Genomic DNA, 121,896 nt, shown 5'->3' with positions numbered 1-121,896 from the left:
TCTAAGCCTGCTGGATTTCAGAACTCTGTACTTGGATTATTACAGATACAGAATTCACTATAGCAGTATTTATTAGCCTTCCATGATTTCTTAGTAATCAGATACTTCTAAATCTTGACTATGTAAAGCACATATTTTTATTTACATTAGGGTAATGAGAAAAACTTCTTTATAAATAACACGTTAAAATGTACTTCAAAATACTATTAAAGACAGTTTCTCAGAAAGAACTCCTTTTCTTATTCCTGAAGACATATTATGGAACCAAAACAAAGATTATGACCAGAGCAACAAGCGGAAAGACTGCCAAGCAAAACTGCGAGAGCTGGACGTGGGTCTTTTTTACCAACAGTTACCTTAGGATCCGAATGTCATTTTTTGGAAACAAGTATGGAGAGTCTTTTTTCTCAGTTTGTAGTCTGTGTTAATCTCAATTGGTTTCTGCTCAAGACTAGTGTTTTTATGGTGCTTGGGCCTTGTATTAAAACTCCTCAGAGACAAATTTGGCTCTTTTCAGCCTAGTTTTTAGGGAGTAGGGGCTAAAGGAAAAGCCTCTGAGCCATGTTTGAAGGACTGCAGTGCTGCAGGCCCACAGGGCAGAGAGTTTTCATCCTGAGAGCTGAAACACACTGTCCACACAGGTCCTCCTCTTTTTACCATCAGCTTCGTCTCTCCTGCCAATAGCAGGAGGCTGAAGAGGAATGTGTACAGAAAATGCCAACCTAAGTGGTAAAGCCACAGAGTAGAATCCTAAACTATTTCATACATACAAACACACAAATCATTTCAATGGCTTAGTACAGGATTTTATATTTTATTACTACAAAAACCTTTCATTTTTTTACCTTTTAACATTGATTGTTCAATCTCTTCAGAATTCAGTACACTGTTAGGATAGAGGTTTAGGAGATACATTAATTTTATTTATTTATTTTTTAGATAATTATTTTTTATTGAAGGGTAGTTGACACACAGTATTACATTAGTTTCAGGTGTACAACACAGTGATTCAACATTTATATACAATGATAATTCTAGGTACCAGCTATCACCATACCAACTTGTTACAATATTTTGACTATATTCCTTATGCTATACATTACATCCCGGTTGGAAGTGTGTGTGTGTGTGTATATATATATATTTGTGTGTGTGTGTGTGTGTGTGTGAGGGCATCTCTCATATTTATTGATCAAATGGTTGTTAACAATAATAAAATTCTGTATAGGGGGGTCAATGCTCAATGCACAATCATTAATCCACCCCAAGCCTAATTTTCGTCAGTCTAGGAGATACATTTAGAAAAGAAATCATCTAGCCTCTTCTAGCAAAGCCTGGGATGCTTCTCTCTCCAATTTTCCTTTTGGTCTGTATGATTTAATGCTGTGTGGCAACCAAATGGTGAGCCTGGCTATGTGTAGATAAGAGAACCAAGGTTCATTACTTATGGCAGTGCTCTTCTCAACTGGGGTAATTATGCACTTTCAGGAAATATCTGGCAATTTCTAGAGACGTGTTTGTCTGTCACAGCTGGCGATGGGAGGAGGGCGAGAACAGTGGTATTGGCATCTAGTGGGCAAAGACGAGGGTTGCTTCCAAACATCCTAAATGAATGGACAGCACCCCCTCACCCCCCCAACAAAGAATTATTGGGCCCAAGATGCCAGTAATGCTGACATTGAGAAATTCCTCTTTATGAAAACTAGCCTGACCATCCCGCACCCCTTCCTCCCTCCCTCCTCACAGGGCTAAGCATAATGGCAGACCCTCTCTGTTTAGCAAAGTGCTGGCAGTGATGCTGGGCGGTCCACTTCTAGTCTTGTATTCCTGAGTTTCAGGTGGGCTTTGAAAGGATGTGTGCTAGAGGCATAATTACCAGACTCCTTTTTTTACATCAAAGCTCACAGAAAAAAATGATGGTATTCTGGGGTAAATTGAGGAAGCTTGGAGGCTCCAGTTATAGCCAGGGGTGAAGAAATCAATATGCCCCGCATACATGACCCCTCTTCCAGGCACACAGGTTGGAAAACTACATAATGCATCAGAGTACTGGAAAGAACTTAAAAACTTAAGAATTTTTGTAGTTGTCAAAATGAGTGGCAATTCCTTACAACAACTGCCTGGAAAATTGTAATATTTTTGTTCTTTTTTTCCCCCTGCTTCTTAGTCCTCCTTAAAATCCCTTCGGTTACTTTACAGAGTAGAAATTAAACGCAATTCTTGAAGCCTGTAGTGACTGATACAATATTTGATCCTGAAGCTAACAGACACTATAATTTTGGAACGAACTGTGCTTGTGATACCAAAACGCCTATATGAGGAGAACTTAGAATTTTCCTGTACACTGGTTAAAACAAAAGTCTATATAGAAAAGAGAGCACAACGTAAGAAAATTGATTTAGTTTACATTCTATGAATTTTTTTTTCCCTTGCTCTATCTAACAAAATGAGATGAAGAGCATAATTGGAAGTTATGGAATGAACTGACAGGAAACAATGCTCATGAAGTATCTCTTGTCTCCTTTTCAAAATCCAATTAGGCTTCTGTTCTGATTGGGCCTTGGCCATGAACAGGTCTCCTGCTTAGTGGGCTGTTTGCGGTTGCTCACTCTGAGATTACTTCCTGCTGCCAAAGTCTCTTGTGGAGTTAGTTCTGGCTGATGTGTATCAAATAGCTCAGAAGGTCTATCCTTGAACACTGGTAGAGTGCACAGGCCAGCTTTCCCACTGTGGCCCCCTTGCTGCCTTCCCTCATCAGCCACTTTTGGAGCATCTGGTAAACCTTTTCTTTCAGTCCATCACGCTCATAGTCATGGTCAATTTCATCAATCTGAGATTCAGTGAAGCCCAGCTTACGGGCACAGTTTTTCCATTGCTTTCCCAGATTTTCCCTGACTGGGTCCAGGTGTTTATCCATCAGACTAGTAGGATTATCTGCCAAATACAAAAGAGAAGAAGACATCAAGCTGTAACCAATTTGGACATTCTAGTTTCAAAAGCCTGTGTAAAGTGAAGAAGCCAGGAAACAGTGAAAAAGATAATTATATGGTTGTTGACTCATAGGATGATATTTTACACGTCTGTAGGGCCATGCGGAGTCTGTGTGTGAATTAGGAAGGGAGACTTTTCCTCCTAGCAGATGCACATCTGAGCCACAGTTGATGGCTTTGGGGAAAAAACTCCTTCTTGGCTACTAGGCTGTTCTATATAATCTTGACTAGTCACCCTGTTTACATTAGACCTTCCTGATGGAAAGGGGGAAAACACCATTTTTGTTTCTTTTGGGCATTTTCCACTGCCGGAATTACAGTTACTCAATTCCTCATCTCCTTCACCCAACAATTCTCTCCTTATTTAATCAAGGAAACGGAGACCAGCATATGTGAACTAGTCCAGTTACAGGCCCTTCCCTTGTCTGTTAAGGGACGAGCTCCTCAAGGGCTGTGTTTGGGCTCATCCTCTCCCCACCAAGTGCTGGCCTCTCTTCTACAGCTATAATCTCTCTCTTTCTACTCCTTCCCCTGAGTCTTTCATAAAAATAGTAAGAGGAAACAAAAGTATAAAAACAACCACATTCCTTGATCCTCATTCTACCTCAAAAAGCTGAATAGAAGGAAAACAACATCTCATTCTTTCTCTCTAAACTCCCATTCTTTCCTCAGCTCCCCGCAGTGTGGCTCCTATCACCACCATGGCACATCAGCAGTCCAAAAACCTCCCAAGACATGCGCCAGATTGTATCACTGGGAGAGGGGAGCTGGGTCTGATTCTCAAAGGCACCCCTGTCAACCCAAAAGGTAGGAATTCCTGCTCTAGGTATTTTAAAAACTATCCTTCAAATGGGTTAGACTAGGGGTTGGCAAACTATGGCCTGTGGGCCAAATCTGGCCTCATGCCTGTTTTTGTAGACAAAGTTTTATTAGAACACAGCCACATCCATTCATGTACATATTGTCTGTGGCTGTGATTGCACTACAGTGTCAGTTGAGTAGCTGCACCAGAGGCCTTGGAGACAGTGAAGCCTAAAATACTTACCATCTGGCCCTTGAGAGAAAAAGGTTGCCAATCCTATGGTTAATCAGAAAGCTGGGTTCTTAAATCATATTGTTTTGGCCGCATGACTGCTCTTCCCAGTTTATGTTTTGGGATTAAGGTTATGAGCCTGAATAATGAAATCCTACAAGGGAAAACCCTCTTATTTTTATTACAGAGGGCTGTTGAGGGCATAGTCTTTTTTTTCTTTGGTATCATTAATCTACAATTACATGAGAAACATTATGTTTACTAGACTCCCTCCATCACTAAATGCCCCCCACATACACCATTACAGTCACTGTCCATCTGTGTAGTAAGATGCTGTAGAATCACTACTTGTCTTCTCTGTGCTGTACAGCCCTCCCTGTGCGCCCCCCCCCATATTATACATGCTGATCGTAATGCCGCCTTTCTTTCCCCCCCTCCCCTTATCCCTCCCTTCCCACCCATCCTCCCCAGTCCATTTCCCTTTGGTAACTGCTAGTCCATTCTTGGGTTCTGGGAGTCTGCTACTGTTTTGTTCCTTCAGTTTTTTTCTTTGTTCTTATACTCCACAGATGAGTGAAATCATTTGGTATTTGTCTTTCTCTGTCTGGCTTATTTCACTTGTTGCAAATGGTAGGATTTGTTTTCTTCTTATGGCTGAATAATATTACATTGTGTATAAGTACCACATCTTCTTTATCCATTCATCTACTGATGGACACTTAGGTTGCTTCCATGTATTGGCTATTGTAAATAGTGCTGTGATAAACATAGGGGTGCATCTGTCTTTTTCAAACTGGGCTGCTGCATTCTTAGGGTAAATTCCTAGGAGTGGGATTCTTGGGTCAAATGGTATTTCTATTTTGAGTTTTTTGAGGAACCTCCATACGGCTTTCCACAATGGTTGAACTAACTTACATTCCCACCAGCAGTGTAGGAGGGTTCCCCTTTCTCCACAGCCTCGCCAACATTTGTTGTTGTTTGTCTTTTGGATGGTGGCGATCCTTACTGGTGTGAGGTGATATCTCATTGTGGTTTTAATTTGCATTTCTCTGATGATTAGCGATGTGGAGCACCTTTTCATGTGTCTGTTGGCCATCTGAATTTCCTCTTTGGAGAACAGTCTGTTCAGCTCCTCTGACCATTTTTTAATTGAATTATTTGCTTTTTGTTTGTTGAGGTGGGTGAGCTCTTTATATATTTTGGATGTCAACCCTTTATCGTATCTGTCATTTATGAATATATTCTCCCATACTGTAGGATGCCTTTTTGTTCTATTGGTGGTGTCCTTTGCTATACAGAAGCTTTTCAGCTTGATATAGTCCCATTTGTTCATTTTTGCTTTTGTTTCCCTTGCCCGGGGGAATGGAAACTTCATGAAGAAGTTGCTCATGTTTATGTCCAAGAGATTTTTGCCTACGTTTTTTTCTAAGAGTTTTATGATTTCATGACTTACATTCAGGTCTTTGATCCGTTTTGAATTTACTTTTGTGTATGGGGTTACACAGTCATCCAGTTTCATTCTCTTGCATGTAGATGTCCAGTTTTGCCAGCACCAGCTGTTGAAGAGGCTGTCATTTCCCCATTGTATGTCCACGGCTCCTTTATCATAGATGAACTGACCATATATGTTTGGGTTAATATTTGAACTCTCTATTCTTTTCCACTGGTCTGTAGGTCTGTTCTTGTGCCAGTACCAAATTGTCTTGATTACTGTGGCTTTGTAGTAGAGCTTGAAGTTGGGAAGCGAGATGCCCCCTGCTTTGTTCTACCTTCTCAGGATTGCTTTGGCTATTCGGGGTCTTTTATGGTTCCATATGAATTTTAGAAACTTTTTGTTCCAGTTCGTTGAAGAATGCTGTCAGTATTTTGATAGAGGTTGCATTGAATCTGTAGATTGCTTTAGGCAGGATGGCCATTTTGACAATATTAATTCTTCCTAGCCAAGAGCATGGGATGAGTTTCCATTTGTTAGTGTCCTCTTTAATTTTTCTTAAGAGTGTCTTATAGTTTTCAGGGTATAGGTCTTTCACTTCCTTGGTTAGGTTTATTCCTAGGTAGTTTATTCTTTTTGATGCAATTGTGAATGGAATTGTTTTCTTGATTTCTCTTTCTGCTAGTTCATCGTTAGTGTACAGGAAAGCCACAGATTTCTGTGTATTAATTTTGTATCCTGCAACTTTGCTGAATTCAGGTATTTGTTCTAATAGTTTGCAGTGGAGTCTTTAGGGCTTTTTATCTACAATATCATGTCATCTGCAAATAGTGACAGTTTAACTTCTTCTTTACCAATCTAGATGCCTTGTATTTCTTTGTTTTGTCTGATTGCCCTGGCTAGGACCTCCAGTACTATGTTGAATAACAGTGGGGAGAGTGGGCATCCCTGTCTTGTTCCTGATCTCAGAGGAAAAGCTTTCAGCTTCTCGCTGTTCAGTATGATGTTAGCTGTGGGTTTGTCATATAAGGCCTTTATTATGTTGAGGTACTTGCCCTCTATACCCATTTTGTTGAGAGATTTTATCATGAATGGATGTTGAATTTTGTCAAATGCTTTTTCAGCATCTATGGAGATGATCATGTGGTTTTTGTCCTTCTATTTGTTGATGTGGTGGATGATGTTGATGGATTTTTGAATGTTGTACCATCCTTGCATCCCTGAAATGAATCCCACTTGATCATGGTGTATGATCCTCTTGATGTATTTTTTAATTCAGTTTGCTAATATTTTGTTGAGTATTTTTGCACCTATGTTCATCAGGGATATTGGTCTGTAATTTTGTTTTTTGGTGGGGTCTTTGCCTGGTTTTGGTATTAGAGTGATGCTGGCTTCATAGAATGAGTTTGAAGTATTCCCTCCTCTTCTATTTTTTGGAAAAGTTTAAGGAGAATGGGTATTATGTCTTCTCTATATGTCTGCTAAAATTCAGCGGTGAATCCATCTGGCCCAGGGCTTTTGTTCTTGGGTAGTTTTTTGATTACCGATTCAATTTTTTTGCTGGTAATTAGTCTTTAGATTTTCTGTTTCTTCCTTGGTCAGTCTTGGAAGGTTGTATTTTTCTAGGAAGTTGTCTATTTCTCCTAGGTTTTCCAGCTTGTTAGTATATAGAGTCTCATAGTATTCTCTAATAATTATTTGTATTTCTGTAGGGTCCGTCATGATTTTTCCTTTCTCATTTCTGATTCTGTTGATGTGTGTAGATTCTCTTTTTCTCTTAATAAGTCTGGGAATGGGCTTATCTATTTTGTTTATTTTCTCAAAGAACCAGCGGGCATAATCTTTTATTTTTTACAGAATACCTTTTGATGAAGACCTGAAAAAACTATCTGTCCTAGGTCTAAGTAGTAATATTGATGATGATATGTTTAACACTATCATAGATGTTACTATTTGTCAGGCAGTTTTAAGCTTTTTATTCATAGTGACTGACTCATTTTTACAACAAATCCATGAATTAGATGTCATTATCCCCATATTAAACATAAATAAATTACAAAGGAATTATATGGAAATTAGAGATATTTTAAAGAGGACACAGGGCAACTTTCAGGGAGAATAATCAGACACATTTTAGGATTCAACTATATTATCCCTCTTAACAATTAAGAAAGCTCAAGGTTGCTAGACAATAGGCCTTTAAAGGGTATCTTACCAAAGATATCTAGGTACTTAGAAGCTGGCTCTTCTTTCAAGTTTGTGTATATATTACTGTCCAGCGATGGTGAACTCATTCCGCCAATCTCCATATAATTACGGTCTCCAATCTGAATGCCAGTACTATTGTATATGGTATATTTTGTAGACTCGTCTGAATAGAGAGAAACCACAGGTCAGCATATCTGGATTGTAAGCAAGAGAAAAAAATATAACATGATAAAAGGGACAGGGCTTTACTCCAAATGCTTAAGTTGAATTATTTATCCTATGCCACTCTTTGAAATTTTCTTCATTAAAATATGGCCCAACCACCTCATACCCATTAGGACAGCTACTATCAAAAAAACAGAAAATAACAAGTGTTAGTAAGGATGTGGAGATTCGGAACCCTCATGTGCGGCTGGTTGGATATAAAATGGGGCAGCTGCTATGGCAACAGTATGGAGGGCCTCAAAAACTTAAAAACAGAACTATCATATGATTTAGCAATGCCGCTTCTCAGTATACACCCCAAAGAATGTAAAGGTCTCAAACAGATACTTATACACCTGTTGTTTAAAGCAGCATCATGCAGAATTGCCAAAAAGTGGAAGCCACTCATATGTCCATCAACATACAAAAGGATAAACAAAATGTGGTCCATCTACACACTGGAATATGAATCAGCCTTAAAAAGGATGGAAGTTCTCATACAGGCTAAAATGTGGATGAATCCTGAGGAAACTGTGCTAAGTGAAGTAAGCCAGACATAAAAAGACAAATACTGGGAGGGGCGGAAGATGGCGGCGTGAGTAGAGCAGGCAGAGCGGGAGGGAGACGGAGCCCAGGGCTGCCGAACACCCAGCCCCAGCCATCCGGGCCAGAGTGCAGGGCCCTCGATACTGGGAAAACAGGGCAGCAAGAACAGTGAGCAGGCACTGGAGGCTGGGCGACAGAGGACATAAGAAAAGCGCGCGACCATTTTTTTTTTTTTTTTTTTGCTTTTTTGCTGCTTTGTTTTGGCGATCGCTTTTTGGAAGTCTTAAAGGGATAGGGACCCCAATACTAGGGAAACAGGGCAGCAAGACCGGTGAGCTGATGCCTGAGGCTGGCGCCGGAGAATAAATAAAAACGAGCGACCACTTTTTTATTTTTTTAATTAATTTTTTTCTTGTTTTTTTTTGTGGTCGTTGTTTTGTTTTGGCGGGTGCTTTTTGGAAGTCTTAAAGGGGCAGGGCGGGTCACTTAATCCAGAGGTAGGGAATCCGGGATCTCTGGGCACCCTAACCCCTGGGCTGCAGGGAGCAGGGAGGCCCCTTACGGAGATAAATAGCCTCCCAGCAGCTCCCCCTCCAACGCGACTCCACCACTTTGGAGCAGCTGCCCGAGCCAGGCCACGCCCACAGCAACAGCGGAGATTAACTCCATAGCAGCCGGGCAGGAAGCAGAAACCCTGTCTGCGCGCAGCTGCGCAGCACAAGCCACTAGAGGCCGCTGTTCTCCCAGGAGAGGAGGGCCACAAACCAACAAGAAAGGAAGTCCTTCCAGCCGTCACTCGTCCCAGTTCTGCAGACTATTCCTATCACCATGAAAAGGCAAAGCTACAGGCAGACAAAGATCACAGAGACAACACCAGAGAAGGAGACAGACCTATCCAGTCTTCCTGACAAAGAATTCAAAATAAGAATCATAAACATGCTGACAGAGATGCAGAGAAATACGCAAGAGAAATGGGATGAAGTCCGGAGGGAGATCACAGATGCCAGAAAGGACATCGCAGAAATGAAACAAACTCTGGAAGGGTTTATAAGCAGAATGGATAGAATGCAAGAGGCCATTGATGGAATTGAAATCAGAGAACAGGAACGCATAGAAGCTGACATAGAGAGAGACAAAAGGATCTCCAGGAATGAAACAATATTAAGAGAACTGTGTGACCAATCCAAAAGGAACAATATCCGTATTATAGGGGTTCCAGAAGAAGAAGAGAGAGGAAAAGAGATGGAAAGTATCTTAGAAGAAATAATTGCTGAAAACTTCCCCAAACTGGGGGAGGAAATAATCGAACAGACCACGGAAATACACAGAACCCCCAACAGAAAGGATCCAAGGAGGACAACACCAAGACACATAATAATTAAAATGGTGAAGATCAAGGACAAGGACAGAGTTTTAAAGGGAGCTAGAGAAAGAACGAAGGTCACCTACAAAGGAAAACACATCAGGCTAACATCAGACTTCTCGACAGAAACCCTACAGGCCAGAAGAGAATGGCATGATATATTTAATACAATGAAACAGAAGGGCCTTGAACCAAGGATACTGTATCCAGCACGACTATCATTCAAATATGACGGTGGGATTAAACAATTCCCAGACAAACAAAAGCTGAGGGAATTTGCTTCCCACAAACCACCTCTACAGAGCATCTTACAGGGACTGCTCTAGATGGGAGCACTCCTAGAAAGAGCACAGCACAAAACACCCAACATATGAAGAATCGAGGAGGAGGAATAAGAAGGGAGAGAAGAAAAGAATCTCCAGACAGTGTATATAACAGCTCAATAAGCGAGCTAAGTTAGGCAGTAAGATACTAAAGATGCTAACCTTGAACCTTTGGTAAACACAAATTTAAAGCCTGCAATGGCAATAAGTACATATCTTTCAATAGTCAGCCTAAATGTTAATGGGCTGAATGCACCAATCAAAAGACATAGAGAATAGAATGGATAAAAAAGCAAAATCCATCTATATGCTGCTTACAAGAAACTCACCTCAAACCCAAAGACATGTACAGACTAAAAGTCAAGGGATGGAAAAACATATTTCAAGCAAACAACAGCGAGAAGAAAGAAGGTGTTGCAGTACTAATATCAGACAAAATAGACTTCAAAACAAAGAAAGTAACAAGAGATAAAGAAGGACACTACATAATGATAAAGAGCTGAGTCCAACAAGAGGATATAACCATTTTAAATATATATGCACCCAACACAGGAGCACCAGCATATGTGAAACAAATAGTAACAGAACTAAAGGGGGAAATAGACTGCAATGCATTCATTCTAGGAGACTTCAACACACCACTCACCCCAAAGGATAGATCCACTGGGCAGAAAATAAGTAAGGACACAGAGGCACTGAACAGCACAGTAGAGCAGATGGACCTAGCAGACATCTATAGAACTCTACATCCAAAAGCAACAGGATATACATTCTTCTCAAGTGCACATGGAACATTCTCCAGAACAGACCACATACTAGGCCACTAAAAGAGCCTCAGAAAATTCCAAAAGATTGAAATCCTACCAACCAACTTTTCAGACCACAAAGGCATAAAACTAGAAATAAACTGTACAAAGAAAGCAAAGAGGCTCACAAACACATGGAGGCTTAACAACACGCTCCTAAATAATCAATGGATCAATGACCAAATCAAAATGGAGATCCAGCAATATATGGAAACAAATGACAACAACAACACTAAGCCCCAACTTCTGTGGGACGCAGCAAAAGCAGTCTTAAGAGGAAAGTATATAGCAATCCAGGCATATTTAAAAAAGGAACAACAATCCCAAATGAATGATCTAATGTCACAATTATCGAAATTGGAAAAAGAAGAACAAATGAGGCCTAAGCTCAGCAGAAGGAGGGACATAATAAAGATCAGAGAAGAAATAAATAAAATTGAGAAGAATAAAACAATAGCAAAAATCAATGAAACCAAGAGCTGGTTCTTCGAGAGAATAAACAAAATAGATAAGCCTCTAGCCAGACTTATTAAGAAGAAAAGAGAGTCAACACAAATCAACAGTATCAGAAACAAGAAAGGAAAAATCACGACGGACCCCACAGAAATACAAAGAATTATTAGAGAATACTATGAAAACCTATATGCTAACAAGCTGGGTAACCGAGGAGAAATGGACAACTTCCTAGAAAAATACAACCTTCCACGATTGACCCAGAAAGAAACAGAAAATCTAAACAGACCAATTACCAGCAACAAAATTGAAGTGGTAATCAAAAAACTACCAAAGAAAAAAACCCCCGGGCCAGATGGATTTACCTCGGAATTTTATCAGACATACAGGGAAGACATAATACCCATTCTCCTTAAACTTTTCCAAAAAATAGAAGAGGAGGGAATACTCCCAAACTCATTCTATGAAGCTAACATCACCCTAATACCAAAACCAGGCAAAGACCCTACCAAAAAAGAAAACTACAGACCAATATCCCTGATGAACGTAGATGCAAAAATACTCATCAAAATATTAGCAAACCGAATTCAAAAATACATCAAAAGGATCATACACCATGACCAAGTGGGATTCATCCGAGGGATGCAAGGACAGTACAACATTCGAAAGTCCATCAACATCATCCACCACATCAACAAAAAGAAAGACAAAAACCACATGATCATCTCCATAGATGCTGAAAAAGCATTTGACAAAGTTCAACATCCATTCATGATAAAAACTCTCAGCAAAATGGGAATAGAGGGCAAGTACCTCAACACAATAAAGGCCATATATGATAAACCCACAGCCAACATTATACTGAACAGCGAGAAGCTGAAAGCATTTCCTCTGAGATCGGGAACTAGACAGGGATGCCCACTCTCTCCACTGTTATTTAACATAGTACTGGAGGTCCTAGCCACGGCAATCAGACAAAACAAAGAAATACAAGGAATCCAGATTGGTAAAGAAGAAGTTAAACTGTCACTATTTGCAGATGACATGATACTGTACATAAAAAACCCTAAAGACTCCACCGCAAAACTACTAGAACTGATATCGGAATACAGAAAAGTTGCAGGATACAAAATCAACACACAGAAATCTGTGGCTTTCCTATACACTAACAATGAACCAACAGAAAGAGAAATCAGGAAAACAACTCCATTCACAATTGCATTAAAAAAAAAAAATACCTAGGAAAAACCTAACCAAGGAAGTGAAAGACTTATACTCTGAAAACTACAAGTCACTCTTAAGAGAAATTAAAGGGGACACTAACAGATGGAAACTCATCCCATGCTCGTGGCTAGGAAGAATTAATATAGTCAAAATGGCCATCCTGCCCAAAGCAATATACAGATTTGATGCAATCCCTATGAAACTACCAGCAACATTCTTCAATGAACTGGAACAAACAATTCAAAAATTCATATGGAAGCACCAAAGACCCCGAATAGCCAAAGCAATCCTGAGAAAGAAGAATAAAGTAGGGGGGAATCTCACTCCCCAACTTCAAGCTCTACTATAAAGCCATAGTAATCAAGACAATTTGGTACTGGCACAAGAGCAGAGCCACAGACCAATGGAACAGACTAGAGAATCCAGACATTGACCCAGACATATATGGTCAATTAATATTTGATAAAGGAGCCATGGACGTACAATGGTGAAATGACAGTCTCTTCAACAGATGGTGCTGGCAAAACTGGACAGCTACATGTAAGAGAATGAAACTGGACCACTGTCTAACCCCATATACAAAAGTAAACTCAAAATGGATCAAAGACCTGAATGTAAGTCATGAAAGTATTAAACTCTTGGAAGAAAACATAGGCAAAAACCTCGTAGACATAAACACGAGTGACCTCTTCTTGAACATATCCCCCCAGGCAAGGAAAACAACAGCAAAAATGAACAAGTGGGACTATATTAAGCTGAAAAGCTTCTGTACAGCAAAAGACACCATCAATAGAACAAGAAGGATCCCTACAGTATGGGAGAATATATTTGAAAATGACAGATCCAATAAAGGCTTGACGTCCAGAATATATAAAGAGCTCACACGCCTCAACAAACAAAAAACAAATAACCCAATTAAAAAATGGGCAGAGGAACTGAACAGACAGTTCTCCAAAAAAGAAATACAGATGGCCAACAGACACATGAAAAGATGCTCCACATCACTAATTATCAGAGAAATGCAAATTAAAACTACAATGAGGTATCACCTCACACCAGTAAGGATGGCTGCCATCCAAAAGACAGAGAACAACAAATGTTGGCGAGGCTGTGGAGAAAGGGGAACCCTCCTACACTGCTGGTGGGAATGTAAGTTAGTTCAACCATTGTGGAAAGCAGTATGGAGGTACATCAAAATGCTCAAAACAGACTTACCATTTGACCCAGGAATTGCACTCCTAGGAATTTACCCTAAGAATGCAGCAATCAAGTATGAGAAAGATCAGTGCACCCTATGTTTATCGCAGCACTATTTACAATAGCCAAGAATTGGAAGCAACCTGAATGTCCATCGATAGATGAATGGATAAAGAAGATGTGGTACATATACACAATGGAATACTACTCAGCCATAAGAAAAGGGCAAATCCAACCATTTGCAGCAACATGGATGGAGCTGGAGGGTATTATGCTCAGTGAAACAAGCCAAGCGGAGAAAGAGAAATACTAAATGATTTCACTTATCTGTGGAATATAAGAAGGAAAAACTGAAGGAACAAAACAGCACCAGAATCACAGAACTCAAGAATGGACTAACAGGTACCAAAGGGAAAGGGACTGGGGAGGATGGGTGGGTAGGGGGGGAGAAGGGCGGGGGAGAAGTAGGGGGTATTAAGATTAGCATGCATGGGGGGGTAGGAGAAAAGGGAGGGCTGTACAACACAGAGAAGGCAAGTAGTGATTCTACAACATTTTGCTATGCTGATGGACAGTGACTGTAAAGGGGTTTATAGGGGGGACCAGGTATAGGGGAGAGCCTAGTAAACATAATATTCGTCATGTAAGTGTAGATTAGTGATACCAAAAAAAAAAAAAAGGGCAGTTCCTGTGTGGTAACCTCCAATGAGTTCTACACAAGGGTATAAAGGGCATATAAAAGTGTAGGCAAAGGGTCTGTTTGTGTTTATACAGAGGATCAAAGCCTAATTGGGCTACCCCAAAAACGAACTAAGATACGATATGAAAAAGAACTTCCAACATCAGCACTCTCTGGAAGACTCATGCCAGAAGATGATCATCAAAAAACCCCAACAAAGATCCACGCACTGCTACAGCTGTAGGTGCACTCATCCCACCAGCTCCTGGACTTGCCATGGGAATGAGAAAGGAGATATCTAAGCTGGCCTGTGCATACAGTAAAACAACAAATTTGACTGGATCTATACTGTTGGAACTCAATCAAGAATTAGGAGAAGTGCAAATTGTAGCGCTCCAAAATCTTACAACTACAGACTATTTACTGTTAAAAGAACATAAGGGATGTGAACATTCCCCAGGAATGGGTTGTTTTAATTTGTCTGATTTCTCTCAGACTGTTCAAGTTCAGTTGGACAATATCCACCATATCATAGATAAGTTTTCACAAATGCCTAAGGTGCCTAACTGGTTTTCTTGGTTTCACTGGAGATGGCTGGTAATTACAGGTATGCTTTGGTTATGTAACTGTACTCCTATTATGTTAATGTGTGTGCGCAATTTAAGTAGTAGCTTAAAACCTACACATGCTGAAGTTACTCTACAAGAAGATATGTCAAAGAAATAATCAATCTTCCCAGGTTTTCTTCCGCCTGCTACTTCTATAGCTTTTCTTCTTCCTTCCTAATTACAACCCTTAAATAGAATTCGTGCCTCATATCAAATTTACCGAGTGTCATAATTCCTCCAAGTGGTAAAGATACCTCAAGACAAATGCGGGGCATAGAAGCCACAGGGCATAAATATGCAAAGAAATAAAAAGCTAACCATTTCAAACAATAAGGCTTCTCTCTCACTTACCAAATTTACATTCCCCTGTATGGCCCTGGAAGATGACTGGTTAGCCAGAGACGGGTAAGATTCCTCAAGGGAGGAACAACCTAAGACAGGCACAGTCGCAAGGGGGTCATCAGGTGAGAAATTGGGGATCAACAGAGGTGAGGCTTAGAACCTCACCCCCCCTGTTCTGAGAGAAATCTTCTGCATCCGTGGATGTTTTATTGCCCTCGTCTACCTTGGATTAACACATAGTCTACAGGCACACACCTGATCATCCACATTTGCTCTCTTACAACACTAAACTATGTTTTCTACCTTTATCTTGTATCTACCTACCACTTCAGCATTTTATTAAAAATAATAATAATAAAGAGAGAAATGTGGTATCCACATATAAATCAAGTATAAAAATCAAATGAGTATTCCTATTTGAACTGACTGTTCATAGTTCATAATGCATGAGCAAAACTGAAGGTTTCTGTGATGGCTGCCCTTGTACTGTTCACCATGTAAGAACTTAATTCACAATGTAAGAATTTGTTCTCCATGTAAGAACTTGTTTGTTATGCCTCAGAAGATTGGAGACTGACGAAAATTAGGCTTGGAGTGGATTAATGATTGTGCATTGAGCATTGACTCCCCTATACAGAATTTTATTGTTGTTAACAACCATTTGATCAATAAATATGAGAGATGCCCTCACAAAAAAAAAAAAAAAAAGTATACACTTCCAATGGTAAAATAATAAGTAACCGGGATATAATGAATATAGTCAAGATATTGTAACAGCTTGGTATGGTGATAGCTGGTACCTAGAATTGTCATGTATATAAATGTTGAATCACTATGTTGTACACCTGAAACTAACGTAATGTAATACTGTGTGTCAACTACCCTTCAATAAAAAATAATTATCTACAAAAATAAATAAATAAAAGACAAATACTGAATGATTCTACTCATATAAGGTCACTAGAGTAACCAAATTCAGAAAGACACAAAGTGGAAGGGTGGTTGCCAGGGAGGAAGCAGAATGGAGAGTTACTGTCTAACGGATGCAGGGTTCCAGGTTGGGAAGACGAAGAGAGTTCTGGAGATGGACGCAACAGTGTGGTTTTCATCACAAACAGTAGTTTTTGGTGTATATAAGCTAAAAAATAAAAATACCCAAGACTCATTTCTTACCTTCAGAAAACAGCAAGCATGTGAAAGAATACAAGCAGATACCTTCACTTACATCAGAGACTGGGTATAATGAGACTATGATTCAAGTGCCAAGGAAGATGCCTACAGTTACCAGGACCTGTACCCCAACACTTAAGGGCGGCTGCAATGAACCCTACCCAAAATGAACTGGTCTGATGGCAAGTGTACACTTTGTTATCTTATAGTCTACAACAGAGCTAAATAGCTAATTTTCAGAAAAATGTTTAAAAAGGTAAGACTGTGACCAAAGGCCTGTTTACCTCTTGATGGCAAGGAGCTGAATGGAATGGTGGGTGTGTTTCCCACCAGGTCAGGCACTGAAATTTTATTCAGACTTGGCATGTGGCTTGGGTTTGGCCCATACCAAACTCTTGATCCTGCTGTTCCCAGATCCAGTGGTCTTGTTCCAAAACCGAGTCGACTGTATGTTGATCCGTTGTTCCAGTATGGTGCTTGGGGTTGGCTGGTTAGCCCTACTGATTGGTGCACTACATTTCCAGGACTGGCTGCACAGGAATAATGAAGGCCTTTTACTCCTGGGTTCTGAACATTCTCATAAGGTCTCTGCTGTGCAAAAGGGTCATGGGAGACCCTTCGTCGCCTTTCCTCCTCTCTATTGTAAGCCATGTTCCACTTGGGCTGCTGTTTTGTCTGCCTGTCCATGCGGCTACCAAAAAGATGGTAGTTGGCTTCCTCCTGGAGTTTGCTCCGCAGGGCAAGCTCATTCTCCTCCTGCTGGTCCTCAGTGTAGGGAGCGAACCAGGACTCCTCCACGGGCCCTACACCTAGTCCCTGTGAACTGTGCAGTGAACTGGGCTGTTCTGTGGCTGAGAAAAAATGATCAACAATAGAAAGAATTTCATGAAACATTAAAAAGTAAAATAGAACCTGAGCACTCTCATGAACCTGCACCTCACAGCAGCATACTAAAACCTTTGAGAACAAGTAAGAAGCATTTGTTCACTAGATGATCCTCTTTCTATGAGTTACATAGGTAAAAAGCCCCTGCATGGTGGTGAGTGAGCACCAAGGACATTATAACAAGCTAAAGAAAGCAGAAAGGACCACGTGAGAAAGGGGCTTGTGCTGGAGCAGAAAGGTTCTTGTCTCCTTAGTGTGATGCAGGTGTGGAAAATAAGAAGAGTAGCAGCTCTGCACTAAGCACTTGCCATGGATGCTTACATTCTTTAAGAGCCTTATAAGAGTAGAAGCAATTATTACAATTTGATAGATGAGGTTTATAAGAGATTAAGTAATTAGACAGCTAATAAGTAGATTCAATATTCTCTACCCAGCTTTCCTTTCTGTTATAATGAAAAAAGCAACCCTGCTGGAATCTGAGACCAATCTCTGCTTATCTATTCTCTGGACCTAGTCATCCCTGACCTTCTCTTCGCTCTCACATATGTCCCCTTCTTTTATCTGAACATTCACTTTCTCCCTATCAGATATATTAAGCCTCCTACAAGGATTCTTTATGACTTTGGTGAACACATTGTTATTTAATATGCCAAATATATGTATCTTGACTCCCAAATATATTAAATTTCTTTTAAGGCAGGTGTTAAGTTTTATAGCTGCTTCTGTTTCTCAAATGATCATGAACAGTATTTTAGAGAGTAGAGTGAATGAATGAGCAAACAGAAAAGTGAATAAATAGATTTTCTATCATACTGTAAGTTACCTGAATGTGACCTGCTTGGAGGTATTGCTACACAATCAATTTGGAGAGACTGCATTCTCTTCACAATTGCATTTTCATTTGGATATTCTTTCTGTATTTAAGACCATAAATACACATTAGAAAATGGAAGAAAATAGTCAGTTCCAAAAAATTATTAGAAGGAATCTTTTCAGAAGATAGAAATTTAACATAGATTTTGCAAGTGGTATTTTTTTTTAAACAAAAATTTTCCCAAATAGCCAAAACAATCTTAAAAAGGAAAAAAGTTGGAGATTTCAGAGTTTATGTTTTAGAAATTCACTACAAACCCACAGTGATCAAAACAGCATGGTACTGGCCTAAGGACAGACCTACAGACCAATGGAATATAACAGACCCAGAAATAAACCCTTATACATATATATTCAATTGATCTTCAGCAAGGGTGCCAAGACCATTCAGTGGCAGAACACTAAATAACTATGTGTAAAAGTTGGACACTTTTCTTTCAATGAATTTAAGACCTAAACTGAAGAGCTAAAACTATGTAACTATTAGAAGAAAACATAGGGGAAAAGGTTCATGACATTGGATTTGACAATGATTTCTTCCAATATGACACTAGAAAGTACAGGCAACAAAATAAAAATAGATTAACATCAAAATTAAAACCCTACTCATCAAAAGACCCTTTCAGGAGAGTGAAAAGACAATGCATAGAATAGGAAAAAAGTTGCAAATTATATATATCTGATAAGTGATGAATATCCAGATTATATACAGAATTCCTACAATTCAACAAAAAAACACAAACTCAACTTAAATATGGGTAAAGGACTTGAATAAACATTTAATCAAAGAAGATATAGAAAGATGCTCAACATCATTAGTCATTACGAAAATGCAAATCAAAACCACCATGACATACATACCACTCATTAGAATGGCCGTTACTTGTAACAACAAACCCAGAAAATGAAAAGTATTGCTGAGAATGTAAAGAAATTGGAATGCTTGTGCATTGCTGGTGGGAATGTAAAATGGGAAAGCCATTATGGAAAAGTTTGTAGTTCCTCAAAAAGTTAAACTGAATTGTCATATAATCTATCAATTCCACGTCTAGGCATATACCCCAAAGAATTGAAAGCAGAGACTAAAAAAGATACTTGTACACTTTTTGTTTATAGTAGTATTACTCACTATTGTTAACGGCAGAAAAACACAACTATCCATCAACAGATGAATGAATACTCAAAATGAGATATATACCTATGACAGAATATTATTCAGCTTTAAAAAGAAGATAGGTTCTGATGAATGCTACAAAATGGATGAGCCTTGAAGACAGTGTGATAAGTGAAATATGTTAGGCACAAAAAGACAAATATTGGATGATCCCAAATCTATGAGTTACCTAAAATAGGTAAATTCATAGACAGAAAGTAGAATAGAGGTTGCCAGAGGCTGGGGAGACGAAGGAATGGGGAGTTGTTGTTTAATGGATACAGAGTTTCTATTTGGGATAAAAATAAAAAGAAACAGATACTAGTGATGACTGCAACACTGTAAATGTAGTTAAGCCACTGAATTGTATACTTAAAAATGGTTACAATGGTAAATTTCATGTTATATATATTTTACCACAATAAAAAAAAGAGAAACTTTTGTCACTAAAAGTAATACTACTATAAAAAACAGAGAAAATCACATATAAAAAGAAACCTACAACACAGTGCCTTCACTCAGAAGAAGAAATTAACATTTGGTATTTTCTTCAAATTTTTTTCCTAGTCATATTTGTATTCTCCTCTTTTAACAGAGAGTGCCTGTTACATAGCTGGATGGTACTATGTTCACTGAATGAACATATAAGTCATCTGGGGGAAAATGACAGAGGATGTTAATTATGTGCATAGTTTATAGCACTTTGTATATTGTTTTTTACTTAACATGATAAATATTTTTATGGTATTTTAATTTAATAAAAGCAATTGTTTTCTTTTTATAGTTTTTTTTAATTAAGCAAAATGTATTAAGTACAAATTTATTTTAAAAGACTCAAACTGTACAGAATTACCCATAGCAACACTTGAATGTCACTCCTTCCACCCCCACTGTCTTCCATTCCTTAGAAGTAATCCTAGAGCATGTAGTGCATCCTTTTATTCTCTCTAGGCAGTTGCATACATATTTTGGAAATATACAAATATATATATATATATATATATATATATATAGGCAAAGATTCACACTGTTTGTTTTGTTTTTTATTTTTTCACAAACAAGACTTAAAGATCTATCCGTATCATTACATGTTAGTTTCTACCTCTTTTAAATCGCTATATAGTATTCTGTGTTTGGATGAATCCTAATTTAATTACATCTCATGCACATTTGGGTTATTTCCAATTTTTTACTTATAAACTAAGGTACAACGAACTCCTAAAGCTAAATCCTTGAGGATACATGTGAACAGGATAGATCATTAAGAGTAGAACTGCAACAAAATTTGTGCCTTTAAAAGTTTGATAGATGCTTCACCTTTCAATAAACTTCACCAATTTACACTCTTAACAATGCTGTACAAGACTTTCTGTTATTCTCATTTTTACCAATGCTTAATATTGCCAATCTTTCAAAAATGTTTTCAGTCTAATAGATGAAAAATTAAAATCAATTCACTTTGCTTTTCTCTGTTAGTGAGGCCATTTATCTTTTCCAACCTTTACTGTCCACTGATGGGTTCAGTTTGTTTATATTTTATTCAGGATCTTTGCATCTATATTGTTAAGTGAGACTGGTAATTTTCCTTTCTTGTGTCTTCTGTTTCAGGTTCAGAAATCAAAATTATACCAGTCTCATAAAGTGGGTTTGGGAGAGTTGCGTTTTCTCTATTATGTGGACACGTTTGTATAAACTTGGAACAATTTCTTCACTCCATATTTTGGAGAAATCACTGATGATATGGTTGGAGAATTCTCATTATGGGAAGATTTTTGATCACTAATTCCACATCTTTTAAAGGCAACAGGTTTTCTATCTCTATTTGAGTTGGTTTTGCTAAGCTGTACTTTTTTTCCTAGAAATTTGTCTATTCTATCTAAATTTTAAAATGAACAAAAGTTGTTTATACTGAGCAACACAGAGAAGACAAGTAGTGATTTTACAGCATCTTACTACACAGATGGACAGTGACTGTGACGGGGTATGTGGGGGGGACTTGGTGAAGCGGGGAGCCTAGTAAACATAATGTTCTTCATGTAATTGTAGATTAATGATACCAAAATAAAATTTTTTAAAAAGTTGTTTATAATATCTTCTTAATACCATTTTGATGTTTGCAGGAGCTATAGTTAGGCCTCCTTATTCATTATTTCAGTCTTTGCTTTTTTGATCAGTCTTAATTAGTTGATTTTATTTCAAAGAACCAACATTTAGCTTTTTGATCCTCTTTTAGCTGTTTTCTATGTAACTCATTTATATTTTTCCTTTATTATTTACTGCTTTCTATTTTCTCTAGGTTTATTTTGCTATTTTCTTCAGATGAATGCTTGGCTAATTAATTTTTAGCCTCTCTCAGAAAGAGAGATGGTTGCTTCCACATCTTGGCTATTGTAAATAATGCTGTAATAAACAAAGGGTGAATATATCTTTTTGGCATTTTTAAAAAGTCTGTTTCTTAACTTCTAACCATGTGGGAATTTCTAATTGTCTTTTAAGATTAATTTCTAGCATAACTGAAATATAGTCAGAGAACATTCTTCATATGATTATAATCCTTTTAAATTGGTTGAAGACTTGTTTTATTTCCCAGTACAAGGTCAGGTTTTGAAAATGTTCCTTATGTTCTTGAAAAGCCTTTAAAGGTAAATGTTCTGCACTTGTTAAGTACAATGGTTTATATATTTCCATTAGGTCAAATCAGTTAATCATGTTCTTCAAATTTCCTATATCCTTACTGATTTGTTTTTGGTCTTTTTGTTCTATCAATTAAAGAGAAATTTGTATTAAAATTTCCAACTATGATTGTGGATTTATCTATTTCTCCTTTGAGTTCTATCAATTTTTGCTTTATATTTTGAGGCTATGTTATTATTGGCATATACATATTTAAACTTATCTTCCCAGTGACGTAGACCTTTTATTGTTATAAAATATTCCTGATTATGGTGATGCTTTTTAACCTTAGTGACTATCTTTCCTGATGTCTTTTTTATTGCTTTCTTGGTATGTATTGGGTACCTCTTTTATGGTATAGATATCCCTCAAAAAGCAATCTTGACTAGCAATTCTTGACTGATTTTTTCTAGCTTTACATTAATTTCACTCTTTGCCTGCCTATTTTATTTACTGTAGTCTCTCTTTCATGACTATAGCAGTATGTTCCTGTAAGACTTATGACAGTAACTTGTTTTATGAATGTGTACGCAAGGAAGGTCTCTGTTCCACTAGGTTGGTTAATTAGTAATAGTCATTGGGGTACCTCTCTGATTGCAGACACCAAACTCACTGCTTCAGCCCCAGGCAGACAGATGCTGCTCCTAACTGCTTCTCAGCACAACGGAATTAGAGGGAGGAGTCACCTTTTACAGCTGGTACCACTGTGGCTCCCAAATGACAAACCCTGTCAGTGTTCCAGGTGACTATGCTGTTTCTTCTACACAAGACTTGATACTTGTGATATAATGGGTCAAAAGAAAAACACATTTGGTCATCCAGATTACCAAATTTATATTTTCCAGGTTTATTTGGTCTTCACCCACAGTTTCTGAAAACACTTTGGAGCCTTAAAGTGAAATGGGTGTGTTGTCATATTAATGAGAGGCTTTTGGACCCCAACCAAGGGCAGAGGTTGAATTAGCCAATGGCCAATGACTTAGTCAGTCATGACTCTGCAATGAAGTGCTCACAAAAATCCAAAATAGCCTAACTCTCCCTTGCATCCTGCTTCTCTGTTGGAGAGATCTTCCATGCTTGGGAAACCAGAAAGCTCCCATGTGCCACTGAACCAGGCCCCAAGCTCCACAATGATAGAAGTTTCTTTATTTGGGACCTTGCCCTATGTACCACTTCATGTGGCTGTTAACCTGTATCCTTTATTAAACTGGTAAACCTAAGTGTTTTCCTGAGTTCTATGAGTCGCTCTAGCAAACTAATTGAACCAAAGGGGGAGGTTGTTGGACCCGCCAATCTGTAGCTGGATGGTTAGAAACACAGGTGCTTGGAATGGTTGGTAGAGGGCAGTCTTGCAGGAGGGAGGCCTTCACCTAGGAATTCTGGTGCTGTCTCTGGGAGGATAGCAGCAGAATTGAGCTGAGCTCTTGGACACCCTCCTGGTGTTCCAGAATTGCTTGGTGGTGTGTGTTGGATGATACCCCCCACCCCCTGACGCCCCGACACAAACACATACACACACTGGAATCAGGTCTGGCAACATGAAAAGAGTTATACTATTGTTCTGTCTAATAAGAACACACTGCTTCTTCAGCATTATGTTTTAAGTTAGATTTTTTTCCCTGTTATGTGTCTGGACAGATATAATTCTGTGGGCTTTCTATCTTTCAAGAATTCCTCAAAATGAGTGATTCACCCCTGATACTTTCCATTCTCTTCTAAGATGTTGTGCTTTTGTTTTCTCATTGCTATACAGGTGTGGGTAAAACTGCAGTATTTCCAGAATCTCTCACCTGGCCTTAGCACATCTCCATATTGATAGGTGTTCCCAAGGGGTGCAGAGTCCATCTCCATATCAATAGGTAATTACAAGGGCAAGCAGAGCTTGTCTGGGCCAGAGAGGCTGGGTGGGGTTCCTTTTTCTGCAGCCAGGTTGCAAGAGACACAGGCGAGCAGAAGTGGATGACTGCTTGTAAACAATAAACAGGTTTCTCCCACTTTATTTCTCCCTTTGACTGATTTCAGATTCAAAGGTATTTTGCCCCGGGATTTTCTCCCTGGAGTTACAATAGGCATACCTCATTTCCTTCTATTTCATTTTATTGCACTTCACAGATACTGTTTTTTTTTAATAAATTGAAGGTTTGTGGCAATTGTGCACCAAGCAAGTCTACTGGTACCACTTTTCCAACAATATTTGATTATTTTGTGTCTCTATGTAATTCTCACAATATTTCAAACTTCCTCATAACTATTATATTTGTCATGGTGATTTATGTTCAGTGATCTTTAATGTTACTATTGTAACTGTTTTGGGGAACCAAGATTATATAAGATGGCAAACTTAATAAATGCATGTGCTGTCTGCTCCACCAACTGGCTGTTCCCATGTCTCTCTCCTCCCTAGTGAGACAGGGACCGTGGATGTAGTCAGAGTAGGGTGAGGGCCTCCGGAGGGGGCAGGGCGGGATATTTGCAGTCAGAGCAATGTAACTACATGCAAGGAAACCCCCCTACTAAAATTCTATGTTAAACATTCAGCTCTAGAATCAGTCTTCAGTGAGATCAGTTAATGTTCCCCAGATAAAGAAGAGTAGCTCATGTTTTATTATGCTAATCAGTTGTAACCATGTGTAAGGTTCACTTTAGCATGCTAAAAGGCCCAGGCCTGTGTGCTGTCTTTCCTCCTTCAGATCTGATGAGGTAATTCTGCAAACTGAGCGACTAACTTAGCATGCAGACCCAGCTGTAGATGACATGGTAAAAGGCAGGAAGAATTCCATCTTAAAAGATGAGATTGCCTTTTAACACCCAGGAAGTTAAGACGTTAGAAATTCTTAACTTACTCTTTAGCAAACAATACCTCAGCCCACCTTGGGCTTGTTTCATATGCCCCCAGACCAAGATGCTGGTATCGCAGGGAGAAATCATCAGAGGAAGTTGCTTGTGTTAAGTTAATTATAAATATTCAGGGACCACTTAACAAGTCCACACCCCTAAGTTTTTTTCATGTTCTTGAAAAATCCTCAGCTGCCTATAAAACCCCCTAGACAACGCACCACTAGGGCCTCTCATGTCCCCTCCTGGCGTGAGCCGGGAGCTCTGTCCTTTCACTTTATCTCTAAATAAAAAGCCTGTACCTTGCTCTCCTACCTTGACTGTTTGTGAAGCTCATTCTTCGGCTCTGCAAACAAGAACCCCGACATCACTATTCCCTGAGACACACATCGAAATTAGGCCAACTAATAACCCTACAATGGCCTTTAAGTGTTCAAGTGAAAGGAAGAGGCACACATCTCTCACTTTAAATCAAAAGCTAGAAATAATTAAGCTTAGTAAGGGAAGCATGTAAAAAGCTGAGACAGGCCAAAAGCTAGGCCACTGTGCCACAGTTAGCCAAGTTGTGAATGCAAAGGAAAAGTTCTTGAAGGAAATTAAAAGTGCTATTTCCGTGAACACATAAATGATAAGAGAGCAGAATAGCATTATTACTGATATGGAGGAAGTTGCAGTGGTCTGGCTAGAAGATCAAATTGGCCATAACATTCCCTTAAGCCAAAGACTAATCCAGAGCAAGGTCCTAACACTCTGCAATTCCACGAAGGCTACGAGAGGTGAGGAAGCTACAGACGAAATGTCTGAACCTCCTAGAAGAGGCTGGTTCATGAGGCTGAGGGAAAAAAAGCTGTCTCCATAACAGAAAAGTACCTGAAAAGTACCTGAAAAGTAACAGAAAACAGCAAGTGCTGACGTAGAAGCTGCATCAAGTTATCCAGAATATCTAGTTAAGATAACTCATGAAGGTGGCTACATTTAATACTAGATTTTCAATGTAGATGAAACAACCTTATATTAGAAGAAGGTGCCATCTAGGGCTTTCCTACCTAGAAAGGAGAAGTCAATGCCTGGCTTCAATGCTTCAAAGGACAGGCTGACTTTCCTGCTAGGAGCTAATACAGCTGGTGACTTTCAGTTGAAGTCAAAGCTCATTCACCATTCTGAAAATCCTAGGGCCCTTAAGAATTTGCTGAATCTACTCTTCCTGTGCTTTATAAATGACACAACAAAGCCTGGATGGCGGCACATCTGTTTACAACATGGTTTACCGAGTATTTTAAGCCCACTGTTGAGACCTACTGCTCTGAAAAAAAACTTCCTTTCAAAATATTACTGCTTCTTGACAATGCAGCTGGCCAACCCAAAAGCTCTGATGCTGACAGACAAATTAATGTTGTTTTCATGCCTGCTAACACAACATTCATTCTGTAAGGAGTAATCTCAAATTTAAGTCATATTATTTAAGAAACACATTTTATAAGGTATAGCTGCCATAGACAGTGATTCCTCTGATGAATCTACTAGAAACCTTCTGGAAAAGATTCAGCATTCTAGGTGCTATTAAGAACATTCATGATTCATGGGAAGAGGTCAAAATATCAACATTCACAGCAGTTTGGAAGAATTAATTCCAGCCATCACAGATGATTTGAGGGGTTCAAGGCTTCAATGGAAGTAGCTAGAGATGTGGTAGAAATATGAAGAGTCCTAGATTTAGAAATGGAGCCTAAAGATGCGATTGAATTGTTGTAATCTCATGATAGAACTTGAATGGACAAGAAGTTACTTCTTTTAGATGAGCAAAGAAAGTGGCTTCTTGAGATGGAATCTACACCTGGCGAAGAATGCTGTGAAGACTGTTGAAACAGCAACATAGCAATTAGCATATTACAAAAACTTAAGTTGATAATGTAGTGGCAGGGTTTGAGAGGATGGACCCCAGTTTTGAAAGTTCTACTCAGGGTGAAATGCTATCAAACAGCATCTCATGCTACAGAGAAATTGGTCATGAAAGCTAGAGTCAATTGACATGGCAAACTTCACTGTTGTCTTGCTTTAATTGCCACAGCCACCCCAACCTTCAGCAACCACCACCCTGATCAATCAGCAGCCATTAACATGGGGCCTCTACCAGCAAAAAAATCATGAGTCAATGAAATCTCAGATGAGGGATAGCATTTTTTTTTAGCAATAAAGTATTTTTAAATTAAGGTATATACATTGTTTTTTTAGACATAATGCTATTGCACACTTAATAGACTACAGTATAGTATAAACATAACTTTCATATATGCGTCAGGAAACCAAAAAAATTCATTTAACTAACTTTATTGCAATATTCACTTTATTGCAGTGGTCTAGAACTGAACCTGCAATATCTCCAAGGTATGCCTGTACATATTTTCTTTCATGGAGACCATGCCAACTTGATAATAGCTGCATAAAATTATTAATTTTGTTTTATGTAGTTACCAAGCTAGCTTACTTCAAATCTCAATAACCAATTATATTGCTTTGTTTTTCATGATTGATAATATGCATGCTTTAATATGTTAACATTTTGAGTACCTACCATATTACATACCTTTAAGCTTGTCACATCCTTTTCTACTATTTCTTCTAATTGATTTTCATAGAAAGGCCTAAATTTTTCTTCAATGCCTATAAAAAATAGTTTTTTAAATTTCTTAAGTATTTTCTAAAATAAAATTTAAATATTAGTAATCTATTATCTCTTAATTATTTACCTTAATCTATAGACAAAGCAGTAAAATAAAAATTCAGCCATATGAAGAAAGCAAATCCTACCATTTGCAACAATATGGATGAAGTTGGAGAGTATTATGCTCAGTGAAATAAGCCAGGCAGAGTAAGACAGTACCGCATGATTTCCCTCATTTGTGGAGTATAACAACAAAGCAAAACTGAAGGAACAAAACAGCAGCAGACTCACAGACTCCAAGAAGGGACTAACGGTCACCAAAGGGAAAGGGGGTGGGGAGGGTGGGTGGAGATGGGGGGAGAAGGGGATTAAAGGGTATTATGATTAGCACACATAATGTAGGGGAGTCACGGGGAAGGCAGTATAGCACAGAGAAGACAAGTAGCGACTCTATAGCATCTTACTACACTGATGGACAGTGACTGCAATGGGGTGTGGGGGTGGACTTGATAATATGGGTGAATGTAATAACCATAATGTTGCTCATGTGAAACCTTCATAAGACTATATCAATGATACCTTAATAAAAAATATATGTACTACAAAAAAAAATCCCCAAAACATAAATTTGACATCTTAAATGATATAAAACAGAGTATCTGAATAGCCCTATAACTCTTAAGGAAATTGACTTTATAACTTACATACTTCTAAAAAAGAAATTTCCATACCCAGATGGTTTCATGGGAGAATTCTATCAAACTTTTATTGACCCTGACATCAAAACCAGACAAAGTTAATAAAAAGCAGAAAACTACAGACCAATATCCTCATGAATATACATGCAAAAAGTCTTAACACAATATTAGCCAATGAAATGCAGTAGTATATAAAAACAATTATACACCATGACCAAATGAGTTTTATTTCTAGAATGTGAGCCTGGTTCAGTATTCAAAATCAATTGATGCAATCCATCATATTAACAGATTCAGAAGAGAAGTCACGTGACCATACAAACTGATACAGAAAAAACATTTAACAAAAATTCAAAACCCATTCACAATAAATTTTCAGAAAAGTAGGAACAGATACTGTAAACTTCCTCAATTGACAAAGAGTATCTACCAAATACCTACAGCTAACATACTGCTTTGTGGTAAAAGTCTGAATGCTTTCCCTTAAGAAGGAGGACAAGGTAAGGATATCTGTTCTCACTGCTCTTATTCAAGATAATGCTGGAAATTCTAATCAGTACCACAGAGCAAGAAAAGGTAATAAAAGTGATACAGATCAGAAAGGAAGAAATAAAACTGTCCTTATTTAGAGGTGAAATAAAAAAAAAACTCCAAATAAACTCCTAGGACTAATAAGTGAGTTCTACAATGTCACAGGATACAAAATTAACATTAAAAATATCAACTAAATTCTAGAGGTGAACAAATAGACACCTAAATTAAAAATACAAACTACATATAATTGCTCAACAAAAGAGAGAAATACATACATAGGACTTTATGCTGAAAATTACACAACACTGATAACAGAAATCAAAGATCTAAATAAATGGAGAGGTATACTGTGTTCATAGATTAGAAGACTCAACATAGTAGATGCCAATTCTCTCCAAATGGATATATAGATTTAACACAATTCCTATCAAAATCCCAGTAAGATCTTTTTTTAGATATAGACAAGATTTTCTAAATTTTATATGGAAAGACAAAGGAACTAGAGTTGCTAAAAGAATTTTAAAAAGGAAAAAAAAATGGGAGGAATCAGTCTACTCAAATTTAAGACTTATTATATCACTACTATAATTCAGACGGTGGGTATTAATGGAAGAATCATTATTCTTCCATTAATATCTAATCATAGATAATGGACCAGAACAGAGAACCCACAGAAACATCCAAACTGATTTCTGACAAAGAAGAAAAGGCTTGAATTGAAGATAGCCTTTCAATAAATGGTACTGAAACAAGTAGCTATTCACAGGCAAAAAAATGAACTTCAACCTACGTCTCATGTCTCATACAAAAATTAAAATCGACCATGGTATTTTTCCAATGAGATTAAAATAAAATTAACTGGCAAGAAAGACAACTAAATATTTAGTTTTGTACTATTGTTCTTCTGTTAGTAATATTTTCCTTTAAGATCAAAGAAAAAAATGGACTTAATACAGACTTAAAGGTAAAACTGTAAGAATTTTAAAACAAAACACAGAAATAAATCTTTGGGATCTAATCCTGACAGTCATCTTAGACTTCACACCAGAAGCACAATCCATAAAAGGAAAAATTAACAAATTAGATTTCATCAAAACAAAAAACTTACACTCTGTGAAAGATCTTATGGGAATGAAAAAACAAGTTAAAGATTGGGAGAAAATATCTGCAAACTACATATCCGATGAAGGAATACTATGTAAAATACATAAATACTCAAAATTCAACAGATAAATACAGGCAATCCAATTGGAAAACAGTCAAAAGACATAAAGAACATTTCACCAGACAGGGGCGGAAGATGGTGGCGTGAGTAGAGCAGTGGAAATCTCCTCCCAAAACAACACATATCTATGAAAATATAACAAAGACAACCCTTCCTAGAATAAAGACCAGAGGACACAGGACAATATCCAGACCACATCCGCACCTGAGAGAACCCAGCGCCTCGCGAAGGGGGTAAGATACAAGCCCCGGCCCCGTGGGAGCCGAGCGCCCCTCCCCCCAGCTCCCGGCGGGAGAAGAGCAGGCAGAGCGGGAGGGAGACGGAGCCCAGGACTGCCGAGCACCCAGCCCCAGCCATCCGGGCCAGAGTGCAGGGCGCTCGATACTGGGAAACAGGGCAGCAAGAACAGTGAGCAGGCACTGGAGGCCGGGAGTCGGAGGACGTAAGAAAAGCACGTGACCATTTTTTTTTTGCTTTTCTGCTGTTTTGTTTTGGCGAGCGCTTTTTGGAAGTCTTAAGGGGATAGGGACCCCAATACCAGGGAAACAGGGCAGCAAGACCAGTGAGCGCGCACCAGTGGCCTGGCGCAGGAGGACACCAGAAAAGCGAGCGCCCATTTTTTTTAATTTTTTTTTTTTTGCTTTTTTGCTGTTTTGTTTTGGCGAGCGCTTTTTGGTAGTCTTAAAGGGATAGAGACACCAATACTAGGGAAACAGGGCAGCAAGACTGGTGAGCAGAAGCCTGAGGCTGGTACCGGAGAATAACGAAAAACAAGCGACCACCTTTTTTTTTTAATTAAAAAAAAATTTTTTTTTTTTTTAATTTAAAATTTTTTTTCTTTTTTTTTTTTTTTTTGGTGGTCGTTGTTTTGATTTGGCGGGTGCTTTTTGGAAGTCTTAAAGGGGCAGGGCGGGTCACTTAATCCAGAGGTAGGGAATCCGGGGATCTCTGGGCACCCTAACCCCTGGGCTGCAGGGAGCAGGGAGGCCCCTTACGGAGATAAATAGCCTCCCAGCAGCTCCTGCTCCAACGCGACTCCACCATTTTGGAGTAGCTGCCCGAGCCAGGCCACGCCCACAGCAACAGCGGAGATTAACTCCATAGCAGCCCGGCAGGAAGCAGAAACCCTGTCTGCGCGCAGCTGCCCAGCACAAGCCACTAGAGGCCGCTGTTCTCCCAGGAGAGGAGGGCCACAAACCAACAAGAAGGGAAGTCCTTCCAGCCGTCACACGTCCCAGCTCTGCAGACTATTCCTATCACCATGAAAAGGCAAAGCTACAGGCAGACAAAGATCACAGAGACAACACCAGAGAAGGAGACAGACCTAAGCAGTCTTCCTGACAAAGAATTCAAAATAAGAATCATAAACATGCTGACAGAGATGGAGAGAAATACGCAAGAGAAATGGGATGAAGTCCGGAGGGAGATCACAGATGCCAGAAAGGAGATCGCAGAAATGAAACAAACTATGGAAGGGTTTATAAGCAGAATGGATAGGACGCAAGAGGCCATGGATGGAATTGAAACCAGAGAACAGAAACGCATAGAAGCTGACATAGAGAGAGATAAAAGGATCTCCAGGAATGAAACAATGTTAAGAGAACTGTGTGACCAATCAAAAAGGACCAATATCCGTATTATAGGGGTTCCAGAAGAAGAAGAGAGAGGAAAAGAGATGGAAAGTATCTTAGAAGAAATAATTGCTGAAAACTTCCCCAAACTGGGGGAGGAAATAATCGAACAGACCACGGAAATACACAGAACCCCCAACAGAAAGGATCCAAGGAGGACAACACCAAGACACATAATAATTAAAATGGCAAAGATCAAGGACAAGGAAAGAGTTTTAAAAGGAGCTAGAGAAAGAACGAAGGTCACCTACAAAGGAAAACACATCAGGCTAACATCAGACTTCTCGACAGAAACCCTACAGGCCAGAAGAGAATGGCATGATATATTTAATACAATGAAACAGAAGGGCCTTGAACCAAGGATACTGTATCCAGCACGACTATCATTCAAATATGACTGTGGGATTAAACAATTCCCAGACAAACAAAAGCTGAGGGAATTTGCTTTCCACAAACCACCTCTATAGAACATCTTACAGGGACTGCTCTAGATGGGAGCACTCCTAGAAAGAGCACAGCACAAAACACCCAACATATGAAGAATCGAGGAGGAGGAATAAGAAGGGAGAGAAGAAAAGAATCTCCAGACAGTGTATATAACAGCTCAATAAGCGAGCTAAGTTAGGCAGTAAGATACTAAAGAGGCTAACCTTGAACCTTTGGTAACCACGAATTTAAAGCCTGCAATGGCAATAAGTACATATCTTTCAATAGTCACCCTAAATGTTAATGGGTTGAATGCACCAATCAAAGACACAGAGTAACAGAATGGATAAAAAAACAAGACCCATCTATATGCTGCTTACAAGAAACTCACCTCAAACCCAAAGACATGCACAGACTAAAAGTCAAGGGAAGGAAAAACATATTTCAAGCAAACAACAGTGAAAGAAAGCAGGGGTTGCAGTACTAATATCAGACAAAATAGACTTCAAACCAAAGAAAGTAACAAGAGACAAAGAAGGACACTACATAATGATAAAGGGCTCAGTCAAACTAGAGGATATAACCATTGTAAATATATATGCACCCAACACAGGAGCACCAGCATATGTGAAACAAATACGAACAGAACTAAATGGGGATATAGACTGCAATGCATTCATTCTAGGAGACTTCAACACACCACTCACCCCAAAGGATAGATCCACTGGGCAGAAAATAAGTAAGGACACGGAAGCACTGAACAACACAGTAGAGCAGATGGACCTAATAGACATCTATAGAACTCTACATCCAAAAGCAACAGGATATACATTCTTCTCAAGTGCACATGGAACATTGTCCAGAATAGACCACATACTAGGCCACAAAAAGAGCCTCAGAAAATTCCAAAAGATTGAAATCCTACCAACCAACTTTTCAGACCACAAAGGCATAAAACTAGAAATAAACTGTACAAAGAAAGCAAAGAGGCTCACAAACACATGGAGGCTTAACAACACGCTCCTAAATAATCAATGGATCAATGACCAAATCAAAATGGAGATCCAGCAATATATGGAAACAAATGACAACAACAACACTAAGCCCCAACTTCTGTGGGACGCAGCAAAAGCAGTCTTAAGAGGAAAGTATATAGCAATCCAAGCATATTTAAAAAAGGAACAACAATCCCAAATGAATGGTCTAATGTCACAATTATCGAAATTGGAAAAAGAAGAACAGATGAGGCCTAAGGTCAGCAGAAGGAGGGACATAATAAAGATCAGAGAAGAAATAAATAAAATTGAGAAGAATAAAACAATAGCAAAAATCAATGAAACCAAGAGCTGGTTCTTCGAGAGAATAAACAAAATAGATAAGCCTCTAGCCAGACTTATTAAGAAGAAAAGAGAGTCAACACAAATCAACAGTATCAGAAACAAGAAAGGAAAAATCACGACGGACCCCACAGAAATACAAAGAATTATTGGAGAATACTATGAAAACCTATATGCTAACAAGCTGGGAAACCGAGGAGAAATGGACAACTTCCTAGAAAAATACAACCTTCCACGATTGACCCAGAAAGAAACAGAAAATCTAAACAGACCAATTACCAGCAACAAAATTGAAGTGGTAATCAAAAAAACTACCAAAAAAAAAAACCCCCGGGCCAGATGGATTTACCTCGGAATTTTATCAGACATACAGGGAAGACATAATACCCATTCTCCTTAGAGTTTTCCAATAAATAGAGGAGGAGGGGATATTCCCAAACTCATTCTATGAAGCTAACATCACCCTAATACCAAAACCAGGCAAAGACCCCACCAAAAAAGAAAACTACAGACCAATATCCCTGATGAACGTAGATGCAAAAATACTCAACAAAATATTAGCAAACCGAATTCAAAAATACATCAAAAGGATCATACACCATGACCAAGTGGGATTCATCCGAGGGATGCAAGGATGGTACAACATTCAAAAGTCCATCAACATCATCCACCACATCAACAAAAAGAAAGACAAAAACCACATGATCATCTCCATAGATGCTGAAAAAGCATTTGACAAAGTTCAACATCCATTCATGATAAAAACTCTCAGCAAAATGGGAATAGAGGGCAAGTACCTCAACACAATAAAGGCCATATATGATAAACCCACAGCCAACATTATACTGAACAGCGAGAAGCTGAAAGCATTTCCTCTGAGATCGGGAACTAGACAGGGATGCCCACTCTCTCCACTGTTATTTAACATAGTACTGGAGGTCCTAGCCACGGCAATCGGACAAAACAAAGAAATACAAGGAATCCAGATTGGTAAAGAAGAAGTTAAACTGTCACTATTTGCAGATGACATGATACTGTACATAAAAAACCCTAAAGACTCCACCCCAAAACTACTAGAACTGATATCGGAATACAGCAAAGTTGCAGGATACAAAATCAACACACAGAAATCTGTGGCTTTCCTATATACTAACAATGAACCAACAGAAAGAGAAATCAGGAAAACAACTCCATTCACAATTGCATCAAAAAAAATAAAATACCTAGGAATAAACCTAACCAAAGAAGTGAAAGACTTATACTCTGAAAACTACAAGTCACTCTTAAGAGAAATTAAAGGGGACACTAACAGATGCAAACTCATCCCATGCTCGTGGCAAGGAAGAATTAATATCGTCAAAATGGCCATCCTGCCCAAAGCAATATACAGATTTGATGCAATCCCTATGAAACTACCAGCAACATTCTTCAATGAACTGGAACAAATAATTCAAAAATTCATATGGAAACACCAAAGACCCCGAACAGCCAAAGCAATCCTGAGAAAGAAGAATAAAGTAGGGGGGATCTCACACCCAACTTCAAGCTCTACTACAAAGCCATAGTAATCAAGACAATTTGGTACTGGCACAAGAGCAGAGCCACAGACCAATGGAACAGACTAGAGAATCCAGACATTAACCCAGACATATATGGTCAATTAATATTTGATAAAGGAACCATGGACATACAATGGTGAAATGACAGTCTCTTCAACAGATGGTGCTGGCAAAACTGGACAGCTACATGTAGGAGAATGAAACTGGACCATTGTCTAACCCCATATACAAAAGTAAACTCAAAATGGATCAAAGACCTGAATGTAAGTCATGAAACCATTAATCTCTTGGAAGAAAACATAGGCAAAAACCTCTTAGACATAAACATGAGTGACCTCTTCTTGAACATATCTCCCCAAGCAAGGAAAACAACAGCAAAAATGAGTAAGTGGGACTATATTAAGCTGAAAAGCTTCTGTACAGCAAAAGACACCATCAATAGAACAAAAAGGATCCCTACAGTGTGGGAGAATATATTTGAAAATGACACATCCGATAAAGGCTTGACGTCCAGAATATATAAAGAGCTCACACACCTCAACAAACAAAAAACAAATAACCCAATTAAAAAATGGGCAGAGGAACTGAACAGACAGTTCTCCAAAAAAGAAATACAGATGGCCAACAGACACGTGAAAAGATGCTCCACATCACTAAGTATCAGAGAAATGCAAATTAAAACTACAATGAGGTATCACCTCACACCAGTAAGGATGGCTGCCATCCAAAAGACAGAGAACAACAAATGTTGGCGAGGCTGTGGAGAAAGGGGAACCCTCCTACACTGCTGGTGGGAATGTAAGTTAGTTCAACCATTGTGGAAAGCAGTATGGAGGTACATCAAAATGCTCAAAACAGACTTACCATTTGACCCAGGAATTGCACTCCTAGGAATTTACCCTAAGAATGCAGCAATCAAGTATGAGAAAGATCAGTGCACCCTATGTTTATCGCAGCACTATTTACAATAGCCAAGAATTGGAAGCAACCTGAATGTCCATCGATAGATAAATGGATAAAGAAGATCTGGTACACATACACAATGGAATACTACTCAGCCATAAGAAAAGGGCAAATCCAACCATTTGCAGCAACATGGATGGAGCTGGAGGGTATTATGCTCAGTGAAACAAGCCAAGCGGAGAAAGAGAAATACCAAATGATTTCACTTATCTGTGGAATATAAGAACAAAGGAAAAACTGAAGGAAGAAAACAGCACCAGAATCACAGAACTCAAGAATGGACTAACAGGTACCAAAGGGAAATGGACTGGGGAGAATGGGTGGGTAGGGAGGGAGAAGTGGGGGGAGAAGTAGGGTGGTATTAAGATTAGCATGTATGGGGGGTTGGAGAAAAGGGAGGGCTGTACAACACAGAGAAGGCAAGTAGTGATTCTACAACATTTTGCTCTGCTGATGGACAGTGACTGTAAAGGGGTTTATAGGCGGGACCTGGTATAGGGGAGAGCCTAGTAAACATAATATTCGTCATGTAAGTGTAGATTAGTGATACCAAAAACAAAACAAAACAAAACAAAACAAAACAAAACAAAAAAAAGGGCAGTTCCTGTGTGGTAACCTCCAATGAGTTCTACACAAGGGTATAAAGGGCATATAAAAGTGTAGGCAAAGGGTCTGTTTGTGTTTATACAGAGGATCAAAGCCTAATTGGGCTACCCCGAAAATGAACTAAGATACGATATGAAAGAGAACTTCCAACATCTGCACTCTCTGGAAGACTCATGCCAGAAGATGATCATCAAAAAACCTCAACAAAGATCCACGCACTGCTACAGCTGTAGATGCACTCATTCCACCAGCTCCTGGACTTGCCATGGGAATGAAGGAGATATCTAAGCTGGCCTGTGCATACAGTAAAACGACAAATTTGACTGGATCTATACTGTTGGAACTCAACCAAGAATTAGGAGAAGTACAAATTGTAGCGCTCCAAAATCTTACAACTACAGACTATTTACTGTTAAAAGAATAAGGGATGTGAACATTCCCCAGGAATGGGTTGTTTTAATTTGTCTGATTTCTCTCAGACTGTTCAAGTTCAGTTGGACAATATCCACCATATCATAGATAAGTTTTCACAAATGCCTAAGGTGCCTAACTGGTTTTCTTGGTTTCACTGTAGATGGCTGGTAATTACAGGTATGCTTTGGTTATGTAACTATACTCCTATTATGTTAATGTGTGTGCGCAATTTAAGTAGTAGCTTAAAACCTACACATGCTGAAGTTACTCTACAAGAAGATATGTCAAAGAAATAATCAATCTTCCCATGTTTTCTTCCGCCTGCTACTTCTATAGCTTTTCTTCTTCCTTCCTAATTACAACCCTTAAATAGAATTCGTGCCTCATATCAAATTTACCGAGTGTCATAATTCTTCCAAGTGGTAAAGATACCTCAAGACAAATGCTGGGCATAGAAGCCACAGGGCATAAATATGCAAAGAAATAAAAAGCTAACCATTTCAAACAATAAGGCTTCTCTCTCACTTACCAACTTTACATTTCCCTGTATGGCCCCGGAAGATGACTCGTTAGCCAGAGACGGGTAAGATTCCTCAAGGGAGGAACAACCTAAGACAGGCACAGTCGCAGGGGGGTCATCAGGTGAGAAATTGGGGATCAACAGAGGTGAGGCTTAGAACCTCACCCCCCGTTCTGAGAGAAATCTTCTGCATACGTGGATGTTTTATTGCCCTCGTCTAGCTTGGATTAACACATAGTCTACAGGCACACACCTGATCATCTACATTTGCTCTCTTACAACACTAAACTATGTTTTCTACCTTTATCTTGTATCTACCTACCACTTCAGCATTTTATTAAAAATAATAATAATAAAGAGAGAAATGTGGTATCCACATATAAATCAAGTATAAAAACCAAATGAGTATTCATATTTGAACTGACTGTTTATAGTTCATAACGCATGAGCAAAACCGAAAGTTTCTGTGATGACTGCCCTTGTACTGTTCACTATGTAACTTATTCATTATGTAAGAATTTGTTCTCCATGTAAGAACTTGTTTGTTATGCCTCAGAAGATTGGAGACTGACGAAAATTAGGCTTGGGGTGGATTAATGATTGTGCATTGAGCATTGACTCCCCTATACAGAATTTTATTGTCGTTAACAACCATTTGATCAATAAATATGAGAGATGCCCTCACAAAAAAAAAAAAAAAAAAAAAAAGACAGACTTCCAATGGTAAAATAAATAAGTAACCGGGATGTAATGTATAGCATAAGGAATATAGTCAAGATATTGTAACAGCTTGGTAGGGTGATAGCTGGAACCTAGAATTATGTATATAAATGTTTTATCACTGTGTTGTACACTTGAAACTAATGTAATGTAATACTGTGCATCAACTACCCTTCAATAAAAAATAATTATCAAAAAAAAAAAAAAGAACATTTCACCAGAGAAACCATGTAGATGGTAAATAAGCACATGAAAAGACACTCAACATTATTAGCTATAAGAAAAACACAAATTAAAACCACAATGAGGTGTCACTACTTACCTATCGGAATGGCTAAAATGAAAAGTAGCAATACCTAATTAGTGGCAAGGATGCAGAGAAATGAGAAAGCCTTACATGCCTACATGCTGGTGGGAATACAAAATGGTATAGCCACTCTGAAAAACAGTGGCAAATTCTTCTTTTTTTTCTTTTTCCGGATAATTATTTTTTATTGAAGGGTAGTTGACACACAGTATTACATTAGTTTCAGGTGTACAACACAGTGATTCAACATTTATATACATGATAATTCTAGGTACCAGCTATCACCATACCAAGTTGTTAATAATATTTTGACTATATTCCTTATGCTATACATTACATCCCGGTTACTTATTTATTTTACAATTGGAAGTGTGTTTATATATATATATATTTTTTTTGTGAGGGCATCTCTCATATTTATTGATCAAATGGTTAAAAACAATAAAATTCTGTATAGCGGGGTCAATGTTCAATGCACAATCATTAATCCACCCCAAGCCTAATTTTCGTCAGTCTCCAATCTTCTGATGCATAACGAACAAGTTCTTACATGTAGAACAAATTCTTACATAGTGAATAAGTTACATGGTGAACAGTACAGGGGCAGTCATCACAGAAACTTTCGGTTTTGCTCATGCATTATGAACTATAAACAGTCAGTTCAAATATGAATATTCATTTTATTTTTATACTTGATTTATATGTGGATACCACATTTCTCTCTTTATTATTATTATTTTTAATAAAATGCTGAAGTGGTAGGTAGATACGAGATAAAGGTAGAAAACACAGTTTAGTGTTGTAAGAGAGCAAATGTAGATGATCAGGTGTGTGCCTGTAGACTATGTGTTAATCCAAGCTAGACAAGGGCAATAAAACATCCACATATGCAGAAGATTTCTCTCAGAACAGGAGGGGGGTGAGGTTCTAAGCCTCACCTCTGTTGATCCCCAATTTCTCACCTGATGGCCCCCCTGCGACTGTGCCTGTCTTAGGTTGTTCCTCCCTTGAGGAATCTTACCCGTCTCTGGCTAACCAGTCATCTTCTGGGGCCATACATGGAAATGTGAAGTTGGTAAGTGAGAGAGAAGCCTTATTGTTTGAAAAGGTTAGCTTTTTACTTCTTTGCATATTTATGCCCTGTGGCTTCTATGCCCAGCATTTGTCTTCAGGTGTCTTTACCACTTGGAAGAATTATGATACTCAGTAAGTTCGATATGTGGCACAAATTCTATTTAAGGGTTGTAATTAGGAAGGAAGAAGAAAAGCTATAGAAGTAGCAGGCAGCAGAAAACATGGGAAGATTGATTATTTCTTTGACATATCTTCTTGTAGAGTAACTTCAGCATGTATAGGTTTTAAACTACTAATTAAATTCTGCACACTCATTGACATAATAGGAGTACAGTTATGTAACCAAAGCATACCTGTAATTACCAGCCATCTCCAGTGAAACCAAGAAAACCAGTTAGGCACCTTAGGCATTTGTGAAAGCTTATCTATGATATGGTGGATATTGTCCAACTGAACTTGAACAGTCTGAGAGAATTCAGATAAATTAGAACAACCCATTCCTGGGGACTGTTCACATTCCATATGTTCTTTTAACAGTAAATAGTCTGTGGTTGTAAGATTTTGGGGCAAATTCTTTAAAAAAGGAAAAGAAAAAGAAAAAACTAAATATGAAACTAGCTATTTCACTTCTGGGCTTTTATTCCCAAAAAACACAGACTTATATTCACACAAAAACCTGTAACAAATATTTACAATAGCTTTAGTCCTAAGAGCCAAAACCAGGAACAAACCAGATTTCTTAAAGTAGTGAATAAACAACCTACAGTCCATCTACACCACGGAATACTACTCAGTAATAAAAGGGAAGACCATTATCACACACAACCACCTGGATGAATCTCCAGAGAGCTGTGTCGGGTGGCAAAAAGCCAACCTAAAAGGCATTTTATAATTCCATTTATGTAACATACATGAAATGACAAAATTATAGAAATGGAGAAGAGATTAGTGGTTGCCAGAAATAAAGGAAGGGGTCGGGCTGGGGAAGGAAGTGGGTGTAGCTATAAGAGAGGAACACAGGTCACCGTGTGGTGATGGAGAGGCTCTGTATCTGACTGTATCAATGTCAGCGCCCCTGCTGTGACACAGTACTGTAGTATGGCCAGATGTTACCATTTGGGAAAACTAGGTAAAAGCTATATGGATGCCTCCGTGTTATTTCTTATAGTTGTATGTAAATCTACAATTATCTCAAAATAGGAATTTTAATTTAAAAAAATGTACAAGGCATGAGAGAAGAGAAGAAGCCAAGCCAGGAGAAGATTCAGGCTGACAAACTTGAGTAAGAAAACAGGCAACTGAATCAAAGTACCCCTCTAATCCTTTAGTGGTAGAGATAGGCAGGGCTTTATTTCTGTTTTCTCATAGCAGAAAAATGAGAGCAAAATACTTTTCTGTTCCTAAGTGCCTTTCTACTATTTAGTTTTCTTCACCTGATTTCCTTCTTAGCGAGAATCTAGGTAGTACAGGGGAATGGGAAGAGGTGGAGTGATGTGACAAACATTCATGGCCCTTTCCTTCTTCCTCTACTACAGGCCCAATAAATGACAACAGACATTTCCAAAGACACCAGCTACACAAGAGAGGAAAAAAAGTATATAAGAAGTCTAGAAACAAGGAAGCCAGTGGAGACAACCCATGTGTCCATCAACAGATGAATGGATAAACAAAATGTGGTACATACATACGATGGAATAAAAAGGAAGGAAATCCTGACACAGGCTACAACATGGATGAATCTCAAGGACATTATTTATGCTCAGTGAAATAAGCCAGTCACAGAAGGCAAGTATTGGATGATTCCACTGACTTGAGGTCCCTGGAGTAGAGACATTCATAGAGACAGAACGTAGAAGGGGGGATTCCAGAGGCTGGGGGAAGGGGATGGACAGTTAATATTTAATGGGTCCATAGTGTCAGTTTGGGAAGATGAAAATGTTCCAGAGATGGATGGGGGTGATGGCTGCACAACACTGTACGTGTACTTAATGCCATAGCACCGTACAATTAAAAAGGGTTAAGATGGTAAGTTATGTGTTATGTATATTTTAACATGATTTTTAAAGTTAACTATTTTTAAAAAAAGGAACCAGAGAACCATATGTGCCTTCATGCTTTGGGAGGAATGGCATCTTTTCATTGAACAAAATGTCTGAAATCTAAAGAAATCACAAATGGAACTCAGTTTTCTGAAAACTCAAAGCAACTTCCTGACAACATCTTATTAGGAAAAGCGCCTCACAGGTAATCACACACAATCATAAAAGATGCTCTTACCAGCAAATGTTGGCCGAAGTTCTGGATTCGCCTCCCAGCATTGCTTCATGATGCTGATAATCTCCCTCGGGCAGTACTCAGTGATGTCGTCCACATCTGGCCTGTTCCCAGACTTAATGCATATCATCAACTGATGCTCACAGATGGCATCTATAAAGCAAAGAGGAGCTTAAGTTGAGACATTGTTTCAGGTCCTGCTCCTCTCAGGCAGGGAGGCGGCAGAACTTGGACAATGCCACTAATCTCTCTGCCTAGGGAATGCTTTTGGTGAGCTGCTTCATCTGGTAGGAGCAGAATCACTCTGTGGCAAGAAGCTGACATATTCTACTGTGAGATGATCAAACAATCTTTTAATTTCTGCAGATGAAAGAGAGAATTCACAACAAAGCTGCCTCCTGGTAGAACAAATGAAACATGTGAATAAACCCAATGGTATACCCCAGATTTTAACACAAAGACAAATATGGTACAGCTCTTGCCTTTAAAGAGCTCAATTTAAGAATGACTTAAAATAAAGTGATAATTGCTATTGAAAAAGTAAGTACAAGAAGTTCTGGTAACACAACAATGATTAGAAGGTCAGAGAAAGCTTTGTTGAGTCCACAAAAATTAGCAAGAACTAAGAAGGAGATTCTAGGCTAGGAAAGCAGTATATAAATAGATTGGAAGGTCCCAACATCATAATATATCCCAGAAATTATGCCTGGTTCAGTATAACTGGGCATATTGACTAAGCAAAGAATTAAGGAATAGGGAGAGGCTACAGAGAGATGCAAAAGCCAAACCAGAAAGGGCCTTGTATTCTCTTCTGAGGAGTTTGAACTTTATCCTTAAGACTATGAAGAGTCTTGGAAGGATGCCACAGATGCTCATATTTGCCTTTTAAGATGGCCAGGTTGGGTGCAGTGTGCATGGCAGGCTGCAGGAGGGCCCTGCAGCAGAAATACAGAAGGCATGAACTAAACAGTGTCTGGTGGAGATAGACAGATGCAGAGGGATTCAAGATGTATCTTGAATCACAGATATACCTTGAGTTCATAGGTTTTGATTTCTGATTGGAGATGAGGGGAAAGGTTAAGTCTGGGATAACTGAGGTTTTGGGCCAGGTGCTCTGGAAAGATGGATGGTGATGTCATTTTCTGAACACAAGAATAGCAAAGCAACACAAGGAGCATATGTGAAAAATGAGTGCATGTGGGGGGAATGTTGATTTGGGGCTCCTCTGATATATGTGATAGATCTAATAGACAAGTGGACATTCATGCCAGGGCTGGAGATAAGAGGCTTGAGAGGCTTCAGCCAACAGGTGATCATTAAACCGTGAAATCTGATAAACAGCCAAGAAGAATAGATAGGAAAATGCCCGTTAATTTAGGCACTTAACAAACTGAAGAATGACTATGTATGTATTTGTTCTCCTGCATGAACCATGTCTTTCTCATCTTTCTATTCTCAGTTCCAATTAAAGGGTCTACTGTAAGTACTGAAAAGAAATAATTCTTGAATGAAGGAGTAAGTTAATGAATGAAAGTATGAAGTATATGCTCTGTAGTACAAAAGGGCAAGTCCTCAATAAGCAGAAGCAAGCTTTCCTGTCCAGGAAGAATCCTGGAATTTCAGAGCCCCTCCCAAGCTTCGATGCATTATCATGGCACCTATTTGTCCTGTGACCCCTGATTCCTAATCTGAGATTACACCTTCATTCAACAAAAATTCACTACGCACCTACTATGTTGCAGGCACTGTGAGTGTAGGTACTAGAGAAATAGTAGTGAATAAATCAGACATGGTCCCAGCCCTTGTGGAGCTTACAGTGCAGAGGGCAAGACAGACATTAAAGGAACAAACAATTATAAATTTTAACTGACTTCCATGAAGTCCATTATTTCATTTAATGATTTTGATTAATACCCAAATCCCACTCTCTCATAAATGTCTTACTTTCATATGGCTCCTTATTTGCAAATATTGCCCAAAGTACTATGGCAAAGCTGTACACATCTGATTTCTTTGAGGGCTTTGCATTGACATCATTCAGATGCTCGGGGGCCATGTAATGGAGGGTGCAGCCATTCTCCTTAAAGGTACTGTTGATTTTCCTCTGCTCATTGTGTTCCTCCTTGGTCAGTTTATTCCACGTCTTAAAGGAAGTAACACCAAGATCAGCTATCTGCAAGAGATCAGACCAATGGGATTGTTCTGTGAAGGCTACAAGCTAATCAGATTTGTCTTTACATCTGGGGCTTATCCAATAGACGTGAGGCACAGTGAATTTTCCAGAAATGGTTGCACTAGGTAAGTTTAAAACAGAATCACAGAAACTTTGTGTTTCCTAAGCCATTTGAAATATCTCCCCTAAGAAATGTCTACTTGAAATTCTGGGATCTCAGTTCTTATGCAATATAACCAAGGGATTTGCTGTTGGAAGTAAGGGGTGGGGAGTGGAGAGGAAAAGCAGAAGACATTTCTGACGTGAACAACAACAGGACATATTTATCCTAATTCCTCACTTACTCTGCATATATTCTTCAACCATTCCTAGAGCTGGGGGGAAAAAAGTTATTGTCTTCTCAGATTTGGGTAGCGGACAGTGACCAGATACTGCACCTTCTATTTTCCCAGATGGTATCCAGAAGCCCATGGATGTGTTTCCAGGATTCCAAAGACATATTGAGGATAAGGACTGTAGTCTAGTTGTTTTGAGTTGCTAGCCTGAACCTAAGAGAAAATGGGATAGGAAGGAGGGGAAAAATAGACAAGAAAGCAGAGAGAAAAATACCAAGGTCAGACACAAGACAAAGAGGGAGGTGGCTGGGTAAAATGACAGAATAGGACAGTTAAGAAATCAAAGGTGACAGTTTCACTTTTGCCCCTAGGATTCCAAGCATTTGGGGGTGAATTCTGGCAAGTGATTATCTAAAATTCAGAGATTCCAGAACAGAAGAGGTAAGTTATTAATGTGAAGAAGGAAACTTCCTTTAAAGACATAGGAATAAAAATCCATCCAAGAGAAGAACAAAGTATCAGAAGCAAAATCTTCTAATAGAGAGAAGCTGGGGTAAGCAGTTCCTGAGTCCTGCCCCCAAATCTTACTTCCCCTTTCAGATTCTTGTACTTGGAATCCTGCTGCCAAAGCCAATTAGATATGATGTTAAATCTTGCTCTTAAGTAAACAGAAGAAAATTCTCTTTCCCTGTTCTCTTTACTTCAATGGAAAGAATTTTCAAAAGGAATCTGATTTAAAAAAATGCAGATCAAAGTAAATGAATAAATAAAAATAAAAATGCCATTAAGTCTGTATCCTTTTCAATTCTTGGTAGAGTCTTTTGGCACAACCATCACCAGTTATTAGTTGGGCTAGGTCTTTCTTTAGTGTTTACCATGTACAAAACTGGAGTTACAGTAGAGAATTAGAACTGAAAGTACCCCAATCTTTTAGAAGCCTTTAGATTATTATTTACCTTAATGTGAAAGTCATCATCAACGAGTATATTTTGAGGCTTCAGGTCCTTGTGTATTATACCTTCTCCATGTAAGTAGCACATTCCTTCAATGGTCTCCATAATTATCCTCCCTTTTACAGAAAGGGGGATACTGATCTAAAACAAGTGAGATTAAGTCTATGAAAGGGAAAGATAATCAGAACAGGCGAAAGCAACTGCTTCACTCAAGAGCAGAGGGGTCTGAACCTGAAAATACACAGATCTTCCTCGATTTACAATGGGGATTATGTTCCAATAATCTCACTGTAAACTGAAAATATCTTAAATTGAAAATGCATTTAATATACTCAACCCACTGAAAAGTCATACCTTAGCTTAAATGTGCTCAGTACTCTTACATTTGCTTACAGTTGGGCAAAATCATCTTATACAAAGCCTATTTTATAATAAAGTGTTAAGTATCTCATGTAACTGATGGAATACTATATTAAAAGTGAAAAACAGCATGGTTGTCTGGGTACAGAATGGCTGTCAGTGTACTGGCTGTTTATACTCTTGATCATGCGGCAGATGAGGGGGCTGTGGCTCACATCCCTGCCCCATATCACGAGAAATGATGACATCCCTAGCCAGGGAAAAGTTCAAAATTCAACATTTGAGGCACAGTTTCTACTGAATGTTTATCACTTCCACACCACTGTAAAGCCAAACCATCGTAAGTCAGGGACACTTTACCATGTTTCCTTCTATCATGCTCTGCACCACTACTGTCATTGTAAAGCGAGCCCTCCTTTTAAGAAAGACTTCATCCCAGGTGCTAAAGTATTAATGTTGTGTTTTGTCAGTGTAAAAATAAGACTTCTATGCCAATATGATAATATATAAAAATGCTATAAAATTAAGCAACTTGAGAACAAAACTATATAATTACCACCATCATCATCATCATTTAGGATTATACTTACTACCTAGCATGATGCCTGGAATGTTTGTTGAATGAATGTATAAATAAATATACAAAAAAATCCCATAAATATTCTCTATGGTATACTAATGATGTGCTACTATAAATTTAACATGTGAACAATGTCTTGGAAATGTGTGTATAAAAAACATTAAGAGAAAAAAGAATACAAGGGAATATACTCACATTGATTACAGACACATCAAGATTAAACTATGAGATAATATGATATTGTTAAAATAATGTCGAAGTGAGTTTAATATTTATTTTGTAATTTGCTATCAGATACTTTAGGCCTTTGTAGATTCTTGGGTCACTCTTACAACTGTATTCTACTTGTATGAACATCAATGTTAATAGAGACACAGCTTCTATTAGATTAAACATTAGTTTCACTTAACATCGAAAGACAAAAACTTTCACTGTGTGTGTGTGTGTGTGTGTGTGTGTGTGTGTGTGTGTACGTTTGTGCAGTCACTAGTTTACAAACAGGCTATTTTCCAAAAATTTATGTGTATGTTAGTTGTTGATAAACAGGAAAAAAATTTAAATGATAGAAATTAGATTCCCAAGTCAGCCCCCAAACCACATTTAACTCATGATGTAGCTGAACCGAAGCATTATTAGTCTGGTTACCACCATACAAAGCACAGCTGGAGGTGTTCCCTCCTTCCTTGGTATAACTTTGGACTTAGAAAAAAATTTAAACAACTAAATAGATCCCCTTCTCATTCCTCTTTCTGCTTCTCTTCCTTACATCCTCCTGAATTTCTTCTTAAACCCAACTTGTGCACCTTAGTGTTGCCTGACCCGGCAGAAGGCTTCTCGTCCCAAATGATTACTCTCCCAATCAAAATGCCTACTGAACTCCATGCAGCTGGTCCGACTGAGTTTGGGGGAGAAGAACAATCTGACCAAATTACAATACCGTATGTATCAGTGATTATCTTTATCCTCCATACAGACATTTGTGAGAGATGTCTGTGACTTAGAAGAATTGAAGAATTGACATAGTTTGGGGCAGGTGCTGAGTAGGGGAGAAGATAGGAAAAGGGGGGCTATTTGCCATAAAGATGGTCATACGCTATCACCCCCACATGCAATCTATGCTTGGCAAGCCTGGTTATTTGCAGTTTTCCAAATTCAGCATACCCTCATTCCTTTGCACATGCCATTCTCTCTGCCTGAAACACTTTCCTTCACCCTCCTTCAGGAATCCCTTCCTGCCACCCCATGCTGGGGTGAGTGCCTCTGCTCTGTGTTCCCACTGCACACTACAAGGATGGCTATCAACACACCATCCCATCGGGCTGTCCTTTTACTTAGCTGTCTGTGGATAAAATGAAGGTTCCTGTGGCCAGGATTCTCACCTGGCCCTGGTTGGCTAGCTCACTACACAGGTGTGGGCAATACGTTGTTATTGACACTATTATATAAAGAGCCCTGCCCAGTGCTCTGGGTGACATGGTGCACAGCTGCAAGGCTGCAGGAGAGCAGAGGCTGCAGTGGTAGCAGCACCAAGGACAGAGACTGGGATGGCTGTGCAGGCAGAGAGGCCCAGAGGCAGAGACCGGTTTGCTGCATGTTGACTTGCTCTGAGTGGATGGGATCTTAGTGACTGACCTGCTACCATGGTAATATAGTTGGTATAACCCTTTCACCCCAAGAACATTCTACTGTCATTTCTTTAGTCACATCCATAGTGAACTTGCCTGGGCTGAAACCCAATGGCAAGACACTGTGACCTTTTCTTGTCTGTGTCTTATTTGCTATGGCTTCCAGAGCAACTAGCACCTAGGCCTTGCTCCTAATAGGTACATAAAACTTAAAAATGCTTTCAAGCTATTTGGTTTTGGTAAACAATTTTTATTTTCCTTTTTTAAAGTCCTACTTATCCAGTGGTATTGCCTCTAATGTTCTATAACCTTTTAAGTTTCTTAAGTGGTATCAATATGCAATTAAGATTCCATCTTCCCATATATTTATAGTGCATATCCTGTAGTCAATCATTAATTGCTACCCATCATGCACATAATTTTCACTAACCAGCCTCAGTTTGCTTGATGAACACAGTGTCTAACTGAGTTGTGGATCTCAGAGTGGCTGACAAAAGCCAATTATAATACTAAGACAGGGAGAAGACCATCCAAGTAAGGGATAAGGGCAACTATCCACAGGGACTAAGGGGCTAGACTGCCTTCTGGGCAGGTAAGTCAAATAAGATTTAATGAGGGATTGACTTCAGAATGTCCAAAATACCTAGCAATCCACAAAGGGGTTGGTTACTTTACACCAACAACAAAGAACACCAGGACACCCTAACAGACAACGAGCGCCCACATGCTGTGCCTGGAAAGCACACAGCAGTGCCCTCTACCTCGGCTTCCAGCACTTGCATCAGGTTGCCCTTTTCCATGTACTCCATCACCAGACAGTAGTTTCCTTCTTCTAGGATGAAGCCCAGGAGCTTTACCACCCGACTGTGTCTTAGCCTGTGCATAATCTTGCCCTCCTCCAGGAGGGATTCATTGTACCTGTGGGAGGGAACGGTGCAGTTCATATGAGCAGTTAGCCCCTTTCCCTTGTGCCAGTAAGAAACACAGTATATCCCTTCACTGCATCCCATCCCACGTGTGCTTCAGTCATTTATGTGTGCACATACCCGTCTCTCCCAGGCACAGACTACAAGCTTTAGAAGGCAGAGTAGCTTCTCATTCATCTTTATGTTCCTTGGCCCCAGTGACCAGCAGTGAGTCTCAAGAAATGTTTAATTAATTAATTAATTGATTAATTAAGAGTAGCAACAAGACACAGCCTGAAAAAAGGATATTAGGTAATACAATAAAAACTGCAGCTTCTCTCTGCAACCACTCTGGAAAAAACAGAGAGAAATAAAACAACTCCACTAATTGCTATAAAGAGAAGTTTCCTGGAACCTCTAATTAATGAGCCACTGTTTTCTAGCTTTTTTTCCTTCATATTAGGGCTGGTCCTCATCAAAAATGTGAAGGAAGTGAGTCAGTCTATCTTCACAAATCCCTTCCATTTTCTTTCCATTGACTGCCTCAAATAACCACCTTGCAGGGTTATCGGACATGCAGCTGTATGCTGACACACCGTAGTCTGTCTCGTTCTAAAGCCTGTGCCACATGGTCAACTGGCCTGCCCTCTCCCTCCACAACCACTGCTTCCTAAGGCCAGCCTGGAATTTGGCCACCTGCCTCTGCTCCCAACTCACTCGTTGCGCTTGGGCCCAGTGTACACCTTTCTCAGGATCACGAGCCCATGGGATCTGTGTAAGCACAGAGACACCTTTCCAAAGCTCCCGCTGTCGAGGTGCTCCTTCTCCAGGAAATCACCAGATTTCATCTTAACGTCATCCAAAGACATGTCCGCTTTCCTTCTGAATGCTCAGAATGCCCCAAAACACACCACTTTCCCCAACTCAGAGCTGCACACTGTAAAGAAAAATAAGAGAACATCTCAGTGCAAAAAAAGCCATTATTCAAAAAACTTATGTAAAGTTCTATCATATGCTTGGCAGTGCCTTTATTTTTTGAAGATAGATACAGTCTCTAAAATGACTTGTTTTTCATACTTCCAAGACTCACAGAAGACCACAAATTTTATCCCTTATATATTTTTTTGTGACAACATGGAAGATGAGAAAATTCTAAAAACACTCCAAAGGACATATATGTGTGTGATAACATAACACCAACATCCATTCAAATGCACAGTCAGGCTCAGCAGAAAGGAAAGTAACACAAGGGACAGACACTGGGAGGGGTTATGGCCCACATAGTGGCAGCATGGACTGAGTTTCTATCCCCTCCAGACTCATATGTTAAAGCCCTAACTCCAACTGATGGTATTAGGAAGTAGGGGCCAACTACCTGAGAGGTAATTAGGTTATGAAGATAGAGTCCTCACAGATGAGATTGGTGTCCTTATAAAACACAGGAGCGAGCTTGCCTTCACTTCCTCTCTCTCTCTCTCTCTCTCTCTCTCTCTCTCTCTCCGTCTCCAACATGAAGGAACACTGAGAGGACACCCATCTGAACACCAGGAAGCAGGTTCTTACCAGATACTGGATTGCCCGGCTTCCTGACCTTGGACTTCTAGCCTCCCTTAACATCGCACTGCTCAATGTACTACCCTACCCCTCAACGTAAGGGTGGACCAGAATAAAAGCAGTCCATTAGCAAAGGAACTTAGTGGCCTTACACCAGACATGAGGCATAAAAAAAAGTCTCCATGTGAATTCATAACCTTGGGCCTGTTTTCAGATAGATTTGGGATTTGAATTTATATTCCTCTTACGGCTAGGAGTCTAAGAACTTCTGTATAGGAAGTGGACACATGCTGATAACATCCGTGGATTATAAGGCTAAAGCCAATAAAATATCCTGAAGCCAGGATCCCCAGACAGGATTCCCACAAAGAAACCTAACTCAACATGAGCTACCCTTTCCCAAATTATAGACCCAAAGGAAAAAGTTCACCACGAGCCAGACCCAGCACATAGAACAAGCAGCCGTATCAGGCACCAAAGAACTTCAGGTAAGGAACTATTGACTACTCTTAGAAAATAAACAGGTTTCAAGTAATTTTGAACAAAAGAAGAAATTTAAGGAAAATAAGAACAATGCCCTATCTAAAAAGAATTGTAAGATGTGAAAAGGATGATAATTTGGCAAATTTGTCCTTCGGTGTTCCGACGTATACAATGTTAGCAATCTCAACACAGAACTGTTTGCTTCATCCTTTTTCCCTCCCATTTATTTTCCCTAAACTGAAATGGAGAAAAAAATCCATTGAGATATCACTACATACCCACCAGAATATCCAAAATTAAAAAGGCTGACACCACCAAATAGTGGTAAAGATATGAAGCAACCAGAATTCTCACACACTGTTGGTGGGAGTGTAATGCTGCACAGCTTTGAGGTACGGTCTATCCGTTTCTTTTTCTCCCCGTTTTTTTATTGAAGCATCATTGATATACAATTACAAATACATAACACAGTGGTTCAACAGTTACCCATATTATTAAATCCTCACCCCCAATAGTACGGTTACTATCTGTCAACATAGGAAGATGTTACAGAATCATGGCCTATATTCTCTATTCTGTACTACCATCCCCGAGACCAACACATATTATGATTGAGAATTTTTGTGCCCCTTTATCCCCCTCACCCTTGCTGCCCATCCACCCCAATCCTTCCCCAATGGTAACCACCAGTCACTTCTTAGTGTCTGTGAGTCTACTGCTGTTTTGTTCTTTCTGTCTTGTTTCATTTTTATATTCCACAAATAAGTGAAATCATATATTCCACAAATAAGTGAAATCGTTCGGTATTTGTCTTTCTGCCTGCCTTATTTCACTGAGTATAAACCCTCCAGCTTTGCTCTTCTCAGGATTGCTTTGGCTATTTGGGATCTGTGGTGGTTCCATATGAATTTTAGGATTACTTGTTCTAGTTCATTACTAAATGCTGCTGGTATTTTGATAGGGATTGCCTTGAATCTGTACATTGCTTTGGGTAGGATGGTGATTCTGACATGAGTATGGGATAGATTTCCATTTATTATGTCTTTTTTAATTTCTCTCATAAGTGTCTTATAGTTTTCAGAGTACAGGTTTCACCTCCTTGGTTAGGTTTATTCGTAGGTATTTTATTCTTTTTAATGCAATTGTAAATATAACTGTTTTCCTGATTTCTCTTTCTGCTTGTTCATTGTTAGTATATAGGAAAACAATTTCTGTGTATTAATTTTGTATCCTGAAACTTTGCTGAATCCAGTTATTAGTTCTAACAGTTTTTTGAAGACTTTAGGGTTTTCTGTGTATATGGAGTTATCACACAGCTCTCTTACCATTCTTTCATTCCTAGAGATTCTTTTTTTCTATTCTCCAGCTTCACTGTATTCCTTTTCTCTAATTTCCACCTCATTGTCTCCTCTACTTGCAGCAATCTATTATTCATTCCCTACATTGTATACTTCACTTCAGTTACTGTATTCTTTAGCTCATTGTTCCTCTCCATGGAAATCTTTAATAAAAAGTGAAAGATTTATATCACCTAAAGAGAAACCAGAGTATGTTGGCAGTTTCTTGTAACACTAAACACATCGACACTATGATCAAGCAGTTCTAATCCCAAGAAAAATGAAAACATATGTCCCAAAAAACTTCCACAATGTTCATGGCAGTTTTACTCACGGTAGCCCAAAACTGGAAGCACTTTTTCATCAACAGGAGAATGGGTCAATAAAACAAAACCTGTAGTATATTCATACAATGGAATACTACTCAGTAATAAAAAGCAATGAACTACTAATACCCAGAACAAGGTGGATGAGTCACAACACGCTGAGTAAATGAAGCTTTATACAAAAGAATCCATACTGTACAATTCCATTTGTATGAGTTTCTAGGACAGTCAAAAAGGAATACTGGTTGCTCAGAGACAGGGTGAGGATTGAGTGAGGTGGGGTATGAGAGAACTTTCTGGTGTCATGGTATTATTCTATTTCTGGTGTCATTGATTATTCTAGTCAAAACTCAGCAAACGTACTCTTAAGAACTGCTGGTAAATTTTACATCAAGAGAAAAATCTGTAAACATACTGAACTGTAGTTAATGGTATGCATGCTAAAATATTTAGGAGGTGGTGTCCTGACATCTGCAGTTTACTTTGCCAATAGATAGACTGGTGGACAGAGATAGTAGACGGACAGTTTTCTGATAAAACAGAGTTAAAATGATATAGATGGTGGATACATGAGAGCTCACTGTAATACCTTATTGTTTCTACATTATTATTTTTATTAGTTTTTTTCCCCATATACCCCCTCACCCAGTTACTCTTAATAGTATATCTGTCAAAACTAAGAAACCAACATTGGTATATTACTATTACCTGAACTCCCCACTTTATTCTGATTTCACCAGTTTTTCTATTAATGTCCTTTTTCTTTCCCAGGATACCATACTGCCATTTTGTAGCTCTTGATTTTATTATTATTACTCTTTTAACCTTTGACTACATTCATCCATTTCTCCCACCCACCGACCTCAGGCAACCACCAATCTGCTTTTCTGTGAGTTTGGCTTTTTTTTAAGATTCCACATATAAGAAAGACCTTACAGTATTTGTCTTCACCTGTCTGAAAAGCATAATGCCCTCAAGGTCCATCCATAGTGTCACAAATGGCAAGATATCATTCTTTATTCTGGCTGAATACTATTCCATTTTGTACATATTTTCTTTATCCATTCATCCATCAATGGATACTTAGGTTGTTTTCATATCTTGGCTATTGTAAATAATGCTACAATGAACATGGGGGTGCAGATACCTTTTCAGGTTAGTGTTTTTGCTTTCTTCGGATAAATACCCTAAAGTGGACTTGGTAGATCATATGGTAGTTCTAATTTTAATTTTTTGAGGAAACTCCATATTGCTATTTACACTGGCTGCACCAATTTACATTCCCAACAACTGTGCACAAGTGTTTCCTTTGCTCCACATCCTTGCTGACATGTTATGTCTTGTCTTTTTGATAACAGATGTGAGATGGTATCTGTGGTTTTGATTTGCATTTCCCTGATGACAATGATGTTGAGCATCTTTTCATGTACCTGTTGGTCATCTGTATGTCTTCTAAAGGTAAGTCTGTTCAGATCTTCTGCCCCCTTTTTTTAACTCAGATTTTTTATTGTTGTTGCTGTTACTGAGTTGTGTGAGTTCTTCATATATTTTGGATATTAACCCCTCATCAGTTAAATGATTTGCAAATATTTTGTCCCATTCAGTAACTTACCATTTTATTTTGATGGTTTCCTTTGCTGTGGATAAGCTTGTTAGTTTGATGTAGTCCCACTTACTTACTTTCACTTTGTTGCTTTTACTTTTGGTGCCAGATTTAAAAAAATCATCACCAAGACCTATGTCAAGGAACTGCCTATGTTTCTTCTAGGAGTTATATGTGTTCAGGTCTTATGTTCATCTTTAATCTATTTGAATTAATTTTTATGTATGGTGTAAAACAGTGACCTACTTTCATTCTTTTGCATGTGGCTGTTCAATTTTTCCAATACCATTTATTGAAAAAACTGTCCTTTCTTCGTTGTATATTCTTAGCTCCTTTATTGTAAATTAACTGACCATAGATGTGTGGATTTGACAAAGCCACTGGAATTCCGATAGGGACTGCATTAAAACTGGAGATTGGTTTGGTAGTATGGACAGTATTAACAATATTGGGGAGTACTAACAATATTAATTCCTCTAATCCATGAGCATAGAATATCTTTCCATTTGTGTCTTCTTCAAATTTATTCATCAATGTCTTATAGTATTCAGTGTCTCATAGCACTCAGTATTGCATCTTCTTGGTTAAATTTATTCCTAGATATTTTACTTTTCTGGTACAATTGTAAATAGATTGATTGTTTTCTTAATTTCTGATAATTTATTAGTGTATAGAAATGCAATAGATTTTTGTGTATTGATTTTAACACTACTGAATTCATTGATTAGTTCTAATGGTTTTTTGATGGAGTCTTAGGGTTTTCTATATTTAATACCATGTCTTCTGCAAACAGTGACAGTTTTACTTCTTCTTTTCTGATTTGAATGCCTACTACTTCTATTCCTTGCCTAGCTCTTCTAGCTAGGACTTCCAATACTATGCTGAATAGAAGTGGTGAGACTGGGCATCCTTGTCTTCCTCCTTATCTTAAAGGAAAAGCTTTCGACTTTTCACCTTTGAGTATGATCTGGGCTGTGGGTATAAAATCTTTTAACTTTGCGCTTTGAACTTTTTCATAATAAAATGTTGGTGGTCAGTTATAAAAAAGAAAGCACTTAGAGGGGTTTCTGAAAATGCCTTGCCTGGTGGTAGTCTTGTACAGTGGCCTGCTGCAGCCTGGATCAGGTAACCAACCGTCTGTAGCTTCTACACAGGCTGCGGGCAGACCATGCCACCCTGATGAAGCTCACATACCAACACAGATGACCCTGTGGACCACCTTCCTTTACCATGAGTCATTACCAAATGAGAGGAAGTGCCCTCTGGGAACAAGCACGTCTGTGTGGAACAAGCACGTCTGTGTGGCGTCTGTGAGGGAGGCCACTTGAAGGAAAGCATGAAGACAGAGGGAACCGGGATGAGACAGGCATGGAAGGCGAAGATGAAGAAGCCTTAATGGCAGTGCAAAGAGCACAGACGTTTCTCTTATGAGTATGAACTCTTGCTCTGTAATTTATAAGCCCTGTGACTAGGGTAACCTACATAACCCTCAACTTCCTCATTTGTGTAAGGAAATAATAATGACTGCCTCACAGGACTGGTAAGGAATATATGAGAAAACACACACTGCCTGCTTTGCGGTTCTAGCCATGGTTGGCCCAGCCATCCACATTTATCCAAAATCTGGTTTCAGTGGATTTTGAGAATGGCAACATGCAGCGGGGATCACTCTTATAAGCAGTCTCTACTGACCAATCCTTTTAAGATGGGCACAGGGAAGATATGACAGAAAATGACAGGGCATGCTCTCTTGCAACCACTTAGGGCCCATCCTTCTCCTGTCTAGAAGCTGCTTATCCTACAGGTCTCGGTGAAATCTCATTTCCTCAGGGAAGCCATCTTATGTCTTCCCATTAGACATTTTCACAGCACCCTGTACTTCTCCCTCAAAATAGTTAATACAGCTGTAATTTGAGATTTATTTCTAATTAAGATCACAGAAGGCAGAAAACTGCCTATCTTGCACACTGTCTACAGTGCCTAGCACAGAAACTGGCATATGGTAGGTGATCACTACATGGATAATTATTTTTTAAAAATAATTATTTAATTGTCCAGAAATAAAGAATACAGTTAAATGAATTATAGCACATTCATAAAATGGAATATCATATAGCCATTGAAAATTATTGTCTGTAAAAATTAAAAACACATATACAGACAGATGGCTAAATGCACATATAGAATTATATACAAAAAAAAGGTGTAATGAAATGTTAGCAAGGATTATATCTGAATGGTAAGGTGGTTTTTACTTTCTTCTTTATGTTTTTATTACATTTACCAAATTTCCTACAATAAACATGAATTACATTTACAATAAAATTTATTTTTTATAGGGAATAATTACTTCACTTAGTAATTCTTTATTCTGAGGAATCACATCAAAGATGCTGATATAGATTATGTACAAGGATGTCCCTAGTAATATTACAGAAAACAGTGAAAGCATATAAAGCAATTTACATATACAGGAGAAAGAATCAATGATGGCCCATCCAAACTCTGAAATCTATCTAGCGGTTTCAAAAATGCTGTTGTATTTATAAACTTTTTTTTTAAAGGCTCACAGAGTAAAGAAACAGGAAGGAATTATAACCATGCCCTGTAATATGTCCATCTGGCATAATAGTTCAGCTTTTTGAGGAGTTCTATCTGTCTCTCTCCTTCAGCCCAGATTCAGCCCTACACAAGCAGCTAGGATTTACAGCGCATCCTGCAGGCATGACGGAGCTCAGGGAAAGAAGGCATGACGGAGCTCAGGCACGATGCAGCTGGTGGTTCTGCTGCATCGTGGGCCTGGCTCCGTCATGACCCAAGTTAGTTCTCCTCACTGGCTTGCAGTTTGCTGGCTTAGTCTGATTTTACTTAATCTTATGCACCTTTTTCATGGTTATCCATCATTTCTTTTGTTTTTACTGTTTTTTTCTCCCCTATTTTCCCCAGGAATAAATCAACTTTATAAGCACTGAAGATTTTAGGAAGACCCTGTGAGCAGTTTAGATAGCCAAGAGCCACAAACACACTGAATGTAAGCAGATAAAAAACTATTATAAGAACATGTTACAGAGTAACTAATGAAGGCACATTGCCTGTTATATCATCTTAAGATAACTCATTTTAACTACTAACATATTTGTGTCCATTTTAATGTGATTTCTTCATGTTTTTGCATAAATGGATGTTAATTCAGGGACACACACAGAAGCAAATTTTTTTCCACTGAAATTAACTGACAATTCTAAGAAATTTCACAAATTACCCTGTAAAGAAGGGCATATATATCAAAATAGTCATATCTATATTTAATTTTGTTTCTCAATTATACCTGAATAAAACTGGGGAAAAGTGCAAATAAATAATAATAATGCCAAAAAAGCCTGGCAGGATTAACTTACAATATTAACAGGACAGTGGTTACAAGGTGGAAGACAGGAGGTAGTGAATGAGAGGAGGCACAGGGGTTTTAGGAGCCATAGCAATGTTCTATTTTTTAACCTGCGTAATGTTTACTTTGTGATACTTCATAGAGCTATACAGTTATGATTTGTGTACTTTTCTGTATATGGTATATTTCAATAAAGAAGTTTTTAAAAATCCTTTAAAATATTCATCTTTACCTTTAAGTAGTAGAGGACTATTTTTTCAAAATTTAAATGATGATTACATATAATAAGTCTGATAGAAAATGTTGGTACCCTCCCTATCACTGTCCCCCTTTTCCCCTGCTAGTGCTCTGATTTTACTCAGGTATCCAACACAGACTTCTGTAAGGTTCTTTGATTTTGACAGCCTGATGCTTTGCCCCAGATAAACCAGAGCTCTAATCAAGTAAGAACCAAATGATGAGCAAGAGACAAGACTGGAAAGTTTAACCCAGCATTATCATGTACATTAGCACATTATGACCCTGTTAAGTATATTTTATTCTCATCATTCCAAGGTACAAAAAAAACTAAAATCTGAAGTTAAATTATTCCCCTAAAGTGGCAGATTCTGGCCCTGAAACTTTGTCTCTTCACTTAAACTCCGATGCTCAATTCACTAACACATGATACTTATCCAGACAGCAAACAATAATCTGTCTTTATTAAAATCATAAGACAATGACAGCCTTGCTCACCTTTATTAAATTAATATGCTAAAATCAGAAACATGGGCATGTACAGACTAAATTTTAAAAATGTGAATACATGGTTCAGAATCAATATTCTACAGGTTAATACATCCAATCATTCTTGCCAGAGTATAATATCTAACCAAAGCACAGAAATAAGCTATATTTTTTCCAAATTGCTGATCACATTGATGGTATTAACATGTTGTGGATTAATAAGCACCAAATACCAGTTTGCCATTTTGGAAGATGGTATGTTAGAAATTTTTCTTAATTTTTACTAATATTCACAATCCTGAAAGTACAACATATCCCTGGTGCTCAATATAGTGCAAATAGAGGAAAATGAAAATCAATCGTTACAGTTGTTTCATCAGTAATAACAATGATAGTGATACACCCCAAATTTTACTTTAAAAAAGCTTAGTCTCCACTTTTTTGTGTTTATTAAAGCCACAGTTTTCCACATTTCTAATGACCACAATTTCCTCCTTACTCTTGCACCTACCCAGGGGTTACAATATGCAGATAAAGTGCTAACTTACTCTACATTCTAAAATTCACTCGTACCTTCAAGTGATTTTTTCACGTGTAAATCAGAGGAGAATAGTGGTCTAAAAACCAAAGGACTTGTACGAAGTTGTTTGAATCTAACAGCTTCAGGCTTTGTCCAAGCTAAACAGGAGATCCATTCAAGCAAGGAAGAGCCAAATGATCGCAAGACGCAAAGAAAAGAACTCTACCCCCTTCCCTGTGGGCTTCTGTCAAATGCTCAGGAAAGGAGCATGTAGCTTATCCTCTTCAAAGGGTAAGAGATTCTGTAGCAATTCATAAAAGCAAACGCCACGGATCACCGAAGAGGCATCCTAGGGTTATGACATTCGTCTCTTTTTATCGCTTTGGCTGTTGACCCTTCTCTCCCATTTGCTAGTTTGCTTCTAAAATAAGGCGAAAATCTTTTGACTGTCTTTACAATTCGCTGCGGCCCCAAGTGCAACAGTAAAAGTCCCTTTCAAAGAGTTGGTAAGAAGGCCCCAGTCAGGGGCCTCTATTAACCCTACGACAAGCGCAGCACCACTGTAACTGAATGATAACGCAATAAAACCCATTATTTCTACGAAAAAAACGAAGACAACACTCCTCAAGGGTCGGTTCCAACGTCATGCCTTTACCTTTACCATGCCGTTATCTTGGCCCGAGGGCAGGTGTCAGTCTGAACAGATTTACACCTAGACTGCCAGGGAGGAAGGAGCTCTGCCCTGTGCACCTCTCACCGCCAGCCAGCTGCCCGACCCGGGGGAACACCGAGGCCCCGCCCACAACCGTGAGGCCCACTCACAGCTTTAGTTCCTGAAACGCAAGGCGCCGCCCACCACCCAGAGGGCCACTCACAGCCTACCTCCAGAAGGCCCTCTCCCCTCCTCCAACACACACACGCACACACACCCGGAAGCTGGTGGCTGCGAGCCTGGAAGCAGCAACCACTGGCTCCGCGCAGACGCACTCGAGTTAATTCACTTTCGTTTTTGCGGCAAACCTCCGGAGGCCCAGGTAAGGAAAAAGGCAGCCGGGCAGGAGTCAGGAGTTGCTCCGACTCTCCGGCAGGGTCGCCGGGGAGCGCTGGGGCGAACGCGCTAGCCCGACATGGGGCTCACCGGGCCGCTGCGGGGCTGCCCCGCTCCGCGCTCACCGCGCCCTGCTCCGCTGGTCCTGCGTCCGTAGGCGTCCTGCCGCGGTGTCAGCGCCCCCTCACCGCCCGACAGCGCCCTCGGGCACGTCAAAATGTGCCGCCGCCCCGCTCGGGAAGCCAGGTCCGGTGTCCGCGCCGTCTGCGCAGTGCAGTGAGCGGTCGCGGGCGTGGCCCGCTCGCCCCGGCTCCGCCCCGCGGCCAGGGAGGAGTGCGGCAGTTCCCGCCCGCCGCCGAAAGTGCTGAGCGCAGTTAAGTACAGGAGCCTGTCGGACAACGGATCGCGGCTTCACCCTGTTGTAAAGCCATTTGGGAGGCCCGAAGAAAGGAGGAAATGCCACTTAGTCATAGCAACTTACGCTGCGGGCAGAGGCAGTTTGGAAGAGCGAAAAGCACTGGATTACCTGACGAAATTCTGAGCTCTGCCAGCTGGCAGCGCTAGAACCTAAGGCAGCTTACCATTTTCGTAGCTCCCTTTACATGTAAAGTGGATATAATAAAAAAATCTCTGTAGGGCTTTACAGGAAGAAGTGTGGTATTTATTTTGCACCCTTTTAAAGTGGTAATTGGGAAGCTTCAAGCAAAATGGGCAATACTTGCTATACTGTTATATTAAAAAGCAAATTATACACAGCAGGATTGCATATTAAAAAATATACATATGACAAGAGAAAGGACTGTTAATCAAAATATACTAGAAACTCAACAATAAGAAAAGCAACAACCAAGTGAGAAAATGGGCAAAAGATATGAATAGACACCTCATCATACAAATGGCAAATAAGCATAGGAAATGATGCTCAACATTATAGGTCATTGGGGAACTGTAAATTTGAAACAATGAGTTACCATTACATATTAGAATGGTTAAAATCGAAAACAATACCGAATGATGAGCATGTGGAGCCCAGGAATTCTCACTCGTTGTTGCAAATGCAAATTGGTACAGCCACTTTGGAAGAAAGTGACAGTTTCTTAAAAAAGCTGAAAATAAGTCTTACTGTATCTCCCAGCAACCACATGCCTTGGTATTTACCCAATTGAGTTAAAAGCTTATGTCTACACAAAAACCTGCTCATGAATGTTTATAGCACCTTTTATTCATATTTGCCAAAACTTGAAGGCAAGCAAGATGCTCTTCAACAGGTGAATAGGCAAATGAAAACTGGATACAATGGAGAATTATTCAGTGCTAAAGAGAAATGAGCTATCAAGCCATGAAAAGACATGAAGGAATCTTAAATGCTTATTCTTAGTGAAAGAAGTCAATCTGAAAAAGCTACATAATATATGATTCCAACTGACATTCTGGAGAAGGCATAATAATGGAGACAGTAAAAAAATCAGTAGTTGGGTTTTCCTGGTGGGATGGATGAGTAAGTGGAGCACAATGGATGTTTAGGACAGTGAAACTATTCATATGATAGTATACATTTACCCAAAGCCATAAATGTACAGCAAATGTGAACTATGGACTTGGCCTGGTAATAACATGTCAGTGTTGGTTAATGGATTTAACGAATGTACCACACCGTGTAGGGTGTTGATGGTGGGAGAGGCTTTATGTTTGGAGGGAGGGAATGCGTATAATATGAAGTAATGCTCAGTGCTTTCCACTCAATTTTTCTGTGAAACTTAAAACTGCTATAAAAATAAGGTTATTTTAAAATATATGTATATACACCTATTAAAAAAAAATGAAAGGGGTCCCTGTTCATTCAACAAACATTTCTGCCTACTATATGCCAAGCAGATACTAGATATAAGAATATCTGGTGGTAGATACAGGTGATACAAAAAGACATTCATGCATTCAGTAAATATTTACAAAGCACTTATGTAAGGCACTAAGGACTCAGTCATGAATAAATTTAAAAATACCTTCCTGGAGCTTATATTCTAGTGGGGTAAATGGATGAATGAATGAGTAAACTATGTAGTATTCTAGTCGTGAGTGCTAAAGAGAGAGAAAGATCACCAGAGTTGGATAAGAGACATGCATGTATGTGTGGTGAGTGTATCACAATTTTAGATGCAATCACCAGGAAATATCTCACTGTAAAGGGGATATTTGAATAAAGGAAGTGAGGGAGGAAGCCATGAGGGTATCTTGCAGATAAACATACTGAGCAGAGAGAGGAAAGACAAAAGCTTAGGTGAGAGCACTGCAAGGAGGTACCTGTGAAAGGAACAAGATAGAAAGTAGAAATAGAGGATGAGGTGTGAAAGGTAAGATGAGGGGAGGAGATTATGTGGGGCTTTATAGGTGAATGAGCCCTGAGACCCTACAGTGTTCAGACGGTGATGAGATAAGAGAAGCCATCAGGGAAATGGGGAAAGCAGGTCAGGAGGATCCTTAAGAGAGTGATCAGTTGTGTCAAGTGCTGCTAATATGTCAAGATATGGACTGAAAACTCACCATTGGATTTGTTAACATGGAAATTGTCAATGACCACAACAATGTAGGTTTTCATAACATGGTGGGAGCAAAACATGTTTGGAATAGGTTCATGAAAAAGTTGGAGGAGATGGGGAGAAAAATGAGAGACTGGGTATATTTAGGTCTTTAAAGAAATTTTTCAGAAAAGGGAATGAGATTTATATATAGCGCAGTAGGTGGGAGAAGTGGAGTAAAGAAATTATTAATATTCCATATTTATTCTAAGATACTTTACAGTCCATTGGAGAAGTAACTGTTCCACTAAATTGGAAATGTTACTTAATAAGGATAATGATAGAGGTATATGCCAGGTGCAATGGCAACCAGATAAAATTCTTCTTGAGAGAATAATTCTACTTGAGAGGAAGAGAGGAAAGATTTCACAAAGGAAGTCATACTTTTATTAAATCTCAAAATATAAGTAGAGAATTTCCTATTCTGGTCTTGACAGTACATACAGAATGAATCCTTCTATTGAAAACAAAGATGGAAAGTGGGCAAATGTATAAAATGAATGTTTGATGGCATTGGAGAGCAACTAAGAAAGGGAAGATTCAAGAGGCTGCTGTCCTATGAACATGAAATGAGCTCCATGTTCATTCACTTTTTCTCTGAGGGTATTTCTATTTCTGTACAAAGGATAATAGAACCCAAGCAGAAAGTAGCAGTATTACTGGTTAAGGAGTTCAGAGTTTAGAACATGAAGAGCAAAAATCCCAGGAGAGAACCATAGAAAAGTAACCCCAAAATTATCTATGAAGAACTGCAGTGATTGGCTGATGACTAAACTGCACATATGTAGGGGCAGACTCCAAGAAACCCATTAGGCAAGAGCAGATCATGGGCTGAAAAGCTTAGCAGGATTTTCAGTAGGTTCATGGTGCTAGAGAGATGGAGGTGAGAGCTCAAACCCTGCCAAGCTGAAGGGGCCTCGGAAAACACCCTGGCTTTCCACTGATATCTCAGAGAACAGACAGGCCCTGGGAGTCAAGACCATGCCCCTCTTAGCCTGCTTGGGCTGCCATAACAAAGTATTATAGACTGGGTGGCTGAAATGATGCACATTTATATTCTCACTGTTCTAGAGGCTGGAAATCAGAGATCAGGATACCAGCGTGGTCAGTTCCTGATAAGGTCTCTCTTTGGCCTCGTAGGTGGCTACCATTTCACTGTGTGCTCACATGACCTCTTCTTTGTGCACATGTATAAAGAAGGCAAGCTCTGTGGTGTTTCTTATAAGGGCACACATCCCATCATGAGGGTTCCAATACTCATGATCTCATCTAAACATCCCAAAGGCCCCATCTCTAAATACCATTGCATGGAGGGTTAAAGCTTCAACATATGAATTTGGGGCAAGGGTCACAATTCAGTCCATAGCAGTGTGTCCTCAAAGTAACAACATGACCCAAAAATAAAGTCAAAATAGAAATAACCTGGGTCTAACAAGGCTCAGCTATAAACTACCTAAACATGATGATGGTAATTTACTAGTAAACTATTTTCTAGTGGAAACTTTAACCTTTTTGAAGGTGAACAACATTGTTCTGCATCTCTATACTTTCTCATAATGTCTGGCATCCATAAGAAAGTATGAAACAAACTTTAAAAAGTAGAAATCCTAAAAAAAAAAAGACAAAATAAATAGCACCACTGGTGATTCAGATATTGAATAATCAGAGTAGGACTTAATTATGATGACTATTTTAAACAAAATAGATGAAAAGATGAAGAATCTCACCAAAAACATGGAAGGTGTTTAAAGAAAGTCAAATGGAGGTTTTAGAACCTATAAAAGATTATACTTGAAGTTAATAAATAGGGCTTAACAGCCAATAAGAACAAAGGATTAGGGAATTGGAAGATAAGTCAGTAAAAAAAATCCAGACTGAATAACAGAAAAATAGATGGAAATAGAAGGAAAATTAAAAAGAACAAGAGGCAAAAGACTACAAATTTTTACACCATTGAAATACCACAGGGAGAGAATGGATAGACAAAATATAGGAAAAATACTGGCTAAAGATCTTCCAAATTTAATGTAAAGCATTCAGTAAACTTTATAAGCAATACAGGATAAATATAAAGGAAACCACACCTAGATGCAGAAGAGTCAGCTGAAAAAAATCTTAAAAGCAGCTGGTGACAAAAGATATTACCCTCAGGACAGTAACAGAAATACAGATGGCTTATTTTTCAACAGCAGTTGGAGCCAATGAATTTTCACCTTCAACATGATAGGAAAAAACTTTATGTATTTCAACCTAAAAATTCTATAGCTAGCTAAAATAGCCTTCAAAACTGAAAGCAAAATTTTTTTTCAAACAAAAGCTTAGATAATTTGTTGTCAGAGCTGCATTACAAGAAATACTAAAGGCTGAAGAAAAATTATCTCAGAGCACAGAATGACAAGAAGGAATAAAAGCATACTGGGAAGGATAAATACTTATGGATAAATATAAATAAACATTGAAAGCTTAAAATAATGATGATCCCTCATGGGCTTTAAAATGTAGAAATACAGCAGAAGTTAAGAAAATTAAACCATCCTTAGTTTCTAACATTGTGAAGCAGTAAAAATACTAATTTATGGAAGATATACATAAGATAGTTTGATTTTTACAAGATTAATGTAAGAAATGCAAGAATGGGTAAGTAAAACCTACTATAGGGAAAATGGAATAATATAAAATATTTGCATAATCCAAAATGAAGCAAGGAAGGAGAAATAAAGGAACAAAGACAAATGGGACAAATAGATGGCAATAGCAATGTGGTAGACTTAAAATATGTTCTTTAGCTACTGTGAAAATAAGCAATATCAATAACAGAAAGATAACTACAAAATCTAAGTATTCAGAAATTAAGCATCACAATTCTACATAACCAGTGGGCCAAGAAAATATTAAAATAACAATTAGAAAACGTTTTGAACTGAATGAGAATGTGTGTGTGATTGTGTGTGTGTGAGAGAGAGAAAGCCAAGTCACTTGTCAGAGGGATATTTCTGGTTCTAAATGCATCTATTACAAAGTAAGAAAGACTGAAAGTCAGTTATTTGAGTTTTCATCTAAGAAGCTGAAAAATGGAACAGCAAATTTAAATATAGTAGGAGTCTAATAAGTATAAGAATAAACCATTGAAATAAATAGCAAACATATAGCAGAGGAAATCAACAAGAACAAAAGTAGACCCTGTGTGAAGATTAAAATTAACAACCCTCAACAAAATTGACCCCATTTAAAAACAAGAGAACTCACTGATATCAGGAATGAAAAAGAAGACATCAATACAAAATCTTAAAGGAGTAAAAAGAAAATAAGGGATTATTGTTAACAACTTTAGACCACTTCTTTGACAATGCAGATGAAATAGAAAAATTGCTTGAAAACTAACTTGCCAAAACTGATCCAAAAAGAAAGAGATATTGGAATAGTCCTGTATCTGTTAATGCCATCATTAAAAATCAAAGAAAACACCACACCCAAGACTTCACTGTAAAATTTTACAACTACTTACATATAAAATACTGCAGATTCTACACAAAATTATCTGGAGAATAGAAAAAGAGGAAACTTCTCAAAAGTTTTAAAAAATAAGGCTAGCTTAACCATGGCAGCCAAACCTGACAAGGACAGCACCAGAAAAAAATTACAGTCCAATATATCTCATTAACATAGATGTAAACAATCCTAAATTAGATATTATCAAATTGAATCTAGAGACATGTTAATAGGATAATACATCATGATAAAGCAGATTGTTTCACTATTGCAATGTTAGTTTAAGATAAAGGGAATTCACATTACAGAAAATAGGAAAAAATTGTCACATCAGAAGACGCAGAAAATATAGTAAGATAAAAATTGATAAGAATTCAAGACTTTATAATAAAAATTCAGAGAACCAGAAATAGAACTTTCTTAATCAGATAAAGAATATTTGCAAAGACCTGTAGGTAACACCATAGTTAATAGTGAGACATTAGAAAATTTCCCTTGAGATCAGGAGCAAGATAAGAAGGCCCAGTATTACTTCTTTTCAAAATTGTATTTACCAGTTCACAAGAGAATTAAGACATATTAATATTGGAATAGAAATAATTTTTTTCATCATTTCAGATTACATGATTCTGTGTATAGAGTATTCAAAAGGATCTAAAACAAAATAAGTGGATTTAATAAGGGCATTGGATTAAAAATAAACATTAAAATCCTTTGTATTTCTGTATCTGGCAAGAAGCAGTTAGAAGATGGAAGTTGGAAAAGCAGCAGCATTCACAATGGCATTAAAAATAGGAACCTATACAATAAAAGTATGTAAGTGACTATTGAAATATGTAGGTGAAAATGCAATGAAAAATATTTCCAAGAGACATTAAAAGATATTATCTAAAAAAATCTCTTCTGAATTTTGTTTTAAAAATTTAAGGATTGTGCTTTTGATGTCATGTCCAACAACTATCTCATTCAAGGTCATGAATATTTTTCCTACATTTTCTTCTAGAAATTTTTATAGCTTTACCTAAAGTTACATTTAGAGGTATGGTTCATTTGAGTCTATTTATTTAAGGCATGATGTTGTTAGACTAACTATATGTCTCTTTAAAAAAATGTATAGACATATAAAAGTGTAGGCAAAGGGTCTGTTTGTGTTTATACAGAGGATCAAAGCCTAATTTGGCTACCCCGAAAATGAACTAAGAAACGATATGAAAGAGAACTTCCAACATCAGCACTCTCGGGAAGACTCATGCCAGAAGATGATCATCAAAAAACCCCAACAAAGATCCACGCACTGCTACAGCTGTAGATGCACTCATCCCACCAGCTCCTGGACTTGCCATGGGAATGAAGGAGATATCTAAGCTGGCCTGTGCATACAGTAAAACAACAAATTTGACTGGATCTATACTGTTGGAACTCAACCAAGAATTAGGAGAAGTGCAAATTGTAGCGCTCCAAAATCTTACAACTACAGACTATTTACTGTTAAAAGAACATATGGGATGTGAACAGTGCCCAGGAATGGGTTGTTTTAATTTGTCTGATTTTTCTCAAACTATTCAAATTCAGTTAGATAATAACCATCATATCATTGATAAGTTTTCACAAATGCCTAGGGTGCCTAACTGGTTTTCTTGGTTTCACTGGAGATGGCTGGTAATTACAGGTATGCTTTGGTTATGTAACTATACTCCTATTATGTTAATGTGTGTGCGCAATTTAAGTAGTAGCTTAAAATATATACATGCTGAAGTTACTCTACAAGAAGATATGTCAAAGGAATAATCAATCTTCCCATGTTTTCTCCCGCCTGCTACTTCTATAGCTTTTCTTCTTCCTTCCTAATTACAACGAATTCTTAAATAGAATTCGTGCCTCATATCAAATTTACTGAGTATCATAACTCCTCCAAGTGGTAAAGATACCTCAAGACAAATGCTGGGCATAGAAGCCACAGGGCATAAATATGCAAAGAAATAAAAAGCTAACCATTTCAAACAATAAGGCTTCTCTCTCACTTACCAACTTAACATTTCCCTGTATGGCCCCGGAAGATGACTGGTTAGCCAGAGACGGGTAAGATTCCTCAAGGGAGGAACAACCTAAGACAGGCACAGTCGCAGGGGGGTCATCAGGTGAGAAATTGGGGATCAACAGAGGTGAGGCTTAGAACCTCACCCCCCCTGTTCTGAGAGAAATCTTCTGCATATGTGGATGTTTTATTGCCCTTGTCTAGCTTGGATTAACACATAGTCTACAGGCACACACCTGATCATCTACATTTGCTCTCTTACAACACTAAACTATGTTTTCTACCTTTATGTTGTATCTACCTACCACTTCAGCATCTTATTAAAAATAATAAAGAGAGAAATGTGGTATCCACATATAAATCAAGTATAAAAATCAAATGTGTATTCATATTTGAACTGACTGTTTATAGTTCATAATGCATGAGCAAAACCAAAAGTTTCTGTGATGACTGCCCTTGTACTGTTCACCATGTAACTTATTCACTATGTAAGAATTTGTTCTCCATGTAAGAACTTGTTCGTTATGCTTCAGAAGATTGGAGACTGACGAAAATTAGGCTTGGGGTGGATTAATGATTGTGCATTGAGCATTGACTCCCCTATACAGAATTTTATTGTTGTTAACAACCATTTGATCAATAAATATGAGAGATGCCCTAACAACAACAACCAAGAAAAAGTACACACTTCCAATTGTAAAATAAATAAGCAACCGGGATGTAATGTATAGCATAAGGAATATAGTCAAAATATTGTAACAACTTGGTATGGTGATAGCTGGTACTTAGAATTATCATGTATATAAATGTTGAATCACTGTGTTGTACACCTGAAACTAATGTAATGTAATACTGTGTGTCAACTACCCTTCAATAAAAAATAATTATCTAAAAAAAAAAAAAAAAAAAGCCTTAGGTCTTTCCTTGGTTCAAACCCAGAGATAAAACACTGAGGTGGCTGAAACTTGTCATTCCTCATTGTTTGGATATATTGGATAAGTGAAATATATTATTAAAATTAATTTCACCTGAAAAAAAAAAATGTATAGAAGGAGCCAAGATGGTGGCGTGAGTAGGGCAGCAGAAATCTCCTTCCAAAACCATATATATTTTGAAAATACAACAAATACAACTATTCCTAAAAGAGAGACCAGAAGATACAGGATAACAGCCAGGCTATATCTACACCTGCGATAACCCAGCAGTTCACAAAGGGGGTAAGATACAAGCCCCAGCCCAGTGGGATGCAAGCGCACCCCCTATCCCAGCTCCCTGGTGGGAGGAGAGGAGTCAGAGCAGGGAGGGGGAGGGATCCCAGGACCGCTAAATAGCCAGCCCTAGCCATCCGCACCAGGAGCGCAGACACACAGTGCGTGGTGTGCTGGATATCAGGAAGTGGAAGACTAAAACCTGCGAGTGGGTCCCCACAGCTGGTGCCCCTGGGACAAAAGGAAAGCGAGTATTTTTTGAAAGTCTTAAAGGGACAAGAGCCTCAGAGCTGGATGGAAGCGTCCCGCCACACTCAGCCCAGCAGCTGGGAATCCCGGGGAACTCCGGGCGCCCTAACCCTCTGAGAGGCAGTGCAGCTCTGAGGCTTCTCACGGCGATAAACAGCCTCCCACATGTTCTCCCTCTGGTGCGGCCCTGCCATAGCAGAGCACCAGCCCGAGACCAGCCACGCCCACAGCCACTGTGCAGAGCGTCCTCCACAGCCTCCTGGGCCAGACTCAACAGGCCCCATCTGTGCGCAGCTGCCCAGCACTAGCTGCTAGGGGTTGCCGTTCTCAAAGGAAGGGAGGGCAACAGGCAAGCTCGAAGGGACTTTGTTCTCCCAGCTGACACATGTGCCAACTGCCCATGACTACCTCTATCACCATGAGAAGGCAGAAGAATTTGATACAGACAAGAAGAACCCAGACATCCCCTGAGAGGGAATGAGGGGAGATAGATTTAACCAATCTTCCTGAAAAAGAATCAAAAATAAAGGTCATAACCATGCTGATGGAGCTGCAGAGAAAAATGCAAGAACTAATGGATAAAGGTGGAAGGAAGAATACAGGAAAAAAAATCTCTGGAAGGACTTAAAAGCAGAATAGATGAGGTGCAAGAGGATATTATTGGAATAGAAATCAGAGAACAGGAATGCAGAGAAGCTGATGCAGAGAGAGATAAAAGGATCTCCAGGAATGAAAGAACGTTAAGAGAACTGTGTGACCAATCCAAATGGAACAATATCCACATTATAAGGGTACGAAGAAGAAGAGAGAGAAGAAGGGATAGAAAGTGTCTTTGAAGAAATAATTGCTGAAAACTTCCCCAAACTGGGGAGGAAATAATTGCTCAGACCATGGAAGTACACAGAACTCCCAACACAAGGGACCCAAGGAGGACAACACCAAGACACATAATAATTAAAATGGCAAAGATCAAGGACAAGGACAGAGTATTAAAGGCAACCAGAGAGAGAAAAAAGGTCACCTACAAAGGAAAATCCATCAGGCTATCATCAGACTTCTCAACAGAAACATTACAGGCCAGAAGAGAATGGCATGATATATTTAATGCAAAGAAACAGAAAGGCCTTGAACTAAGAATACTGTATCCAGCACGATTATCATTTAAATATGAAGGAGGGATTAAACAATTCCCAGACAAGCAAAAGTTGAGGCAATTTCCTCCCACAAACCACCTCTACAGGGTATTTTAGAGGAGCTTCTCCAGAGGGAAGCACCCCTAAGGCTAAACAGATGTCACCAGAGAAAATAAGATCACAGCAAAGAAAGCAGAACAATCAAATACTAACTAAAGGCAAAAAATAAAATCAACTACCCACAAAAGCAGTCAAAGGAAACACAAAAGAGCACAATATAAAACACTTAACATACAAAGAATTGAGGAGGAGGAATAAGAATGGAGAGAAATAAAGAATCATCAGACTGTGTTTATAATAGCTCAATAAGTGAGTTAAGTTAGACAGTAAGATAGTAAAGGAGCTAACCTGAACCTTTGGTAACCATAAATCTAAAGCCTGCAATGGCAGTAAGTACATATTTTTCAATAATCACCCTAAATGTAAATGGACTGAATGCACCAATCGAAAGACACAGAGTAATAGAATGGATAAAAAAGCAAGACCCGTCTATATGCTGCTTACAAGAGACTCACCTCAAACCCAAAGACATGCACAGACTAAAAGTCAAGGGATGGAAAAAGATACTTCATGAAAACAACAGGGAGAAAAAAGAAGGTGTTGCAGTACTAGTATCAGACAAAATAGATTTCAAAACAAAGAAAGTAATGAGAAAAAGAAGGACATTACATAATGATAAAGGGCTCAGTCCAACAAGAGGATATAACCATTATAAATATATGTGCACCCAATACAGGAGCAGCAACATATGTGAAACAAATACTAACAGAATTAAAGGAGGAAACAGAATGCAATGCATTTATCTTAGGAGACTTCAATGCACCACTCACTCCAAAGGACAGATGCATCAGACAGAAAATAAGTAAGGACACAGAGGCACTGAACAACACACGAGAACAGATGGACCTAACAGACATCTATAGAACTCTACATCCGAAAGCAACAGGATACACATTCTTCTCATATGTACATGGAATTCTCCAAAATAGACCACATACGAGGCCACAAAAAGAGCCTCAGTACATTAAAAAAGATTGAAATTCTACCAACCAACTTCTCAGAACACAAAGGTATAAAACTAGAAATAAATTGTACAAAGAAAGCAGAAAGGCTTGCAAACACATGGAGGCTTAACAACATGCTCCTAAATAATCCATGGATCAATGACCAAATCAGAATAGAGATCAAGCACTATATGGAAACAAATGACAACAAAAACACAAAGCCCCAACTTTTGTGGGACACAGCAAAAGCAGTTTTAAGAGGAAAGTACATAGCAATCTAGGTATACTTAAAGAAGGAAGAACAATCCCAAATGAATAGTCTAAAGACACAATTATCGAAATCGGAAAAAGAAGAACAAATGAGGCTTAAAGTCAACAGAAGGAGGGACATAATAAAGATCAGAGAAGAAATAAATAAAATTGAGAAGAATAAAACAATAGAAAAAATCAATGAAACAAACAGCTGGTTCTTTGAGAAAATAAACAAAATAGATAAGCGCCTAGCCAGACTTATAAAAAGAAAAAGAGAATATACACACATCAACAGAATCAGAAATGAGAACGGAAAAATCACGACGGACCCCACAGAAATACAAAGAATTATTAGAGAATACTATGAAAACCTATATGCTAACAATGTGGAAAACCTAGAAGAAATGGACAACTTCCTAGAAAAATACAACCTTCCAAGACTGACCAAGGAAGAAACAGAAAATCTAAACAGGCAATTACCAGCAATGAAATTGAAGTGGTAATAAAAAAACTACCCAAGAGCAAAAGTCCCAGGCAAGATGGACTTACCACAGAGTTTTATCAGACATGGAGAGAAGACATAATACCCATTCTCATTAAGTTTTCCAAAATATAGAAGAAGAGGGAATACTTCCAGTCTCATTCTGTGAAGCCAGCATCACCCTAATACCAAAACCAGGCAAAGAGCCAACAAAAAAGAAAATTACAGACCAATGTCCCTAATGAACATAGATGCAAAAATACTCAACAAAATATTAGCAAACCGAATTCAAAAATACATCAAGAGGATCACACACCATGACCAAGTCGGATTCATCCCAGGGATGCAAGGATGGTACAACATTCGAAAATCCATCAACATCATCCACCACATAAACAAAAAGAAGGACAAAAATCACATGATCATCTCCATAGATGCTGAAAAAGCATTTGACAAAATTCAACATTCATTCATGATAAAAACTCTCAACAAAATGGGTATAGAGGGCAAGTACCTCAACATAATAAAGGCCATATATGAAAAACCCACAGCCAACATCATACTGAACAGCGAGAAGCTGAAAGCATTTCCTCTAAGATCGGGAACAAGACAGGGATGCCCACTCTCCCCACTGTTATTCAACATAGTATTGGAGGTCCTAGCCACAGCAATTAGACAAAACAAAGAAATAAGAGGAATTCAGATCAGTAAAGAAGAAGTTAAACTGTCACTATTTGCAGATGACATGATATTATACATTAAAAACCCTAAAGACTCCACTGCAAAACTACTAGAACTGATATTACAATACAGCAAATTTGCAGGATACAAAATTAACACACAGAAATCTGAGGCTTTCCTATACACTAACAACGAACTAATAGGAAGAGAAACCAGGAAAACAATTCCATTCACAATTGCATCAAAAAGAATAAAATACATAGGAAAACCTAACAAAGGAAGTGAAAGACCTATACCCAGAAAACTACAAGACACTCTTAAGAGAAATTAAAGAGGACACTAACAAATGGAAATTCATCCCCTGCTCTTGGCTAGGAAGAAATAATATTGTCAAAACGGCCATCCTGCCCAAAGCAATCTGCAGATTCAATGCAATCCCTATCAAATTGCCAACAGCATTCTTCAACAAACTGGAACAAATCGTTCAAAAATTCATATGGAACCACCCAAGACCCTGAATAGCCAAAGCAATCCTGAGAAGGAAGAATAAAGTGGGAGGGATGTCGCTCCCCAACTTCAAGCTCTACTACAAAGCCACAGTAATCAAGACAATTTGGTACTGGCACAAGAACAGAGCCACAGACCAGTGGAACAGATTAGAGACTCCAGACATTAACCCAAACATATATGGTCAATTCATACACGATAAAGGAGCCATGGACATACAATGGGGAAATGACAGTCTCTTCAACAGCTGATGTTGGCAAAACTGGACAGCTACATGTAAGAGAGTGAAACTGGATCATTGTGTAACCCCATACACAAAAGTAAATTTGAAATACATAAAAGACGTGAATGTAAGCCATGAAACCATAAAACTCTTAGAAAAAAAATAGGCAAAAATCTCTTGGACATAAACATGAACGACTTCTTCATGAACATATCTCCCCAGGCAAGGGAAACAAAAGCAAAAATGAATAAGTTGGACTATATCAAGCTAAAAAGCTTCTGTAAAGCAAAGGAAACCATCAATAGAACAAAAAGGCATCCTACAGTATGGGAGAATATATTCATAAATGACAGATCCAATAAAGGGTTGACATCCAAAATATATAAAGAGCTCACACACCTCAACAAACAAAAAGCAAATAATCCAATTAAAAAATGGGCAGAGGAGCTGAACAGACAGTTCTCCAAAGAAGAAATTCAGATGGCCAACAGACACATGAAAAGATGCTCCACATCACTAGTCATCAGAGAAATGCAAATTAATACCACAATGAGATATCACCTCACACCAGTAAGGATCGCCACCATCCAAAAGACAAACAGCAACAAATGTTGGCGAGGTTTGGAGAAAGGGGAACCCTCCTACACTGCTGGTGGGAATGTAAATTAGCTCAACCATTGTGGAAAGCAGTATGGAGGTTCCTCAAAAAGCTCAAAATAGAAATACCATTTGACCCAGGAATCTCACTTATAGGAATTTACCCTGAGAATGCAGCAGTCCTATTTGAAAAAGAGAGATGCACCCCTATGTTTATCACAGCACTATTTAGAATAGCCAAGAAATGGAAGCAACCTAAGTGTCCATCAGTAGCTGAATGGATAAAGAAGAGGTGGTACATATACACAATGGAATATTATTCAGCCATAAGAAGAAAACAAATCCTACCATTTTCAACAACATGGATGGAGATAGAGGGTATTATGCTCAGTGAAACAAGCCAAGCGGAGAAAGACAAGTACCAGATGATTTCACTCATATGTGGAATATAAGAACAAAGGAAAAACTGAAGGAACAAAACAGCAGCAGAATCACAGAACCCACGAATGGACTAACGGTTACCAAAGGGAAAGGGACTGTGGAGGATGGGTGGGAAGGGAGGGATGAGGGGGAAAGTAGAAAGGAGGCCTTATAATCAGCATGTATAATGTCAGGTGGGCACAGGGAGGGCTGTGCAACACAGAGAAGACAAGTAGTGATTTTACAGTATCTTACTATGCTGATGGACAGTGACTAATGGGGTATGTGGGGAGGACTTGGTGAAGGGGGGAGTCTAGTAAACATAGTGTTCCTCATGTAATTGTAGATTAATGATACAAAAAAAAAAGACCATGAGGGCTGTGGCTCATCAATGGGGCTTGCTTTTGACCTGTGAAGAAGTCAGCAGAGCCTGGAAAGAGTGCCTTATGTGCTCTAAGAGACTTACACCAAGTATCCCAGCAACATGGGACAATAATTAATTTGCTGATTCCCCTTGTCATGTGGCAGATAGACTATACTGAGCCTCTGCCCATATCAGAAGGATATCAGTGTGCCATGACTTGTGTAGACACAGCTATGGAACTGTTGGTTGCTTTTCCTGCACTTGGTTTAGATCATCAAATGTCCGAAAGGGACCTAGAGTGTCTCTTTGCATCTTATTGCTGGCTGCAGGTGATTGAGAGTGATCAAGGCACCCACTTTACTGGACATGTGTTACAGGAATGGGTGCAGCAATTAGTAATAAAGGGAAGTTTCTTGTACCATATAATTCTACCAGGGCAGGCATGAATGAGTACAGTGGTTTGTTGAAATCTAGCCTGAAATCAGACACCAGTAGTCCTTTGGGGCTGGTCAGTTGGCTTATGGACAGTTCTACGGTGTTTGAATGAGAAGTCCTGAGAGGAAACTTTGAGCCCTGTGGATATGCTAACAAACCTTGCTGCCTCTCCTGTACAACTGTATGTGCAAACCAAAGAAGATTTATTGAAGCCAGGATATGGCCAGCAGAGCAACACCCTGCTGCCAGCCCCAGATGCATTAAACCTTGTAGACTCTGTTGAGTGGATGTGGCCCTGGACATTCCAAAATATGGACCAGTGATGTCTGGCCCTTCTGGCACCTTGGGGAAAATGCCTGGAAGCCAGCCTCCTGTATGTTCCTGGACTAAGAGCAGAGTGGCCCCTAAATATCATGGTAGTGAACCCAAAACATCTTGGAGGTAAGAGCATCCTATGGGAAAGTTTTGCTTTATCTTTGTGTCCAGTGAATGTACCTCCCATAGCCCTATAGATCGATCTAACTGTAACTCTCACAGGGAGAAGGATGAAGGCCTGTTATACTAGACCAGGATGAGATCCCCTTCCTGCCACTGTCCTGTCACAGGACCCTCTCTTGCATGCATCCTACCTGACGGACAAGATTTGCCCATGCTTGTGTCATTAAAGCATGTATCTTATTGCTCTTAAGTTCATTTTATTCTGCAGTCCCTGTGGCCTGCACCTACTCCCTGGCTGCAGCTGCTGTGTCATGATTGCTCTGAACTCCCTACCCATTCAGCTACTGGTGCCTGTGGAATCAGAAAGCTGTGGACTTAATCTACATAGGACTTCGAACCTAGTTGAATCCTCCAGTGAAACAATTATCATGATGTTATTGCTGTTGTTATTGTACGTTAATAGTCTAGTTACAGTGCTCCAGTTTTCCTGCATAGGGCCATTGCCAAAGATGGGGAGTGAGTACATTGTGCTGCGTTTCTGGAGGGGTGGACTGTGGGTAAAACTGCAGTATTTCCAGAATCTCTCTCCTGGCCTTAGTGTATCTCCATATCAATAGGTGTTTCCAAGTGGTGAAGAGAAGTATCCCATTTCCATATCAGTAGGTGATTACAAGTGTGGAGGGAGCAAGGGCATATCTGGACTGAAGAGGTTTTGTTGGGTCCCTTGTTTTAGCAGTGAGGTAATGAGAGACATGGGTGAGCAGGAGTGGATGACTGCTTGTAAGCAATAAACAGGTTTCTCCCACTTTATTTCTCCTTTTGACTGATTTCAGCTTCAAAGTTTATTTGCCCCAGGCTGGGAACATATTTTGTCCCCAGAGATACACAAAGGTTTGACAGAAGTCTCTCCTCAGGAGAAAGGGCAGGTGGAGGATACCTCCCCAGCCCTTCCTCAGCCCAGCAGATTGGGAACTGTTGGGAGTTCCATATGCTCCATCCCCCTTGCTGGAAACACATCCCCGAGGCACCTGCATGCTGCCGAGAACCAACCCACTTGGCCAGCAGCAGCATCAGACTTTGCTGTCTGGCTGGTAGAAGGAGACCCTCCAGCTTGCTTGGCTCCATTTCAGCCCAGATGCCTGGGGGAGCCAGCCCCCAGAACTTCTTCCTTACTGCAGGTGTCTGAACTTGGTGCTGTGCATTCATCTGGGACACAATGGTCCACCCTCCCCATTAACCCTGCATCCACACCATTGCTGCAGGCCATGAAAAGTGGCCCTGCTTACAGCAATCACAGCAGAGATTCCTGAACTGATCACAAAGGCAGCAGCTCAACCAACTTCCCACCCAGACTTAGACCACTACAGAAGCCAGACAGAAAGGTGCCCTATCCACAGCATGACAAAAACTGGGGCCCCCACAAAATAGAACCAGGCACTAGAGAATAAAGTACGTGGAGCTTCTTGGGGCCATAGCACACCTTCTTCATAAAGCTATTAATCTTTAGACAAGAAAGCATAGCAGATTCATCTAATGCAAAGCAAGAAATACAAAATCCCTGACAAAATGAGCGGCAGAGGAATTTGATCCAATCAAAACTACAAGACAGAACCCCTGAAAGAGGGCTAAATGAAACAGAGATCACTAAATCTTCTTGATAAAGATTTCAAAACAAAAGTCATAAACATGCTCACAGATTTACAGAAAAGTACTCATGATCTCATGGAAGACTTTGACAAAGAGATAGAAAACCTGTAAAAGAGCCACCCAGAGCTGAAGAACACAGGATCTGAAATGAAACATACAATGGAGGAATTTAAAAATAGGTTAGATCATGTAGAGGAGATGTTAAATGAAATAGAAATTAGAGACCAGGAAAAGAAAGAAGCCAAGGAACAGAGAGAAAAAAGAGATATTTAGGAATGAAAGAATGATAAGAGAGCTACGTGACCAATCCAAATGAAACAATATTAGCATAATAGTGGTACCAGAAGGAGAAGGGAAAGACAAAGGGATAGAAAGTCTCTTTAAGGAAATAATTGGGGAAGGCAATAGACACTCAGGTCATAGAAGCTCAGAGATCCCCTAAAAAAAGGTACCCAAGAAAGACAACACCGAGACATATAATAATTAAAATGGCAATGATCAAGGATACAGAGTATTGAAGGCTGCCAGAGGGAGAAAAAAAGATTACTTATAAAGGAAATCTCATCAGGCTATCAGCAGACTTCACAACAGAAATTCTTCAGGACAGAAGGGAGTGGCGTGGAATATTTAATGTACTTAACAGAAGGGCCTCCAACAAATAATCCTCTACTCAGAGAGATTATCATTTAAATTTGAAGCAGGGATTAAACAGTTTCCAGAAAAAAATTGAAGGAAATGGAACCACTAAGCCAGTCTTACATGATATGTTAAAGGAATTGCTGTAGGTGGAAATGACCCTAAGGCTAAAGAGGTTTCACCAGTGAAAATAAACCCACAGTAAAGGTAGTAGAGCAACTAATTCAAAGCAAGTATGAAATTAAAACAAAGAAGCAAAATGAACTATACACAAAATCAGTCAAGGGATACACAAAAACTTCAGATTCTATAATATCTAATATGAAAAATGAGGAGGAAGAAGGAAAAAATACTTTTAGACTATGTTTGAAATAGAGTAATCAGCAGTTTAAGATAGAGTATTATATAGTAAAGAAGCTATCTTTGAACCTTTGGTAACCACAAAACTAAAGCCTACAATAAATACAAAAATAAATTTTAAAAAGACAGAGATCTGATTAAAACACTTAAGAAAACCATCAATAACAAGAGAATAATATGAAAAGAAGAAAGGAACAGAGAGGAGCTATAAAAAGCAATAGAAAACAACTAATAAAATAGCAGTATATACATATCTATCAATAATCACCTTAAATGTAAATGGACTGAATGTACCAATCAGAAGACAGAGTAGCAGAATGGATAAGGAAACAAGACTCAGCTATGTGCTGTCTACAAGAGATTCATTTCAAAACCAAAGACATACACAGACTAAAAGAAAAGGGATGAAAACCTTTAGCAAAACTGAAATAGAAAAAAAGAGGAGACAAAAGTTAAAAAATTAAAGTGAGAACACTAAAATAAGTATTATAAGAGAATACTATTAATAATTGTATGAAAATTTTGATAAACTGGATGAAATGAACAAATTCCTAGAAACACAAAAGTTACTTAAACTTACTCAGAATGAAATGAAAAATCTCAACAGACTCATAAGAAGTAAAGAGATTGAATCAGTAATTAGAAACCTCACAACAAAGAACAGTCTATGACCAATTGGCTTCTAAGGTGGATTCTACCAAACATTTAAAGAATTAAGACCAATTCTCAAACTCTTCCAAAAAATGAAAGAGGAGGTAACAATTCCTAACTCATTTGATAGACAGTCATTAGCAAAGTCAGATAAATACCTCACTTCACACAGAAAACAAAACAAAACTACAGACAAATATCATCATGCGTATTTATGAAAAATCCTTAAGAAATATTTGCAAACCTAATTACACAGGATATTGAAATATATGTACCACAACCAAGTAATATTTTGCCCAGGAGTACAAGGGTAGTTCCATATTAAAAATCAATCAATGGAACACACTACATTAATAGAACAAATGGGGAAAAACCCACCACATAGTCATTTTAAAGATGTAGAAAAGGCATTTGACAAAATCCAGCACCAATTCATGATAAAAACACTTAGAAAGTTAACAACAAAGTTAACAAAATTTAAAATAGGCAATGAACTTCTCCAAAGAAGATATACAAATAGCTAATAAGCTTAAAAAATAATGCTCAACATCCTTAGTCATTAGGAAAATGAAAATCAAAACCACATTAAGATACTACTTCAAATCTTTCAGGATGGCTACAATTAAGATACTACTTCACATCTATCAGAAAAATAGGAGATCAATTCAACATGGTGGCGTGAGAGGTGAGACAGAAAACTCCTCGCAAAACCACATATAGTATGAAAATATAGTTAATACAACTAACTCTAAAACAGCAACAGGAAAGAAGGCTGCACCAGACTGGATATACCTGGAGAACAGAGCAGACTTCACAAAAAAGGATAAGGTACCAAACCCTTGATCCAGCTGGACCCAAGACCTTCCCCGACCTTAGTTCACCAAGGGGAGGAAGAGAAACAGAGCGGGGAGGGGGTGGAAGCCTAGGACTGCTGAACACCCAGCCCTGGAGATGTGCTCTGGGAGCACAAACCTACATTGTGTGGTGCTCTGGAGGTTGGTGGGGTTGGGAAGCTGGGACAGGCGGAGTGCTTGAGAGACTGAGATTCTGGCTGTTTGTGGAGGACGGAGATCCACATCCGGAAACTCTGGAACAAAGACAAAGGTCTGAGCGGCTTCCTAGCTATGAGAGGACTGCTGAAGGGGCAGGGTTTGCACATAGCTTGCTACGCAGGAGAAGGGATAGGGGGACAAGGTTGTCTGGGTGTGTGCCCAGCAGGTTGGGAACTTTGAGGAGCTTCAGGCACTCCATCCCCCTGGCTGACTACTCAGCTCTGAGGCCCCCCACTGTGACACGCAGCCTGCTGTGCCTTCCTCATGGCCTGCCGGCACTGACTCACAAACCGGCAGTAACTGCACTGGCATTAGGCCAGCAAGAGGGAGACCCACCTACAACAACTAGAGATGCAAAGCACAGAGGCTCACACTTGTGAGCAAAGCCCACTGGCTCTGACACTGAAGACAGGCACTGCAGCTGGGAAGCAGTTAACAGTGCTTTCCTCCCACCACACACCATTACCACTCCCCTGCGACCCCCAACCTCACTCCAGGGATGGAGCAGCTCCATAGACTAGAGCTTCTGGGCACTAGAGGGCACCACATAGAAATATGAAAAGTCAAAGGAATCTAGTTCAGACCAAAATCTGAACCGCAGAAAAAGGGCCAAATGAAACTCAACTCACAAATCTTCCTGAAAGAGAGTTCAAAATAAAAATCATAAACATGAGGTACAGAAAAATATTCAAGAACTCAAGAATGAATTTAAGTCAGAAATTCAATCATTAAGAAATTCCATATCAGAAATGAAACATACAATGGAGGGATTTAAAAGCAGATTAGATGTAGTAGAAGAGATTGTAAATGGAATAGAAATTAGGGAAGAGGAATACAAAGAAACTGAGGCACAAAGAGAAAAAAGGATCTCTAAGAATGAAAGAATATTGAGAGAACTGTGCGACCAATCCAAACAGAACAATACTGGCATTATAGGGGTGCCAGAAGAAGAAGAAGAAGAGAGAAAAAGGGATAGAAAGTGTCATTGAGGAGGTAATTGCTGAAATCTTACCAAATCTGGGAAAGTAGAGAGTCTCTCAGGCCATGGAGGTGCACAGATTTCCCAACACAAGGGACCCAAGGAAGACAACACCAAGACATATAATAAATAAAATGGCAAAGATCAAGGATAAAGACAGACTTTTAAAAGCAGCTAGAGAGAGAAAAAAGATCACATACAAAGGAAAACATGACAGATATCAGGCTATCATCAGATTTATCAACAGAAACCTTACAGACCAGAAGGAATTGGCATGATATATTTAATGCAATGAAAAAGAAGGGCCTTGAACCAAGAATACTCTACCCGGCAAGGTTATCATTTAAATTTGAAGGAGGGATTAAACAATTTCCAGATAAGCAAAAGCTGAGAGAATTTACCTCCCACAAACCACCTGGCAGTGCATTTTGAAGGGACTGCTATAGATGGAAGCACTGCAAAGGCTAAATAGCTGTCACAAGGGGAAATAAAACCACAGCAGAGTAGAACAATTAATTACTAAGTAGATGCATAATCAAAGCAACTACTCCCAAAGTTAATCAAGGGATAGACAACAAAGAGTATGGGATATGATACCTAACATATAAAGAATGGAGGAGGATGAAAAAGGAGGATAAAAGAAAAGAACCTTTAGGTTGCATTTGTAATAGCATACTAAGTGAGGTAAATTAGACTGTTAGATAGTAAGGGAATTACCCTTGAACCTTTGGTAACCATGAATCTAAAGCCTGCAATGGCAATAAGTACATACCTATCAGTAATCACCCTAAATGTAAATGGTCTGAATGCACCAATCAAAATACATAGAGTCACTGAATGGATAAAAAAACAAGACCCATCTATATGCTGCCTACTAGAGACTCTCTTCAAACCCAAAGACATACACAGACTGAAAGTAAAGGATGAAAAAAGATATTTCATGCAACTAAAAGGGAGAAAAAAGCAGGAGTTACAGTACTTGTATCAGACAAAATAGACTTCAAAACAAAGAAAGTAACGAGACAAAGAAGGACATTACATAATGATAAAAGGGTCAGTCCAACAAGAGGATATAACTATTATAAATATCTATGCACCCAACACTGGATCACCTACATATGTTAAACAATACTAACAGAATTAAAGGGGGAAATAGAATGCAATGCATTCATTTTAGGAGACTTCAACACACTACTCAATCCAAAGGACAGATCAACCAGACAGAAAATAAGTAAATAGACAGAGGCACTGAACAATGTATTAGAATAGATGGACCTAATGGACATCTACAGAACACTCCACTCAAAAGCAACAGGATACACATTCTTCTCAAGTACACATGGAATGTTTTCAAGAATAGATCATATACTAGGCCACAAAAAGAGTCTCAGTAAATTCAAAAAGATTGAAATTGTAGGAACCAGCTTCACAGACCAGAAAGGTATGAAACTAGAAATAAATTATGTAAAGAAAACAAAAATCCCACAAACACAGTGAAGCTTAACAGCATGCTCCTAAATAATCAATGGATTAATGACCAAATAAAAACAGAGTTCAAGCAATATGTAGACAAATGAGAACAATAATTCAACACAGCAAAATCTGTGGGACACAGCCAAGGCCGTGCTAAGAGGGAAGAATATTGTAATACAGGCCTACCTCAGGAAAGAAGAACGATCCCAAATGAACAGTCTAAATGCACAATGAAACTAGAAAAAGAAGAATAAATGAGCCCCAAAGTCAGTAGAAGGAGGGACATACTAAAGATCAGAGCATAAATAAATAAAATTGATGAGAATAAAACAATAGAAAGAATCAATGAAAGCTGAAACTGGGTCTATGAGACAATAAACAAAATAGATAAACTGGTAGCCATACTTATCAAGAAAAAAAGAGAGTCTACACACATTAACAGAAACAGAAATGAAAAATGAAAAATCACTACGGACACTGCAGAAATACAAAGAATTATGAGAGAATACTTTGAAAAATTATATGCTAACAAACTGGATAACCTAGAAGAAATGGACAACTTTCTAGAAAAATACAACCTTCCACGGGCTGACCCAGGAAGAAACAGAAAACCTGAATAGACCAATTACCAGGAAGGAGATTGTATTGGTAATCAAAAAACTACCTAAGAACAAAACACCTGGACCAGATGTTTTCACTAACGAATTTTATCAAACATTTAGTGAAGACCTAATACCCATCCTCCTTAAAGTTTTCCAAAAAGTCAAAGAGGGAATACTCCCAAACTCATTCTACATGGCCAACATCACTCTAATACCAAAACCAGGCAAAGACAACACAAAAAAAGAAAATTACAGACCCATATCCCTGATTAACATAGATGCAAAAATACTCAACAAAATATTAGCAAACTAAAATAAAAAATACACCAAAAAGATCATCCACCATGATCAAGTGGGATTCATCCCAGGGGTGCAAGGATGGTACAACATTCGAAAATCCATCAACATCATCCACCACATCAACTTAAAGGACAAAAACCACATGATCATATCCATAGATGCCGAAAAAGCATTCGACAGAATTCAACATCCATTCAAGATAAAAACTCTCAACAAAATGGGTATAGAGGGCAAGTACCTCAGCATAATAAACACTGTATATGACAAACCCACAGCCAACATTATACTTAACAGTGAGAAGCTGTAAGCTTTTCCTCTTAAGATTGGGAACAAGGGAATTATGCCTACTCTCCCCACTTTAATTCAACATAGTTCTGGAGGTCCTAGCCACTGCAACCAGGCAACACAAAGAAATAAAAGGCATCCAGACTGGCAAGGAAGAAGTTAAACTGTCCCTATTTGCAGATGACATGATATTGTACATAAAAAACCCTACAGAATCCACTACAAAACTACTATATCTAATGTCAGAATTCAGCAACGTTGCAGGATACAAAATTAATACACAGAAACCTGTTGCATTCCTATACACTAATGATGAACTAGCAGAAAGAGAAATCGGGAAAACAATTCCATCAAAAAGAATAAAATACCTAGGAATAAACCTAACCAAGGAAGTGAAAGACCTATACTCTGAAAACTACAGGACACTCATGAGAGAAATTAAAGGAGATACCAATAAATGGAAACACATCCTGTGCTCAGGGATAGAATGAATTAATATTGTCAAAATGGCCATCCTGCCTAAAGCAATCTACAGATTCAATGCAATCCCTATCAAAATACCAATAGCGTTTTTCAACGAACTAGAGCAAGTAGTTCTAAAATTCATATGGAGCCACAAAAGACCCCAAATAGCCAAAGCAATCCTGAGAAGGAAGAATAAAGTGGCAGGAATTATGCTCCCTGACTTCAAGCTCTACTACAAAGCCACACTAATCAAGACAATTTGGTACTGGCACAAGAACAGACCCATAGACCAATGGAACATACTAGAGAGCCCAGATATAAATCCAAGTAAATATGGTCAATTAATATACAATAAAGGAGCCATGGATATACAACAACAGCTGGTGTTGGTATAACTGGAAAGCTATATGAAAGAGAGTGAAATTGGATTATTGTCTAACCCCATACACAAAAGTAAACTCAAAATGGATCAAACACCTGAATCAAAGTTATGAAACCATAAAACTCTTAGAAATCTTAGGCAAAAATCTCTTGAATATAAATATGAGCAACTTTTTCCTGGAACCATCTCCTTGGGCAAGGGAAACAAAATAAAAAATGAACAAATGGGACTACATTATGCTAAAAAGCTTCCTTACAGCAAAAGATACTACCAGCAAAACAAAAAGGCATCTGACAGTATGGGAGAATATATTCATAAATTACATATCTGACAAGGGGCTAACATCCAAAATATATTAAAAAACTCAAACGCTTCAACACCCAAAAAGCAAATAACCCTATTAATAAATGGGTGGAGGATAGGAACGGACACTTCTCCAAAGAAGAAATTCAGATGGCCAACAGGCACATGAAAAGATGCTCCACATCGTTAATTATCAGGGAAATGTAAATTAAAACAACAATGAGATATCACCTCACACCAGTTAGGATGGCCAACATAGAAAAGACTAGGAACAACAAATGCTGGCAAGGATGTGGAGAAAGGGGAACCCTAGTACACTGCTGGTGGGAATGTAAATTCGTTCAACCTTTATGAAAAGCGGTATGGAGGTTCCTCAAAAAACTAAAAATAGCAATAGCATTTGACCCAGGATTTCCTCTCCTAAGAATTTACCCTAAGATCGTAGGAGCCCACTTTGGAAAAGACATAAGCACCCCTATGTTTATCGCAGCACTATTTACAATAGCCAAGATATGGAAGCAAGCTAAGTGTCCATCAGTAGATGAATGGATAAAGAAGAGGTGGTACATATACACAATGGAATATTATTCAGCCAAAAGAAGGAAATAGATCCTACCATTTGCAGAAACATGGATGGAGCTGGAGGATATTATGCTCAGTGAAATAAGCCAGGTGGAGAAAGACAAGTACCAAATGATTTCACTCATATGTGGAGTATAAGAACAAAGAAAAAACTGAAGGAACAAAACAGCAGCAGAAGCACAGAACCCAAGAATGGACTAACAGTTACCAAAGGGAAAGGGACTGGAAGGGGGTAGGTGGGGAGGGAGGGAAGGGGAATAAAGGGCATTATATTTCACCCACATAATATAGTGGGGGAGGATGGGGAAGGCAGGTTAGCACAGAGAAGACAAGTAGTGGCTCTTTAACATCTTACTATGGTGATGGACAGTGACTAATGGGGCATGTGGGGGGCAGTTGGTAATGGGGGGAATCTAGTAACCACAATGTTGCTCATGTAATTGTATATTAATGATACCAAAATAAATAAACAATAAATAAATAAATAAACATTAAAAAATTTAACTGGTATTATCTCACAATTACATGCCAAACTGAAGTGTTGCTTATAATCTGTAGTATTAGAATGGCCAATCACATATTTACTGCAGTGCTGAGGAAGTGAAAAAGATGTGTTAACTAGGATAATATCCAAACTCCTAAATTTGTGTACATGTATGTAATAAGTGAAACATATTTTAAGAGTAATTCCTTCCTTTCTCTCTGATGATTTTGCTATTAACTGAGCAGTCCATTTCTAGGGGAGTTTCAGATCTAGTTTGGTTGCATAGAATTAATTAACTGTGGAGTGAAGTCAGCTCTCTGGCCAGTTTCTAGATACAGGTAAGCATTTCACCCTAGCAGGAGTAGGGCCCATGGGACTGGATGAAACTGACCAGAGAAAGTGTGAATTCCAAACTTTAGTCAATTATCATTGTTACTTCTAAACCTTTTTCCTGCTGCCAAAAGTTTTGATATTTTCAAGTGTCATAGGCATAAAAGGTTGAAAAATACTAATTTGTGTAAATCCTATGAGTTCTCATCACAAGAAGAAATTTATTTCCCTGTTTTCTTTTTATTGTAACTATTTGAGAAGATGAATGTTAGCTGAACCCATTGTGGTGTCATTTCACAATATATGTAAATCAAACCATAATGCTGTAAGCCCTGAACTTATACAACGATGTATGTCAGTTATTCCTCAATAAAACTACAAAAAGATGACAGCTTATCGTATTACTCTTCACAAAAAATTTTTTAAAAATAGAAAAATGTGAAGAAAAAGAAATGGAAAATAGCAATTTCTCCACATAACTAATCATCAGGGAAATGCAAATCAAAACTATGATGAGGATGTGGAGAAATTGGAACCATTGTACATTGCTTGTGGAAATGTGAAATGGTTTAGCTGCTGTGGAACTCACTTTGGCACTTCCTCAAAAAGCTAAACATAGAATTATCTTATGCCTTAGAAATTCCACTCATAGGTATATATCTGAAAGAACTGAAACCAGTTATTCAGACACTAGTATACCAGTATTCATTTTCATTTTATTTACAATAGCCAAAACAACTCAAATGTCTTTCAATATATGAATGCCTAAATAAAATGTGGTATATACATACAATGGACTTTTATTCAGTCATAAAAAGGAATGAAGTTATTATACAACAGATACAACATGGATGAACCCTGTGAACATAATGTTAAGTGAAATAAATCAGTCACAAAAGGACAAATTTTCTATGATTCCATTTATCTGACTATCCAGAATAGGAAAATTCGTAGAGTTAGAAAACAGAAGTACCCATAGATCAACAGAAAAGAATAGAGAGCCCAGATATAAGCCCATGTATATATGGTCAATTAATGATAAAGGAGGCATGAATATACAATGAGGAAAAGAGAGTCTCTTCAGTAACTAGCATTGGAAACACTGGACAGCTACATGCAAGAGAATGAAACTGGATTACTGTCTAACTCCACACACAAAGGTAAACTTACAGTGGATTAAAGTCCTAAATGTAAGAATGAAACCATAAAACTCTTAGAAGAAAACATAGGCAAAAATCTCTTGAACATAAGCATGAGCAATTTTTTCCTGGACACATTTTCTCAGGCATGGGAAACAAAGTAAAAAATGAACAAGTGGGACTACATCAAACTAAAAAGCTTCTGTACAGCAAAGTACACAATCAACAGAACAAAAAGGCAACCTACAGTATGGAAGAATATATTCATAAATTATTTATCAAATAAGGGGTTAACATCCAAATATAAAGAACTCATAAAACTTAACACCAGAAAAACAAATAATCCCATTAAAAAACTGTCAAAGAACCTGAACACACATTTCTCCAAAGAAGAAATACAGATGGCCAACAGGCACATGAAAAGATGCTCCACATCGCTAATCATCTAGGAAATGCAAATCAAAACCACAATGAGATATCACCTCATGCCAGTCAGAATGGCCACTCTCCAAAAGACAAGAAATAAAAAGCATTGGTGAGGATGTGGAGAAAAGGAAACCCTCCTACACTGTTTGTGGGAATGTAAATTGGTGCAGCCACTGTGGACAGCAGTATGGAGGTTCCTCAAAAAACTAACAATAGAAATATCATTCGACTCAGTAATTCCACTTCTAGGAATTTACCTGAAGAAAACAAAATCCCTGATTCAAAAAGATATATTCACCCCTCTGTTTCTTGCCACATTATTTACAATAGCCAAGGTATGGAAGCAGCTAAAGTGTCCATCAGTAGATGAATGGATAAAGAAGAGGTACATATACACAATGGAATATTATTTGGCTTTAAAAAAGGAAATCCTGCCATTGTGACAATATGGATGGACTTAGAGGGCATTATGCTCAGTGAACTAAACCAGGCAGAGAAAGACAAATACCATATGATTTCACTTATTTGTGGAATCTAAAAGCAAAGCTAAAGAAAATGAACAACATAGCAGTAGACTCATAGACACTGAGAAATGACTTGTCACCATGATTAGGCGTTCAGGTGGGTTGGTGAGGAGGAGAGGATAAAAGGGGCACAAAAATTCTCGATCATAAGTTGGTCATGGGGATGGAATGCAGCATGGGGAATACAGCGAGTGATTCTGTGACATCTTCCTATGTTGATAGATAGTAACTGCACTAGTGGGGGTGAGGATTTAATAATATAGGTAACTGTTGAACCACTGTGTTGTATACTTGAAACCAATATAATGTTGTATATCAATATACTTCAGTAAAAAAAGAAAATCGATTAGACGTCATCAGGGAACGGAGAAGGAGGCATGCAGAGTTATTCCTTCATGGTTACTTCTGTTTTAAGGATGATGAAAAATTTTGAAAACAGATACTGATAATGATTGCACAACATTGTGAGTATTACTAATGCCACTGGATTGTATACTTAAAAGTGGTTAAAATGGTATTCTTATATTTAATGTTATGTATTTTTTACCACAGTAAAATATAAAAGCATGGAAACCTGATGGTGAGAATGTAGTCAACCACTTTGTCAGTTTCTTAAAAAGTTAAACATACACCTACTATTTGATCCAGTCAATCAACTTCTATGCATTTACCTAAGAGAAAAGAGAGCATGTATCCATAAAAAGTAATGTACACAAATGCTCATAGCAACTTTGTTTGTAATAGTCCAAAGCTGTTATCAACCCAAATGTCTGTGAACATGTGAGTGTTGTGATATGCCATAAAACAGATTTCCACTCAGCAATAAAAAGAATAAATTGTGCAGTGATGTGGACGAATATCAAAGTAATTATGCTCAATGAAATAAGCCAGAGAGGATGAAAAAGTACATACAAAATGGTTTCATTTATATAAAACCAGAAAATGCAGACTAATCCCTAGTGGCAGGAAGCAGATCATTGGTGTCTTGGTGATGAGAGAGGAAGGGACGAGCTAAAGAACCGACAGGAGGACACAGGAGTCTTTTGAGAAGATGAATATTTTCAATACTGTGATTTTGGCATATTCATGAGTGTATGGTCAATTCTTATCAAATTGTACTCATATACTACTTACTTATTGCATGTCTATTATACCTCTATAAAACTTTTTAATCTTCCTGCCAAAGAATTACATCTGACTTCTCATAGAAAACCATACTCAAGAGGGGAATGAAGAAACAAAACACCCACTTGGAATTCTATATACATTGATACTATCCTTTAAAAATGGGGAAATAAAAATGTTCTGAGAAACAGAATTTGTCACTAGAAGGGATGTCCTGTGAAAAATGTTAAAAGAAGTTCTTCAGAAAAAAGGAAAGTGGTATGTGTCAGAAATTCAGATTTACATAATGGAAGAAAGAGTATTAGAATAAGAGTAAATGAATGAAAAAATATTTTACCATTCTTAATTGATCTAGTAGTACATGTTCAAAGTAATATATATAGATAATATATATAAATAAGTACTGTATATAAATGTTCAAAGTAATGTATTCACTGATTACAGCATAATGAATGATAGCAATGTTATAAAGCATTATTAAAAGGAAGAATTAGAAATACTTTATTGTAAGGTACCAGCATTACCTGTGAGGCAGTGTAGTGTTATTTGAAAGTAGATTAAGGTAAGTCAGAAATTTTATATTATATTATATATTGTAAGGCAACCACTAAAATATTTTTAAATTAAGTATAATTGGTATGTTAATAGTAGAGATGTTTAATGTTCAGTTAAAGCCAGAGAAAGCAGAAAAAGAAGGGAAGGGGTTTTCTTTTTTTTTAAGAAACAACAAATGCAACAAATATAAAATAGTTACAAACAAGGCAGATATTTATTTAACTCTATCAATAATCACTTTAAATGTGCATGGTCTAAATGCACTAACTGAAAGACAAGGACTGTCAGGTGTACAGTAAAACAAGACCCAACCATCTGTTGTTCTACAGGAACCTCACTTTAAGTGTAAAGACACAGGTTAAAAGTAAAAGGACCAAGAAAGATATACCATACTAACAGTAATGGAAAGAAAGCTAAAATAGCTATATTAATTTCACACAAAGCATACTTTAGAGCCAGGAAAATTATCAAGAATAAAGAGGGGCATTGCATAATGGTAAAATGATCAATCTCTAAGAAGATAAAACAATCTTTTATTTATATATAATTCACAACAGAGCATCAAAATGTGTGAAACAAAAACTGATAGATCTTTGAGGAGAAATAGACAAATTCAGTATTATAAGTTGAGATTATGATACTTCCTTTGATAATGGATAGATTCAGCATGCAGAAAATCAGTAAGAATGTGTTTGAACTGAACAGCCCCATAACTAACTGGATTTCATTGACATTTGTAGAATATTTCATCCAAAAGCATTAGTATACACATTTTTCCCAGGCTCACATGGAATATTCACCAACATAGACCACATTGTAGATCATAATAAATATCTTAAATTTTAAGGAATGGAAATAATACAAATCATGCTTGGAATGAAATGGAATTAAAATAGAAATAAATAGCAGAAAGATAGCTGGAAAATCCCAGGATATTTGGAGATTAAAGAACACACTCCTAAATAACATGAGTCAAAAAAAGGTCTCAGTAGAAATTTTTTAAATATTTCAACTAAATAAAATAGAACTTATCAACACTTGTGGGATGTAGTTAAACGCAGTGCATAAGGGGAAATGTATAGTATTAAAATTGCATATATTAGAAAAGAAGAGAAATCTAAGTTCAGTAATACAAGGTTCCATACTAAGGAACTAGAAATAGAAAAGTTGTGTAAGCCTAAAGCTAGAAGAAAAATAATAAAAATTTAGAGGAAAAATTCAATGACTTGAAAGCAGGAAATGAATAGAGAAAATTAATGAAATCAGAAGCTTGTTCTTTGAAAAAAATCATCATATTGATAAACTCTAGCCAAGCTAGCCAAGAAAGAGAGAAAGCGCTAATTTCAGCAATCAAAAAGAGGTCATCACTACTGATTTTACAGATATTAAAAGGGTAAAAAGGAATATTATGAACAACTCTTATATCCACAAACTTAATAACTCAGATGAAATGGACCAATTTATTGAAGGACACAAACTACTGAAACTCAAAAGGAGAAATAGTAACCTGAATAGATGCCTATTAAAATTTTGAAAAAGTAATAGTGTCCAGATAGTTTCATAGGTGAATTCCATTTCAAAAAGAAATACCAATTCTCTACAATCTCTTCCAAAATGTAGGAGCAGAGAGATTACATCCTAACTCATTTTATGAGGTCAGCATTAGCCTAATACCAAAGTCAGATTAAGACATTACAAGGAAAGGAAGCAACAATCTCTCTTATAAACATAAATGCAAAATTGCTCAAAGTATCTGCAAATCCCAATCCAACAATGCATAAGAAGAATATACATCATAATCTATTGGAATTTATTTGATGTGCAAGGCATTATCACATTAGAAAATCAATTAATGTAATCTACACATTAACAAGCTAAAGAAGAAAAATCATGATCATATCAACTGACACAGAAATAGCATTTGAGAAAATGCAGCACCCATTCATGATAAACTCTCAGCAAACTAGGAATAAAGCTTCCTTACACTGATTAAAGACATCTATAAAATCCTTCAAGTAACATCTTACCTAGGAAGTTGGATGCTTTCCCCTAAGAATAGGACCAAGGTTAGTCTCCTCTCACTACTGTTCACCACTGTGCTGGAAGTCAGCTAATGCAGTAAAACAAGACAAGAAAGGAAAAAGTATACAGATTGGGAAGAGAAAAATGAAACTACCTTTGTTCACAGATGACATTATTCTCTATGTAGAATATCTCAAACAATTAGCAAAAAACAGTAACAATAACAAAACTCCTTGATCTAATTAGTAATTTTAGCAAGGTTGCAGGATATAAGGTTAATACACAAAAATCATTTTCCTTTATTCTAGCAATGAACAACTGAAATTTAAAACAAAACCATTTGTTTTAGCATCAGAAAATGAAATAGGTATAAATCTAACAAAATATGCACTGAGTTTACATGTTGAAAACTGCAAAATTCTGTTGAATGAAATAAAAAAAGATCTAAATAAATGGGCAGATACTCTAAATTCATGGAATGGAAGAATAAATATTGTTAAGGTGTCAGTTCTTCCCAACTTATCTATAGATTCAGTGCAATACCAATGAAAATCCCAGTAAAGCTATGTTGTGGATATTAATAAACTGATTCTAAAGTTAATATGGAAAGATGAAAAACTCAGAATAGGCAACACAATACTGGAGAAGGAGAACAAAGTTGGAAGACCGACTTCAAAACGCTATATTGCTACAATGATCAAGACCATATGGTATTGTTGAGAGAAAACAGATCAATGTAACATAATTGAGCACCCAGAAATAGACCCACGTAAATATAGTTGACTGATCTTTGACAGAGGAGCAAAGGCGCAACAGAGAGTCTTTCCAATAAATAGTAGTGCAATAATTGGACATTCATATGCAAAAAAATGAATCTAGATATAGAACTTATACCTTTCACAAAAATTAACTAAGAATTAGATATAAATTTAAAGTGCAGTACAATAAAGCTTATAGTGAAAACCTAAATAACTTTAGGTTTGGCAGTGAGTTTTTAGATATAATACCAAAAGCATGATCCATAGTAGAAAATTTGATGTTAGACTCTGTTAAAATGAAAAACTTCTGTGCTGAAAAAATTTTTAAGAAAACAAAAAGTGATTTCACATACTGGGAGGAAATATTTACAAAGCACATATCTGATAAAGGATTTCTACTCAAAATATTTTTTTAAAAACTCTTAAACGCAATACAAAAATAACCAACCCAATAAAGAAATAGACAAAATATCTGGACATCTCACTGAAGATGAAATACAGATGACAAACATATGAAAAGGTGCTTAACATAATCTGTCATTGAGGAATTGCAGATTAAAATAATGAGTTATTTACTCTTATAGTTATTGCTACACACCTATTATAATAGCTGAAGTCCAAAAAACTGACAATATCAATTGCAGCAAGGATGTGAGGAAAAAGTAACTCATTCCTTGCTGGTGGGAATGTAAAATGGTACATCCACTGTGAAAGAAAGTCTGGCAGTTTCTTAAACTAAAACAGTCTATGATCCATCAATCTTACTCATTTACACAAATGAATTGAAGACTAATATCCACACAAAAAACTGCACATGAATATTTATAGCAGCTTTATTCGTAATTGCCAAGATGCCCTTCAACAGGTGAAAAATAACTATAATACACATCCATGCAATGGAATATTATTCAGCTATAAGAAGAAATGAGCTTTCAAGCCAAAGAAACATGGAGGAACCTCAAATGCATATTTCTAAGTGAAAAAGCCAGTCTGTAAGGACTACATATTGTTTAATTCCAATAATATGACATTTTGGGAAAGGCAAAACTGTAGATATAGTAAAAGATCCATGGTTTCCAGGGGTTTAGTGTAGGAGGGAAGGGATAAATAGGTGCGGAATAGGGAATTTTAGTACAGCAAAATGATTCCATCTGATACTGTAATGGTGGATACCTAGCATCATATATTTGTCAAAACCTATAGAACTTTATCACACAGAGTGATCTTGAATGTATGCAAATTTAGTAATAATAATAAAAGAGTTCTGGAGATCCCAGACTCCAAACTTAGACTCCAAAAAATGTAGACTGTGACAAGAGAATCTAACTGTGTTACAAATTACAAATGTATGAAACCACCTCACTGAAGAGAGTAGGGAGAAGGCAATGACCTAAGTTACTTGGGAAATGAATGGAGTCTGTAAGACTAAAAACAAAGGGACTGCACATAAGTTCTATACTCCAGTTGATAAGGTTTATTCCCATGGTGTACAAGTTAACAATTTTGATACTACTTTACATATATATTGGAAATGAACATTTGAATAAAATGGATAATGAGTAGTGGAAGCCAGGTTTCTTGTCATTGGAGTCAAACTTTAGGTAAGCATTGGAAGGAGATTAATATATGTAGAAGGAATAGAGGTGAAGAGTAAGAACTTAATATAGATACAAATGGCTACATATACAAATATTTATAGACATGTATATACATGGGTTGGTATGCACATACATATTCCTTTACCAGTTAGACAGCCTGAAAGAAATCACACTATACAATAGAAACAGCCACACCCAGTGCCAGATTTGGTTTCTATAAGGATTCCCAATGGCCAAAGCTGGAACACTTTAAGCAGAAAATTATTTAATAAAGTAGCATTGGAAGGTAAGCTAAAATATAAAATAATACCCATGAGTGCATAGTGATACAAATAAATGACTGAATAAATAAAAAGATGGAGAAGAAGAGACAAATCTCCTATACAGAAGAATTCCAAATAAATATGTGGATATTACACTCTAAAGGAGGGGGCGCATGACTTCCAGTCTTTAAATGTGGACTCCATAGAGTGACTTCTTTCCAAATAATATAACATGGAATGGGGAAAATAGAATACAACTACAGCTGACCCCTGAACAACACAGATTTAAATTGTGTGGGTCCACTTACATACAGATTTTTTCCAATAAGTATACCAGAAAAAATTTTGGAGATTTGCAGCAATTTGAAAAAACATTTTCTTTCATCTAGTTTTATTGTAAAAATGCAGTATAAAATATATACACTAAATATGTGTTAATCAAGTGTTTATGTTATCAGTAAGGCTTCCAGTCAACAGTAGGCTCTGAGGAGTTGAGTTTTGGAGTCAAAATTTTTATGCAGATTTTTGACTGTGGGTGGTTGGTGCCTCTAACCCACACATTGTTCAAGGGTCAACTGTACGTCAGCCAGCTGATTGAGTTCAATATCAACAGTCATAAGACACATTGATAGTATGTATCCTTGGTATGATGTGATGAAAATGTCACTTTCCCCCTGTGATTTTCCTCCCCAAAGCCATAACTTCATGATTAGAAAGTCCAATCATGAGAGAAAAAGCAGGCACATTCCAGTAGAGGGACAGTCCTTCTAATGAATTAATGAATCCTGACCAGTATCCTTCAAAACTGTCAAGGTTTTTTCTCAAGTATCTCTGAGAAATTGTCACAGATAAAAGGTGCCTGAGAAAACATAAAAACTAAATGCAACATGTATCATGGGTGAGATCCTGAAACAGTAAAAGATTTTAGGTAAAAACCAGTGTAATCTGAACAAACTATGGACTTTAGTTAATAATAATGTATCAATATTGATCCATTAATTGTAAGACAATAATAGGGGGAACTGTGTCAATGAAGTATATGGAAACTCCATACTGTTAAATTTTTCTATAAATTTAAACTATTGTTTTTAAATAAAGACTATTTTTTAAAGGCTAACAAAAATCAGCTGTACTTGTGTGGGTCTCTATTCTTTCGTTGATCTTGTATCTATACCTTTGCTCTACCACACTGTGCTCATTACTGCAACTTTAGAAAAAGTCTTAAAATTGGGCAATGTGGACCCAACTGTATGCTTTTCTAAAATTGTTTTAATTATTCTAGCTTTTTTGCCTTTCTCTATAAATTTTAGAATCAATATGTCTGCACCAGCCAAAAATTCTCTGAGATTTTTATTTGAATTGTATTAAACATATGTTCAAATGGGAAGAATTGACATCTTTACAATATTGATTCTTCTAATCCATGAATATGGTGTGTTTCTCTATTTATTTAGAATCCACATTAATTTTTTACCTACTGTTTGTAGTTTTCAGCATAGAGATTATATATATATGTTTTGTCAGATTATTTCATTTTCATATCTATCATAAATTGTATTGTTTTAATTTTGACTTCCAACTGTACATTTGCTAGTATATAAAAATACAATTTTCCTTTGCTCATTGACCTTGTATTATTGTGACCTTCCTAAGCTTCTATTATTAATTCTAGATTTTTTGTTTGTTCTTTGTAGGTTCTTTGACATTTTCTTTGTAGACAATCATATAATCTGCAAATAGGGACAATTTTATTTATTTCCAATGTATAGAGCTATTATTTCTTTTTATTACCTTATTGCACTGACTAAATCTTCCAGTGTGATGCTGAATAGGAGTGATGGGACTGGACATCTTTGCCTTATTCCTAATTTTATGGGAAACATATAACCATAGATTTTTAGATGATCTTTACAAGATTGAGAACATTTCTTTCTACTCAAAGCTGGCTGAGAAGTTTTTGTTTTTGTTTTTGATGTATGGACATTGAATTCTGTCAATGCTTTTTCTGCATCAATTAATACAACCATGTGTTTTTTCTTCCCTGATATTCAAATACTGATAACGTGATTGATATTCAAATATTGAACCAGATTTGCATGCCTAGAATAAGCCTCACTTTGTCATGCTATTTATACACTGTTAGATTTGAGTTGCTAATTTTTTGTTGAGGATTTTTGCATTTATGTAAAAAAATAGTGTTATAGTGGTTTACAGGCGCAGTGGCATGAAATTATAAATTTTTATACTGTCTGCATTTGTGCTAGTATGATAATGCTAACTTCATGAAATGAATTGAGAAGTGTTCTTTCTTCTGTTTTCTGGAAGAGATTGTATAGAATTGATGTTTTTCCTCTTTTAAATATTTGGTATAACTCATCAGTAAAACCATATGAGCCTAGAGATTTCTATTTTAGAAGACTTTTAACTATAAATTCAATTTCTTTAATAGTCATAGGACTATTCATGTTTATTTCAGCTGGGACACATTTAAGTAGTTTGTAGTTTTCAAGGAATTGGTCTGTTTCATCTAAAGTTTATTTGTGTAGAAATGTTTGTATTTTATTGACTTATCAGCTTTTTAATATCTGCGGGATTGTAATTTTATTGATACTTTGTGTCTCCTTTGCTTTGTCAGTCTTTTTATAGGTTTAACAATTTCACTGATCTTTTCAAAGAACCAGCCTTGAGTTTATTTTCTCTATTTTATTGTTTTCAATTTCATTGATTTCTGCTCCTATCTTTATCATTCTTTCTTTCTGTTTCTGTTGGGTGTATTTTGCTCTTTTTTTTCTTATTTCTTAAGGTGGAATCTTATTCATTCAGATCTTTCTTCTTATCTATTATAAACACTGAATGCTAAAATCTCCCTCTAAGCACTTCTTTAGCTGAGTCTCACAAATTTTCATATGCTGTATTTCCATTTTTCACTCAGTTCAAAATAGTTTCTAATTTCTCTCAGACCTCCTCTTTGACCCACGGATTATTTCTAAGTATGTTGTTTAGTTTCCAAGTATGTAGTGATTTTTCTATTGTCTTTCATCTGTTGATTTCTAGTTTAATTCCATGATGGTCAGAGAACATATTTTGTATGATTTCAATTCTTTTAAATATGTTATGACTCATGTTATGGTCTATTTCAGCGACTGTTCTGTGCTTACTTTAAAATAATGTATATTCTGCCTTTGTTTGACGGACTTTTATATATGTGTCAAGTAGAACCAGTTGGCTGATGATATTTTCAGTTATCTCATCTCCTTGCTGATTTTGTGTCTCTAGTTCTATTACTGAAATAAATGATTTCCGATGAGAAATTTGCAGTCATTTGAAAGGTTATTCCCCTATAGGTAATACATTTTTTTCCTTTGGCCACTTTCAATAATTTTTCTTGTCTTTAGTTTTCAATAGTTTCATTATGGTATATCTGGTGTGAATTGCAGTTATGCTGTTTGGGGTAGATTTATTTCCTTAACTAAATTTGGGAAGTTTTTAGTCATTACTTCTCCAAATTTTTTCCAACAGTACACTCATTTTCCTCTCCTGGGACTCCAGTGATACCAATCTCAGACCTTTTGTTATTGTGCCACAGGTCCCTGAGGCTATGTTCATTTTTTTTCTATCTTTTTTCTCTGTTATTCAGATTGGATCATTTCTATTGATCTATCCTCAAGTTCACGGGCTTTTTTCCCTGTCTTCTCCATTCTTCCACCAAGATAGTATTTTGATTATTGTGTTTTTCAGTTTTAAAATTTCCATTTGTTTCTTTTTTATATATCTTGTATTTATTTACAGAGACTTTACTTTTCCATTGGTTTCTGGAGTATTTGTAACTGATTATGGAAGCAGTTTTGTAACAGCTACTGTGAAGTATTTGTCAGAACATACCAACGTCTGTGTCATCCTGGTGTTAGCATCTCAATTTTATTTTCCCATGCAAGTTGGGATTTTCCTGGTTCTTTGAACACCAAGTAATTTGGGGTTGTATTCTGGTTATTTTGAATATTATGTTATGAAACTCTAGTCTTATTTAAATTTCACATAAAATGCTGTTGTTTGTGTTTTACCAAGTACTCAACCTGGTTAGGTTCAGGCCACTAGTTCCAATACACTTCAGGTGGACTGTAGGTCCCATGTCAGTTCAGTCCTCAGAGCCTTTGCAGTGCTGTTGGGTGTGTCTTGTGTGTATGCCACCCAGTGGCCAGTCTGTAACCCAAGCAAATCTATTTTTTTGTTCATGTCTCAAAGTCTTTCGTCTGATGATTGGAATCAGAACCACACATCTGAGCTCAGGAGTTCAAACACAGCTTTATGGTATGATTTTCCTGTGCTCCTCTCTCCCCCTCCGTGATCTCTCCAGTACTTTCTGGTTCTACAGGACTTTTATTTCAGTCTGCAGACAGAAAACTGGGGCTTAAATTGCCTCATTTTCCCACATACTTCTCCGAGTGCACTGCTGTCTGGAGGCAGGAAATGAGAGGACATAGAAAGCAAGCCACAGAATTTGGTCCCAATTTCTTGGGACCACAGTGTCACTGATTGGAAAGGAAGGTTTTATTTCTTCATGGTTTTGGCTTATTACAGGCTCCATTTTTTTTGCCACTGCAGAATTGCCTGTATACTGGATTACCACAGAAAAAAGAAAAGAAACATCTCACACGTTCCCTGAGCATTAGCAGTTTCCATTCTTGCCATTCAAGCCAGAAGTAGAGGGCTTCTCCTGGAGATAATTCTGTCTCCAAGCTATGCCTGCTTTAGGATTTGGTGCTGTGTTGAGTACAGGCTGGGTGATAAGGAGTGTGAAAAAGTAAACTCATTGCTCTGTTGGTGGTACTTTGAATTCTGGTCTCCCCCAATCTACCTGATACTATTTACTTTTTAGACTACAGTAAAAGCTGCTCTGAGCATTTTTCCAGTCTTTATAGCTGCACTCTGTGGCAGAGACAGGGTGGATTGTGTTTATTTTACCTAATACAGAACCATAAAAACAAAACAAAACCTTGTGTCCTGATGGGTTTACTGGAGAGTTCTACTAAACATCCAAGATGTAAATGATTTCATTCTTTTATTTTTTTTGTAGTCTCATTAATATACACTTATATGAACAACATTGTGGTTACTAGATTCCCCCCATTATCAAGTCCCCACCACACACCCCATTACAGTCACTGTCCATCACCGTAGTGAGATGCTGTAGAGTCACTGCATGTCTTCTCTGTGCTATACTGCCTTCCCTGTGCTCCCCACCTACATTTATGTGTGCTGATCATAATGCCCCTTTTTCCCCTTCTCCCTCCCTTCCCACCCATCCTCCCCAGTCCCTTTCCCTTTGGTAACTGTTAGTCCATTCTTGGGTTCTGTGATTCTGCTGCTGTTCTGTTCCTTCAGTTTTTTCTTTGTTCTTATACTCCACAGATGAGTGAAATCATTTGATACTTGTCTTTCTCCGCCTGGCTTATTTCACTGAGCATAATACCCTCTAGATACATCCATGTTGTTGAAAATGGTAGGATTTTTTTTCTTCTTATGGCTGAATAATACTCCACTGTGTATATGTACCACATTTTCTTTATCCATTCATCTACTGATGAACACTTAGGTTCCTTCCATTTCCTGGCTATTGTAAATAGTGCTGCGATAAACATAGGGGTGCATATGTTTTTTTCAAAGTGGGCTCCTGCATTCTTAGCATAAATTCCTAGGAGAGGAATTCCTGGGTCAAGTGCTATTGCTATTTTTAGTTTTTTGAGGAACCTCCATACAGCTTTCCACAGAGGCTGAATGAATTTACATTCCCACCAGCAGTGTAGGAGGGTTCCCCTTTCTCCACATCATCACCAGCATTTGTTGTTCTTAGTCTTTTCAATGCTGGCCATCCTTACTGGTGTGAGGTGGTATCTCATTGTGGCTTTAATTTTCATTTCTCTGATAATTAGCAATATGAAGCATCTTTTCATGTGCCTGTTGGCCATATGAATTTCTTCTTTGGAGAAATGTCTGTTCAGATCCTCTGCCCATTTTTTAATTGGGTTATTTGCTTTTTGTTTCTTGAGGTGCATGAGTTCTTTGTATATTTAGGATGTCAACCCCTTATTGGATATGTCATTTATGAATATATTCTCCCATACTGTAAGATGCCATTTTGTTCTACTGATGGTGTCCTTTGCTGTACAGAAGCTTTTTAGTTTGATATAGTCCCACTTGTTCATTTTTGCTTTTGTTTCCCTTGCTCATGGAGACATGTTCATGAAGAAGTTGCTCATGTTTATATTCAAGAGAGTTTTGCCTATATTTTCTTTTAAGAGTTTTATGGTTTCATGGCTTACATTCAGGTCTTTTATCATTTTGAGTTTACTTTTGTGTATGGAGTTAGACAGTAATCCAGTTTCATTCTCTTGCATGTAGCTGTCCAGTTTTGCCAACACCAGCTGTTGAAGAGGCTGTCATTTCCCCATTGTATATCCATGGCTTCTCTATCATATATTAATTGACCATATATGCTTGGGTTAATTTCTGGACCCCCTATTCTGTTCCACTGGTCTATGGGTCTGTTCTTGTGCCAGTACCAAATTGTTTTGATTACTGTGGCTTTGTAGTAGAGCTTGAAGTTGGAAAGCGAGATCCTCCCAGCTTTATTCTTCCTTCTCAGGATTACTTTGGCTATTCAGGGTCTTTTGTGGTTCCATGTGAATTTTAGAACTATTTGTTTCAGTTTGTTGAAGAATACTGTATTTTGATAGGGATTGCATTGAATATGCAAATTGCTTTAGGCGGGATGGCCATTTTAACAATATTAATTCTTCCTATCCATGAGCATGGGAAGTGTTTGCATTTATAGGTATCTTCTTCAGTTTCTCTTAGGAGTGTCTTGTAGTTTTCAGGGTATAGGTCTTTCACTTCCTTGGTTAGGTTTATTCCTAGGTATTTTATTCTTTTTGATGCAATTGTGAATGAAATTGTTTTCCTGATTTCTCTTTCTGCTAGTTCATTGTTAATATGTAGGAATGCAACAGATTTGTGTGTATTAATTTTGTATCTTGCAACTTTGCTGAATTCAGATATTAGATGTAGTAGTTTTGGAGTGGATTCTGCAGGGTTTTTTATGTACAATATCATGTCAACTGCAAACAGGGACAGTTTAACTTCTTCCTTACCAATGTGGATGCCTTTTATTTCTTTGTGTTGTCTGATTGCTGTGCCTAGGACCTCCAGTACTATGTTGAATAAAAGCAGGGAGAGTGGGCATCCTTGTCTTGTTCCCGATCTTAGAGGAAAAGCTTTCAGCTTCTCTCTGTTAAGTATAATGTTGGCTGTGGGTTTGTCATATATGGCCTTTATTATGCTGAGGTTCTTGCCCTCTAAACCCATTTTGTTGAGAGTTTTTATCATGAATGGATGTTGAATTTTGTCGAATGCTTTTAAAGCATCTGTGGAAATGATCATGTGGTTTTTGCCCTTCTTTTTGTTGATGTAGTGGATGATGTTGATGGATTTTTGAATGTTGTGCCATCCTTGCATACCTGGGATGAATCCCACTTGGTCATGGTGTATGATCCTCTTGATGTATTTCTGAATTCAGTTTCCTAATATTTTGTTGAGTATTTTTGCATCTATGTTCATCAGGAATATTGGTAAATGATTTCATTCTTAATCAAGTTAATCCAGAGTACACAGAAAGAGGGTGAACTCCCAGCTCATTTTTTGAGGTTAAGTTTCATATTAAAATCTCACAAGGACAAGAGAAGAAAGAAAATTACAGGCTAATCTAACTCATCACCATAAATGTAAAACTTTTAAACCAAGTATTAGCACACAGAATTCATCAGGATATAAAAATGATAATACTATAAATGGCCAAAGTAAGTTTCTGAGGAATGCTAGGTTCATTTAAAATTAGGAAGACAATCACTAAAATTTACTGTATCATCAGATTAAAGCTTAAAACAGTATCTCAACATATGAACACAAATATTTCATAACTTCAACTATTCCTCATACTAATGGTGAATCCTTAAAAGCTTTTATGTTAAGATTAATAACAAGGTAAGGGTACCCACCTATTGTAAAGGAGGTTTCCCTAAAAATACAAAAAGAGGAAAGAGGACAAGAGTTGAAAAAGAAGAAAGAAACTATCATTATTCACAGGTGAATGAAGCCTAGCAGACAATGGAGGCCAGAAACCTGGGAGCTCAGGGGGTTTCCATGGAGAGGTACAGAGCATGGAACATTCGGAGCTGAACACACACTCCTCGTGATCCGTAGGAAGGACAGGGAGAGTCTGGGGGGCCCCTGTGACAATGGGAAGCAGTAGAGATGGTAGCAGCAGAAAGAGGAAAGAATTCCTTTCCTTAGTTTTCTGTAAACTGTTATTGAATGGTGTTTTCTGCCTAATGCTTGTATATAAATATATGTATGTACATACATACATAGATGACAAGAGCAAAGAATAATGCTAGAGAAAATATTAGCACACTAACAAAATTATGTTTATTTTTTCATGCCTGTTTTCAGTCTCCTTGCCTTATGCCTAGTTTTTACTTTGTTATTGGTAAAGACAACCTACCAAGGGTGCTGCTCCCTGCAAGTTCTTGCTGAGTATGTCAGGAGTGCCTGCGTGCCCCTTACCTAGGCTGTTTCTCAGGGTTGTGTTTGCAGTGGGCAGCCTCAGTGGATGAGTTTGCATCCCTCCCCAGGAAATAGCAGGCTTGCTTCTGCTTTCTGTAGTAGTGACTCCCCCATGCTCAATGTTTCTCCCTTGAATTGTAACCCTCTGCACTGAAGGGGTCCATGATAGGTCTTTTGCATTGCCTCCCTGGATCTTGGGGGGCATTGGGAACCAACACAAAAGATATGATGAGTTTTTCTTTTACTGTGAATAATAAAGTCCTTTGTCTCTGACCAAGAAGTCTCATGTCTTCTGCCAGCATCCGTGAAATAGGATATAACAGGCTAACTTGTTAGCTTGAAAGTACAGTAAAATCCTAGAACCTGCTCAGTTCTTGACACTTGTATAGTCTTGGTTTACATATTTCTTATGTGCAATACTTTTCATGACCAGGTTTTATAGGTTGTGCTTATTTTTTTTCTATTGTGTTTATTCTGTTACATCAAAGTGATGCAACATGATTTGTTAATCAAGTCCACATTTAGGATTCTTTTCTTCATTTTTAAAAAAATTTATGACTTGGTGATTTTTAAATAATTTCTTAGGATAAATTCTCAAGAATGAAGTTAAAGTATTAAATGTAATGAATATTTTCTTCATAAAATACTTCCTGAAAGAAAAAAGTAATAATAATAGAAGAAAATGTAGCTCTATGATCAATCTATGATTAAATATCATAAGTGGAGAGTATGTTCCATGAATGAACAGATTGTCTCATGGGGATATGAATCCAGGTATTTTCAAAATCAAAGACATATTTGATTTTGTTGCATAAAATATTAAACATACTAAATAATGAAAATTATTTACCCTTTGGGTTATTTATCATAAAACCTTTATGCATATCATTAAATGTAGCAGTCTGAGAACAATCCAGACTAGAATCACGCAGTAAGTTAAACAGCAGTTTAATACAAAGAATTACTAACTATCATGAAAGAATGTAAACTCTACCAGGCTCCTCTGGGTTGAGGGAGAGTACCACAGCAGAACAAATCCTGTAAGGATTCAGGCCTGTTGGAGAAGTACAGCCCATTCATGCAGAAGACAGAGAAATTCGCTGGTTTGCTCAGGCTGGATCTGGTCAGGAGCTGTGGGGTAAGCAATAGGCCTCCCTGGGGAGTGCGGGGCAAGGAGCAGCATCCACCAAAGGGGGCACCAGGTGGGCAGAGGGAGGGCCTAAGGGCGCGGCAGCTGTGCGGACCCTCCCTCCAGGTCACAGGTGCCTATTGCCGGCCAGGGGCTCTGGTTCCCCTGTAAAGAGGCCTGCACTCAGAGTCTGCAAGTTGGTATTCCGTAGCTATGCAGGGTCTACTGGGGGTCCTAACACTACCTCATGACTCTGGCCCTCACTGCGCACTGCCCCAGAGCCCTCACACCAGCCTGGCCTGTCCCTAGAGAGCCCCCACCAAGGAAACAATGTCGTGCATACTTTAAAGAAGAAATGCATAAAGAAATTCTTCATCACTCAGCAAATATTGAAAGTAGGTTTCAGGGCCCAGAGGCAATAAATTGATAGGTGACACACTAAGTATATTCAGCCAACTATTCTGTATGTTTTATTGAACCACAGTCCTATATGCCCACTCTGGTGGGCTAAGTGTGTTGCATGTTATTGTCCCAAGTACCAAGGAAGCTGCAGAGGGTGGACTCACGGTGCCACCATTGCCTGCCTGTCTGTGTCTCATGTGGCCTCAGGAGCAAAACTCAGCCGAGGGGCAAGGACTTCAGATCCACAGAAGTGCAGCACACAGTGCCAGAGTCACACAGGCAGAAAATCACTGGTTAGAAATTGCCCCCGTACACTTCCTCAGAGAAGCAAGCACCCCAAAGCCCTTTAAGAAGGAGTGAATATCTTTTTAGTTAGCTAAAAACAAACTTCCCCTCAATACAAGAGCAAAGTGCACAGGATATACAATTTTTCCTGTAATTCGGATACCTACAATTTTTCTGATTTCTGATGGTGGCGGAGGCACACTGTGGTGTATCAGTAAAGAGAAGGCGGTTTCCTGTGGTGATAGAAGCTGGAAGCACTTCCTTCAGAATTTCAGTTCTTAGAACCACTGACCAATCTTCTTTCTAAGTAGACACATCTTCCTCCTAGAAAGGATGCTTCTCTTTTACTTGGGGTTTCTTTAAGACCATTCTTCATGAAGCAATTCTAGGATAACTGCACTTTGTTTAGATACCCCGAGACACTGGATTTTTCTTGGCATTTATCACCTATGTTGCAAGCACAGCAAGGGTGTACCCAACGTGCCGCACAGCAGAAAATGCAGTGTGGAAGGTTTGCCATCGACTTCATCCCAAAGGATTCAAGTAGTCAACTCCCAGAGGACCTCATTAGCAGCCACTGTCAGCTGGCCATCCAGCTTGTCACACAATGCTAGAGAGAATGATTAGGGCACAGCAGGCTATCATCTCCGAGTCCTTGCTTTATCTCTATATTCAGAATGAGCTCTTAATAACCAGTAATTGGTCATCAAGGACCCAGTGGCTACTACTTCTCTCAGAGGTGGGCAGGAGGTGCAGGGCATGTTGGATGCACTGACACACAGCTAAGAGATAAACCCACAGCTTACATACCTGCAGAGGCCACAGGAAGCGATGCTAATCCCCAAGGCATCTGCTTGCCCCTCCTGGTGAATGGAAGGAGGAGGAGCGCTAATTATCCTGGGAAAAGATAGCAATTGGGTGAAGAGCAGAAGTGAAATCCGGCACAAAGAGTTTATAATAACCTAGGAAGGAAAATGCAAGTCAAACCCTCCGGGGATAGAAACAAATATGACATTTCCTGCCACATATTGTAGTTATTTGTGTGTGTATCTGTGTCCCCTCTGTTTAATAATTCATTTAGAATGTGGCCCATATTTTCTTCATCTTTTTTCTTCAAGGTACCCAGCATTGCACATAATTGCCTAATAAACATTTATCGAATAAAAATGAACATATCTAATAGATTGGAAGTCTGTTAATATGATGGAATAAACTATAGGAATTCTCAAGTTTTATGAAACTTCTAAATGAACCCAAGACATCTATTCCTGAGAACGAACCTGAAGGAAGCCATCTTCATAGCATTTTGATGGCTCAAAAGAAAATCCTTCGCAAGCATCCTGTCTGTCCAGCCCCTCAGGGTATCTGCACGCTGAACCAGCACAGTGAGAACTGGGGGTGGCAACTCCAAGGAGGCCCAGTTAGACAAAAAGAAATGAACAGTTGAGTTTGGTGGGAAATCCTGTGCCCAGAGCTCATCTTTATTCTATCTAAAGATGAACCGATAATGACTGGCAATCAATGCAGCCATCCTCTTCCACAAGCAGATCAGACACGTTGACATGAACTGGGCTATTTCCCTCCTCCTATCCGATGTGGGCCACATCTGATGCGGCTGCAGTAGTGGGATCCCCTACCAAGACCCTCTAACATGGCCAAGGAAGCCCGTTGGTCACTACTGGGGGCACCAGCCCAGCAGGCGTCACTCTCCTCTCACACACGGGGCAAATCCAGGACCCAGACAAGGGAGAACCCGTGAGTGAGGGGGAAAACGGTCTCCCTTCCCCAGGCCTGGGGTAATATGCTGCTGGCCATCTTGGACTTGATCTGGGTAAGGTTCTAAAGTGTTGCAGATTTTGATCATGCTAAAGGCTGGGTTCCTGCACTGGACTTAGATACCTGCATGAGATTTTTTTGTATGCTCACAGACGCCTCACCTGTGGGTTAATATCTACACCTTCAGTACTCGGGGGGAGGCCATGCATTGTCCTCTGTCTCCAAGGTGGGGCCATGTGGATGGATCTGAACATCTATCAGATTCCCCTTTTGTGTGGGAGGCAGTGTAGTGCAGAGGCAAAGAGTGTGGACTTTGAAGGCAGCAGATCTGGGGTTCAGTCTCAGCTCCATAACTCACCAGCTAGGCCATATTCTTGCTCTCAAGCATGCTCCCACACCATCTCTCTACAAGAATACCACTAATGATGCCCACATCAGAGCTTGTTCTAAGGACGCTCGTCATGTGAAGTTCGTAGCGCACTGCACTGCACACGGTGAGCCTTCTGTTAACTTTAGCCATCGGTATGTATGATCAGTGTTCAGTGAAAAATGAGCTTACCTTCTCGGCTAAGTGTCTAGGAACAGTCTGGGAGTGGAGTTAGGAGGCATTCATTCACCCGGATTTAAGAGGAGAAACAGGCTCCCTTAAATGAACTGGCCTGGGCTCGCCATGAACCCGTGGCTCACGCCAGGACCTGCCACCAGAGGGAAGCAGACACCGTGAGCCTGCTGTCTCTGCGCACGCCAGTCACACCCACAGTACTTGGGAGCGTCAACCTGTCAGGCCTATGTACCGCACTCTGTCAGTTTGGGTCCAGAGGGCCCAGGCACTTTTCTGCAGGCACACGCACACAACACCCTAGGATACTGCAGTATTCACTAAGCGGCTTCACCACTAACAACCGGCCAAGCCATGGGATTAGAATCCATACCTGCCCTGGAGAAGGTGTTGACTCACTCAGGCCGCTTACCATTTGTGAACTAGGGAAAAACAAAAACAGGAGCGTGTGATAATAATGATCAGGGTAAACACAGACAATGAGGATTCTCCTTAAATTCTCCCACTGTGTCAGGCAGATGGCTTGTTTTGAGCCTAAATGACCCTGATAATTTCAGCTTGGCCATGCCAGGTCGCACCTGGCCTGCAGCCTGGGCCACAGAAGGAGCAGAGGTGACATGAGGAGGGTATTCTTGAGCCGCCACAGGGCACAAAGGGCCCTGTAGCCCTATTTAGCCTGGAGACTCAGAATTTAAGTTTTGTAATTCTTGTGGTTCTGGCTTCAGCAGTCAGATCCGTGAGTACTGTTTCTTGATGTGCTTCACGAAGTGTGTGTGTGGTACTTGTACTACACTGCAATCTGAAGGTACCCAGCTTATATTAAGAAATATTAAAAATACTTAATAGGAGGAAAAACAAACCTGAAATATCACCAGATTAGTTTCCTGAAACTTCTCTTGCTCCTCAATTATATCTATGGCCAGAGACCCCTTCTTTTGGCCTCTAGATGCTTCTAACTCATAACTGAAAAATCTGGGATGTGGAGAGTTCCTGGAGAAAAATATGCCACACCTATGTATGTCACCCCAAGCCCAGGGGGCATCCCAAGCAAGTCAGAGATCATCCCTTTAAACAGGGAGAGAATAATCCTGTCTCTTCAATTCCCCATGAGTTCACTGGAGTTCTAGTATGTGCTGGGCACCATGGGGGTTCCAGACCTCATCCCCACTTTCATGGTGTGCACAGTATATTAGGGGAACATGACAGATAAAAAAGGAACCAAAATATATAGAGCAATGTAGGAGAAAGGAGCTAAATCTGTCCAGTCAACCCTAGAAAACAGATTTCAACCAGAATCATTCACAATCAATAAGGTCCAAGGCAATCATATATGTACTGAAGGGGTACAGCAAGTGGAGGAGGGTGGAGAAATTAGCACCATTTAGGGTCTGTCAGGAAGACTTCCCAGACAGGACGTTCTTGAATGAGATTTTGAAGGATGCCTGGGATTTCTTAGGAGAGTTCAAGACATGGCAGGAACAAGGGCACTGTGGGCAAGCACTTGACCTCACTGAGAGGTCTCCACTGGAGCCTGAAGTCTGTGTGTGCCAGGGCTGGACCATGCCAGGCGGGGTTTGTGGCAGCCAAGGGAGAAGCAGGCAGTCCTGACAAGCAGACTAGGACTAGGAAGGCTTGGACTTCATTCTGGAAGCAATGGAAAGTATTTAAGCTGGAAGGTTAACTTAGAACATGACCAGATATGTGTTTTAGAGAGATCCTTTGGTAGTAATGTAGAAAGGGCAAGGTTGGAGGTTAGGCGACCAGTTAGGGAATGACTGCATAATTATAAAAAATTTGAGGGCACCATGTGGCCCAGCCTCATCAGGGTTTCATATTTTAAGGGAAAAAACAGAACAGCTAGAAGTTATTAAGAAAACAATTCCAGTCTTTCCTTATGCTTCTGAAAAGTGTTAAAGGGAAATAGAATTCAAAGCATAGAGCGACACATTTTAGAAATTTTTCCTTGTCAGCAAAATCCACATTCCCCAAATGGGGGCAACTGGAGAGTAGGGACTCTGTCTATCCTGCTGATTCTTGTATCCATAGCTTTTAGAACAGCATTTGGAGTTTAACAAGTGCTGTATGAGTATTTTTTGACTCCACTGTAGAGCCTCGCACCCTCCAAAGCCAGTTCTTCCCACCTTCAGCCCACCTGGCCTCTCTCCTTCCCATCCTCCCTTCTTTGTACCACAGGAACCTGGGAACTCGCCTGACAAGGTCTGTGCTCTGCTTGGAGGCTGGTGGAAAGCTTTGAGGGTGAAGATAAATCCTTCTGTGAAAAAGAGGCTTAGATGCTAATGACTCACCTCCATCATAGTTGGGGTACTCGAGGTGAGATGACAGTGACCCACACTCAAGCCCCGTAATGGGGTGGAAATTGACGACGGCTGGGCCAGATGTTCCAGGGAAGTACCAACAGGCCACCTTCCCGCGGACTAGCAAGCTGGAGTGTCGTAGTGACTAAAAGGAGGACTGCTTTGACTTATTCCCTGAACGCACATGTGATCTTGAAAGTTAATCACAGAGTTAGTGTTTACTGAGCATATTCTATTTGCCAGGCAGTATACTACACTAAACATCTTTGGCATAAAAATATTTAAGTAATACTCATAACCCCTGTGAGGTCACTGTCATCTCCATCTTACCAAGGAAGAAACTGAGGTGCTGAGAAGATAGATAACTTGCCTGATGTCACAGAGCCAGTAGCAGAACAGGGACTCAAACCCAAATCTGTACAGCTTTGGAGACCAAAGCTCCAGTGTGTCTGTTTAAGAGTTTACAAATACTGGTTTGTCCAGAGTCGGCAAAAAATCTGTCCTGGTGTCCTGGATTTTTTAACTTTGCCACCTTGTTCTTCAGTAACTCACCAGTTACTGGTGGCCCTCAGCGCGAAGTCCGTGCCATATGGGTCAGAGAGGGTGAGCACTTTCTTACCTATATAAGGAAAGGAAAAGAATCTTTCTGGGGAAAAAAAGATTCCTCTTGGTCATAATCCAAGGAAGAAGAAAACCTTTAGCAAATATTTAAACATATCACCACATTCAAAGCTGAGAAATAAGATTTTTAGTGGATACTCTTAAAATGGTGATCCTCTTACATTGTTTTAAGTGTTAATTTGCAAGGCTCACTTTACTTGATTTTACAATTAGAAAACACAGTGGCACAAATCATATCCTCTTGGGATGAAACAAGCAAACTTTATCAAAAGCCTTACATAATTTGGTTATTCTAGGTGAGACGTTTTAACCCTGTTCTTGTGAAAATAAAAATAGTTCCCACTGTACACTGAGTGATGGGGACACGGACTTCTGCCCTCAGTCTGACGACCCCGACAAATATCAATCTGATTCTAAGAACGGAGTTAGGTTTTCCTCTCCCTCAAGCCCATACTCAACCCACAGCAGAAAGGCCTGGCCTGAGATCCCACAAGCCTGGGACCCAGCACGCTTTGGTGGTAATAAAGGAAACAGAGAGAAATCCAGAACTGGTGACATCAAAGTCTTCCTTATTTCTTACACCTCACCCAACCCTGGTGTGGAGCACTGTTATTTCCAAAGTCCCCATAAGGCTTTCATTCTCCTGAAGGTAAAACGGCAAACACCCCCTGTGCCACAGGGGTTGCAATGAAGGCCAAGTGCTGAAGTGTGAGCCAGAGCAGCTACAGTTAAAATGATAAAGTTTTTATTTTGAATGATCTATTCAGGTCCTAAAAAGAGAATATGTACATAATGCTAAAATAATCTGTTTTAGGTCATTCTACCAAGAATAGGAATTTAAGAATCAAGCAATGTTATTGTTAAGGTTTTTATCTTAATCTCCCAAAGCCTATGTAAGAAAACCTGCCATGTCTTGGAAAGTTGTCTTGTTTTTTCCTAAAGATTTTATTTATGGGTCCAATTTGGATATTGCAAAAAGGAGGATCCTTGATAGCTCTGGAATATCTTCCTGAACCTTGAGGTGGCTTTGGCGCAGGACAGGGCCATTCTCCATGGGAAAAGGCTGGAGGTTGTGGCAGGGCCCCCTCCAGCTGCTGCCCAAGCTTGCAGGGGGGCACTACCTCAAACGCACCCTGAGTCATCTACTGCACCAGCATGGGGCACAAAGCCTTAATTTTCTTCCAGTTAATTCCATGGGTCCCTAAATGCCCTTATTAGCTGGGATCCCTGTTTCTACCCTTAATTGCTCAAGAACCCTGGGACTTCTCACAGGGTTTTTGCTTCCAAACCTTGAGATGTGAGAAATTTGGATAGTATAATCTGTACATCAGCACTGGTGCTTTTGACCCCGGCTTCTGTGGTCACTGTCAAGTTTACAGCCTGCATAGTCTCGTGGACATTGGTCTGCTGGGATATTCATGCCCTAGATGGTTCTAAGCCCTCACAGCCCCCAGATACCTCCACAGTGGGCTCCAAAGGGACAACTCTTTGAACTCACATTCATTCAGCCATTGTCCCCAAAGGGAGAATTTTGACTGGACAGTTGGCATCTAGGTTTTTAAAGCAGTAAGTATCTAGATTTACTTTATTTTACTTTCATAAAACCAACAAATTTCACATATATAAAAGTAAATGTTATATAAATATGACTTAACAGACTTCTAGTACCCACCATCTAGTTTAAGAAATAGAGCATTAATATACCTTTAAAGACCTGTTTGCACCCTCCCATCACATTACTGTGCTGAATATTTCATTATAATTTTGCCACATCAGTATGTATCCCCAAATGATTTATTAACATATTTTCACATTTAGTCTACATGGTATTCTGTGACTTGTTATTACCCCCACTCAACCATATAATTATGAAATGTATACACCTTGACGTATGTATAATTATTTTTTACTGGGTAGTAAAATTTGTAAATGCTCAGTTCTACACAGTGAATTTTTTAAAGTTGTTGCACTAATATGGCAACCGGCAGGGTGTATGTTTTCCTGTTGATCCCATTCTCAGTAACACTTGCTACTATCTAAACTTTTATATTCATGCTAGTCTGGTGGGTATAAAATAGTATAGCACTGCTCACTTAATGTGAATTTCTCTTTCATAGTTAAGTCAATGTTTTTTCTTATGTTCTTTAGCCAGGCGTTCATTCTCTTCCATGTAATGTCTTCCATTTCTGTGTGTGGAAATGTGTGCACACGTTGTGTTCTTTTACTATCTTATGTTTGACATTTAGCTTACTCATTTTCAGTCCTTATTCTTTGGTAACGAGTAAATACTATTTGAGCTGCAACCCACAAATATTGATAATTTTAATTATTGTTCAGTTCTAAATTCTTTTTAAAATTTCCATTAGAATTTATTTATTTTTTACTAAGGTATCATTGATATACACTCTTATGAAGGTTTCACATGAAAAACATTGTGGTTATTACATTAACTCATATTATCAAGTCCCCCGCACACACCCCATTGAGGTCACTGTCCATCAGTGTAGTAAGATGTCACAGAGTCACTACTTGTCTTCTCTGTGCTACCCCGTATTCCCCATGACCCCCCACACACACCATGTATACCAAACATAATATCCCTCAATCCCCTTCTCCCTCCCTCCCAACCTACCCTCCCATATCCCTCCCCTTTGGTAACTGCAAGTCCCTTCTTAGAGTCTGTGAGTCTGCTGCTGTTTTGTTCCTTCAGTTTTGCTTCATTGTTATACTCCACAAATGAGGGGAACCATTTAGTACTTGTCTTTCTCCACCTGGCTTATTACATTGAGCATAATACCCTCTAGCTCCAACAATATTGTTGCAAATGGTAGGATTTGTTTTCTCCTAATGGTTGAATAATATAACATTGTGTATATGTACCACATCTTCTTTATCCATTCATCTACTGATGGACACTTAGGTTGCTTCCATTTCTTGGCTATTGTAAATAGTGCTGCGATAAACATAGGGGTGCATCTGTCTTTTTGAATCTGAGAACTTGTTTCCTTGGGTAAATTCCTAGGAGTGGAATTCCTGGGTCAAATGGTATTTCTATTTTTAGTTTTTTGAGGAATCTCCATATTGCTTTCCACAATGGTTGAACTAATTTACATTCACACCAGCAGTGTAGGAGGGTTCCCCTTTCTCCACATCCTTGCCAGCATTTGTTGTTTCTAGTCTTTTTGATATTTGCCATCCTAACTGATGTGAGCTGATATCTCACTGTGGTTTTAATTTGCATTTCTTTTATAAGTAGCAATGTGGAGCATCTTTTCATGTGCCCATTGGCCATCAGAATTTCTTCTTTGGAGAATTGTCTGTTCATATCCTCCGCCCATATTTTAATTGGGTTATTTGCTTTTTGGGTGTTGAGGCATGTGAGTTCTTTATGTATTTTGGATGTTAACCCCTTGTCGGATATGTCATTTACAAATATATTCTCCCATACTGCAGGATGCTTTTTGTTCTACTGATGGTGTCCTTTGCTGTACAGAAGCTTTTCAGTTTGATGTAGTCCCATTTGTTCATTTTTGCTTTTGTTTCCCTTGCCCAAGGAGATGCGTTCAGGAAAAACTTGCTCATTTATATTCAAGAGATTTTTGCCTTTGTTTTCTTCTAAGAGTTTTATGGTTCCGTGACTTACAGTCAGGTCTTTGATCCATTTCAAGTTTACTTTTTGTATGGGGTTAGACAATAACCCAGTTTCATTCTCTTACATGCAGCTGTTCAGTTTTGCCAACACCAGCTGTTGAAGAGGCTGCCATTTTCCCATTGTATATCCATGGCTCCTTTATTGTATATGAATTGACCATATATGCTTTGGTTATATCTGGGCTCTCTATTCTATTCTGTTGATCTATGGGTCTGTTCTTGTGCCAGTACCAAATTGTCTTGATTACTGTGGCTTTGTAGTAGAGATTGATGTTGGGGAGTGTAGTCCCCCTAGCTTTATTCTTCTTTCTCAGGATTGCTTTGGCTGCTTGGGGTATTTTGTGGTTCCATATGAATTTTAGAACTATTTGCTCTAGTTGTTTGAAGAATGCCATTGGTATTTTGACAGGGATTGCATTGAATCTGTAGATTGCTTTAGGCAGGATGGCCATTTTGACAATATTAATTCTTCCTATCCATGAGCATAGAATTTATTTCCATTTATTGATGTCTTCTTTAATTTCTCTCATGAGTGTCTTGTAGTTTTCAGGGTATAAATCTTTCATTTCCTTGGTTAGGTTTATTCCTAGGTATTTTATTCTTTTTGATGCAATTGTGAATGGAATTGTTTTCCTGATTTCTCTTTCTGCTAGTTCATCACTAGTATATAGGAATGCAACAGATTTCTGTGTATTGATTTTGTATACTGCAGCTTTGCTTAATTCAGTTATTAGCTGTAGTAGTTTTGGGGTGGATTTTTTAGGGTTTTTTATGTACAATATTTTGTCATCTTTAAACAATGACTGCTTAACTTCCTCCTTAACAATATGGATGCTTTTCTTTGTGTTGTCTTATTGCCATGGCTAGGGCCTCCAGTACTATGTTGAATAAAAGTGGAGAGAGTGGGCATCCTTGTCTTGTTCCCGATCTTAAAGGAAAAGCTTTCAGCTTCTCACTGTTAAGTATGGTGTTGGCTGTGGGTTTGTCATATATCAGCTTTATTATGTTAAGGTACTTGCCCTTTATACCCATTTTGTTGAGACTATTTATCAAGAATGGATGTTGAATTTTGTTGAATGCTTTTTCAGCATCTATGAAGATGATCATGTGGTTTTGGTCCTTTTTGTTGATGTGGTGGATGATGTTGAAGGATTTTTGAATATTGTACCATCCTTGCATCCCTGGAATAAATCCTATTTGATCATAATGTATGATCTTCTTGATGTACTTTTGAATTTGGTTTGCTAATATTTTGTTGAGTATTTTTGCATCTATTTTCATCAGGGATATTGGTCTGTAATTTTCTTTTTTTGTGGGGTCTTTGCCTGGTTTTGGTATTAGAGTGATGCTGGCTTCATAGAATGAGTTTGGAAGTGTTCCCTCCTCTTTTACACTTTGGAAAAGCTTAAGGAGGATGGGTATTAGGTCTTCAATAAATGTTTGATAAAATTCAGCAGTGAAACTGTCCGGTCCAGCAGTTTTATGCTTAAGTAGTTTTTTTATTACCAATTTAATTTGTTGCTGGTAATTGGTCTGTTCAGATTTTCTGTTTCTTCCTTGGTCAGCCTTGGATGGTTGTATTTTTCTATAAAGTTGTCCATTTCTTCTAGGCTATCCAGTTTGTTAACATATAATTTTTCATAGTATTCTCTAATAATTCTTTGTATTTCTTTGGTGTCCATAGTGATTTTTCCTTTCTCATTTCTGATTCTGTTTATGTGTGTAGACTCTTTTTTCTTAATAAGTCTGGCTAGAGGTTTATCTATTCCACTAATTTTCTCAAAGAACCAGCTCCTACTTTCATTGATTCTATTGTTTTATTCTTCTCAATTTTATTTATCTGTGCTGTAATCTTTATTATGTCCCTCTTTCTACTGAATTTGGGCTTCATTTGTTTTTCTTTTTCTAGTTTCATTAATTGTGACTTTAGACTATTCATATGAGATTGTTCTTCTTTCCTGAGGTAAGCCTGTATTGCAATATACTTCCCTCTTAGCATGGCCTTTGCTGCATTCCACAGATTTTGTGGTGTTGAGTTGTTGTTATTTGTCTCCATATATTGCTTGATCTGTTTTTATTTGGTCATTGATCCATTGATTCTTTATGACCATGTTATTAAGCCTCCAGGTGTTTGTGGGCTTTTTTGTTTTCTTTGCATAATTTACTTCTAGTTTCATACCTTTGTGTTCTGAGAGCTAGTTGGTTCAATTTCAATATTTTGGAATTTACTGAGGCTCTTTTTGTATCATAGTATATGATCTATTCTTGAAAATGTTCCATGTGCACTTGAGAAGAATGTGTATTCTGCTGCTTTTGGGTGGAGTGTTCTGTAGATGTCTGTTACATCCATCTGTTCTAATGTGTTGTTCAGTGCCTCTGTGTCCTTACTTATTTTCTGTCTGGTTGATCTGTCTTTTGGAGTGAGAGGAGTGCTGAAGTCTCCTAAAGTGAATGCATTGCATTCTATTTCCCCTTTTCGGTTAGTACTTGTTTCACATATGTGGGTGCTCCTATGTTGAGTACATAGATATTTACGATTATATCCTCTTGTTGGACTGACTCCTTTATCATTATGTAATGTCTTTCTTTGTCTCTTGTGACTTTCTTTGTTTTGGAGTCTATTTTGTCTGATACAAGTACTGCAACTCCTGATTTTTTCTCCCTTTTAGTTGCAATGAAATATCTTTTTCCATCCCTTCACTTTTAGTCTGTGTGTATCTTTTGGTTTAAAGTGAGTCTCTTGAAGGCAGCATATAGACAGGTCTTGTTTTTTTATCCATTCAGTGACTCTATGTCTTTTGATAAGTGCATTCATACCATTTACATTTAGGGTGATTATCAATAGATATGTACATATCGCCATTGCAGGCTTTAGATTCGTGGTTACCAAAGGTTCAAGGGTAACTTCTTTACTATCTAACAGTCTAATTTAACTCACTTATTATGCTATTTCAAACAATCTAAAGGTTTTTTTTTTATCCTCCCTTTTCTTCCTCCTTTCTTCTTTATATATTAGGTATCATATTCTGTACTCTTTGTCTATCCTTTGACTGACTTTTGGGGTAGTTGATTTAATTTTGCATTTGCTTAGTAATTAATTGTTCAACTTTCTTTACTGCGGTTTATTTTCTCTTGTGACAGCTATTTAGGCTTAGAACACTTCCATCTATAGCAGTTCCTCTAAAATACAGTGTAGAGATGGTTTGTGTGAGATAAATTCTTTCAACTTTTGCTTATCTGGAAATTTTTTAATCCCTCCTTGAAATTTAAATGGTAGTCTTGCCAGGTAGAGTATTCTTGGTTTGAGGTCCTTTTGTTTCATTGCATTAAATATATCATGCCACTCCCTTCTGGACTGTAGGGTATCTGCTGAGAAGTCTGATGGGTTTTCCTTTGTGAGTGATCTTTTTTCTCTCTCTAGCTGATTTTAAAAGTCTGTCCTTATCTTTGATCTTAGCCATTTTAATTTTTATATGTCTTGGTGTTGTCTTCCTTGGGTCCCTTGTTTTGGGAGATGTGTGCACCTCCATGGCCTGAGAGACTATCTACTTTCCCAGATTGGGGAAGTTTTCAGCACCTCCTCAAAGGCACTTTCCATCCCTTTCTCTCTCCCTTTTTCTTCTGGTACCCCTGTAGTGCGAATGTTGTTCCATTTGTGTTGGTCACAAAGTTCTCTCAATATTCTTTCATTCCTAGAGATCCTTTTTCTCTCTGTGCCTCAGCTTCTTTGTATTCCTCTTCTCTAATATCTACTTCATTTACCTTCTCCTCTACTTCATCTAATCTGCTTTTAAATCCCTCCATTGTAAGCTTCCTTTTGGATACTGTTTTTTTTTTTCAAAGTGTCTATCTTATTCTTGAATTCCTCCCTGAGTTTTTGAATATTTTTCTGTTGCTCCATGAGCATGTTTATGATTTTGTTTTAAAATCTCTTTCAGGAAGATCAGTGAGTTCCGTTTCACTTGGCCCTCTTTCTGGTGTTTGTGGGATTTGGGTTTGAACCAGGTTCATTTGATGTTTCATGTTTGTATGTGGCACCCTCTATTGCCTGGAAGCTGAAGCTGCTCAGCCCCTGGGATGATGGCGAGGGTCACAGACAAGTGATGCTGGTGCCTGTCTGGAGGAGAGTTCTTTTATGCTTCCTGGCCGCAGTGCCTGCCTGACTGCCAGGGCCAGTGGGCCAAATGCACAGGGAAGAGCCTCTATGCTATTCACTTGTAGCTCCTGTAGGTGCAGCTGCCCTCTGCCAGGCTGGCACAATGGCAGGGGCAGCTGGTTTGTGAGCCAGTGCTGACTTGGAGGAAGGAGCAGCAGGCTGCATATTACAGAGAGGGGCCTCATAGATGCATTGCCGGCCAGGAGGATGGAGCACCTGAAGCTCCTGAATGTTCCCAACATGTTGAGCCAAGTGCACCAGAACAATTTTGTCCACCTGTCCTTTCTCCTGAGCAGGAAGCTCTGTGTAATCCTTGCACCTTTAGCAGCCCTCTCACTCTTAGGACATCTCTCAGACTGCCCACCTTTCTTTTGTCCCAGAACAGCTGGTTGTGGGTATCCATTCTCCAGAAGTGGCTGAAATCTCTCTCTCCTGTCTTAGCTTTCCAACTCCACTAATCTCCAGAACACCACGTAATGTAGGTTTGTGCTCCCCAAACAGATTTCCAGGGCTGGGTGTTCAGCAGTCTTAGGCCTCCACCCCCTCCCCGCTCTGTTTCTCTTCCTCCTGCCAGCGAGCTGGAGTGGGGGAAGGCTTAGATCCCACCAGATACTTTACCCTTTTCCGTGAGGTCTGCTCTTTTCACCAGGTGTAGACAATCTGCCACAGTCTTCTTTCCTGTTGCTTTTACAGGATTATCTGTATTTGCTATATTTTCATATTATATGTGATTTTGGAAGGTTTCTGTCTCACCCCTCATGCCTCCATCTTTAAGCCAATCTGTCCATTATAATTTCAATGTTGAACCACGAATTACTGGACAAAGGGTTGTCAAATTTCAGATGATGTGTTTTCTTTGGTTATCTTTATATTTTAATTTCTGATTTAATTATATTTTGGTCAGAAAATGTCCTGTGTATGTTACAAAGTGTTTGAAATTTGTTGATCAATTTTTAAGATTTTTCCTTGAATGTCTGAGAAAAACATGGATTATCCTATTACAGGGTACAGTGATTTTTATATAAGTATTCAATCAACTTTATTCAAATCTTTATTGAATTTTGTCTGTTTGACCTACCAGTTACTAGAAGGTGTGTGCTGAAATCTCCCACTCTGCTAGTAGACTTGACAATTTATTTTTTCAATTCAATATTACTTTATATATTCAAAGCTGTTTATTAAATATATACAAGTGTGGAATTGCTGTAACTTCATGTTGAATTGAAACTTTTATCACAACACAGAAGCCTTCTTTATCCCTAGTAATGGTTTTGGCCTATCATCTTTTTTTGTTTGACATTAAATACTGCCATTCCACCTTCTTTAGATATTTGCGTTGCATATCTTATTTTACTATTAATCTTCCCATATTTTTGTTTTTATATATCTCTCATAAACAGTAGACATCTAAAAACTAAATTTAATATTTTTATCTAGTTTGATTGCCTTTTAAATGATGTTTTTGTACATTTACATTTTTTGTGATTACAGATATATTAGGATATTTTTCACCATAATAATTTGTTCCTTCAGTTTGTCATCTTACTGCTTATTTCTTTTCTCTACTCTTATTTTATTTTGGGTGATTGCATTTTTCTCACTCCATTCTAACTTGTATCTCAATTTCCATTATTTTAATTCTTACTTAGAAAGTTGAATAAACATATTTCACTTAAAAAGCTAAAATTAGATATTCACTTTGTCTCTTCCTTGAAAAGAATTGGCTGTTTTCATTTAGATTATTCTAGTCCAGTATTTTGGTTCTACCTGCTTTTTAACCCTATGAATCAGACTGTTTTGCTATTGTTTTATATAAACATTGTTTAGATTCATCAATGTTTACCATTTTCCTTGCTTCCCGTTTCCTATTATATTTCATACCTTCCTTCCATCTGGAATCATTGCCCTTCTAAAAGAAATACAACCTTTAGAAATTCCTTTGCAAATGTCTATTCATAGCAAATTGTATTATTTGACTTTATGAAATGTCTTTGTTTTGTTCTAATAATTAAAAGGTCTAATTTATAGTTTTCTTTTTTGGAACATGTGGATACTACTATTCCACTGTTTTCTGGTTTCCATTATTGCTGTTGAAAAATCAGTTGTCCATGAAATTGTTCTTTTTTTAGGTAATCTGTCTGTTCTTCCCATTTTTCTTTTGTGTCAAGACACTAGGCTACATCTGGATATGGGGTTTCTGTCCTTTATCTTGCTTAGATATGTGGAACTTATTAAATCTGATTACTAATCTTTCACATATTCTGGGAAATTCCCAGCTATTATATTTTCTTGAAATATGGCACTCCTGCATTTTCTCATTCTAGAAATCCAATTAAAAATATAATAGCCCTTTTTACTTTATTATCTATTGATCTTAATCTCATTTCATTTCTTATTTGTTCAGATCTCTTTCAGTTCACTAATTCTTTCTTCATCTGTCAAATCTATCTGTTCACTTTTAAATGTCTCTTGTATGTTACTCAGTGTTTGATTCCATTTTTATTTCTTTCAACATTTTGTGCATCATTTTGTGTTATATATTGCACATGCTGATATTTGGAGCTCATGATTGATAAAACCTATTGCTTGGTGTTTCTGCTTATCCCAGTCATGATGTGTTTTCTCATGTGTTTGGTAGTTTGGCAGGACTTATATGAGGCTGATCTTAATCAGGGGTATCTTGATAGGGAAGAGGTAATGTTTTTCTCCAGAGAAAATTTATATTTACTTCTTCCTGTACTGAGGATTGTCATCATTTAGAGCCATTTAATTTCCTTATATTTCCCCTTAAATAGGTAGAATAATTTCCATTCCAAGATCCTATGTTACAGGAGGGATTTTTGTACCCAGAGCTGTGGTGGAGATAGGGTAGCTTCTGGTCTCTTTTTGAGGGAAGTTGTTATTTTCCACCCACCTTCTCAGGAGGGCATCCCCCTCTCTGCAAGGTCTCAGATCTGCTGCCCACATTGCACAGACCCGGGTCTGGCCTCTTGCTCCTTTTTACCTGTGTTAATATCGGCATCAACTAATATCAATATGGAGGCAGCCAAAAGGTCCACATTTGTTTACCTCTGCTGTCAGCAACTAGCTCACGTTTTGATTGTTGAGGATAAGGTTGTGGGGCAAGGTTGGTGGGTAGGGAGTGGGAGAGAAAGGGTTGGGGGATAAGCTTGGCTATTTCCCATAGTTTCTTACAATCTCAGCCATACATTTAAAAGCATGTGTACTGTGATTTATCTGGCCTCTAGAACTTTGGCTGCAGGAAGCCCTTTCAGAAATCTTATCTACTGCAGAGCAGGAAATGAAAGTCTTAGGGGGGTTTTCCTCAACCAGATACTCTGCAAAAGAATCCTTTATCCAGTCATTTGTTTCAATAAAATGTATTAAGGACAAAGTTTATCAGGAATTAGATCATGTGCCACTTAAA

At 38.3% G+C, this 121,896-nt stretch overlaps 1 protein-coding gene across 3 annotated transcripts; it reads right to left on the bottom strand.

The window, feature by feature from the left end:
- Nucleotides 1–422: 422 nt before the first annotated feature.
- RIPK1 (receptor interacting serine/threonine kinase 1) lies at nt 423–61,057 on the bottom strand. Of its 3 annotated transcripts, none has more exons than XM_036888769.2 (11): nt 59,989–61,057; nt 49,596–49,815; nt 48,735–48,891; nt 45,412–45,549; nt 43,892–44,120; nt 41,951–42,100; nt 27,582–27,658; nt 18,287–18,377; nt 16,863–17,429; nt 7,671–7,826; nt 423–2,934 (listed from the first exon to the last, which is right to left on the bottom strand). In XM_036888769.2, exons 2-11 carry the CDS (start codon nt 49,745–49,747, stop codon nt 2,648–2,650), a joined length of 2,004 nt encoding a protein of 667 aa, XP_036744664.2. In that variant the 5' UTR covers nt 49,748–49,815; nt 59,989–61,057; the 3' UTR covers nt 423–2,647. The 3 variants fall into 3 exon arrangements, with proteins under 3 accessions (XP_036744664.2, XP_036744666.2, XP_036744667.2); XM_036888771.2 differs by having other exon boundaries at nt 59,954–61,056; XM_036888772.2 differs by lacking the exon at nt 59,989–61,057 and adding an exon at nt 59,471–59,595.
- Between the last annotated feature and the right edge of the window lie 60,839 nt (nt 61,058–121,896).

This window comes from Manis pentadactyla, chromosome 16 (assembly GCF_030020395.1).
Source record: "Manis pentadactyla isolate mManPen7 chromosome 16, mManPen7.hap1, whole genome shotgun sequence".
Classification (NCBI taxonomy): Eukaryota; Metazoa; Chordata; class Mammalia; order Pholidota; family Manidae; genus Manis; species Manis pentadactyla.
Note: the sequence above shows the minus strand (reverse complement) of the source record. Positions and strands in the feature narration are given on the sequence as shown.

Excerpts from the sequence above, each read along its gene's own strand:
- RIPK1 (XM_036888769.2), bottom strand. The coding sequence starts at position 49,747 with ATGTCTTTGGATGACGTTAAGATGAAATCTGGTGATTTCCTGGAGAAG. Across the intron at positions 45,550-48,734 it reads TGCAAGTGCTGGAAGCCGAG|ATCAGTATCCCCCTTTCTGT; the intron begins GTAGAGGGCACT and ends CACTTGTTTTAG. Across the intron at positions 17,430-18,286 it reads TCCAAGCAGGTCACATTCAG|CCACAGAACAGCCCAGTTCA; the intron begins GTAACTTACAGT and ends ATTTTTTCTCAG.